At 30.0% G+C, this 144,179-nt stretch overlaps 5 protein-coding genes, 2 long non-coding RNA genes, 1 other non-coding gene and 2 pseudogenes across 11 annotated transcripts; 3 read left to right on the top strand and 7 right to left on the bottom strand.

The window, feature by feature from the left end:
* The first annotated feature begins 19,806 nt into the window (after positions 1–19,806).
* LOC111279153 (ethylene receptor 2-like) lies at positions 19,807–24,429 on the top strand. The gene is made up of 3 exons (XM_022866045.2): positions 19,807–20,335; positions 20,834–22,725; positions 23,184–24,429. The coding sequence occupies exons 2-3, from the start codon at positions 20,977–20,979 to the stop codon at positions 23,277–23,279; spliced, it is 1,845 nt and encodes a 614-aa protein (XP_022721780.1). The 5' UTR covers positions 19,807–20,335; positions 20,834–20,976; the 3' UTR covers positions 23,280–24,429.
* Positions 24,430–41,613: 17,184 nt separating this feature from the next.
* On the bottom strand, positions 41,614–43,477 carry LOC111279642 (AT-hook motif nuclear-localized protein 20 pseudogene; annotated as a pseudogene). Its single transcript, XR_016334766.1, has one exon. The product of XR_016334766.1 is annotated as an AT-hook motif nuclear-localized protein 20 pseudogene (transcript).
* A 9,102-nt stretch (positions 43,478–52,579) lies between these two features.
* LOC111279651 (bet1-like SNARE 1-2) lies at positions 52,580–61,301 on the bottom strand. 2 transcript variants are annotated; one of them, XM_022866625.2, is made up of 6 exons: positions 61,149–61,301; positions 59,881–60,037; positions 53,981–54,037; positions 53,829–53,888; positions 53,638–53,723; positions 52,580–52,962 (listed from the first exon to the last, which is right to left on the bottom strand). In XM_022866625.2, exons 1-6 carry the CDS (start codon positions 61,160–61,162, stop codon positions 52,938–52,940), a joined length of 399 nt encoding a protein of 132 aa, XP_022722360.2. In that variant the 5' UTR covers positions 61,163–61,301; the 3' UTR covers positions 52,580–52,937. The 2 variants fall into 2 exon arrangements, with proteins under 2 accessions (XP_022722360.2, XP_089612410.1); XM_089756284.1 differs by lacking the exon at positions 53,981–54,037.
* Positions 61,302–71,411: 10,110 nt separating this feature from the next.
* Positions 71,412–72,022, bottom strand: LOC111279279 (uncharacterized protein At4g14450, chloroplastic pseudogene; annotated as a pseudogene).
* A 1,285-nt stretch (positions 72,023–73,307) lies between these two features.
* On the bottom strand, positions 73,308–80,071 carry LOC111280209 (Helicase protein with RING/U-box domain-containing protein). The gene is made up of 18 exons (XM_022867407.2): positions 79,046–80,071; positions 78,832–78,965; positions 78,597–78,732; positions 78,411–78,464; positions 77,846–77,986; positions 77,545–77,696; positions 77,376–77,460; positions 76,988–77,209; positions 76,642–76,785; positions 76,378–76,530; positions 76,224–76,291; positions 75,953–76,075; positions 75,747–75,846; positions 75,458–75,570; positions 74,773–75,349; positions 74,530–74,601; positions 74,308–74,406; positions 73,308–73,581 (listed from the first exon to the last, which is right to left on the bottom strand). Exons 1-18 carry the CDS (start codon positions 79,991–79,993, stop codon positions 73,459–73,461), a joined length of 3,444 nt encoding a protein of 1,147 aa, XP_022723142.2. The 5' UTR covers positions 79,994–80,071; the 3' UTR covers positions 73,308–73,458.
* Positions 80,072–83,502: 3,431 nt separating this feature from the next.
* Positions 83,503–85,829, top strand: LOC149510852 (uncharacterized). Its single transcript, XM_089756643.1, has one exon. It carries the CDS (start codon positions 83,584–83,586, stop codon positions 84,781–84,783), a length of 1,200 nt encoding a protein of 399 aa, XP_089612769.1. The 5' UTR covers positions 83,503–83,583; the 3' UTR covers positions 84,784–85,829.
* Positions 85,830–103,132: 17,303 nt separating this feature from the next.
* Positions 103,133–105,075, bottom strand: LOC111279349 (uncharacterized). Of its 2 annotated transcripts, XR_016334826.1 has the most exons (5): positions 105,019–105,075; positions 104,889–104,938; positions 104,100–104,144; positions 103,593–103,643; positions 103,133–103,401 (listed from the first exon to the last, which is right to left on the bottom strand). It is a non-coding gene; the product is annotated as an uncharacterized LOC111279349 (long non-coding RNA). The 2 variants fall into 2 exon arrangements; XR_016334825.1 differs by lacking the exons at positions 104,889–104,938; positions 105,019–105,075 and having other exon boundaries at positions 104,100–104,829.
* Positions 105,076–117,915: 12,840 nt separating this feature from the next.
* On the bottom strand, positions 117,916–119,166 carry LOC149510850 (uncharacterized). Its single transcript, XR_016334827.1, has 3 exons — positions 119,055–119,166; positions 118,744–118,863; positions 117,916–118,193 (listed from the first exon to the last, which is right to left on the bottom strand). It is a non-coding gene; the product is annotated as an uncharacterized LOC149510850 (long non-coding RNA).
* On the bottom strand, positions 117,955–118,083 carry LOC149510851 (U11 spliceosomal RNA). Its single transcript, XR_016334900.1, has one exon. It is a non-coding gene; the product is annotated as a U11 spliceosomal RNA (small nuclear RNA).
* A 14,502-nt stretch (positions 119,167–133,668) lies between the features above and the next one.
* On the top strand, positions 133,669–135,690 carry LOC111279850 (uncharacterized). The gene has a single exon (XM_022866913.2). It carries the CDS (start codon positions 133,796–133,798, stop codon positions 134,993–134,995), a length of 1,200 nt encoding a protein of 399 aa, XP_022722648.2. The 5' UTR covers positions 133,669–133,795; the 3' UTR covers positions 134,996–135,690.
* The last annotated feature ends 8,489 nt before the right edge of the window (positions 135,691–144,179 follow it).

Genomic DNA, 144,179 nt, shown 5'->3' with positions numbered 1-144,179 from the left:
ACTACCCCTTTTTGCACATTTCCTGTGTAACATGAATTGTGCAAAGACGTAGACACCCCACATATACCGACACATTCATTTTTTTCTAAAAAAACACTTGAAACACCCTAAGCAGAGGTTCACAACTTTTAGAGAATAAACAAAATTCCTCTAAACAGAGGCTCAACGACTTTGAAAAAATAAACAAAAGCTCCTCTAATCAGAGGCTTAACGATTTTTTAAAAATAAATAAAGCTAATCTTATCAGAGGCTCAACGACTTTGAAAACTAAATTGCTCTTCTATACAAAGGCAACCATGACTTCAAAAAATAAATTGCTCCTCTAAACAGAGACAACACAACTTTAAAAAATAAAATGCTCATGACAAGGATGTCAAGAGGAAACGTAGATTAGATCTGATGAAATTTATAATGGGAACTCAAAGATTCATAATTTGAGTTTGAAAGTCAAAGGTTCAGATTCGCAAGAATTCACTGAAATTTGATTCTCAAAACTTCAGTTTCGTAAGAATTCAAATTTATAAGATCTTAAGATTCGCATTTGCAAATTACAAGATTCGCATCCAACATTTAAATATTCTCATTTGAATTTTGGAGATTCACATCCAAAAGTTCAAAGCTTTTTGTTCGAGTTCAAAGGTTCACATTCAAGAAATCTTAGAGTTTTACATCTAAGTTCAAAGGTTTTCACTCAAAAATTTAGAAATTTGCATCCGAAAGTTGAGTTCAAAGCTTTTCGTTTGAATTTTAGAGATTCACATGCAAAAGTTCAAAACCTTTCATTAGTTTGAAAATTTGCACCCAACAAACTTTAGGGTTTCATATCTCAAAAATTTTCATTTGAATTCGAAGATTCACATTCGACAAATTTTGGGTTTCACATCTCAAAGATTCTCATTTAAAATTCAAAGATTCTCATTTAAAATTCAAATATTCTTATTTGAAATGTCTTAAAGATTTTCATAAGATTCAAAGATTTTCATTTGGAAATGTCTTAAAGATTCTCATTTAAGACTCAAAAAATTCTTATTTAAGACTCAAAGATTCTTATTTGAAAATGTCTTAAAGATTCTCATTTAAGACTCAAAGATTCTCATTTGAAAATTTCTTATTTAAAACTCAAAGATTCTCATTTGAGGATTTCTTATTTAAAAAAAACTCAAAATTTCTTTTGCAGATGGGTTTCAAAGTTTTACCAAAGTCAAATTTTTTATGTACTAAATGACATGATTCATGATGCAGATGCAAATACAATAATCTAGTTCTCACAATACCATATTTTCAATCATGATTCAAATATTTATTGCATAATGCAAATGCATGCCAAATCAAAGTTTCGAATATTCTCCAAATAGCAATACAAATGTAATGCATGTAATGCGGATGTCCATGTCATAAAATTCTAATCAATTATGGTAATATGGTTCTCAAGACTCCACAATTTCTCATTTCATAAGTTTCATCAACTGATCTTCATTATTTTCATCACTTGATCACTATACATAGGCTTCTTAGCACTAGCCATTCCAGAATGAATTCGTCTATTGATCCACATTATTTGATCATAATATACAGGTTATGTCGATCAATCTATCACCATATTCATCTCTTAATCACATCATCTTTTTAAAATTTTGCCCTTTATTCATCTTATTGAGCAATCCATCACCATGTTCATCATTTGGCCATCTTATGTGTCATTTTTTCAAGTTTCTGTCATCTCTTCATCATTTTTACCTTCAATCATCTTAGATTTCTTTCCAAAGGAATGCAAGAACCTTTTAAACACATATTCATTCATTCATTATCATTTTAATTCTTGACAAATATAATGCAATCATACATTTCCTCAATTTATTCTAGGGATGTGAGAATAAAAGAACACAAGGTGCATTAGGAGAAAAGCAATTAATGAACAGTGTGTTTTGGTACAAAAACAAATGGGAAAAAGAAACAAGTTAGATGTATGTCATTAGGACAAATGAATATTCAGATAATTTTAAACACTAATTCAAGATTCTTTTTTAAAAACTCATTCCATTGACTATCAAAATCATTAAGCTCATTGAACTTTGGCCCAGCTTTGGAGGATCTTCAAATGTCTTTGATCTTTCATATATGTGAACTGTCTATCCAACGCTCAACTCAGAGATTTTCTACCCAAATTGCCCTTTTAGGTTTTCAATTTGAATTTTTCTTTTCTTCCATTTTTATCTTTTTTTCATTTTTTTATTTTTTTATTTTTTTATTTTTTTATTTTTTCATTTTTTCATTTTTTCATTCTTTTTTTTTCTCATCTATCATCAATTGTTGATATTTTTCACACATTAATCTCTAGAACAATGTAGCATGATTCCAATGTTCCATCATGAGCATGCCTTTGCCTAACATATGATCATTCAATTTGAGCATTCACACTTGATCTAAATGGACTTTTCAAGGTTATAATATAGGCCATGGTGAGGGGTCATGAAAGAAATGGATAAAATAGGCTCAATATATGTGTTTAAAAGGTTCAAAATCAAATGACCATTTATTATTTGATGCAACTTGGCATTTTGCCCCATTCCACATTATTTCATTACTTTTTTTTTCATTGATCTCATTCTTCACAAAAGGATTCCCCTTATTTTGCCCTAAATCATGTATGGCATTCATTTCTTTTTTTTTTCTTTGTTTTGTTTTTTCTTTTCTTTTCTTTCTATCTTTGAGACCTTTTATAATTTTTTTTCAAAAAAATACCCCCAGTGTAAAGGGTGATCCTTGGTCAGGGTTCTTTAGAAAAAGAAATCATAATAGGCTCAAAGAGGTAACAATAAATGGTTTTTTAAATAGTAAAAGAAATATGGTTATTTTTCATCTCAAATGTGAATGCTTTATTTGAAGATCATCTATTGAACAAAAATAAGCTTATGGATCTTCATAAAATATTACATCTTTAAGATATATTCATTTCATATCTGTCAGTAACTTTTTTTCAAATAATCACCTCAAATCAATGTGAATGAGTTCTCAAAATTAAATCTCAGAATTATTGTTAGCATCATTATCTAAACATTCATCATTTGGAGTTAAAAAATGGGAATGAAAAGTTATGAAAGGTGACAAAGAATGGAACAGTGATTGAATGAAAGAAAAAATGTAATGAAATGCATTATCCTTACCTTTTATTAAAATGATAAGAAATGAAATCTTATTGCATAAAAGAAATCCTAACATTACTCTAAAAAAATCTTAAAATGACAAGAAACTTCCAACCAGCCTTATCTTCATTCTACAAAATTGTGCCCTTGTGCAATCAAGTGAAGGATCTTTGTTGACATCTTGCCCCTTGATTCATTGTAGCTTTTCAGGCCTTATTGAATTAATGTGTTCTTGATTCTCATTCAGAGCATTGTTATTGTGATTAAAAAATGGATTGCCACTAACATTAGGTGTTATTGCTCTTTCTTAATCAAAACTTACCATTCCATCCTTGATTAACCATTGCACCTTATACTTTAGAGCAGTGTAATTTTCAATGGAATGGCCAACAATTTTATAGTGGTAGTTACAGTGAGCTGTAAGATCATATCACTTAGGATAGGGTGGCTTGAACGACTCCACACAATTAGGGGTAATCAAGTGGCTGTTATAAAACTCTCGATATAACTCCGTATAAGTCATGGAGATTAGATCAAATACTAGTTTTTCTCGAGTAATTCATTGTTCTTGTGAACCACTTGCCAAGTTAACAGGATGAATTTGAGGTCTTGCAGGAGTTTGAATGTTAAGGCTATATGTGAGAGCTTGAGGGCTAAAAATGGGCTGGTATGTGGATGAATAAAGTGATTGTGGAGCTAGCTGGCATAGGTAGGATAAGGCACTGTTCACAGTAGAATAGAATGGAAAGTAACCTTGGGGTGGATAGGGTTGATAGCCCCTGAATTGTTTGTTAAAATTCACAGGTTGAGCTTCAGTCTCTTTCTTCTTTGATGCCTTCTTGGTTTCCTTTCAACTTGTCATTTTTAATAGCATTCTCAATGATTTCACTTGAGATCACCATGTTAGTGAAATTTTTTGTTGCATTTCCTATCATCTTTTCATAATAGAGAGCTTTTAAAGCGCTGACAAACAATACAATGGTCTCTTTCTCTGTTAACGGAGGTTGCACTTGAGAGGCTATGTCCCTCCATCTCTAGGCATATTCTTTGAATAATTCAGTTGCTTTCTTGTTCATAATCTGTAAAGAAAGACGATCAGGGGTCAAGTCTATAATATGCCGGTACTGATTAATAAAGGCATGTGCTATATCTATAATGTTTACTAGAAAAATTACCCAATTACGCTTGAGTTGTAATTTTTTTAAATTTTGATAAAATATAATTTTTTTTAATTTAATAATAAATTTAATTTAAATATTTTTTAAATTTTATTGGTTTTTTATTTTTTATTTTTGAATAATATAATCTTTTGAAAAAAAGAAAAAACTAATGCTCCAATTGTTTCACTACTCAATTGCAATTGGACATGTGTTAGTTTTTATTTTAAATAAGGGAGACTACTTTAAAAGAATTATATAGATTAAATCCAAATGCAATAATACATATATGACAATCTAACCTACCAATACAATATTTACCTATTATCAATTTTAATCAATTATCAAATTCAAACCCATTTACTCATGAAATTAAAGGCCACTAATATCATCACCCATTCAACTTAATTTTTTAAAGAGAAAATCAATAATTTTACTATGGTAAAATGGATATTATAGTAATTTTGTCCAATGATAGTAAGAAGGCATTATTATGGTTGAAGGGGCATTTTAGTAACTTTGATCAATTTTGATAGGAGATGTGTTTCAGTAATTATGATAGTAGGCACATTATAAAAATTTTAATTGATTACATAAGGAGGGACATTACAATCAATTTGAACACGTATCATTCAATTGTCAAGTAATTAGAAGGACATTATTATATAGATGTTAAAATTCAATATGTCATTATAAAGAAATTAAAAGGACATTTTCATAATTATGATAAAATGGTATTGTCATAATGTCTAGATTCGTGGATCTATCACTAGACATTGACTTAAAGGAGTCGCTACCAATCTTTTTTATCTAGGTGCGATTGGTCACCTAAGGAATCTGTCCTTTGAGGGAACACCTAAGTTTAAGGGTCCTTTAAAGAATAGGTTCAGGTCTACTAACCAGAACAGGGTTCGAGAGTTCGGTTACGTGTGAAGAATGTTATAGTACCTTCACAACGCCCATCAAAAGATGGTATCAGCATAATTTTATGTTATCCAATAAGCCTTAAAATTTTACCAAGTAATTAATTATTGGAAATTATTCTCAATTGACTCTAATACTTTTAGCAAAAAATTGAGAAAATTCCCTCACCTCAAGAGTATGCAAGAAAAACTACTGTTTCACTTGCAGAGGTTCCGTCGTCGGATTATTTAAAGAAAAATCAAAATCAAAATCAAAATAAAAAGAAAGAAAAGAATGATTGTTCTTGTGTAGAAAAAATTGATACTTTCAACTTTTCCCTAAAAATACTCTTTTGAAACTTTGATTTTCAAGGAAAATTGATACTTTCAACTTTTTCCCAAAAATATTTTTTGAAAACTTTGATTTTCAAGAAAAATTGATACTTTCAACTTTTCCTTAAAAACCGTTTTTTTGAAAATTTACTTTTAAGGAAAATTAATACTTTTAACTTTTTTCCAAAAATATTTTTTTTGAAAAATTTATTTTTAAGGAAAATGGATACTTTCAACTTTTCCCCAAAAATCCTTTTTTTTTGAAAATTTATTTTCAAGAAAAATTGATACTTTCAACTTTTCCTCAAAAACCTTTTTTTTTTGAAAATTTATTTTCAAGGAAAATTGATACTTTCAACTTTTTTCCAAAAATATTTTTTGAAACTTTGATTTTCAAGAAAAATTGATACTTTCAATTTTTTCTCAAAAACCTTTTTTTTGAAATTTTATTTTTAAGGAAATTGATACTTTCAACTTTTTCCCAAAAATATTTTTTTGGAAAATTTATTTTTAAAGAAAATTGATACTTTCAACTTTTTCCCAAAAATCCTTTTTTTTTTTAATTTATTTTCAAGAAAAATTGATACTTTCAACTTTTCCCTAAAAATATTCTTTGAAAACTTTGATTTTCAAGGAAAATTTATACTTTCAACTTTTCCTCAAAAACCCTTTTTTTTAAAAAAATTTATTTTTAAGAAAAATTGATACTTTCAACTTTTTCCCAAAAATATTTTTTGAAACTTTGATTTTCAAGGAAAATTGATACTTTCAACTTTTTCCCAAAAACCTTTTTTGAAATTTTATTTTTAAGAAAAATTGATACTTTCAGCTTTTCCCCAAAAATATTTTTTTTTATTTTTATTTAAAGAAAATAAAATAATAAAATAAAATAAAAATGAAAAAAATAATAATAATAAAATAAAATAAAGAAAGTAAAACAAAAATAAAAAAATAAAATAAAGGTAAAAAGAATACTAAATAAACCTAATCTAATAAATAAATAATAAAAAAATTCAAAAAAAAAAAAATTAGGGCGACTCAGAGTACGGCTCGGCTCGGCTCAAGGAAGAAAAAACGGCTCGGAGAAGCGGCTTGGAACCCCGGCTCGGCTCGACTATCAACTCGGAGGGGAAGACACATGCGGGTCAGAAAGCGGGTCGACGCTCGAGTCAGGTCGGGTCGGGTTTCGGTAAAACGCACGGATCCTCTAGGTCACTTAAAGTAAAAATGACGTCGTTTTGAAAGGGTATATAAGGCAGTTCCCTTCATTTTTTGACAGAAACCTTCTTCCCTCTCTCTCTCTCTTCCTTTCGTTTTCTCTCCATTCTCTCTAAAGGACCGAAGAACTCCGGTTGAAGATTCACCAGATTTTAAAATTTTTCACCGGAATCTGAGTTTTTCGTCGAAAGTTCACCGGAAGTTCGTTGAAAGTTGGTCGATTTCTGGGATCCTTCACCGAAAACTGGGCAGCTCGTCAGAAACTTCAAGGTTGACCAGAATTTTCATCGAAAAAGTAACTTTCACAGGAAAATTCAACCGAAATCTGGAATTTTTCAGAAATTCTCAGAAAAAAATGCTAAAAATCTTCAAAAAAATTCTGCTAATTCTCAAAACCCTTCTAACCCTTTTCTTAGCTTTATATACGCCTATTTTCTCTCAAATCAGTAGCTTTTCTCATTGTTTTTTTCTCTGTTGCTTCTGTTCCAGGAGGTCTTTTTTATAGTCCTGATCAATCTCAATTCCTCTTTAGACGGAGATTCAATCTTTGAATTCAATCTGAACTCTTCTAATTGAATCCCCATTCACAGTAAGATTCTTCAACCTTCAATCACAGCCCTCAAAAAAAAGAAAAAATAATAATAATCAGATAAACGAAAAAGAAAAAAAAATTAACAGATAATTAAAAATAAAATAAGATAAATAAAAAAATATATTACAAGATAAAAAAAGAAATAATAAATAAATAAATTATAATATAATAATAAATATATAACTATATAAATAAAATACATATAAATAAATAAATAAATAAATAAATAAAGATATACATATATTAATATATAGTAATAATAAATAAATAATAAAATTCCTAAAATACAAAATAAAAATAATAAAAATAATACAAAATAAAAATCGAATTGGGCTTACCCATTTGGGCCAAGCCCAATTGATCCGGGCCTGGACCAAATTAGGTGTCTACAGGTATTATAGTAATTTTGATCAATTATAGTATTAAGGGAATTTTTGTAATTATGATAAAAAAAGCATTATAGTAATTTTGACCAATTATAATATGAGAGATATTTTTATAGTTTTGACAAGAGTGCTAGTATAGGAATTTTGGCTATTTATGAGAAAAAGGGCATCATAGTAATTTATATGATTTAATTAAATAGATATAAAAGGACATTTTTGTAATTTTGGTAAAAAGTAACATAAAATGCCACGTGTCAATGAATTATGAAACAATAAAAAAGGTATTAATGTAATTTTGGTAGGGTTTACTTTTAATTATAATTATTATATAAATGTTAAAATTTAATATGTAATTATGAAGCAATTAAAAGAGTATTTTTGTAATTATGATCAAAGGATATTATTGTAATTTTGATAAATTATAGTATTAAGGGTATTTTTATAATTATGATAGAAAAATATTATAGTAATTTTGACCATTATAGTATGAGGGTTATTTTCATAATTTTGATAAGAGTGACAGTATAATAATTTTGTCTATTTATGAGAAAAAAGGCATTATAGTAATTTACATGATGTAATTAAATAAATAGAAAAAGGCATTCTTGTAATTGTGGTAAGAGATGACATAACATGCCATATGTCAATGAATTATGAAACAATCAAAAGAATATTAATGTAATTTTGGTGGGATTTACTTTTAATTATAGTTATAAATATGTAATTTAATAAGGATATTAAAATAATTTTGGCCAACTATGATAAGAGGACATCTCTATAATTATGATAGTAAAAGCATTTCAGTAATCATAATAGGAGGATATTATAGTAATTTTGATTGATTAAAGAAGGGTATTGTAGCAAATTTGCACAAGTGTCAAGTAATTAGAAAGTAATTGAAAGGGCATAATTATCATTTTCAATGGGATTTACTTTTATTATATAGTTATAGATAAGATATAATGGGGCATTATATTGATTTGATATTTATAACAAGGGTATTTTTATCATTTAATAAAGGAAGGGATAGTAATTTATCATTTAAAAGGGGTATTTTTGTCAATTACGTAAGAGGACATTGTTGTCTTTGTAACACATGTTAAGTAGTTAGCCAAAAATTAAAGGGGCAAAATTGCCATTTCTTTGGTAGGTTACTTTTATATATAGTTATATATTTGAACATAATTCCTTGTGTTTTCAATTTGGAAATTATGATTTGTTGTTATACTTTAACTTGTTTTCTTACTTGAAAAATGAATATCAAGCATCAATATGAGAAATATGATTAGTTATGGTAATAGGTCGAGTCGATGCGAGTTTTTGTTTGTCTCAAACTTGATTTAACTTTATATATATAAAACATGAACCCGACCTGATATTTTTTTATTTATATACCCGAACGCGACCCGACATTGTATAAAACTAGATCCGACCCGAAATTAATAAAATATTATTTTTAAATATAAATATTATTTTTTATATAAATATAAAATTAAATATATAAAAATAAATATAAAATTAAAAAATAATATATATATATCAGGTCGGATAGGGTCGGATCGGGTTTGCTTAAAACCTAACATCGAATTTTTTCTTATATTACTCGACCCAATTTTCGATTTAAAAAAAAAAAATCTGATCCTAAAAGGTCGGATTGGGTCGAAACCCATCGATTTTGGGTCAGATTGCCTTCTCTAAATATGATCTTATATATATATATATGTATATATGTATGTATAGTATATACATACATACATACATATATATTTGTATATATATAAATATATGTATATGTATATGTATATGTATATATAAAGGGATCAACTTACATTAATATAAAATTAAAAAGTTTTTACATCTTTTTTAACTATTAATTTTAATAAATTTAAGGGAAAAGAGAGAAAATGAAAATAAAAAAAATAATTTAATCCCATCCTTTGAATAAATTAAAATCAATAGCTATAAACTTTTCTTTTATATAAGTTGGTGTCTCTCCCATATATATATATATATATATATATATATATATATATTGGTTGGAGGAATTCGCTAGCATTTATTAATCCTTTGTAGCACCACTATAAGAAAGATATTAAAAAAAAAAAACTTATATAGTACAGGGAAATATTATTTAAAGTGAAAATTAATATTCGCCGGTTCATTGCATTTATCTTCATTTAGTTTGGGGAACTGGTTCCCCACAAGATATTTCTTATCTTACTTTGACTTGACGTAAAATCCATTAAATCCTCAAATAATATCTTTCTTAAATGAGTTATATACATGAGGTCGGAAGTTAAATAAATGGAGTTGGAGGGTCAAATTAGAAATTAAAAAAAAAATCATTTACTCCAATGCATTAAATTAATTTCACACTTCTAAGCATCCTTTCTCATGTCTAATCGTGCATCTAAATGCCATTTCCTACCTAATTCCGTATGCTAATAAACCTTATCTTTGATTATGAAATATATATGTGTACTTTTATGTTGGATAAAAATAGATCTGATGATTTTAAATACGATACAATAATACATATGAATAAAAAATATAATGATATAATTTAAAATTTTAATTAAAATTATAAATAAATTTAATAAAATAAAAAAAAATATTTTATATTTTCATATTAACGTAAATTATAATACATAACTTTTATATAAAATATGATATGAATATACAAATTTTTAATTTTTATATAATATAAATATACGAATTATTAATTCTAAATAAAAAAAAAAAAAAAGAAAGCATATACCATATGCCCTAAATTGCGTCGAGGCAAAAGGAGCGTAGAACTCAAGTTGTTGGGGAAGGAGTGGATGGAATTGAAATTCTAAGTTATATAAATAATAGTAAAGAGAAAAAGAATAACGAAGTCGTCAAAAAGGAAACTAAATGTGCACTGAATTTATGCTTCTCTCGTTAGAATTTAATTTCATCATTATGTCACAAAGATATAGTGTTGCAAATGAAAACAGAAAATATTTTAGTTTTGAAAAAGTTTCATCTTTTTCACTCGACTATATGGAATTCGATCCACGAGAATTATCGCCAAATCTTGACATGATTTAATCACAAATCTTCTGATACTTTCTACGAGTTCATGAAACGTATTTTCGCATATGATCTAGTACATTTAAGATTTTATTTTTAAAATATTTCTCACAAAAATAAAAACCTATTTTAAGATATCATTAATTAATTTTTTTTCTTTTATGATTCTATGAAAAAGAATTTAAAATATTCTTTTATGAAAAAAAATATTTTTTGACCTTACACTTTTTTCCATATTAATTTTCACTCATGGTGTGGTAAATTTAATATTGAAATAAAACTATTTAAATGTAATTAATAATTAATTCTTGAAGAAATTGGAAACTCAAGAGGTAATAAGATTTTATCATATAGTTTATATGAATTAATCACGTGGAAAACGCACACTCATTGGCTTTGAATTTTCTAAATCCCTGCCGTCATGAAGTAATAAAAAAGAAGGCAACATTTAGGTTAACGTTTTGCATCATCGCATTCACATGGGAAAATATATAAAAAGAAATCAAAAACCCTATTTCTTTTTCATTGCCTTATATATTCTTGTCATTTTCTCGGTTAAGTAAATATATTTTCACCATCTTGTCATTTTCTGTCATACTGGTGATGTAAAAGAAAAGAGATATTAAGCGGTAAAAATCATAGCTTCTCTTTTTATAATTAATTTCAACTTCGTATCTGCTTTTATCATTCTAAATGAGAATTTTATTTGAAATTATTAGTTATATTTTTTTTTTTTGCAGAGATGTCACAATCTCAAAATAAAAAAAAAAATTACATGTATAGAAGTTGAGTTTTAAATTTACTAAATATAATTTTTTTTAAAATGATTATATAAATTAATTAAATTAAACTTTAAATTTTAATAATCATATTAATTGATTAATTTTTTTCAAATAATCAAATAAATGTGTGTCGAATATGTATCCTATGGAACAATCATTTAAAATCTCATTGTTATAAGTGTATAAAACAATTGTCCTAGAAGCATTTTCCAATTTTCTATAATTAATTTTTCCTAAGAAACCAAAAATGATAACAGAGTGGATATCCGCTATATTAGAGATATCTGTATCCAAATTTATTTAATATTTATAATAATTGAATCCATTTAAATTTAATATTACTATTGAAATTCGAATTTATATGTTTAAATATTTGAATCCATTAAAATATTCGTTTATTTAAATTTTTTAAAAATATAAAATAAACAAGAATCTATACTTATATATAAAAGGTATCCCCTTACTCCAATTTTTATGCCAAATCGACATTTTTATTATTCATTTATGCACAATATCAACAAATGATTAACCAATTAGTTATTGATTTCGTTGCCATCTAAACAACATAGAAACCACAGATTATCTCCAAGCCTTTTTTCTTTTCCTCTTCTCTTTTTCTCAAAAACTTCTCTACAAATTCTCTTCAAAATATCGAAAATAGAAATTAGAAATTAGAAAACTAAAAAAAAATTTTAAACGAAACCCACACAAAAAACCTTTGCCCCTTTTCTTTCTTTAAAATTTTATTCTCTTTGTAACTGCTTGTGTGCATTTTTTTACTAATTGCTTGATGTTTGCTATGTTGGAGATTGTTTGACTATGGTTGGATTTGCTTGGTTGGATTGGATTTCTAGATTTAAGCTCTTTTTACAAGAAAAAAACTAAAAAAAGGAAAGAGAAAAAGACAAAGCACAAAAAATCATCATATTTACCCTTTGTGATAGTTTCTCTAGAGCTTTTTTCAAATCATTAGAGCATTGTTATTGTGTAATCATCTACTTCATTTTTTTAAAAATTTTTTATTTTGAATGAACATTTTGATGTTGATGTTATTTTTTGTGTAAGGATGTGTTTTTTGGATCATTTGATGTGCGAAATTGAAGGAAACCATCTGATGAAGGTAGTCATCAGATAAAACGAGAAAATCTGAGGAAAAAGGGGAAGAAGTTTTCAATTGGGTAATTTTTTTTACTTTTTATTTTCTTTGCATGTTTTATATGCTCTTTTGTTTTGTTTTGCTTGTAATTCTTATAAGAAAAATAATTAATTTTCCCAAATTATAAATTTTTGATAAAACTTTTTTGAGGTTTAATCAAAATAATAATTACTGAAATAAGGCAAATTTGAAGGTAAAATGTGTAACTATTGGTTGAAGTTTTTGGCAATCTTAAATACTCTATTGAATTGTCAATTTCTTTGTTTTTAGGTAAATTGATATATTGAAAGATTGGGCTACATCTGAGGGTATCCAAGTGTGTTTGTTTCTCTTCTTTTGTCCTGAGTCATATTTAATTCAGGAAATTTATAATTTTGAAACTTTCATATTATGATGTTGCCACGTTGGATTCAACAAGTTGTAGCTTTTTTTTTTTTTTTTTGGTTATTATTGGGTGCCATCCCTGTTGTTGGCAACATTTGGGTCTTCATGTAAATTCTCATGTCCATGTTGCATGTATTTGTAAATTGCAGTGTTTCGATTTGTATTGGATTGTTGAATCTATCCCAAGTCCAAATGAGCGTTAAGTAGTGTATTGTGCTCATTTTCTTAAGATTATTGATAAAATTAAGGCAATCATTGATAATTAATTGTAAGTTAATTCGTATCTCTTTCAAAAGATTTCTTGATTCATTTTTTGAAATTGGATCAACACAAGTGTAGATTTGAAACCAAAGATAAAAAAAACAATATTCAATATATATATCCTTATTAAAGATAAAAAATAATATAAATATACAGACTCAACATTTCTTTGGAATTCTGGCTTAACTAATCACCTTTTTTTTCTTTCTAATTTTCTATCTCATCCTTTTTTTTTAATTGTATCAACAATTTTTCAAAGAGATTTTACTTTTATATAACAAAAATAGAATTGACTTTAGTCCGTGCATGTTTCTTGATTGATATTGTCGGTTTAATTTCTTTGAAGATTATCAAGTATGCTTTATTTTGGTATTTTCTTTATCAATTTCTTTAAATTTTTTGTTTTCTTTGTAATGATTTGTGCCTGAAGAAGATTACATGTAAAAACTATACAAGCTTGATATAATACATTATCCAATTATTACTATGAATTAAACTTACTTGGAATTATAAGATGTCAGATAATATTTGAACTGTTTTTGCAATACTTGATCCACATGACGAACACGACTAGTGAAAGAGCCAAAACCATGACTGATAAATTTTGGGTCAATGAATCTATATGTATCAATCAATTTTTCTCCTTCAACCATTTGTACAAGAAGCTATATAATAAAAATCACTAGTATCATACAGTTATACACAATATAAACAATATTTTCATAATATATATTTAAATTAAATTATAAACTAACCTTATATACGCAACAATTCTAGCAACCGATATCTTTTTCATCTTACAAAATATGTCAATCTTTGGCTACTTTATGAACTTAGAGGAGGGATAATCAAATAATCCATACTCAACCTCCATGAAAATGCATGCTCCTTTTAATAAATGCTAAGCACATAAGTGGTAGCATATTCATCGCAAACTATGTAGGTGTGATGATTTAAGGCTAAACATCATGTTACAAACAAATATCAAATATTATTGTAACAAAATAAAAAAATATAAATCAAGAAAAAAATAACTTAATTCACAAAAATAACCAAAATGATGATTATTAGAGAAAGAGTTTGGTGTAAGACTTGATTTATGAATTCATTTTTGAGTTGAATATCGATAATAGATTGACCTGAAGTCATGTTAAGTTGTATTACTGCCAACATTGCCTTCAATGCTACAAATCATTGCTGTTACTCATTAAGCCATTACTCTTACTCATCAAGTCGTTGCTATTGCTAGTTTATTATAGCTTCATATTCAACATTTGTCGTTGCGTGAGGTTTCAATTGATTCTTGAAGTACTGTGTTAGAGAGATAAATGTCCCAACCTCCTGAACACAACCAGGTCTGTCTTTTTATCTTAAAGCTAAAGAAAAAATATCTTTACCATAACTGGTTCGTAACTCATCAGATTCATATCTCGTAACAAATTCATCCTAAAATACAACATTATGGTTAGTAACTAAATATAATATTTATTCATGTATAAAAGGCCATTCAACATACATGATATTAAAATGAAATAAACTTATAATTTTTTTAACCATTTTTTCAGTTACTTCATTCCTATACATTACATATTTATGCATATGTCTTTTTTTTCCAAACATCCCATCTTAGTATTTCGATGCTCGAGCTGAATGTTTCCTAAAACCATAAATTAATAAAAGTTTCTAATTTTCATTAAATGAAGTTCATAATCTTCAACCATCAGTATAATAAAAGCATTTGAATATTTACAAGATCATGCTTCACATTTTCATAACCCTTTTTAGATATTTGATGATGATACATTTGTTGGGCCTGTATATTTTTTTGTTGTTCTTTAATTTTTTGTAAAAAAATAAATAAATGAAATGATAACATACAATTAGATTGAACAATATATTATAAAAACAAAATAAGATTGGCATACATACAAAGAATTTATCTTATAGACAATTTTGAACAAACTGCAACTACTTTGCTTCACTATAACATTTGAATATGTTGTTAGACGATGAGATAACAATTCAAAATTGTCAACAAACGGTAAAATATATTTGATTATAAATCTACTCTTAAAATCTCTGAACTTGAACCCAATAGATTGCAACACAAGTTTTTTATACTCAGATAAGATGTCAAGCAGTTCCTATAAAAAAGATTAAATTAAATTAACTCAATACCATAATTGCATTCCATAACCAATGAATAATAAATATGAATTAGTTTAAATTTCATTGAAGAAACTTACCACAATTGAATCACATGTACTGTCATTTTTATCATATAGAATCTTACTTTAGCTAGGGTAGTTAATGGATATAGTTTGTCGGACGACATATCCAATATAGCTAGCCAACTTTGCACCTCCATTTAATACAGGTTGCCCATCTTGATTTAACTCAACATGAATTTTTTTCTCACCAACTTTATGTAATTTACCACATCTTCTAGATTTTCTCTTTTTCAAAATAGATATGTCAATTAAGACTTCTTTTTCATGTTGGTAAAAGGAGACATATGTTCTTTTGAAGCTATACTATCTTATGATTTTGATCAGAACTGTATTAGATGTAACAAACAAACCAAATCAAACAAATATATTTTACATGTAAAACATATATCTATAGAACAAAAAAAACTACCACCATGAGTCATCTAACAATGGCTGCAAATTGACAACAGACCTAGTTTGCTACTCGCTCAATAAAATCTAGCTTCACGATGCAAAATTCACATTTCTCAATATGCTCATATTATTTTAAGGTAAAAAAAATCAATAATTTAGCATAAGTTCAAACCTTTTCAACTTTTCAAACATTGTCATTCACAAAAACCACCTAGGACAGCATAGTTTTTAATCATAGTTCTGAAAATGAACTAACTAATCACAAGTTATCAGAACACCAAGACAAGTTTAACATGCATTAAGATCCATTATCTTTAATGTAGCCTTTTTATTTTTATTAACATATAAGCAACAATTTCACAGCCAAAATATTATTGACAATAGGATTATTTTAAGATTAAAAGCTTTGAGAATTTAATCAACAAAAACAAGGCTAACACATAGCCAATGGCTCTAAAACTAACAAATCAAATTGCAGTTACAGTTATCAGAGCAATGGAAGAATCATTTTATTATTAAATTAATGTTGGGAATACATAACATATAATCCAAACAAACGCATCCAATGACAAATAAAACGACAAAAAAAAAAAAAAAACTTATCAGAGTTAGGCTAGGCAACAGTGGTAACAATTTAGGCTTGATGGCAATGAGGGTGACTCAACAACGAGGGTAGTCAGACGATGTGAGTAGGGGTTTTGTGCTTCCGACGCTTCATTTGCTGGTTGAGAGTTTAGGTGTACAATAAACAGAATGGTTAAAAGTATAGTTTAAAAAAGACTCAATTACAACATTTATTTAAATGAAACGCAATAATTGAGTTATGTAATTATTTAAAAAAGTAGGTAATTACAACGTTTCTTTTAACTAAATGATATAATTGAGTAAAGTCCTTATTTAAACAAAAGCAATTATGATATTTCTTTTAATTAAAGACCGTAATTGAATTAAGTAAATTTTAAAATGAAAGCCATAATGGCATTGTTTTTGTTAAATCACCATAATTAAGTTTTTTTAAATTTTAAACGAAAGTTATTACGAAATGTCGTAATTGAGTATTTTAAATTTTTAAACAAAAATAATAATGACATTTCTTTTAATTAAATGTTGTAATCAAGTATAGTTATTTTTTAAAAATTCACATAAACTATTACATTTTTTTTATATAAATGCAATAATTTGCACAATTTCAATTTTTTAAAAAATGTAAAATCCTTCCTTCATTTATAAAGTCATTATTTATCGTATTTATTTTTTTCAAACAAAATGAAAAGCTTTTTCTAAGGTTGTCAAAAATATTATAATAAAAATATATGATTTAATAAAAGTAAATTCCCCCAATTAAATACAAGAATATGAAAAATGGATGCTCTAAAAATAAAACTTTCTTCCGGATATCATACTTTTTCATATATTACATATTCTCCTGAAATCCAAGAGTTTGCATATCAAACCTCCTCTTGAAGTAAAAAGATAGGTGGTCAAAATCTCTGGATCATGATTTTTCCTTATATAGAATGGCTGGATCTTGCTGGACCATCACCGCTCTATGTGGCTCACCACTTTTAATCCTGCTTTTAACTTAATAATATTTTAATTATTTAAAAACAGTTGTTAACAAAATTCTTTTATAATTTCATTCAAAATGTTAATGAATTAAGCTCACCATAACTAATTAACTTTTTAACATTCAAATTCTTGTTAACTATTATTTTATCTTTAAATATCACTTTGGAATTTAAATAAGATATTTGGTTACATATTGGTCACCCTCCCTTCCTTTAAAGGGTGAAAAAAAATTTAACTATTCATCTCACATTCATCCAAATAAATCTTAATAAATATTTTTTTTATCGATTAAATCAACAAATAAAAAATGTTTTATAGTAAAATATCAAATTTTTATTTTTATTTTTATTTTTTAATAAAACTAAATTTTTTTTTTTACTCTTATTCCTAAAATATTTTATAAATTTCAAATTACTTATAATTTAAAAACATTGATTCTAAAATTTAATACATGAGTTGACACAAATATTTTATGAAAAAACAGTTTGAAAAATAATGAAAAATAAAAATAAATGGCAAAAATAACAACAAAACGTAATCGTAACTTATAATTAAATTTGACGTATTAAAGTATTGACTTGCTTTATATTTTATGAAGCCAAGTTCACAACTTGTCAATTAGATTATAAACAAAAATGGTAAAAGATAGTCCCACTACTTCAAATTATAAACATTGAATTCAAGTTGCATTAAATCATTTTTTTTTCTTATTTTCTTCCCATAGAAAATTTGTGTAACATTTTTCCCCAGTATTCTTTTTTTTTTTAATTCCAATTTTTTTTCACATAATAAAAGCCAACCATTTATTTCGCTTTCATTTCATCTGGCCATAGGTTTGGATATATTTTTTATTTATAAAAAAATTTTAATTTTAAAATTAAATTTATTAATCAACTAAAACAATCTGGGAATTTTAAGCACGAAGAATTTGAATAAGAGATAGATGAGTATATAATTTAGGTCAAGTAAGATATATAAAATTATGATAAAATAAAATAAAATATAATTAATTTAAATAATGTTATTTTATTTTATATTTAATATATGTAAAAATTAAAATTTGATAATTTATTTATTAATCAAAATTAATTTTTTTTTTAAATTTATATAATTTAAATTTATGATATAATTTTTAAAAATATAAATAAACATATAAATTTAATCTTATGAATTAAAAATAATAATTTTTATTAAAAAAATTAAATAATTTTATAACAAAAAAATATTAATTTTTTTGTAATTTTTATTTTTTAAAATATAAATCAAATATAATATAAAATAATTAATATTTTATTTTCTCAATATTCGTATTCATAAAACGTGATCTAATTCTATATATATATATAAACAATTAAGGCTTCATTATTCCTGTTATGTGACTAATAGCAAAAGTACATCACCACTCCTTTAAAAGCGCGTATCAAACACTATCCGTTTCTCTTTCCTCCGAGAATTAAGATGTATAGGTGCCATATGTTATTATCTCAGGTCTTGTTTGTCTGGCATGTAATTAAAATTTTTTTATAGGAACATTCGAATTGTAAGAGTTCAAGATTTCATCTCAAAGACAGGGTGGATCCACATAATTTGTCAGGATGTTCATATGCATCCTTAAAATTTGAAAAATAAAAAAAATTTGAAGAAAAAAATTTCTCTAAATACAATTTTTGTTGATAAATTTTTTTTAGATATATATTATGTTTGAATACTTCAAAAAACTTTTGAATCCGCCACTGCTCAAAGGTTTCAAGTTTAGATATTGAAATGAATCAAGAAAAAAATAAGTACAGGTTACATTTTACTGTATAATCCAATATCAAATGAACAAAAAAAAAGTTGTATTGAGTCGTTCCAAACAAGCCTTTAGGTTTTACAGGCACGTTGGGATTCCATCAGCATTCTACAATGACAGTTACCCACGCGCCTTATATTGAAAATGAAACAAAGGCTATCGTGGCAACAAACATCCGGTTAAAAAAACCTCTAAGAAAAGAAAAAGAGAAGGAAAGGAGAAAGAGAGAGAAAAAATAAAACAAATCTTTTTGGGTATGAAAAAGACGTTTTGGTTCAAAAGGGCGTCCAAGTTCTCTTCATGTAAGAAGGTGGGTCCCATCTATTTCCCTCTCTTCTTCTTCTTCTTCTTTCTCTCTCTGCCTTTTTCAATTTTTTTTTTTCAGCTTCTTACAAAAACAACGGCGCTTACTTACATATATACATTCCCCTTTTCATTTCTCTTAAAAGCAAACCTCTTTCGTTTCTCTCTTTAATTTCCCCTTTCTTTTCTCAAAAACCGCTTTTCTTTTGGGTTTTTTGGGCTTTGGGGTTCTGATTCTTTGGTTTTATTTGAAAGGGAACAGATTGTTTGCGATATAAAGGAAAGCTTTGAAGGAGGAGAAAGAAAAAAGAGAACCCAACCCAGACCAGACCAGACTAAATCAGACACAAATTTTGAAAAACAGCTTGTTTTGGTTCTTGTTGTTATTCTTTTTTTTTTTTTTTTTGTGTGTTAGCTTCACCGACTTCTGGTTTAGTGTTTGTTTGAGCGGTTCAAAAAAGAAACCGGAAGCTTTTGGATTATAAAAAACATTTCCTTTTTTTTCGTCTTTGATTTTGGTGCCGGGTGCTCTGAAACTGTAAAATGGACGGCGAGTGATTGAATTGGAATGAGAAATACTTAAGCTTGGAGTCATCAAAGATATGTCTTTGGCGTTGCATGTGATAGAAACTCTAAAGATCTGAAGGTGGTTTCTTTTTATGGCTTCTGGTTTCAGGTAAATTTTCTTTGCTTTGTAAACTCTGGGTTTTGTTTTTTTGGGCTTGATTCTGAGGCTGCATTTCTGGAATTATGAAGAAATGGGTTGCTTTTCGCTTTTATAGACAGTTTTTTTTTTTGGTTTCTTGGTATTTTTTTAAGGGTTTTTTCTTTTTGTGGGGCTGCTCTGCGAAAGCTTACTCTTTTTTTTTGGTTATAAACCATGAAAAAATTCTATAAATTTTTTTTTGAGCGAAGAAAATGTCGTGTTCTTGTGTTACTGTACTATTTGATAATTCATATGATATAAAACTAATAAAAACATGAAATTTGAGGATGAGAATCAAATAAAGAGCTTTGGATTGAATTATTTTGACCAACAACGTTTTTTTAAAAAAAAAAATTTACGAATTCTGGGATGTACAGTGTGTTAGATTTTAATTCAATGCTATTAAATTTCATATTTTGGTGGGTTTTTAATGTTTTTCAACAATATTGAGTTGTCTTTCTATTACAGGCAATGAGAATTGAAGCTTGGGATTATAAGGTTGTAGTTCAAGTGAGCTGTGTTTTAGATAGAGGAGTAAAGTGTTTGGAAATAACTGAAAAGGTGTTTCAATAAATGGATTGAATGAAAGGGTAGCAGTCCGTTTGGATGCAATGTTAAAAGCATTAGCTCCTGGGCTGTTAATTTCTTCACTTCTAATTTTGGTGACCGCGGTGGAGAGTGGCTTTCCGAGGTGTAATTGTGATGATGAGGGGAGTTTTTGGAGCATTGAGAGAATCTTAGAAACACAAAGAGTGAGTGATTTCTTTATTGCTGTGGCATATTTTTCGATCCCTATTGAGCTGCTTTACTTTGTTAGCTGCTCAAACGTCCCATTCAAATGGGTCCTCTTTGAGTTCATCGCCTTCATTGTGCTATGTGGATTGACCCATTTGCTCAATGGGTGGACCTATGGCCCGCATCCTTTCCAACTCATGTTGGCTCTTACTGTGTTTAAGATTCTCACTGCTTTGGTCTCATGTGCCACTGCTATTACGCTTATCACGCTCATTCCATTGCTTCTCAAAGTCAAGGTGAGAGAATTTATGCTGAAGAAAAAGGCTTGGGACCTTGGGCGGAAAGTTGGTATTATAATGAAGCAGAAGGAGACTGGTTTGCATGTCCGCATGCTTACTCAAGAAATTCGCAAATCGTTGGATAGGCATACCATTTTGTACACAACAATGGTAGAGTTGTCCAAGACATTAGGTTTGCAAAATTGTGCTATTTGGATTCCTAATGAGATGAAGACAGAGATGAATCTGACTCATGACCTCAAAGGAAGGAACTATTCATATAATTTTACTATTCCCATTACTTATCCAGATGTTGTAAGGATTAAAGGAAGTGATGGAGTGAATATCCTCAAGCCAGACTCAGCTCTTGCTACTGCAAGCAATGGAGAATATGGTGAGCCAGGACCTGTGGCTGCAATTCGGATGCCAATGCTTCGTGTATCCAATTTTAAAGGAGGAACCCCTGAGCTGGTTCAGACATGCTATGCCATATTGGTTTGTGTTTTTCCAAGCGAACAACATGGATCGTGGAGCAACCAGGAACTAGAGATAGTTAAGGTGGTTGCTGATCAGGTGGCTGTTGCACTCTCTCATGCTGCAGTTCTTGAAGAGTCACAACTCATGAGGGAGAAATTGGTTGAGCAAAATCGGGCATTAGAATTGGCACGGCAGAATGCTATGAGGGCAAGCCAGGCTAGAAATGCATTTCAGAAGGTAATGAGTGATGGAATGAGGAGGCCTATGCACTCGATTTTAGGCTTGCTTTCAATGATGCATGATGGAAATTTGAATAATGATCAACAAATTATTGTTGATTCCATGATGAAGACCAGTAATGTCCTATCAACTTTGATAAACGATGTGATGGATATTTCAACAATGGATAGTGTAAGATCCCCATTGGAGAAGAGATCTCTTCGACTCCATTCCATGATAAAAGAAGTAGCTTGCCTTGCCAAGTGCTTGTGTGTTTATAGGGGTTTTGGTTTTTCAATTGAGGTTGACAAGTCCTTGCCTGATCTTGTTTTTGGTGATGAAAAGAGACTTTTTCAGGTGATACTGCATATGTTTGGGAGCCTATTGGATGGCAATAGTGGAGAGGGAACTGTGTTACTTCGGGTCTTCACACAGAATGGTAGTCAGGAATGCAATGATCAGAGACGAGCAGCCTGGAAGCACAGCTCTTCTGATGCAGATGTGCATATCAGGTTTGAAATTAGGATTGACAATAGTAATTCTGAATTGGAGGGCTGCTCAATGTCAGAGGTACAGATCAGTGAGAGAAGATACAACAGCCGTGGAGCTGAGGAACGCTTGAGCTTCAGCATTTGCCAAAAGCTAGTGCAGGTAAGGATAGTAAATTTTGTCTGCTGAGAGATAAAGTGAGCAGTAGACTACCAAAAACATATGAAATCTGTGGCATGGTAGTACATTAAGTAGGATAAAGAGCTTTTATCACCTGATGAATAGCTGATGAAACGTCCTGCATCTGGTTTTCTATCATTAGCTAACTGCATAATGCTCATTGTCCTCTATAAGGCTAAGGCTTTGGATGTTTGGATCCTATCTGAAACCATCATAGAGATTTTCATTTAGAACTTTATGCTCATATGGGTTGACAGTTTGTAGAATTGGCTAAGCTAGAATTGTTAATTGTTTCTGCAACTGATTATTGCACAATGAAAATTTTACTCATGACATGGTTAATGATGCTATACACCTATTATAGTAATCTTTCTTTTTTTTCAAATCTTTTTATTCAACTTTTTGATTGATTTGTTTTTCACGATCTCAAATTTTTGCAGCTGATGCATGGGAACATCTGGGAAGTCCAAAATCCTCAAGGTTCTGCCCAAAGCATGGCGCTTGTTATTCGGTTTCAAGTCCAACCATCCATCTGAATAACAATCACCGACTCTGGAGAATCTTCAGACCAGCCACGCTTCAACTCTCTTTTCAGGGGCTTGCAAGTTTTTCTTGCTGATGATGATGATGTGAACTGTGCTGTGACTCGAAAGCTTCTCAAGAAGTTGGGATGCATTGTTTCTGCTGTGTCATCTGGATTTGATTGGCTCAGTGCTATTGGTCCAACCTCATCTCCTTTTGAGATTGTTATTTTGGAGCTTCAGATGCCTGAGTTGGATGGATTTGAAGTTGCAATGAGAATTCGAAAGTCACGAAATCATAGTTGGCCATTGATTGTTGCCATGACTGCTAGCACTGAAAAGGATATCTAGGAAAAATGTTTGCAGAGTGGAATAAATGAAATTATTCGAAAACCAGTGCTGTTACAAGAAATTGCCATTGAGCTTCGGAAAGTCCTGATGCAGAATAACAAAGTTGTGTGATGACACTTGCTTTAGGTTGCAGAACTCAGGCAGCCTTGAATCTTTCAAATCAATTTGGGGATAGACTAAGATAACATCTTTGGCTCCTTCAATTCCCAACCATGCATCCTGCATGTAGATGTTACACGCAACATTCACAGCCACAATGGTATACAAAATTAGCTCCTTCACCTTTTTCCCCCCTCTTAATGTGCCCAAGCTCGTGTTGAATTGCATATATAGCTTCAGATCTAATAAATAGTTTGCTAGAATTCTCTTCAACACATCATTCTAATAAAATAGATTACATGCACAGTGCGAAACTAGCTAGATTTAAGTTATTGTAGGTCATAAAACAGTTGGTAGAGCAGTCGGAAAGACTAAGAATTCTCTAGTATAGATGCATCTTGGCATTTGTATGGCTATTCTTTGCCTTCCCTTGAAAATAAATAGTTCACAGACAATTTACAAGTTCTCTAGGTGTAAAATCTTGCAAATTTTGTATTTGTAGAAAGTTCTTCATCAGCCTGCTTTCTTTGAAGCTAGTTCTGTCATTTGTACACGAATATACAAGTTTAGTGTTGTCAAGTTTATAGGCCTACAAGTTTAGTGTTGAATAGCAATGTTTTGTTATCAAGGCTTCATTTGAAAGTGCGATTCGGAGAGCGTAAATGGGCATTGCACATTTTCATTGCGCATTCAAATGAAGTTTAATTTCCGTTCAGCATCCAAATGAAGTCTAATAATCATCGAACAATGTTTTATATTGTTTTCACAAGTCATGGTTGCGTTGTGAAAGTGGGAAATGGAAATGGTGGGAGAGTATGGGTCAAGTTAGCCATGGATTCTCCCGTTGATTCTTTGCTGTCCAAATTCATGCATGAACCCCGGTCTTCCCTTTTTATTCTTCAAATTTTTTTCTCTTTGTTTCAATAACATAGTGCCACTTGGACCAGTCTTGTCCTAAAAGTCCCAACCCTTCCGATTGGGGACAGATATACTATATAATATAAAAAAATAAATGTGACACAGGATTATTTACATCTATGCCATACAAATTTTCTATCCAGGTTATGATTATTTTATTAATTTGGATGGACTTAAACTATTGGAATATTGACCATTCCCCTACAAAAATTGTCCCATTTGCTGGCCGTCGCTTTTGCCTCCAATCCCCATCAACTCCCACTGCACACTCTTGGAATTAGAATGAAGGTAATCATGATAATATCAACAATGGCTTGGTTCATCTCCAACATCAACTTGGTTGTACCTCTGTCATGTAAATTCTTCCCCTTTAGCTTAAGTTTAGTTTCAATCCAACGGCTGCCAACTAATTTAATGCATCTAGTCCAGTTCGGTTCCTTGTTTAACTAATTTACGGAGTTGAATTAGATGATGTTTGAAGGAAAACGGAAAAGCTTGCCCCCACTATGGAGTTTGTAGTCTTCCTCTATAATTTATGATGATAGAACAAGAAACACATGAATGAGTGGAGGGTGGCAAATCATAATGAATCTGATAGCATTGCTTCTTGAAATATCAAAGGCATATATATATATATATATATATATATATGATTTCAGGACCAGCAACAACCTGGTCAAAATAAACAACATATGTAGTGGATCTCACTATATATTATGCCACAACTTCTTATGTTTATTGCTCAGAATATCAAGTTGGGATATGATTTTGTACTAGCTTGGAAACGTGTTCTGCCAGGGGCTCTGCATCTTGCCAAAAAAATTTGATTTGTTATTTTAATGGAAGCTTGATTGCATGACGCAGTCAATCTAGGAGAAATGGCCTGGCATACCTCAAAAAGATAGGGAAGCCATAGGCCAGAGAAATAGTATAAACAGTCAAAAGTATACTTAAATTTGGTCTGATCTCATTTTTTTTATATATATTTTTTTATATTTGATAATTTAAAATATAATATGATGTTATAATATAAAAATAATATGAATAAAAAATATAAAAATAATTCGATTTAAAATTTTAATAAAAATTATAAATAGATTTTACAAAATTAAAAATACATATTATATATTTTCGTATCAACATAAATTAAAACATGTAATTTTTATGTAAAATATGATAAAATTATATAAATTATCAATATTTTTACATGATGTAAGTACAAAAATTAAAAAATCTATATTTTCTCAAAAGAATGTTACGTCCTTAAAATTTTACATTTGAAATGTTTCTCTTAAAAATTAAATCTTGATTAATAAAAAAATTCTTTCCTTGCCAAACTAACCGCTATGGATAAAGAAAGTATAAATTAAATGTCTAAATTTACTTTTGGTTTTGGATCCTTTGGATGAATGATTGGCAGGACTTTCTAATTAGAAAGTTTTAAAACTTAATTATTGAATTATCAATTGCTTTTGAAACATGTATATTTCTATTTATGTTATGGCCTAAATCTAAGCATAGAAAAAGAGCAAAGTACAAACCTACACTACATAATTGAAGTTTGAATTTAATATTAACAAGAGGAGATCAGAATATAAAGGCAGTCCTTGTCCCAATGGGACTAACTTTTAAAATCTTTTTTTGATAAAAAGATTTGGTTTTGCTCAATTGAGAAATTTTAGACTTTGCTGTCTACACGTGGGCATAATTAATTATTAATTACCTAAAATCGTGGCAAGGATCTAGGGTCATGTTAAAATAATTGGCAAAAAATTATTAGTTTTAGCTTATGATTACGTTTAGTAAGTCGACTGATTTTTTTTTATATCAATTAGCATATTATTAAAATTAGCATTTAAAAATTATAAGTTCATATTAAAGATGTTAATTAGTAAGATGTAGGGAAAATAAAATATTCTTTAACTTCATTTCTAAATTTTTATATTTTATTCATCCCTATATACATATTTAATGAATATTTTAAATTTATTTTCATCTTTATTTTTGCTGGTATTTAATAAATTTGAAGAATTTTCGTACCCATAGTTTTTTTAAAAAATAAAAATTAATTTTTTAAAATTTTTATCTTATATATTTAAGTAATTTTTTTATAAATATATATTTTTTAATAAAAATATATTAATTTTAATTAATCTAAAATAATAATTTATATTATTTAATAAAAAATTCATTTAATAATATATATAAATATATATCAAGTACGGGTACGAAATAAATACTATATTACTCATTTTCATATCCGTACTCAATAAAAATTTAAAATTATAATTATGTCCATCCTCATTCTTATATTCATAATATAATACTTATTTTCATTTTTAATTAAATAAAAAATCAAGTTTTTCATTAGGTATAAATAATATTAACATCCTTGATTTATATATATATATAATTTTTTTAATTAAATAAATATATAATAAAAGAATTTAATGATAATTAAAAATTAAAAAAATTATCATTCAGTCATGAAAATTAAAAGGTTTTAATTTAAATGTGAGAATATATATAAGATGGTTTATGACATAATAAAATTATTTATTAAAAAATGATAAATTTTAAAATTGTTAAAACAGAAATAAATTCTACTATTTTGGTTTTGATTTTATTTGAAATTTGAAATCAGCTTACATAAAAGGATAGAAGCTCAAGAGAGAAGAGACGCTGTTGGCGATTCCACCATCGAAAAAAAAAAAAAAAGAAAAAACTTCAGGTTCAAGCTTACGTGCTCAAATCAGATCCAACAATATCATAACCGTATTCAATCATAACAAGTCAATAATAATTCTGTGGGATCATATAATAATTAATCATATATATATATATAAATAAATATTATATCATTAACAATTTATACATAGATTACAATTTTTAAAAATATAAAAATGATAAAACTAAGTATCTTATTAATTATTTTAAAATATGAAAATTGTTGAATAATATTATTTTATAATTACCAAATTTTTTTTTTTATATTTAAGTGTTTGTATGCAATCATGTGTGTAATGGGACAATCTCTTAATAAAAAATAAATACAAATGAGCATATAATTGCTGCTAAAAATGTTGCATATAATTTTTTTTATTTTTAATTTGTATATGCAAAGATTTATTTGGGTCAACAGCAATGCGATTTGTAAATAAAATATTCGACTCTTAATTTTATTGATCAAAATTAATTTTTAATAATTTTAAATATAAAAAATCTTATAATATAGTTAAATTTCTCTTAATCCATAAATTTTTTTTTCACTAAGGAATTTGAATATAATTATTTATAGATTGAAAAACTGTAATGTCCATAGTCCAACCATTGAAATATTCCAAGTAATCATACAAAAAGTAAGAAAACAATGTACAAAATCATAAAACATCTCATTGAAAGAAAAAGGCTACAATTTGAAGCCATGATTGAGGCCTAAAGGTCCACTGAAGCCCAATGAGTGATCATACAATTGTAATAACTATAAGATATTGGCTTTTTGACGAGAGACGACAATGGAAGAGCATCCCTAAATTTCATCACTGTTTTTTTTTTTTTTTAAGGGTTTTAATTTTAATGTTTAGAATTTAGGGTTTAAGAATAAGGTTTGATGGGCCTCACTAGATTTGTAACTGGGTTCTTTCCCCATAACAAAACTTTATGGCTCAAGGGCCAACCTTTGAATCCCCATTCATTTGTTGGGCCAACAACTTCTTTTTGCGCAAGTTGGATTGCTTTTGGTTGAATAGAAGGATGGCAATAAGCAATTTCAACTAGATTTACATATTATTTAAATAGTAGAGGAAATTACAGAAAAAATAAGATTAAACGTGATAAAAAAAAGCCTGATTTTCGCACGTGTGGTCGGTTTTAGAAACAATTTAATTATTTATTATTCTAAGTTGAATTAAAAATATATCACCATACAAACTTGAAATTGACTTTTGAGAATCCAAATGATGATGATCTTACTCGAATTAATAGGAAAAGCGAGCAAAACACTGAAGAAAAATTCCTAATCAAAAATTTTTTCTGGCCCAGATATGAGGCATGCAGATCTTTAGTTGTTTTCATTGCTCAATTGGGTTTCCACCAAGCACCACAACTTCAACAATTGGCCACTAAGTTCTGGACCTTTTGGTTGCTGGTTAGAATATTTAACCCATTAAATAAAGCCCAATGGGAATTTTTGTCAAGGCCCAGTTCTTCATAATTGGAATAATATCTATGCTAAATGTCTAGAAAATCTCTTTTTTTGTATGGGTTCGGAGGTTTGTAGAAAGGTGAATTGTCATGAGTACCTTAGGTCCTACATAAATAAGTTTGCTTTGATCGGCTCGAGAAAGAGATGTATTGGACAAAACCTAAGAATCTTTTACGCTAAAAAAAAAAAAAGCATAAATAATGTTTGATCTCTTAGCACCATTATTCTTCAAGTTCTTTAGCTTCACGATCAGGTTTATACGATTTCACCTGTTCATTTACTGGTTAAGTGATCTATTATTGTTATTGAATATAGTATAATTAAACATGTGTCAACCCTTTAAATTCACTTGCTGATCAAAGGAAGTTTTCAAGGTTGAAATTTCCGTGCAACATGAAATTATATGACTTATCATTGAAAAAAAAAAAAGAGGTTGCTGCATTTGAATACATTGTCTTTGTTAAGTTCTTTAATACTATATTTTGCTACTACATGGTGATTACATAAGATTAAGATTAAGCTGAAGTGAGTCAATCCAAAGAAATTAAAAAAAAAATTTACATCAAAATCAGATGATAAATAAGTAAGAATAGTTCTTTATTCAATGTAATTACAAACAGAAAACAGCAAAAACCCTTTACTTGAATATGTCATTCAGTGATGACAAACATGTATTAAACAAATGTAAAAAAATAATTAAAATTAATTAAAATTACAACAAACCATTTTATTTACGAAACATGGGTAATAAATAAACTAATATTGTTGACTCACAAGTTTCCAAACCAATAATGTATCACATTTAATTTTTCTAAAGCCGGCATTTCTGCAGCCCCACTTCATGTCTGCATTTGCTGTTGCTGACAAATTCAAATCAAAGATGAGCTGTCCTTTTTGATTAATTAATCATTCTCTTTAGCATCATCTGGGGAAAATTTTTTTGAAACCTTAATTAGTCAGAGAAATGATAAAAATGCTAACAAGTTTGTTAAGTTTTAACTCAGAAAGATGTACGTATTATTATGTTGAGTGGTGCTATTCATATGGTTAAGTCACGGTGTCTTTTTTTTAAGTTTTTTTTATTCTATAAATGAGGTAGCAATTTAAGAATAGGGAAAAAGAATACAGGTGTTACGATTTAAATTTCAAATTTGATGAATGTCACCTTTTAAAAATTATTATATAAATTAATTGTGTTAAATTTCAAATTCTTAAATCATGGATTTATCTATACAAAAAATCCTTGAATTTTAGTTGTTGGTATTGTGTCTAAATGTGAAGAAGAGTCTTGAGTGTGTTATCCTCTATCAATTAAATTTTTAGTTTTTTTATTATTTTATATTCAAGTTAGACATTTTCACTTATTTTTAGTCAAATTTTTTATCATATATTTTAGTGGTGAAGTCAAAATATTTATTTAATGAGGGCTTAGTTATATATAATAATAATAATAATAATAATAATAATAATAATAATAATAATAATAATAATAATAATAATAATAATAATAGCAATAGTAGTAGTAGTAATACAAAACTAAAACTTTCTTATCAAATAATAATTATTAAAAATTTTACAATTGTTTTTTTACGCAATTTCATATTTAAAAATCTTCCACAATAGTTTAGTTATCAATACTTTTTGAATACATATTTTTCAATGTACATAACTAAACTATCATTTAATCATTGATCTTCCAATAGATTATATAAACGAGTCTTTGAGATGTTCATGCTAAAAATACTCCCAATTGTGATAATATCAATGGGTAGAATCAATATTACTTTCAATAACAAATAAATCGAACTAATAAAAACTCTTTAAGCTTTATTTAAGACAAATAATTTTTAAATTTTTTTGAGCTAAGTGGAGGTTCAAGCCCCTGCTAGCCCTTTAAGGGCTCTGTTCTTGACATACTTAATATATTATATTTATATTTGATTACATTTAAAGATGTTAATCTTATTCATATTTGATGGGAACTCGACTTTTTACTCGAATGGAGTTAAGGATGGATATATTATGGGATGTGGATGAGGATGAAGATGGATATGATTTTAGATTTTTATCGATTACAAAAAAAGGGACAAATAATATATGTTATAACGTATAGATCTTGTAGACCTATCACTAGAAAAAGGGTTACCACTAATTTTTTTTGTATAGGTACGATTGATCACCTAATTGAATCTATTCCATTTTAAAGAGAAGTTACAAGCTTGACTTAGATATCTTTAAAAGGTAGATTCATATCTATGAAACTAGAACTAAATTCGAAGGTATGATTATGTGTAAGGAAGATTATAGCATCTTCACGTCGCCTACCCAAAAGATGGTACTAACTTGATTTTATGTTATCCAAAAGCTTAAAAATCTTACTAAGTAATTTAATATAAAAAATTATCCCTAAATTACTCCAATATATTGGTAATAATTCAAGAACATCCATTCACCTCAAAAGTATTCAAGAAGACTATTTGTCAAATTTTGAAGAGACTCCGTTGTCGGATTCATTTAATTTTTGTGTAAAAATAATTTTTATTTGTGATAATTGAAATTTTTATAAGAATCTTGATATAGAAAATATTTTTTAAATTCTCCAATATATTGATAAAATTTAGAAAAAAAATTTCTCTTAAGAATATACTTGGAGATTGCTATTTACAATGCTCTTAATGATTCCATCATTGAAAATTCAAAATCTAACTTTATAAAAAAAACTCTTTATTTTCAAAAATATCCTTCAATATGTTGGTAAGATTTTTTATTAGAAATTATTCTCTAATATGTTGGTAGGATTTTCTAAAAAATTTTTTTTTCAAAAATTAATTTGTATTTAAGCATTATAAGATTTTTCAATATGTTGATAAAACTTTATCTTAAAAATCAAATTGCTTTTCAATATGTTGATAAGGCTTTATTGAAAACTATTTTTTTCTTAAAATTTATTTTTTATAAAAAATTAATAAGGTTCTCCAATATGTTGATTAGACCTTATTTTAAAAATCAAATTACCTTCCAATATGTTAGTAAAACTTTTTGTTTTATTAAAATAATTTACTAAAAATTTGAATCTTCCAATTTGTTGGTAAGATTCTTTTTATTTAACATTTATTTTAAGAAAATTTGAACCTTTTACTATGTTGATAAATTTCTTTTTATTTTATTTAAAAAAATGTTTTTCCTCTTTTTCCTTTTTTTAGAAAAATATTTACAAATAAATAAATACATACATAGTCAAATAAATAAAATAAACAAATAAACAAACAAACAAATAAATAGACAATTATGATAAAATACAAAAATAACTATAACTTAAGAAAAAAACCAAGTAAATACTAAAGATTAAGCCATAATTGATTCTAAAGCACGTGGGACTTTGTAATTATGTTTGCCCACTTTAATTTGCTGGTTGTTGGAACTAGTTATGATTTGGGCTTCTTATTGGATTAGATCCTCAAATTGAGTCAGTCCCTTTTACTTTTCCTACTTCTTCAACCCCTTGCTTTCTTGTTTCTCCGAAACCCTTGAAAATTTTACTATCAAAACTTTTTGTTGAATGCCTCCCTTTTATATTTCTTCTCAACTACTTTTCCTAACACAAAACTTGCAAACGAAAATCCTAATTATCTAAACCCAAAACACTAGAAAGGACTATAAAAAAAACTTTAATTTTTTTGCTTTTTTTTTACCCTTTCTCTCTTGATTTTTTTTATTGATTTTTTATTGTTTCTAATTGATTATAATGGAGTCTTTTTATAGCCTCTAATCCCAATTACGATAAGAAAAAGAGTTTTTTTTGTTTGAATCTCTTAATCAACTTCAACTTTATATTTTTAATCCAAATCCACCTCTCAAACTAATTCTTTTTTATAGTCTTTTTTTAATTAAAACATTTCAATTCAACAACCCGATTAAAATTAAATCATCTTCAAGTTTCAACAAAACAATTTCCCCCCCCCCCTTTTTTTTAAAATAACAATAATTCTAAACTAAATACAATACCAAAAATAAATTAAAAAATTTAAAGCCTAATCTTAAAATATAAATTGACCGTGAACTAAATGGGGTGTCCACAATATAGCACCGGTCCCATACCCATACCCTATATATTTTTTATATATTTAGTTTATAAATTTGTTATTAAATAATATAAATTATTGTTTTAATTAATTAAAACTAAAATATTTATATTTTAAATATATATTAATATATATATCTATAAAATATATATAAATGTGTATGATAAAAATAAAAGTTAAACAAAAAAGTTATGAATATGAGAATAATCTATACCCATTAAATATTTTTGAGAATAAAAATGACAATAAATTTAAAATACTTAATAAATATGATACGAAATAGATATAATATAAAAATTTGAAGATAAAGATAAAGAATATTGTACTCACCATACCTTACTCGTAGAAATTCCTATCCATATTCTACTTCCAAAGCTAAATGAATGAGACAACATAATCCATTTCTTTTAGCTTAATTTCTTTAATCTCTTGAACAATAGTAACCATTTTTATGATCAATAAGGACATATTGTGGGATTTAATTATTTCAAAATTTATTGCTTAGCTGAGATGATAACCCACAATAACATTTCTAATGTTTTTTAAAGAGAGTTTTTTTTTTCCATGGAATAAAAGATAAAAGATGGAATGGTGTGATTCTAAATTTCACTTTATATGTATTTCTAATTTTTCTTAGCCACTAAACCAAACCGAAGGCTATTTCAAGACAGCTATTCTTACATATATGAAACCGAATCTCATGTCTTAATAACTTTCCAAAAAAGGAACTTGTCATTCATTGAAAAAAGCTTGATCAATGTTCATTCACTTCAATGATGCTGGTCATATCACTAGCTACTTCTTTTCCAACTTGATTAAGAAGTGATATTTGGGGTTTTTCTAGCCCTTCATTTGATTTGGACCAAAATTTTGAATAATTAAGTGTCAATGTATGTAATGAGCTCTTATTCATAGCTTTGACCAAAATTTTCGAAGTAACTAATAAGCCGTTCACTCCTTCACTTAAAGGACAGTACTTTGACCACCCATTCTGTCCTGTCCAACTCTTGTCTTTTATAGTTTTGTTCCATTTTTATTTTTGCTATTTCAAAATCATATAACTATATATAATCAAGAAAACAAAACTTTATTTTTGGGTAGATTTTAAATTTTTTTCTATTATTTCTGCGAGTAGTAAGTAAGATTCATGTGTAAATAAATTTAATTAATCATGAAATTCAAGAAATTGGTGAGTATTTATTTCCATAAAAAATGGGAATTATTAAGTGTTAGGGCAAATTATTTTTTTGGAAAGAAACTTTTTTCACCTTGAGAGGATGAATGCGTCTGCCGCATTTGATGGGAAGAAAGACAAAAAAGGGCCAGGCGTCGCCACGTGGAAGCACATGAGTAGTTGATCGGTCAACATCAGTTTATTTTGATGCCCAATTGCAAAGGTAAAGATTAGAAATTTTGATGAGTGGATCTGTCTCTTATGGTCTGTGGGAAACTGATATTCTCTTTTGTCCTTCTCATCTACTTTTTACCAAACTGTATTTTTCATTTTTGTTTGTTTTGAAAGAATATTTACACCCTCCTTTCTTCCAGCATCCTTCTAGGACTAGCTTTGTTGTGAGTAGCAAATTAATTTACTAACCCATTTGGAGTTCTATGTGAAGCTGAAAGAAATAGAAAAAAGTTGTTAGGTACTTCAAATTAAACCTCCTCAATATCATATCTTAAAAATATATATATATCAATCAATTGAAATAAATTTTAAATTTATTATTAAAAAATCTTTAAAGTTAATTAATGGATCACTCTATTGCTTTATAGGTAACATATCATTGTTCGAAGAAGATATAATATAATATATATGTACAAAAAGAAAAGACATTAAATGAGCAAGTAAAACATGTGTGTTTAATCAACTTAATTTGCTGTTAAGCATTTCAGTAGTAAACAACGTTTCATTTTATGTACGTGTCGGTTTAAAAATAATTTATTTTATTATTGTTTATTTGAGAGATATTTAACATGGATATCGTGTTTTAAAGCATTTCACATTGGATTGATAGATATGTTAGGTGATGCATAAGTCATTGAAGTTTCATAAATATTAATTAAGATAACTAAAACCATACAATAGTTGTCACTAAGCATTTCTGGTCCAGTTCATGAACATTAAACATTATGGTTTAGGGTTGCTTTCCCCCGGTTTTGGTTGGTTGGGAGCTGAATTCCATGGTAATGATATATACCTAGATGATATATATATATATATATATAGATATTTATATATATGACATGTCTAAATCTTCTCAATTTTGGGGTTAGAAGAGACTTCATATTTGAACCAAATTCATTGTTGAATTAATGGATCCTATTACTAGCCCGAAAATTTAATTTTTCCTACTTACATTCTTCAAATGTAATTAAAAAAAATTAACTTGTAGATTTTTACTTATATATATATATATATATATATTTAAGATTGTCAATAATTCAGATCACTATAATTAAAAGTTCAATATTTTATCAATAATCCATACAATTGTTAACAAAATAATTAATAATATGTTAATTTCCCCATCAATCCACCATTCCATTGATCAGATGTCAATTGCCTTTGTTTAAAGTACTTGAATCATGTAGAAATGATACGGATAATAATAATAATAATAATAATAATAATAATAATTTCTTAAGGCATGTCACCATTAATTCAAAGATTTGAATAGAAAGGTTAAGTTAGAGGTAGAACTAAGGTATAAATATCCATATTACCTAGATAGGCATTAACTAAGTGACTTTTGAAGTCAAAGCAAATTGCGGGTGAACTCAAGCAATGTGAGATGCATGCACAGCTGACCAACATACATTAAGGTCTAATTCCCACTGCTAATCCATTTAGTTGAAAATCTCATAAACCTATATAAAATTTTGTTCTTTTATTTGTTTATTGAATTCTATTTTGGCTCGTGGGTTGTATGGGTTTGCTATATGCTATAGCCATTAGGAAATTCATGAATCAATGATTATCAGAAAAATTCCAAATCCTACTGCATAATATTTGTTTTTTGGTATTTTTTTGGACTTTGAAAGCATGTATACAAATATAAATCAAACTAATTAATCAGAATTAGTTGCTAAGCCTTGTCAATTATTTGATAAGAAAGGAAGGGGCTGAATCATTATTTGATAAGAAAGGAAGGGGGTGAATCTAGCTAGCTTTACTTAATTAATTAATCAAGACTAATATGGATCATAATTGTGAATTAGAGACCTTGAGAAGAAAATTCTCCAATACATATATATATTTTTTACTTGAGATTACCAAGAATTAAATCTTAATCATTAAAACTAAAAGCATAACACTATCAACAGATCACACGGTTGTTGTAATTGACAAAGAATAATATGGTGCATAATTATGAATTAGAGACCTTAAGAAAACTAATTTTGCAATATTCTAATCTCCAAAGTTTAATGGAAACCTGGTCATCTTAAGGTTAAATCCTTGTAATATCATCTTGACGAGTTCTAAGTTATTGATATTCTTCAATTAAGACATGAAACTAACCTAATAAAAGAAATTAAGGAACCATTCAAACTAAAGCAATGTTGTTTCCAACAAATATGATCTTATCATGAATCCAAAATATAAAAAGGAAAAAAATTGCAAAGTTATAAGTATTAGATAAACTTCAAGCCACATTTTAGGGCTTTGTTTAATTTAATTTGTTGATAAATTTTATGCCCAACAAAGACAATTGCTTCAAGTAACCCAAATCTAAGTAAATTTCTACCTTTTCACCTCTAAAGAAAAAGGGCCAAAACAATCAACATTCAATTGGTTCTTTGGAATTAATTTAGGTTAAAACTCTTTGATTCATTAGGTCGAAAAAGGTGATGTGCACTCCATGACAAAGGGTACGGCTTCATTGAATTTAAGCATCAAACACAGACTTGAAAGAAAGAAAATAATAAAAAAAAAAAGTTCTAAAACATGTTTTGGGATTTCTATTGGATGATGTTTGTTGCTACCCCATGACTAAATCTTATATTAAAAATTAATCACTCAATTAAAATATTAATTAACCATCTTTATTGGATGGTCCACATTTAATTAAAGTAAAAACACATTTAATTAAAGTAAAAATTCAATTAAACTAAGAGTTTAACTCAGTTAGTTCATACATATATCGTTAAGAGATGACATTTAACATATTTAATATTTAAATTTCAATGTCAATAATTTCTTTTTCTATCATCAAACAACAACATTTTTTGAAAAAAAAATTAAAGACTCAATTAGTGGATTCTTTTTCAAATTATTGTAAGCTAAAATGGCTTTAATTCTCTCACAATCTAAAGAGAAAGCTCAATCTATGTGTGCAAAACAACAAATGGTATAGGGTGCCAACACTTGGAAAGGAGAATATATTTTTTTAATTGTTCCTTTGATTATGAATAGTTAATTCAATATTTTTTTTAAAAAAAAAGGGTAATTATTGAACAAAAATGGGTCCATTTGATGTTGTGACTTTAGCGTTGGAATGTTGTAGCCAAGTTGTTAAACTTTGGGTAATTTTTTATTAGGGCTTATTAACTATGACACGTGAATTCATGTGAAGAGGGTCCTCCATGTTCTTTAACTTCTTATACCCTCTATTGATCCTTTGAGTGTGTTGATAGAACATTATCTTAAACATCTTTGATTAAAGTTGTATTATATTGTATTTGGTGGAATATATATAAAAGTTTTCCAATCAACCTATTTTAAATGTTTGAAAATCTTTTTCTTTTTCTTATACTCGGCCCTCAGATCCTATAATATTGATTGGTCTCAGATAAGAGTGTGGAATTCGAATAATATATGTTTGACTCCTATATATCACATAAACATAGGCTCCTTTTTTTTTAATTTTATTGATTTATTAATTTACATATCTAAGGGATATAACACATCTATTTTATTGAAATATATATATATATACATATTCATATTCATATATCTGATATTAATGCAAAAAAACACAAAAAGTAAAGAAAGAAGAAGGGTAGATTAACATATGTTTGAAGTCTTCTATTTGCTGAGCCTAGAGTTTTACTCAATTTATTCATGCAATCATCTTTAAAAAATGACATTCAATAAATTTAAAATTCAAATCTCAATACCGAGAATCTCTTTCTCTATTCTCAAATTACAATTTCTTTTATATAAAAAAAATTATTTTCTCAAGTTAGGTCTTATACGTTTTTTTTTTCTAAAATTTTAGTTTTTCAATGCATTTGTGTAATTTCACATTGATAAAGTGTGTTCACTTGGTTCTATTTTACTTATAAGTTATGGATTTTTAATTTAATATATAGAAAATTCCAACATCAAATATAAGTATTAAACATAGAAAAAGAATTCCAATTTAAAGAAAAAAATAGAAACTACTGTCAGTGATGAAAACCACATGCAATATTCAACTAATGTCCAGGAAAAAATGCATCATTTTTCTATGATTCCACAGAAAATGTATTCTTAAAATTAATAGATTTATGCTTAATTAATTGAGTTTTGCATTTTTGCAAACTTTGTTTAATCAGGATAGTTTAGATGTCAAAATCAACTAATCAAAATAATTATAAGAGAACTGCTTTTAATGAAGCAAATTATTTTGTTTCATATCAATAAGAGAATTAGGTAAGTTAGGGAAATTGCATAGTGCTGATGAAAACACATGATAATGCAAAGCCATGTGCAAAATCAAATCAAAATGATTTTTTGTCTTTCTATTACTTTTTTTTCCCACAAGGAAAACCAATGGGAAGAAGAAAGATAAAACTTTTTTCTCTCAAAGTTGCATCTCTTGAATATGATCAAAGACAAAAATAAACAAATAAATAAAAAAGTAGTGGATGGGGTGAAGTGAAAATATTCTAAAGGTTTTTTCTCTTTTTTTTCTTAATATTTCTTTTCTTATAATTTATTACAAGGTATATGTTATTTAACTTAAATTTATTTTTTTAATCTCAAGCAATCTAATCATATTCATTGTCTTCTTTCCTCTCTCTTTATAGATCGAGAAAGGTTAGTTCAGTGGGTAAAACTTTTTTTTCTTATCAACTATGGTTTGATTATTATAAAGAATATTTCAAAAATAAAACTTAAAATTATTTATAAAACAAATTAAATTCAGAAAAAATTTGAGAATGACCTTCAACCACATTATAAAATGATATTGTCTTCTCCCTGCCTACTACATTTAGAGCTATCTACATCCTTCTAAATTAATTGCCCTTGCCTAAACAATTAATTGCCTTTGACCAGAAATTGTGTATTTCCGTTTTTTCCCATTATTCTAAATTCATTTATTGCTGGAATTTAAAAATTTCAAGTTCCCTGGTGTAATTACTTAGATATGATTATTTTAATAATTTTTTTATATAATTATGGAAAAAAAATCTTCTCTATTACTTAAAAAATAGTGAAAGTTTTTACTATTTAATATAAAGATGATAAGTGCATTTTTAAACTAAATCTAAAGTTAATATTTGCTCAAATCATTTTTATATTTTTTATTTGTTTTCATATTTAATTTAAAATTATTAAATATTCAACCATAAATTTAATTGAAGGTGTATTATTCATTATTCACCACTAGATAAAGTGATGAAAACTTTCACTATTTTTTAAGTAGTGAAGAAGATTTTTTCTGATCTAATTATAAATAAAGTAATACTAATTTTAAAAAAAAAAAATAAAATGATTTCGAGGTGGGAAATGGGAATCGTCGTATGAATTTCCTAATATTATCTATAGTCCAAGATTCCAAACATAAAATAAGCTAATCTGCTCACAATTGTTACAATAAGACTTGGACATAAGGTTGCTAAAAAATGGGAAGGAATAAGTCTTCTTATATGAATATATTTTGTCATACATATGACAATTGTTGAATTTTATTGCTTAACATTTATTTTATATACAAAGACTTTGTTTGTTAATTCAGTTTAGAAAATAATTTAATTAACAGACCATTAATAAAATTTTCTGAATTTGTTGGGGATTTGTGACATAATCATTGTATATAAAACAAAAGCCTAAATATTTAAATTAGATCAAGACAAAGGCTTTATATAGATGATTTTGATATAAGTATAAAATTTTATGAATGCACTATGAAAGGTTGAAGAATGGCAGGACTTTTTTTTTCATGAAGTTGATCATGTGCTAGTTAAGAATATTTATAAAATTACAACAAAATAAAAACTATTTCTTTTTTTTTCAATTCATTTATCAAAATCCTGGACTTGAGTGACCGAGAATTATTTTATCCATTGAATTATTATTTCAAAGAAACCAAGCATGTGTGGCAAGGACAAAAGTTTTTAAATTATTAATATTTTTATAATATATTATCTTCAGGATTTTTTTGGATGTAATGCTTACAATTTTTTTTTTTCGAAGGGAAGGCATAACTCTTATATGGGGAAGAAAGAAAAAGATCTTAGTTCGAAATCAAGACCTTTATATCCTCATAAAATCTCCTTTTTTGTATCATTTTGAAATTTATAATTTTATGTACTTTTGAAATATTTTATGAAAATCAAACATTGGCTGACAAGAAAAAAGAATTCCTTCTTTTTATCAAATGGATTAACCTTTGTGAAACATATTTATATAAAGGAAGTAATTTGTAAAGAAGGTAAAAAAATAGTACTGCTTTCTCTCTACTAATACATTGAAACTACAATTCACTTTGTCCCTAAAAATTCTTCAGTCTAAGTAACAAATTTGCGATCCAGAATAAGATTGAGATGTCTCATTCAATACTTTTGAGGTTATCAATATTAAAACAAGGGCATACAAAGGGGAGGGGGGGGGGGGGAAATAAAGAATTGGTCTAATTCCTCAAAAATGGCAGACAGAAGACAAGAGCCACAAGCAGATTGATGCAGGAGGTTTTGCTCCATTCAGGGAAATGCATGCTAATGAAAATAAAAAAAGATAATATCTCTGGTAAAACCCTTTCTTTTTTGTTTAAAAGTTTTAATAAATTCTAACTATTTGACTTAAAACTCAGAACAGTTTTCACAGATGTGTGCTTTTCCCTCTATTACATGGCTGTGTCTGCAATTGTAGTATCTTTTTAAGTAAAGTTGCACTAATTATATAATAATAACTTTAATTAAAAATAAACTACAATTGTTTTATAGGGCAAAACAGAAAGAAATTGTAGCTCTTTAACATTAAAAAAATAACTCCAAATTCCGAAAAAAAAAAAAAAGAACTACAGCATCTGATAAAAAAAAGTTTATATATTTATATTATATGTTCTTTCTAAAGAATACCCAGCATTTGATATCCTTTGCATTCTTCTGATAGCATAAAATAATCTTTTGAGGTTGCTTTTATCTTACTACAAATTAATTCTATGAAAGACATAGAGATGCAGACAAACATAAACATATATGTAAGTAAAGCTATTTATTTGCCAACCTACTAAATCAAGCACAAAACCATGACTTTAAATTTAGGACAGTCCCTTCAAAGCAGTTCAACCATCTGTGCAAAAGTGGGATTATTAGCAGAGGCGTAAAGTAGAGATTAAAAAAGAATGTTGTTGATTAGCAAAACACAAAATCTCTAGAAAAACAGGATGCCCTTTTCCCTCATCAATATAAATAATAAATATTTATGTTTTTTTTTTTTTTTTTGTCTCTGTACATAATCAAAGATATTATAATGTACTGAGCATCAAATGAAAAAAAAAAAAAAACAAATAAAATAAGTAACCCAACCAAGAAAATTATGTAAAAGGAAAAAAAAAACACTACTAGCTCATATGACTCATATCAATAATATAAATTGGAGGATATAGGGGAAAACAGTTTAAAAGAGTACTCTCTAAATTCATCTTTTATTGCATACAGAAAAAGAAAGAAAGGAAAGGGAGAGAGTTTAATGTACAATGAGATCACCCAAGGTTTTTCTCTTGTTTCACAATGCCCTCTTTTTGCTATTTTCTTCCAATCTCTCTACCTTTAAATACAAACACAACAATTTTGTAAGATCTAAAGAAAATTAAGTCCCATCACTCTCTAATTATATATGAAGCTGCTCTCCATTATTAATAAGGTGGCCGCCCATGCGCCCAAGCATAGGCCTCGTGCCCTAGCTGCCCTCCATTGGAGAGTAGATTAGGGGGCAAATTGTATAATGGAATTGTAGATGGATCAGGCAGACCTGTCTGTGGGCCGCTACTTCCGATTGCTGGTGGAGAATTGGTTGCTCCTCCTTGGATCTGTCCTCCATGGCCAGCACTGCCAGCTTCCTCTTCTTCTTCTATAGGCAATCTTTCATAAGTTGCGTTTGCAAATGTTGCTGCAATGACCATAACAGGCCCTGCTGCGATCAGTGGACCAACAACACTTCCTCCAACAACTTGTCCTTGACCACCAGCCAGATATACAGTGAGCCCTGTTGAGCCTGGTGGAGCTGGTCCAGGCAGAAAAGCCCCAGTCAAAGACAAAATCTCGAACCTTCCATGAAGAGCAACCACAGCTCCAGGTGCTGCTGGTTGTCTTAGTGTAACGTTTGCTACGGAGCCACTGCCGCTAAGCACACAAACCCCACGTTGTCGTTTCCGAGCGAATTGTGCTATGCTTTCAGCAACATCAGTACCACTTGCAACTTCCATGACATGGCTACGGAGCGCGTTTGGGCTGTCCCTGGTGACAAAAATGGGTGGTTTAGGCTTGTTTTTTGAGCCTGGAGGACGGCCTCTGGGTCTTCGGTTACCAACCTCAACTGCCCCCTCTTTAGGCTCATCGCCGGTGTCTCTATCTTCATCTTCATCCCCTCCGCCGTTGCTTCTATTTTTGCTTGTGTCGTTCATCGAAATTTCATTGTCACGTTTGTTTAAGGCTGGTGAATTGCCAGCCGGGTCCATGCCCGGCAAACTCAACTGATTAGCCCACCACGGGTTCGCCAGTGTTGCAAATTGAATTCAACAAACAAGTAACTAAACAGAAGAGCAAAAGACCAGAATTGCTCGATTTTTTACTTTCTTCTAACAACTTAATTAAAAGGGTTTTGAGATCAGAGAGTTAAATTAAAGAACAAATCAAAAAGAAAGAAAAGGGTTTGCTACAGCTGCCTCAACAAGGTTTTCTTTCTACTTGTTGTGCCTTGCCAGAACTGATCTATCATAAACTTTGATGAAGAAAGAGAGGGTTGTAGCTTGTTGAAGGAGAGATGACAAGACAAAGGATATGAGAAGTTGTAGGAAAGAGAGAATTAGATGCAATTCCAAACTGGGAATCAAGTAAAGGGAGAAGAAATAAAAGAGAACCAATTAATCTCTAGTGAAGATGAACCAACAAGATCAACGACCCAGAAATATTTGATTAAAACAAAGAACCCTTGATAGCATCAAACACAGAGAAACTAGAAAGAAAGAAAAGAGCGACAAAGAAAGAGAGAAAGGAAAGAGAAAGAATAAACTAAAGCCGTGGGACAAATTTTGCAGTATTTAAAAGAACAAAAAAGAAAAAAAAAACTATACAAAAACATAAAACAAGATTGGATCAGATGTTCTTTTCTTTCTTTCTAGGTTGAAACTGTGTTGTGTTTTGATTTGGGCAGCTATTAGGTTTACTATATTAATATTAATTATCAATATTATTTGATTTACTACCCACTTTCCTAATTATTTCTTTTTTATTTTATTAAATAATTTATTTAAAATTTATATTTGATATATTATTTATACATAAATGTTATACACTTAATCCATATAAACACACTTTATAAAAATTAATTTTAAAATTTTAAAAAATAAATACACTTAATTCTAAAAACATATATTTAAAATTAATTTTTTTATAAAATATTATTAAATAATTAATTGATAATGTATGATATTTATATATTGACACTACATATTATATATATAAATTCATATATTATTATAAAATAATCTTATTATATATTTGTTTTTGGTTAATAAAAATGAGCTCTCCTTTTAGAGGGAGCCTCGGAAATTAGGGTTTCGTGGGGTCGCGTGCGCCAGGGCAGGTGGGGAGCATGTCGTTTTCTCGTGCCCCAACATGAGTAAGGAAGCAATTCAGAGAAGGAAAATAATTACAAAAAGTTTGAAAGAGAGGTCCAGTGAAATTTAACTCTTTTGCCTTCTTTTATTATTATTATTATTTTCTTTGTAGTTTGCACATAATCTTGAGTCCATGATTTCTACAGTTTCGTTTCCTTTTAGGTTAGGCCTTAAGTCTTTTTCCTCTAAACATGCATAAAAATAATAATACCCATTTAAGTTGAATGAAGAATTTGGCCACTTGCTCCTTTTTTTTTTTTTTTTTTTTTTTTTGAGCAAGTTGCAAAGGTGTTTAATGTTCATATTATTGACTATGGGCAACATTTTCTTTTAGGTTGATACAGCAAGAATGGGTAAGTATGAACATGGTTGTATAATAGGTGCTTGCTATGGACATTAGTTCTTCTTTTTGCTACTCTAATTTAGAGGTGGAAGTTTAGCTAGCTACAATGGCACTATTAATAAACACAGATGGCACTAAATGTGTTTCGCTTGTTCATGTGCCCAGAGACGTAAATCACTTCGCAGATTTTCTAATTAAGATGGGTGTTAATCACATCGCAAATTAATCGTGTGATTGTAATGTTATAATTCTTTCAGTTCTAATAAAATTTTTAACTTAAAAAAATAGCCACAGGGGGCATATATCTATGGTTAATTTATTTTTTTAGGTCATATTATGCTAAACTTCTTTATATTTTGTAAAAATTTAAAATTTAATCCATGTACTATAATTTATACAAATTTAATTATTGTACTATTTTAATTTAATAATAATAATTCAATTACTAATTCTGTTATTTTTTTATTGTTAAAAATATTGACGTAGCTGTTAACTTGATGATATGAGCGCTGACTTTACTTATGTTGAAACCTGGATAAATTAAATTAGTTGTTAAATTATATAAATAGTCAATGTACTCATATGAAATTTGAAATTTAATCCATCTAATAAAAAAAGTATTTTGAATTTTTAAAAATTTATTTAGTTTTTTTCTTAATTTTAATTTTTAAAAATATTTTAATCCCTATAATATAAAATTATTGTTTGTAATATATTAGTATTTATTATATATAATTAATTATTAATAATATCATATTAATAATATGACTATAATTTATATTATTCAATTGCAATATTAATAATTTAAATTAATATATCAAAGTTAATATTATTTTAATTGGTTTAAATATATCATATAACAAAATTTATAATGAACTAAACTATTAAATAAAGTTATATTTGTAATGAATCTGAAATAAACCTTGAATGAAATGATCATTACATCCAACAAAACAAAATAAGATTTTCAAATCTATATTCTTACTAGGGACAAGCTCCTATACACTTCAAGGATGAATTTTGAATTCTAACAAAACAAACGGGGGACATGATTTATTTGATAAATAAAAACATCAATACCATGTGTTATAATGAAAACTTTTAATTTTTTTAGGTCTTTACAAAAAATTTTTAAAAAAAAAAACTTATCTAAATAGTTATATCATAACATATAGATCCGAAAATCTATAACTTGATCTAACAAATGGAGTTGCCACCAATTTTTTTTAATTAGATGTGATTGATCACCTAATAAATCTATCATTTTAAGGAGCTTCTAAGCTTGATTAAGGGTCCCTAAAAGAATAGGTTTCGATCTACTAATCAGAACAGGATTCGATTTAATTCCAAAATCTGTATTAATTTTTTAATTTTTTAATTTTTTTGTTTAAAAATAAATATTAATTATTGTTATTGAAATTTTATCTAAATCATTTTACTATTTGAAATCATTTTAGACAAAATTTCTGACCTAAAAATCTTATGAAAATTTACCATTTGAAATTTCTTAAAAAAAATTTTCATCATTGGATAATTATTATTTATTCTCAAAAAAATATTTTATCTTTTTTTTTTCATTTTTCTCAAAATTCCATCATGCAAAAATACTTTAAAAATAATAAATAAAATAACTAAATAATTAATTAATTAATTAAAATAATTAAAAAAAAAAACCAAAACAGAAATGGCTCGGCTTGGTGAATGCGACGCAACTTTGCTTTAGGCACAAGGTGGCTTCAAAAACTTGGTTTGGCGGCTTGGTTTACGACTCGGTTCAACTGGAGCTAAAGGTAAGGACACAAGTTGAAGGAGGGTCGAGCGTTCGGGTCGAGTCACCCAACGATAAAATGCACGGATCTTGGACCTTTTTTAATCTTTAAAATGATGCCGTTTCACACTTATATAAAAGGTCAAAATCTTCTTTTTTCTTAGATTTCCTTTCTTCCCTTCTCTCTCTTCTTTCTCTTTTCTCTTTTTCTCTCTCTAGAATGGAAGAATTTTGATTAAATGCTTTATCAAAAACTAGGAAAAGCCATCAAAAACTGAAAAATATCATCCAAAAATGCAAGTTGCACCAAAAATTTTCATCAAAATCTAAAAATTTTTCAAAAATTTCTAGAAAAAAACTGTTAAATTTTCTTAAAAATTCTCCTAAAAATTTTCGGTTACTTTTGGTGTGCGTTTCCCTACCTTTCAATATTTGTTTGTGTTTCTACCTATGTTTGTTGCTTGTGTTTTTTATCTCTATATTTTGTGTTTTTGTTTCTCTGTGATCTGTGTATTTATAGTGAAAATCAGAAGAATTTTTTATTAATCACAACTCAATTTTTAACAAAATCACATCACAAATCCAATCCATCTACAGTTCCACTAACACCAATCCATAGCAAAATATTTATCACCTTTATTATTATTCTTTTTTTTTGTACTCTTTTTATCACTATTATCTCAACCAAAAAACTAAAGATAAAATCAAATAAAAACAAAAAATCAAAGATAAACAATAAATGAATAATCAACCAAAAATTAATAATAATAATAATAAATAACAAAAATAAATAAATAAATAAGTAAGTCAATAAAACCTAAAATAATGAATTATTGGACTTACAATTTGGGCTTTATTGAGCCAGGGTTAATTCGTTCAGGCCCGAACCCAATAGGGTATCTATAAGTTATGTTAAATTAAATAATAAGGTTAATTCTAAAACCAATACATATTGAATTTACTAAATTACTTTAATATATTTAGAATCTTAAACTTAGATTTGATTATAAAAAATTATTTAAATAGGGTTTAAGGTAACATAATAGAAATATTGTTTGATGGATAATTTTACCGTTATGAGATGTAATTATAATTTTAATTCATCTAATAAATTAATAAAAAATAATATTTTTTAAAATTATATATTAATAGATTTGTATTATATAATGATAAGTTTGTGATAGATTTTTAATAGATTTGTGTAAGATTTTTTTCTATATGACTACAATATACTACAATTTTGATAGAAAAGTGTGACAAAATTAGTAACAAATTTATATTTTATGATGGAATGTAACAAGAAATAGTGATCGAATTAGTAATAGTATTTTATATAGGTGACAAAAAATTATGACAGATTTAGTAATAATATATGAAAATTGTGATAAAATATTGTGATAGATTTTCAATATTGTGATAGAATATTATAAAAGAATGTTGTGGCAATTTTAAAATTTTAAAAATTTTTGAAGATTCAAAATATTTTTTGAATGTTGTGATAGATTTAGTAATAATATATGAAAATTGTGATAAAATATTGTGATAGATTTTCAATATTGTGATAGAATATTATAAAAGAATGTTGTGGCAATTTTAAAATTTTAAAAATTTTTAAAGATTCAAAATATTTTTTGTATTAGAGAGAGTAAATTTCAAATTGAATGTGAGTGTAAAGACTAAATTTCAAATTTCATGCCAGTACAATGATTAAATTTCAAATTTTGTATGAGTATAGGAACTATTTACATAATTTAACAACTAATTTCATCCTATCTAATTGTCATGTTAGTAAGTCAACACAATGTTAAGAAAATCAATACCCATATCATCAAATCTATGGTCATGTTAGCATTTTTAACGATAAAAAATTGACGAAATTAGTAATTTGACTAAAATTATCAAATCAAATTATATGAGGATTAAATTTGTGTAAATGATAGATTTTCAATATTGTGATAAAATATTATAAAAGAATGTTGTGGCAATTTTAAAATTTTAATATTTAAAAAAATTAAAAAATTTTTTAAGGATTCAAAATATTTTTTGTATTAGAGAGAATAAATTTCAAATTGCATGCGAGTGTAGAGACCAAATTTCAAATTTCATGTCAATACAATAATTAAATTTCAACTTTTGTATGAGTATAGAGACCATTTGCATAATTTATAACTAATTTCATCATGTCTAATTGTCACATCAGTAAATCAACACAATTTTAAGAAAATCAATACCCATATCATCAAGTCAATGGCCATGTTAGCATTTTTAATAATAAAAATTTGAAGGAATTTGTAATTAGACTAAAATTATCAAATCAAAATTATATGAGGATCAAATTTGTACGAATTATAATACAATGACTAAATTTTCAATTTTCACAAAATATAAAGACCTTTAACATAATTTAATTTTTTTTATAATACTATTAGGGATATTTTCAAGTTTTACCTAAATCTTATCTCATTTTCTTTAAACAATTTTAAAAATACATTCGATTAATTTGATGTAACTAAACTAATTAATTAGTCAAATTGGCATCATCATCATCTTCATATCTAAGGCCCTTTCAGCTATTGATCATCGATCTTCATTTGTAAAACGAGGCATGATGCCATGCCACCTCTATATGAATTTTAGGATAGAGCTACATATTTTCCAATGCTATTGTCATAAGTAATTAATTTTGCTGCATTCTTTTTACACTTTTAATAACATTTTTATTTTTGAAAAATTATCTAATTAGTACATGATAGGTAAAGTTTTTAGATTCTATTGGCAATTTCAATCTATTGTCATATATACCCTATTATGGTATTATTTAAAAATTAATAAATAAAATGACTTATATGTGATAATTTAAACCCACTCGTAAAGTTTAAGACTACATTGAATGTGCATAAAATAAAAATCCTTTTTATAAATCCGACTGCACAATACAAAATTTTTACAACATTTTAAATAGATAAATAGGAGCACATTTTAAGTTTTGGCTACATAAAAATAGATGCTACACTAAATAAGTATAGCTAAAATTCAAATTTGTTATGGTAAACGTTGTGTGAACCCTAACATTGGCAGAGCTAGAGGTGGCAAAATGAGCGGTCGGCCAGTGGCATGAAATAGTCCAATCCGTTATAAGCCGTGTCAACATAATTCATATTATTACAATAATTGTGTCGAGCCAAGCCTAACGCTCTTAGTCGTGCCGTATTAAGCTTAGCATTTCAAGGTCCTTGGGCTAGCCCAGCACAAACTCGTGATTGGCCAATGGTTGGCCCATAACATAGACCCAGCATGGCATGACCCATATTTTACTAACAAAGATATATGATTAATTAATTCTTTAAAAAGATCTATCCATTTTCTAACAAAATGCTCTATTTTATTATAGCAAGATAAAGAATTAATCTACATTTAAAGTGATCGATTTGTTTTTTTTTAAAGCTCATAAAGATCAATCGATTGGATGTTGAATATCGCTTACAAGAAAAAGTTGTATCATTTGAAGAAAAAAATAATTTATATCATTGGAAGAAAAAGTTGTAAATTTTATTATTTTTTAGTTAATTAATCTTTGTAAAATTTATTTATTCATAGTAAAAAATTTTCCTTTTTCCCAATTACATAGACATTTTAAGGTGAACCATATAAATCATGTCTCTAATTTTTTTTCATAATATGTCACTAAAATAATATATATATATATATATATATTTATATATAAAACCCACAACTTTTTTAAAAAGTTAATGTAAAAAAATTTTAAAAAAAAAACTATTTAATGGCCCAGGGCTAACATGGCACGATCCATATTTTTTGTATTAAACTAGCTTTACCTATTTTAGTGCCATACCAAACATAGGGTTGTGCCATGCTAGCCTATTTGGCCCATTTTGCCACCTCTAGATAGAACCAAAGGTAAAGTTTTGAAAAAGCCTAAATTTTAAGTTTAGATCAGTTGGTTCTTATAACCACCTTAAAAAAAATAATATCTAATAGATTTGAAATTCGAATTTTAACATTTACAATTTCTTTCCCTAGCTCTAAATATTGGCTTCCCTCGTACCAAAAAAATTTTTCAAAAAAAAAAAAAATTGCCTTTCAATATTTTATTAGTGGCTTCACAGAGTAGACAATGGAATTTGGAAATGGAAAAAGGTGATTAAAATTTGTATATGATTAATGCAAATCAGGTCAAATAGTAGTGTGATTTTGCAACTGGCAACAGCTAAAGTCTAACACATAACTTGATCAAACTCCCCCCATTAGCTTTGGCAACAATATCTCAACAATACTTCATTGTCCTCATCCATTACATAAAAGAAGAAGAAGATGACCAATAGTCCCTTCCTAATTTTAATTTTCTATAACCCTAATTAATTTGATATTAATATATTATAGGATTATATCACAAATAGTCTCTAAATAGTTAAATGTTTATTGTGATATCAGAATTTTAAAAATTTTCAATTATAAATCTGTTAATTAATGTGGTATTTGAAAAGTTATTTGTCTAGCATACATTATCATTTGGAGCTATCTATGTTAGAAATGAGTATCATATTAATTAATTTGATAATTCAAATATCATATTAGAGATTTTTAAAACTTAGATATTACATTAAATATTTCACTATAATTTATAAACCATTCATGATATTAACCCTATATTATATATATATATATATAAGTTATGCTAGTGTAGAATTAATTTAGTGTTATATTTTTTATATGATTATATTATATATAAGAAGGATCTAATTATATTAGTGTAAAATTAATTTTATTTTATATTATTTTATATTTTTATGATTTATATTTTGTTGATTTAACCAATGAATTTGATACTTTATTTTTTATAATAACATATATGCATATCATATCTAATTTCAAGATAATATATATATATATATATAATTACGACCGAAAGTCAAGAGGCTTTTATTTTACCATGCCAATTCCCCATTTGTGAATGTTAACATACATGAATACCGGCGAAAATGTATTTCAATTCGACATCATATATTATAAGGTTATGGAATAACTAATTGTGAAATTTTACAATAAAAAAATTATTCATATCCATTATTAACTCCTATATGAAGTTTTTTCCATTTTATTTTTTATAAATGTAATTAACTGCTTGGAATTAGTTAACTTGTTCTAGCTTTGTTAATTTCTTTTAAAAATGTCGTAATTTGATAATAAAAATAAAAATAATGAATATTAGAATTTAAAATCTAAATTTATTCGATGTTATTTTTTATTGCTGACTGGATAAACAAACAAAGCTAAGTATTGGATTTAACTTTGCTAATCTTTGATTATTTATATATTTCTTTTGAGTTAGAAAAAAAAATTACATGAGATTAAATAGTGACTCTTATACATTTATGTTTACTTCTAATAAAACATGGAAATAGAAATCATACATAGAACCAAATCAATAGAACATCGCAAATTTGATGTTACTAAGTTAATTTAAGAGAAAATCAATTAAATCAAATAAAATAAATTAGTTTAAAGAAAAAAAAAAAAAAAAAAAAAAAAAACCTCTTACCTAAATTAGAACTTGAGTCTAGCTAATGGCATTGCTGTAGGGTTGCAAGCCATTAGAGAAGTTAGTTTCCTCTGTTATATGGAGTAACCCTATAGATTGCCCACTTCAATATTTTTAGTTGGCATTATGATTTTAATGCTCCCCAAAATGACAGACCTAGCAATTCATCTAAATAAAAATTAATTTTTATTTTATTTTAATTTCAATAATTTATATTATAAAATTCGAAAATGGAAAGTAAATGACATAGATAAATATATATATAATTTAATACTTTTTAAAGATTTTTAGATCAAATATATCTAAAAAAAATTTTAGATCTAATAATCTAAGCTACATATATAAGTAGTCAAAGTTAGAATGATATGAGATCACAAAAGAGATTTTTCCATATCAATATTGCTGGATTCATGACAAGGGAAATCCAATAAAGTGCAATAAATATGGGAAAGTCAGCGTCAAAAAACATTTGTGGAGCATCCAAGGTATGTGGTTTTGCTTTTCTTACAAGAACTTAGGGTGTGTTTGATTGGACAAACTGTAACATCTTCATTTCCCATTAATAAAATTCTATGACTTCAACATTTGTCTAATTGGCATTCGGCCCTTTGTTGCTGAAGAAATTGTATGTATCATTTACTTGTTCCTTGTCACCAACTCCATACATGAGAACGATTAAAAAAAAAACGATAGGACATTCAATGTTTATCCATGGGCTCCGTCCTGGTAACTTCAAATATAAAAAAATTGAAATAAAAATGACCCATTCATTTAATCTTACTTATTTTCTTATGATTTTGACCTTAAATTTTTTTAAGTACAAGATTGTCTATGCGACTGCAGTTAAATATGCTGCAAGAAATCGTCAAGAGTACAAACGTTGCATTGTCAACAAGAACTCGTAGAACAAGTTGGTTTTAGAGAGAAATTTTCCATCAATTTTCCAAGAAAAAGTCTCTATAAATAGGCTTTGAAGTAACATTGTCATTTGTCAACATGTTTTTACAAGTTACTGCAATAAACTTATATCTAAATTCCAATCCTTTTTTTCCTCTGTTTCCTTCACATTTTTCGCTTTTCTTTGGTCAAAAACAGTTTGATGAAATCAATATTGCAACATTCAAATGCGGACTTCCCGGCTTTAATTAGTCAAACAGCAATAGCAGTTTCTTCTTAGGATTGGCAACCACGCCAGGAAATGGTAAGTAGTACCAGATTCTCAAGAAAAAAAAAAAAAAGGCTTTTGGTACCTTTGACTTGGCAATGAATTTCCAACTTCAAGAATTTGGTGGTTTCTTCAACCACGGACATACCTAAGCATCCTGCATAGAGAAAACGATCACCAATAGCGGAGGTTCTTTCTAGAAATGCTCAAGTATGTCATTTGTGGTTTGATTTTATTCCTCATTTCTTGTATGAACACATGTATGATGAAAATCTATACCATGTTGAATAGCAAGTAAAAAATTTGAGACGGGGTTCTTTTCCCCTTGCATGTATTTAGCATGACAACTATGGAATTAGGCCATCAGTTGTCTTAAGTTCTCTTCATTTAGTGCTTTTAGAAGGTGGTATATACAATCAAGTCCAAAGCAAGAAGAAAAACTAGTTTTCTTAGTGACTTCATGCAAAATTGATTACTCTTGTTAGGGCACATATCCAGTCAAAATTAATTAGGCAAGGATGTTATAATAAGTATGAAGAATGGATGATATCATTTCAGGTGAAGACTGTCCAGATCTCTACATGTTACAACATTCAAAGAATGCCTTTAATCACTTGAAAAGTAAAAATATTCCATCTCCTGATATTTCATTACTGACTAACCAAAATGGGAGACAATAGGTTCAATTAATCATTCAATAAAACTTTTAGTACCTAAATCATGCTTAAGATAAACATCTTCAAACAGATTATGGATCTAAACAAATAGAGGTATGTTAAAGCACAAAGCACGAGGATTGCAATCAACAGTAATGAACAAATTAGCCATTTACCTAACGAGATAGTATATAATTAAGAAGGAAACCACAAAGCCCAACACCAGTGTACACATTCTCCGATTGGACTTCTTCTCAAACACCTAAAGAGCATAATCTCATCATATTGAGCCAATTTTTATCAGCAATAGAAATCAAATTTAAACAAACATGAAGCGAAAATAGTAGAGCAGATCTTGTTTAGATACCTTCTTGAACCGATCCATGGTGCCTGACATTATACCCCTTGTAGCATCCATGCCATTGCCCTGTGATTTACATCAAAATCCATTAAAAAGAAGAAACCAGATTATTTTCACAAACATTGAAGTTTGAGGCATAACAACTGCAACCTTCATACCATACGGTCAAGCAAACGGTTATGGCTCTCCACCTCATCATGTATATCACCTGTTAACTATAAAGAATTTATTCATATCAAAAGTAGGTCAAAAGAGTATAAACCATAAAATTCCACAGCATTTTCCTCCATCTGTTTTGTTTTATCGAAGACAAACTAATACATTTCCCCACGGTACAAGTAATTCTATTGTGTAAGTAAAGGTGCACAAGGCTTTGTTTGCACGCTTATACGGGTACATAAATACATGAACAAATAGAAGATTTTATGCCAGAATATGCAACGATGAACCGGTGTGAGTGGCAAAGAGGTAAAATAAACAATGCATATTGACATTGAGGGGCTCATTAAATGAGCTTCAAATTCAAAATCTTAACCTTCAAGCACTTATCCCAGTATTACCCTAGTGCTTAAGATTTTTCACAGTGACTAGGAGAAAAGACGAGGGGGAGAAAAACAGTTCAAACGGAAAGTTGCCATTCCCTTTACCGTTTCACATAGCATTTATCCAATTTATGCATGGCTGTAGTTGGCCCTAGCATATCCATGCTAGTGCATCTACATATGATACAACATATATAGTAGCCCATAAAATAACAGCTAATGTACGCTAAAGATTTTGTGAACACCTCTGCATGAGCTTTCTCAAGAAAGCTGACCTAAAGAAAGGCTTTCTGAAACTAATTGTCATAATGTATAAATCCGTGAACTTATAGATATACATAACCAAAGGAGTCACCACTAGTCTTTATTAAAGTGTGATTGGCTACCGAGACGAATCTATCATTTTAAAGATATCCTAAGCTTAACTAAGGGTCCTTAAAAGAATAGGCTTTGGTCTGCATTTCAGAATTAAGTTCGAGAGTTCGGTTGCGTGTGGAGAAGGTTATAGCACCCCATAACACCCATTCTAAGATGGTACTATTTAATTATAAATTATCCTAACAATCATCTTAGTTCTAATGGTTATTATTTTAATGTTTAAATATTGAAAATAACTTTTAAGATTTTTTTATCAATTTAATAGAATTCTTAAAAATATTTTCTCACCTCAAAAGTATTCAAAAATCTCATTTGTTTTCTTAAAGAGGTTCTATCATCGGAAAAACTTAATCATTTTTTTGTTAAATTTTTATTTTGTTGAAAATATATTTAATTTTTTCACAATTTGGGATAAAATTAGAAATATTCTTTCGCCAAGAAATATCTTAGATAATTATCCATTTGCAATTACTAAGAATTTTATCTTCGGGATTTATTTTTTATTTTTTATTTTACAAGTTTCATTTTTAAATTTTTCACCATTTGAGCCTAATTTAGAAATATCTTTCTTAGAAATTGAGCTTTTGTTATTTGTCATTTTTTTTAGGAAAAAATAATTAACAATTATTATTTGAAGTCTCATTTAAATTCTTCCACCATTTAGTTGAATTTAGAAGGGAAAAAAAAACAAAACTTTACCTAGAAATCTCTTAAATTTTCAACCATTTGTGATTTTCCTTGAATTTCATCCTTAAATGATTGTTAAATATTTTTGTAAAATTTTAAGTTATGTTTTTTATTTTTTTATTTGAAAAAGAATACATTACTTTTATTTAAGTTTGTCTAAATTATTCTACCATTTGGGTTAAATTTAGAACAATTCCTCACCCAAAGATTTCTTGAAAAATTTATCATTTGAAATTTTCAAGAATCTCACCATTAAAATAATTGTTAATTCATTTCCAAGAATTTTATTAACTTGCTTATATATTTTTTAAAAATGAAAACAAATATTACTTATTGTTATTGAAACTTTATCTAAATTTTTCCTCCATTTTGGTTAAATTTAAAAAAAAAATTCTCACCTAAAAATTTCTTATAAATTAACCATTTATAATTTCTAAAAATTTCATCATCAGATAATTTCAATTTACTATTACAAATTAATTGACTTTCATAATAAAATATTTAGTTGTACAAGTTGAACTAAATTTGCAAATTTACTTTATCAAAATCTCTTTTTAATTTTTATTGTATTTTTATATATATTTATGTTCAAATAATTAAAATATTGCCTAATACTGTGCATGATAAAATAGATAAAGACTAAAATACAAGTAAAGTAAAGATCACAACAGATCTTATTCCTTTTTTTGTATGAATAGATAAAGACTAAAATACAAGTAAAGATCACAATAAAATACAGGTTAGGAACTTGTATTGATTCTTCTCCTTTTTTTTAAAGAGAGGATTGACATAACTTTGAAAATGCCCCTTAGTTGATGCAAAAGGCACTCTTGGATAGGTATATCCCGCCAGGCATGAGATTTGTAGTGGAGGAATGCCTTAGGTAGATTGAACCTAATATGGGCCATAACTAGGAAGATAAAGAGGATCAACAACATCATGTGATAGATGGTCTTGTGGGCTGGCATCTTCTTCTACGACCTTCCCTTTGTTCAACTTGTTTACGGCTTCTAAAATTTTATTCAACTCCCTTTCGAGTTTTTCTTGGGCCATCTCGATTTTCTCAAGATGATTTGCATTTTCCTATACCATCTGTCTAGCTCGAACTCTAGTATTGTATTGATGGTGGGTTATTTAAGTAGGATTCTTAAACAATCGAACTATCATTGAATCTTATGTACAACAATTAGCATGCTCATGTTACTAAGTGTGTATGTGAAGAAGCTTTCAAAATTAACCTAACTTTTTTAAGAATCCTATATGCATGAATGAATGAATGCATTGAATGCTTGACACAACAAACTATGATTCATAAACACATTAATGTATGCACAACAATGTATGAATGCATGTACTGATGTTTGTCACATTACGATTCGTGGATGAATACATATGTTAGTGATGCTGTATTATAATACAATAAACAACATACAAGAACTTAACAATAAATAAGGATCAAACAACATTTATCATGAAGTTGATATGAATGAAGCTCAAAAGATCCACTCATATGTCCTAACTAAGGTTACATTATAATAATGGGTAGATATGACTCTAAGCTAAGGTTGGCTTCTTATGTTTTACTACATATGGTTTGAGTTAAATCTAAAAGTTTCCAAATTGTTCTTACATCATTGTCCATCATAGACTAGTAAAACACTCCAATTCTCGCCCATCATAGGCTATAAACGGAAAGAATTCAATTTGAGTGGAAGTATTTCGCTAGCCATTACGGAGATTATCATCTTACGAGGATGTAGTACTTTACTCCCTCCTAAAAAGGACGAAACTTAGGTATAGAACTCATGTGATACACATGCATGTAACAGTGTGTGTGAAGGAACACATCTTTATTCGCAATTTTCACAAGCCAAGTCAAAGAATAAAAAACAATAAAAATAAATGCAAACAAAAATGATCAATAATTGAAGACCAAGCAAACTAAAAATTAATTAATGGCCTAACTCTCAAAGTCTCCAATGGAGTCATCACACTATTATAACATATAGATCCGTTAACCTATAGCTAAACATAACGTAAGGAGTTGTCACCAGTCTTTTATTAAGGTGTGATTGGTCAGCTAGGCGAATTTATCCTTTTAAAGATATTATAAGCTTAGCTAAATGTTCCTAAAAGAATAAGTTTTGGTCTATATTTCAGAACTAAGTTCGAGAGTTCAATTATGTGTGAAAAAGGTTATAACACCCCCACAACACCCATCTTAAGATGGTACCATTTAATTTTAAATTATCCTAACAATTATCTTGGTTCTAATGATCATTATTTTAATATTTAAATATTAGAAAGAACTTTTAAGATTTCTCCATCAATCTGATAAAATTCTTAAAAATATTTTCTCACCTTAAAAGTATTCAAAAATCTCATTTGTTTTCTTGGAAAAACTTAATCATTTTTTTTGTTAAATTTTTATTTTGTTGAAAATATATAAAATTTTTTCACCATTTGGGACAAAATTAGAAATATTCTTTCACCTAAAAATGTCTTAGATAATTATCCATTTGCAATTACTAAGAATTTCATCCTCATGATTTATTTTTTATTTTACAAGTTTTATTTCTAAATTTTTCACCATTTGACCCTAATTTAGAAATATCTTTTGTAAAAATTGAATTCTTGTTATTTGTCATTTGTTTCTTTAGAAAAAAAATGATATGACAATTATTATTTGAAGTTTCATCTAAATTCTTTCACCATTTGGTTGAATTTAGGAAAAAAAAATTCACCTAGAAATCTCATAAAAATTCTACCATATATGATTTTCCTTGAGATTTTATCATTAGATAATTGTCAAATATTTTCACAAAATTTTAATTTATGTTTTTTATTTTTTTATTTGGATAAAAATACATTACTTTTATTGAAGTTTGTCTAAATTATTCCACTATTTTTGTTAAATTTAAAACAATTTCTCACCTAGAGATTTCTTGAAAAATTTACTATTTAAAATTTTCAGGAATCTCACCATTGGAATAATTGTTAATTCATTTCCAAGAATTTCATTAACTTGTTTATGTATTTTTTAAAAATAAAAATAAAAATTAATTATTGTTATTGAAATTTTATCTAAATTTTTCCTCCATTTGGGTTAAATTTTTAAAAAAAATTCTCACCTAAAATTTTTTTGAAAATTAACCATTTATAATTTCTAAGAATTTCATCATCGGATAATTTTCATTTACTATTACAAATTAATTGACTTTCATAATAAAATATTTAGTTGTACCAATTGAATTAAATTTGCAAATTTACTTTATCAAAACCTATTTTTAATTTTTATTGTATTTTTATATATATTTATGTTCAAATAATTAAAATATTGCCTAACACTATGCATGATAAAATAGATAAAGACTAAAATACAAGTAAAGTAAATAAACAAAAATACATACCAAGGTTGCACCAATTCAAAGCAATTGGTACCCTAGAATAAAGGTAGCTCAACTCACTTTGCTGACTATTAAAACCGGTTTGGGTTTAGACTTGTTATCACTTCAAATCCAAGGTCAAATCTCCTTATTTTCTATTCTTTTAAGTTTCTCCAATCCTCATTTTTGCAGCTCTTCTTTTTCAAGCCAAAACAAATGTTTCCAGACCAAAACTCTAGCAGCATTTGACCTTCTAGTCACCCATTTAAACCGTCATTGACCTCGTCTAGTACTCCGGTTGCCGCTCACCCACACCATTTGGATGCCAAATTTCAGCCAAGCATGCCTCCCAATGTCCCCTTTCTCGTTCACAGGTTATTAAGTGAAAGTTGCAAAGAAGGCAGTGGGGTGGTGATAAATTGCAAAGAGCAATGTTTTTTGGTGATTTTGTATTTTTCAGCTTGAATTCCCATGTGTTTCTATCTAATTCAACACAGCCAAGCTTTTGATTTTTCCATTTGATTTTTTATTGTTTTGTTTTTGAAATAATCAAATAAACTAAAGATAATTAACAGATAATAAAAGAAAGATAATAGAATAAATCAGATTATATATATATATATATATATACAGACAAATAAAACAAAATAAAAATAATCATAAAAAAGAACTATTGGACTTTGAATAAACCCGAGCCCAATCGATTTTGGGCCTTTGTGTTTGAAATTAAATTGGGCCCAATTAATTTAGACCTCAAATGAAATGGGGTGTCTACACTAATTTATGATGATTTTAATTTATATTATATTATATTTTATTTAATCGTATTATGTGTGTGTGTGTGTGTGATGCTAGCTTATGATGCATGCTATATAAGGGAATTCCCAGTGCCACACATCCTAAATGCCAACCCGATAAAATTCAAGCATCTAAAATCGTCCACAAGACGATGGTAACTTTACCTAGACTTGAAAAATATGCAAAGGTTTAGACAGGTATTTAACATTTTAAAGGTTGCAAATAATCAATAAAACTGCAAGGTAAATCTTCTTTGACAGAACTTACTCTTTTCAGGAAGGCAACTCTGTCTTGCAAGCTGTCTATAGCTTTATCATTGTCATGGTCCTCAATTTCATGAGAGAAAGATGAAGAGGCCCTGAGACCACCTTCTTCAAGCTTATCAAAGCCATCAAATAGAGCTGATTTTGAAGAGTGGTGATCCCTACACAATAAGTGATCATGCCATAATGTAGAAAAGATGAACCAATATAACGAATAAAAGGATCATACTTAATGGACCACAAAAACTTAGTAAAAGGATATATAACAAGAAAGAAAATTTGGGCAAGAGGAGATGCAGAGTTTGACTGTATCACATATAAAATAAGGCCATACAGTACCACTACCAATTTGTCCTAGTTCAACAAATGAAGCTGTTAATTTAGTTGTAAAAATACAAGACGAAAAAGAAAGATGATGAACTTTTCCAACCATCAGAAATCATATCCATGTTCCCACATAAAAGATAAAAACACGAGTCTACAATTAGAAAACTAGAATCAGGTATTATCAGGTCCATCCAGAAAAGAAAACAACACAAACGAAAATGAAATAAGAAACTCAATTGGGAGTACAAAAATCCCCAAACAGATTAAGATTAATACAAGAAATCTCAACCCCTGTCATTACAATCAAGTTATTGAAACCCAATATCATAAAAAATAGATTGGGACGAATTTTAAAGGAAAACATTAAAAGTCAGGTACTGAGGCCAAATCAACCATTAATTTTCATAGCAAGTGCAAGATTAATGCAGCGAGTAATAGAAACGAGCAAAGGCAATACAGATCAAAGAAAATATCAGAGAGATGAACAATTCAAGAAGAGAATCATCCTAGGATTACAATTCTTGTCTTAGGGAAGGAATATAGACGAATCAACTAAATTAACTGAATTTTAATCTAAGGATCAAGAGAAACCTAAAACCTAAGGGATCAAACCAAGCTACAAATCAAAATCAAACCTGAAATCTGAAAAGCCTTCAAAATAAAATAATAATAATAATAATAACAATAATAATAATAAGCTCATTACCGTTACTAATTTCATCAAGTTCCAACATTTTCGAATACTTGATCAATTTAACGTTTAAAATACTTCAAGTAATTATAAGGAAATATAAACAGCATTCAGGCAAAGCTGCAATTCGAACAAAATGTAAGGCAAAACCCTAGAAAAAATTAACCAAGTAATTGATTCTCGTGAAATCATATTGATGTTTAAATGTAAATAAAAAATTAGCGACAAACAAATTTCTGAAAAAAAATACTAACCTTCTGTAACTCATTACTGTAATTCCGCACCCTTTTATCAAATCCGCTTTCAATAAATTTTCAATAAAGAAAAAAAAAAAAAAAAGAAAATTGGCTTACGTAATTTGTTAAGGTAGGTTGCAAATTGTTTTTTCTTTTTTTATTTAACTGGTAAAGTACCCTTGCGATGCTTTGGGAAGTAAGAGAAAAGTAAATTTTTTATTATTTATTTATTTATTTATAATTAATAAAAATTTAATTATTAAATTATTTAAAATTATCTTTTAAGGGAGTATGTTCACCTTATTTTGAGGTTTGAGTTCAATTTTTTTAATAAAATTTAAATTGGTTTACAAAATATTTATACTTTTTAAAATTTTTTTAATTATTTGGAATCTTATTATTTTTAATAAAAATTTTTAGGCTAAAATATTTAAAAAAATTTTAACATTATCACTTTATTTAAATAAATTTTTATATTTTTATTACGTTCAAATAAATTCACATATTTTAATTTGTATTCAAATAATTCTTTATTTCAAATTAATTACAAAAATAATTTAGCTCCTTTACTCATGTAAAAATTAATATTTTATATAAGTAAAAGTTTAATCTCAAGCATTTGTGATAGTGAAAAAATGATATCCTACATGCATTATATATTATGTTAAAGTCTATTTACATGCAAATTAAAAGTTGAGGGTTTATTTAAATACAAATTAAAAGTTAAAAACTTATTTTGAAGTAATAAAAATATAGAAACTTATTTAACTAAAGTGATAAATTTTAAGATTTTTTTTATTTTAATCAATTTATTTTTATGTTTTGTAATTATTAAAAATATTATATTATATTATATTTTTGTTATTTTTTATTAATGGCTCATTTACATAACAAATTAAGAAAATTTTGTATTATGATAATAATAACAATGAATTATTATTTTTTATGATAATTTGAAATTAATTTTTTATTAAAATAAATTGTAAGAATTTTCTTACACTTTAATAAAATTGACTATATGATTTTTCAATTTAAGAAAATATTTTAAAATTTTTTATAACAAATTTCAAAATAATTTTCATCTTCAGAGATTTTTCAAATGATCATTTTTATTATTAACTCTATCTTTTTTATTATTTAAAGTAACATATAAAACAAATATATATATATAAATAAAAGTTTAAAATATATATTTAAGGAGTGAAAAAGTTTGTAAAGAAATGAAATGAAGTTAAACATTTATATTTTGGATTTGAAAACCTTTGGGAGAAGAAGTATTTTTTTCTGATGAGTTATATTTTATTATTTTTGAAACTATTGATAATTTTAAAAACCTTTAAAAAATTATATTCTATGAACTAAACATGAGAATCATGTTGCAAAAAATTATATGTTTGAAAAAAATATCAAAATTCGCAAATCAAACACCATCTTAGGGAAGACTATTCGGGTTTTTTTATGCTTTTTTTTAGGTATTTATTTAATAAGTTTTATTTATCATTTCAAAAAAAATTTTCTCTATAACTTTTATGAATATATTTGATGAGACATTTTTAATTTTTTATTTTGTTCGTGAACAAATTTTAAAATTTTCAGCCAATGTAAAATATATTTTTTTCATAAAATTTGGTTTTAATTTTTTATAGCTCAAGAATGATTTTGATTCAAAGTTATTTGATTTCGAAATTTTTCAAATTATGATAAGATAAAAGTAAAACTCTTTAATTTTTTTTATATTGAAAGTTTTTTTTTTTTTTTTATATTTAAAGTTACCCAGAATTGAATTAAAGGCGAAACTCCTTAAATATTGTTATACGCTAATATGTCTTCATTTTTAGGATATTCCACATTTTATTTGCTCGTAAAAATAATTTAATTCCAAGTACTGAAGATGATTAAAAAATTAATTTTTTGGCGTCGTGATAAGAAAGAAACTTACTACTAAGTGTTTTAAGAATACTTTATAAAATTATTAAATATTCTTTATTACTCTAAGTTTTATTTAAATTGTCACAATTGATATTTTTGGATCAACATTTTATATACTTGATACCTACTATTTACAATATTTTAATTATAAAATTTATATTTAAAAATCACTTCTTTCAAAGTTTTAATATTTTAATTATAAAATATATTTTTTATTAAGCATTGAATAAACAAAGAGTCGCAGAAGTAATGAAAAGTTGTTGTTTTTCATAAACAAAATAATACTTGCTCTTACTATATTGTTCCTTGTTGGAGCCATAGTTGACCAACTTTGGTTTCTTCTCACCATCATTTGTGTTCACTATTCTACTTCTACACATTTGACTTTAGTTTGAGTTGAAAAACTATGATGTTTCTCGTTTTTCTTTTGTATTGCTATTGTATTTAATTCATGCTTTGCTTCATTACTTTGTTCCGCAGACAACTGCACCAATTTCATGCCAGAATCCATACGAGTTCAATGCTTCCCTGCTCACCACGTTGGAAATGGAACATGTAATACCCGTAAAAAAAATAAAAAAAGATTATTTTAAGTATTTTATATGTTGGGGACTCTTTAATAAAGATTAAAAAATGTAAAGAATTTATTGATAAATAACACATTTTTTTTAAATAAGATTAACTTATTTTATAGTTTTCGGTGGACGACTAATCGAAAGATAAATACAAGTTTATTTTTTCTCTGTTTCTTATATAGAAAAAACAAAATCAAAGGATTTTAAGTGAAGGATAACAACAAAATTTGCAGGAATATTGTCTATTAAAGATGAGTAAATAATTTTCATCAATTTTGAAGTGTTAATTATTAAGTCTTGAAGTGTAATTTGTAATCGAAAAACTCTAAAATTTTAAGATTTCTATTATCTCTCTTTAAGATTAGTTTGGACAAATAAGTTAGACTTTAATTATGGTCTAATTAAGTATTGAGAAAGTTGGTTATGTGATTTTATTACCGTAAAAATAAAAAATAGAAATTTGATGGGAATAAAAAGAAAAATTTTTGTTTCGTATGAACCTTGGTATTTGCAATGATAGATTAAGATTATATTTTATATTAAAAGATTAAATACTACTATGATTATTATATATCATTGGAAATCTTGCTAAATTTACTCTTCAATGAAATAAATGGAAGTCAATTGTGAATTTTTTTTATGAAAAGTAGTTTAATGTTTACTTAAAGATGTGCAGGCTACCTAGTAGTAGCAATAAGGAGGAATTTCAAAATTCCTCTTAATTTTTATACAAAGATTTACAAATTAAGCCATATATATTTGGAAAGCTTATTGAGTCTATTTTCCAACGAAATAAGCGGAATTGAATTTGGAGTTTCCTATGAATAAATACGTAATTTTTATTCGAAGGTATATAGGTTATCTAGTAGCAGCATTTGACGTAAATTGAAAAAATGATTATAATTAATCCACAAAGAATCACGAGATGGGCCATATATGGTTAGAAACCTTATCGAGTATAGTTTCTAATGCATTAAAAGATTTTAATTCTAAGTTGGATATATTAAGATATAGTCATTTTAGTGAAAGTAGTGCAAACAACCAAAATTAGTTACTTGAGTTAATTCTTGTTTAACTTAGTTGTTTTGGTATAAGTGCTCTCAAATGGATTGATTAATTACTGTTATGTTAAAATTATATTGAATAGTCCATTAATTATTTTGGGGAAAAAACTAAATGGTGGAATCAAAAAGATGTAAGTAGAATCTCACACACTTTGCTTGTTTTATTTCGTTATTTTCGATATATGAAAATAGAACCAAGCATATGATTATTTTGTATTTTAGCTATGTAAATGATGGATCATGCTTACGAATGAAATGAGAAAATAATTTATGTTTAAAGAATAATTTTATGATAGCTACATTTTTACATCCCTAGAAAGTGGGATCATCGATACCAAAATTAGTTCTACGACCTTGGCTAACTAGTTATAGTAGTTAGCATAGAGATGATCATATGACCCTGCTAACGGGTTATAATAGTTAGCGTAAGGCCCTGACTAGCTGGTTATAATAGTTAACAATGATCATGATGATAAAATTATCGATATAGCCAATGTCACGGGTTATAAATGAATGATAATTATGATTTATGATGATTTTTACAAATTGATCCATGATATGATGACATGTTTAATATTAATTTGTGCTGTACGAATGCTTGATAGAATGCTAATTTTTGAATTATTTTTGACATTATGAGTTGATGAATGTTTTTAGAATGATCTATATAGTACGTATGAAAAAATACTTGATCCAGTAAGGTATGTGAACCTATACTTGTTAAGCTATGGTTTGCTCATTTTTCTTTTATTTTTTTTTACAGATGAGTTAATGATAAGTTTGCTTAGTTTTATGAAAAGCTAGAAGATCAAATGGAAAAGATTACTTAGTCATTGGAGACAATGTTGGCCAATGAGATTTTATGAAACGGTTTTGTATTTTTATTTGGTTTATGTTTAGATATATAGAGATATATCATTAATTGATTAAAGATATAGATTTTACTTAGCAGACTATATCAATTTATTGAAGAATTTTATAATGATTAAGAAACGCTTCATATTATTTTGGGATTTACTTCAAAGTAATATGGTCATGTTGCATCTTGGTCTCGAGGCGCAACATAAAATGGTATCAGAGCTAAGGTTTAAGTTCATGAAAGGAAAGAACCAAGCTATAGTTAGTGTAGAACTTAAGTATTTTTTGCATTTACGCTAAAAAGATTCATTTATTTCATTTTGATCGCTTATGAACTATTTTCGTTAGTATTAATTTAGGTGAGAATAAGTGATAGAAATGAGACATTGGCAGACTTTACTGGTTGAAGGAAAAAAACTGATAGGAGAATGGATGAATCTAAAATCACCAATGTTCGAGATGAGCAAATTAATATTAAAATACTCATGATGCTCTTATGACACAAGATGATTTAGCTTGAGTGTATCAGGTGGTGTCTAATTTGATACAACAATAGCAACAGACATAAAAAAATCTACAACAACGTGAGACAGCTTATAAACAATTTCAAAAGGTTAAGCCACTATAGTTTGAAGTTAGCCTTGATCCTTTGGTTGCAGAAGCTTAGGTTAAAAAGTTGAAAAAAAATTTTTAAGGCGATGCGAATTTCTAAGGATTTGAAGTTGAGCTTGGCTATCATTCAACTAAGCGAAAATGTTAAATATTGGTAGGATACTATAAATCCCACATTTGAAGATTCAGGCGAGCCTTTGACTTGAAAAAAATTTAAAAAAATTTTCTTTAATCAATATTTTTCAAAGTCAATGATTGTAGAGAAGGAGAATGAGTTTCTACAATTACAACAAAAGCATGATATGTCTATGCTAGAGTATGCCAACAAGTTTAATGAGCTAAAAAGTTTTTACACTCACATCATTGATTCAAATAAGAATAAGATGATACGATTCGAGTATGGGTTAAAGCCAAGTATTCGATCTTGTTTTTTGTCTTATCACATAATTGATAGTTATAAAGATGTATTACAACGAGCATTGAAGATTGAGTCAAACATGAAAAGATATAAGCAAGACAGAGGTGATAAGAAATGCCCGAGGTTTGAAAGAGATCAGAATAATCACCAGAAAAATGTAAGAGGAAACATAAGTAAGAAATGAGAGATGAAATCTAGTACTAAGCTCAAGAAATATGATTTTTGCGAGCGGTTTCATTCTAGACCATATCTTAGAAAAGTAAAAGTTTGCTTTGAATGTGAGAAATATACTCGAAACTACCCAAACAAAAAGAATGATCTGTTAAAGCTAAATTGATGGAACAACCACAAAAAGGAAATGCTCGAGTTTTAACTTTGACTTACCAGGATGCTAATGCAAGTGACAATGTGATGATAGGTACTGTTTCCATTAATCATGTTCATGCCAATGTTCTGTTTGATTTTAGTGCCTCTCACAGTTTTGTATCTGTTAAGTTTGTTGCATTTTTTAGTATTGAACCTGAAAAGTTGAATAAGCCTTGATATGTTGCTATTCCTATAGAAAAAATTATGTGTGCTGATACTGTTTATAAGAATTGTGTTGTACACATAAGGGGTTGTGAACTATTAACAAACTTAGTATAATTAAAAATGCTAGAATTTGATGTAATCTTAGAGATGAATTAGTTGTCTATACATCATGCATTTATTGATTTTTATGAAAACAGAGTAGTGTTTCAATGTCTAGAACAACTAGAACTTGTATATGAAGGTGATCATTTTAGCTCTCCATGTCAGATTGTGTCGGTCTCAAATGTTTGTAATCTTTAAAGAAAGGGTGTTAAGAATACCTCATCTATATGAAAGACACTCAATTGAATGTAGGCTCACAATTATAAGATATTCCTATTGTTAGGGACATTTCTTATGTCTTTTTTTAGGACTTGCCTGGCCTACCTCTTAATCAAAAAATTAAATCTGAAATCAATCTTATCCTTGGAACTAGACCAATATCTAAGCCTCATTATCGTATGGCACCATCTGAATTACGTGAACTAAAGGTATAACTTGAAAAACTATTAGAGAAAAAGTTCATTAGTCCTAGTGTGTCACTATGGAAAGCTTATGTGTTATTTGTTAAAAAAAAAAAAAAATAGGAGTTTGCGCTTATGTATTAATTATAAGGAGTTAAATAAAGTGACTGTGAAGAATAAATATCCTTTTCCTCAAATCGATGACTTGTTTGATTAGTTACAAGAAGCAAAGGTCTTTTCAAATATTGATTTATGGTCTGGATATTATTAGTTGAAGATTAAGGCAAGTGATGTATTCAAGACTGTTTTCCAAACTAGGTATGGCCATTATGAATTTTTGGTTATGCCTTTTGGAATAACAAATCCACATGCTGCATTTATGGATTTGATGAACAGAATCTTAAGCAGTATCTGGATCAATTTGTTATTGTTTTCATTAATGACATTTTGGTTTATTCTAAGAGTGATGGCGAACATGAGAAACATTTAAGGATTGTGTTACAGATCTTACGGGATAAACAACTCTTTGCAAAGTTTAGCAAATATGAATTTTGGTTAACAAGTGTTGCTTTCCTCAACCATGTTATTTCTAAAGATGGGATTGCAGTTAATTTGAAAAAGATTGAGGCAGTAGTGAATTGGTCTTGCCTGACAAATGTGACAGAAGTAAGAAGTTTTATAGGCTTGGCAAATTGTTATAAAAGATTTGTTGAGGGATTTTCTCAAATTAATATGCTATTAACTCGTTTAGCTCAAAAGCAAGCGAAATTTGAATGGATTAAAAAATGTGAACAAAATTTTCAAGAGTTAAAGCAACAATTGGTGTCAGCACCTGTCCTTACCCTACCTTCTAATGTTAATAGTTTTACCATTTATAGTGATGCTTCCAAAAAAGGGTTGGGTTATGTGTTAATGTAGAAGATAAGGTAATTACTTATGCTTCTAAGCAATTAAAATCCTACGAATAGAATGATAAATTTGTCTTTCTATTATCTTTATATGCAATTATTACAAACTTACATTTCCCTTTTCTCACTGCAATAGCATATTTCCATCTTGGAAAATCATTTTCGCTTGAGAATCCTATGTGTTCTATTTTGTTGGAAAAAGTCATTTTCTTGCTCTAAATGCACATAAAAAACAAAGAACCGTAGTTTGGATGCTATTAATCCATTGTAAACCTAACAATTTAAATTATCTCACATTTTGTGTTAACTTGAAAACATAAAATATATATTTTTTATTTTTATTAAATTTATATATAATTTTTACGAAAATTTTAAATAGTGTGTTTTGTGTTTTTTTCTAATGGTATCAACATATCATTTTTTAAGTTATTATGTCTACTATGATTTAGTATTTTCAGAATTACTCGAAGATACGTAAAAGGAAACTGATGAAGCTTTCTCTAGAGCTGTACGAGAGTGGATACATCCATCAACAAGATAGGGAAGGGGATAATATTTTTGAGTTCTCTGTTCATCAAAAGGTTTGTGAAACTTCTACAGGCTCTCATTTGTGCACCGTGTGTCTTTCAAAAGTCGTGTGGAACATTCAGGTTTGTGTTCCAGAATGTTGATCTATGCACATTTCCTAGCCAACAATGATGAACATTACTGTCTTTTTGTTCAATCTGCCAAGGCATCTGAGAAGAAGCCATCTCTAAAGTTCATTTCATAAATGTTCAGAGATCTGAAATTAAATTGACATGGTCTTGAACACGTACCTATATTTTCTTATTGAATACATAATAACCAATTACCACTTTCTCTTTCTACAAAATAATTGTCAGTACATCTATGATTTCTTGTATTTTTTTTCTCTTGAATGATAGGATCCACAGTAGCTGTAGCCTATAAGTACAAGAAATGTGAAAAATTAGTAGCAAATCCCTCTTTTTCGATTCCCATCTGCATGTTTCATTTATAAAGAATTCATCAAATGAAGTTCATTCTCAGATTTCTTTTGAACAAATAAAGAATTCTAACATTAATTTCAGCAGCTACAGTGACAAAGCAGGATAATTGGCGGCAATTCAATGGATATGTTTTTTTTACAAACGAAGCCGGATATTAAAATTTAATCCTCAAATTTGATGGATGCTAATTTTTAAAAGTAATTACATAAATTAATTAAATTAAACTATGCATTCCTATGAATATGTTATTTAAGAAGGCAGGTTTGTTTTTTCTAGTTTGTCTCTTCTGAAACAGCCCTCTATGATCATTCAGCCAAACACTAGACCTTATCTCACTTATGGTTTTTCTGCAATCATATCCGAATTCTCATCAAGTGTTTTTTGTTGACTTTTGCGCATTGCAGTGTTTCAGAGAAAAATATTTCAAGAACAAAGTTGATTCTAGCAACTTCTTCTAGCCAACATAGATTTTTCAAAGCTAACAGTACCCTTTACTTTTGCCTTATTTGATTACGTCTTTTCTAGGAGGCTAGACTGTAATGAGGCTGTAATTCTCCATCCTTTTCAAATTCTTGGGGTATACTGTACTGAGATCAGCTGCTGAAGAGTTATATTCAAAACCACACGAATTTGGTCCATTTGATGTGATTTGTCAGAGATTTCATTTTGACAAGTTAATGCTGCAAGCTGGCATGGCCCAATGCTTCCAAGCCATGTGCTGTTGCCTGCTCTCTTACCACATGGGATTCCATTCCACTTAGGTTATTGGTCTTTCATAATTTTGATGGCTAAATTTTCTTCTTTCCCCCACCCAAAATTCCGCTTTAGATTCTTGTCATTTAGTCCAGACTTCAGAAACCAGTTGGATTCCCATTAGCAGCAGATTTTCAATTAAGTACACCAGAGAAATCTATTTTTCAAGAGGGACTAAGTCTTGAAACCAATTCCCAATTGTTATGACTGTTTCCTCCCAATTTTCTTTTGGGTGGTAAGAAAAGAAATATGGATTTGATCAAATCCTCTTTGGAAATTGCTGCTGTCTGTTTTGTTGGCCAAGCCCATGGTTACTCAAAAACTTGTAAACCTTGCATAAAACCGTCAAAACTACCAATCCTTCATAAAAAAAAATGAAGTAATTCTTTTAGCGATACCCACTTAAAAAAATATATAAAAAATTTTCAATGTATTTATCAATTTTGTCGATTAAATATATATTTTTCTTTCAAACTTTTTTATTTTTGATATTTGAAAATTTCTTATAGAAAATTTTAAGGTGTTTAAAAAAAAAAATTTCAAAATTTTTTAATTTTTAATATTTAAAAATGTTCATGAACACTTTTGGAAAGGTATATCCGCCTCTAAACACATCTATTTGCTTAAAAGATGCCAAAAAATCAAAGGAAATAAATTTCATTGAGGAAGTCATTACATAAAAAGATATAAATAAATAAATAAAATAAAGGTACAAGTTGCCAAATCAATGAGACAAACAATAACAATTGAAATATTATTTGGTCCATAAGATATGATTTCTACATAATTGTTAAGAACAATATCTTCCTAATTTCCGTCTCGTTGTCATTACTTTATCTTTCTTTTTTCTTTTTTTCTTTTTTTTATGATGCCCATTTCTTCTAAGTTGACCATTCAAACCACAGCAGATCATAATAATAAACGCAAAAAACAAATCAAGTCGGCACCTATAACATGACCATTTCGACCCTTAATTTCTCTTATATTTTCTTTCTTTGAAATGAAGAACTTGTCAATTTTGTTTGTTAACTTTCACTTTCTCATTTTCATTCACTTTCTCACTCCCCAAACAGTAAAAATGGAAAACACTTTCTCAAATAAATGAAATGGATCGGAAATGTAAACTGTATCGGAAATCGATCTTTAGTTAACAGTGTAATAATATTAACATATCGATGGGCATTTCTGTAATTTTACACAAAATTAGTCGCGTGTGCGTTAAATCAGAACACGCTCAACGCACGCCGTTAAGAGTTAAACTACTTTTCTTTCTTCTTCATTTACATCTAAACCGGCACAAAAGACGGCACAAACGGCGACGGCTCATAACAAAACGGCGCCGCTGGATGCTGCCACATCTTAAACACAAGCTTCTCCGGCTCCGTTGCCTGGCTTTGTCGCTGCTGCTCTTGACGCGGTGGTTCTTCCCTTTTCTCAGTCGTCCTCCGATCAATCGATGGAGGGGAAGAAGCGAGCGGTGATAAGAGTGGGATCGCAACGTTCCAGCTCGAAATCGGATTAATTTGTAAGGAAGCCGGAGCACGACGTTGAAGTCGGCTGGGTTGACGCCGATCGCCGCCGTCGACGGCGGACGTTGTCCTCGGTGTCGTTGACATGGATGGATGAGATGCGAAATCTAAGAGTTTCTATGATTTACTTGAGAGGAAGCAAACAAAGTTTTCTTTCTTTATGGGTCGGAACTTGGAAGAGAGAAATAATGAGCTTCTGTTGGGCGTGGGGGTGGATGACTTTATAGGAAGGAGGGGGCCATGTGGAGCGCACGTGAAAATGGCAGCTTAGCTGGCAGTTTATATATGGCTGGGTTTTTACAGCCAAGAGTTATGAATTATAGCGATTTTTCTTTGACTTTGACTGATTTTTGGAAATTTGTTGGATTTTTTTTTTCATAGAATTTTACTTTATGGGTTTGATTTTTTTTTTTAATTTTTTCTTTACAAATTATTTTGTTTGGGTTTACAGTTTTTGTTTATTATAAGAAATTAAATTAAAAATTATTATATAATTTTGCTTACCAAGTCAATTGTAATAAATTCACTTGCTCAAACTATAATATGCTACTAAAATTCATCATATCGAAATACATGATTATATGATTATAATAATTTATGTATTTATGAAAAATAAGGATCATATATGTTGATATACGATAAATTTTAATAATAGGTTATACTTATGTGTCAAAAAAATTGTTACACCCTAATTGATTGTATCAATGATTAATACGGAAAAAGTTTATATAATAAAATTTTCTCAAAGCATCTCCAATTCACACGTGACATTTCTTTTACATGGTAACAATATCTAAATAATTAATAATCCAAAAGTTTCCAAGCAAAATCATCTTGATTTTCCAAAATTTTTCAAATAAAAAAAATAAATAAAGCCAAAGCCAGGCTCAGCTAAATAAAAGCTGTCAAGCCAGCCACACCCCAAACCGAAAGGGCAACAAGCATAGTAGCGTCATCGGTCAAGACCTTCTCTTATAAAGAACAAACAAAGGCTTGTCGACTTCTGTATCAACTGACCCCACGCCACAGCCCGCAACTTAAAACAGCGTTCCACGCGCCACTGGATTTTGACCACTCAGCGCCAACAGCCTCAAATAATAATAATGCTTCTAAGAAACGTTCCTCATAATAATTTCATGGTCATAAATTTTTTTTCATCAATCCAACGGTAAGGACATAAGTTACGTGGCCAATTCCAACCCTTAATTCTTTGACACGTGTCTGATCCATGTTACCTTCCCTGTCGTGTCGGTAAAGATTTTGTTTGGTTCCATAATTCACAAGTAATGACAGCCAAGCTCCAAGGCATTTGGTCAAGGGCAGGACCGTCATTTCAGAATATTCAAAGAATATTTAGAATGAGATTTTCCATTTTTTGGGGGGTTAGAAACACTCCTTCGATGGAGACCCTTTACATAGTCAAAAAGGACTGTTGCATTGTCAAAAGTTTAATAAGGATCAAACCAGATTTTGGATTTGGAATAATATGCAGTAAGAAAGAATAATTGCCATTGATAATACCAAAATTTACAAAAATGGACTTTCATTTGACTGTACTAAAAAGCCCTTTAGAAAATTTGGGATTTTAGTTTCATTCACAAAAACAAAAGCTAATACGGAAATATGTAGGGAAAAAAATCATCTGAAAAGCATTTTCAGCTCTTCAATCCTGGCTGATCTGACTTCTTCATCAGTTAGGGCACCAGCAATCATCTTCTGCTTCCTTGCCTGAACTTGTTGCATGCGTTCTTCCACTGTCTCCTGGAATAATCATTTGTTCAATGGCAAAAAATGTCAGTTTTTGATCAGTAATGAACAAATAGAAAAAGACAAATCAGAATTTCCAAGTTTCAATTTGGTTGGGTTGAAAGGTTTCAGTTCAAACTCAAGGATCTGGAAGGAAGACTAATCAACTTGTGAAAAATTCTGATTAAAAAAAAATAAACATCAACAGACCCATCACAGTTTTACTGTTTGTAAGCAATTTCCAAGTCCAAGTCCAAGTCCAAGCTATCCTACCTTCTATGCTCAGCTATGAATATGGGATTGGTGGGATATCCTTAGCTTAGAAATTAGACCTAATCAAACTTCATAAGTTTAGAATATATATAATAATTTAAAATACGATAAGATAATAATATATTAAAATGATATAAAAGTAAAATAAGTTAAAATTTCAACAAAATTTATGAGTTTAATAAAAATTAAAAATATATATTTGATGTTTTTTAAATCAACAAAATTATGACATAAACTTTTTTTATAAAATACAATATAAATATATAAATAAATAATATTTTATACTATATAAATTATTAAATTATTAAATTTACTTTAAAAGCCGGCCTTATATGATTGTGTATTAAAAGCTAGGGTGGTCTACATATACGACCAAGTCCATACGTTTGTGAGTCAATTTTGGATCCATTCAGTCCCATTTTATGGGACAAATTTGGAATATGTAGATAGAAGAAAGACTGAACTCACCTTAACAATGAACCTTCTAACCGAAACTGTTCTCTTTTGTCCAATTCGGTGAATTCGCATAATTGCTTGTTCCTCCACTGCGGGATTCCACCATGGATCCTACAAAAGGATTGTCACAAATTAAGACCAGGAGATTTAAAATTCCTTTGTCTTTTTTTTCATCTTTCAAATATTCCTCGCAGAAAAAGGTTGAGACTGTGGAAGGCAGAGCTGAGAATATACCATTAAGAAGACATTAGAGGCTGCAGTTAAATTCAGGCCCACGCCACCAGCTTTCAAAGACATAAGCAAAACCTACAACAGGTAAAAGAATGGATTCAATGATAACCAGAATTCTTCCGTCATACTTAGAAAATGTTTGGTTCGCAAAATCTATCATTCTAGAAGAGAAAATGATTCATTTGCATTGACACAAAGCTATCCAAATTGTCAAATATAAATGCACATTGCACAAATTGTGCTTACCATTTTCTCTCCTGTCTCATTGAACTCCTTCAGAACCCTCTCCCTTTGTTTTTGCACCAGTCTCCCATCAAACCTTAAGAATCCAATTCCTCTCCTCCTTAATGGGATCTCTAAAAGATCTAGGAATGAAGTCCACTGGCTAAAAACAATGCTCTTTTCACCAGAACCTGACCGGCGGATGCCTTCTAAGCACTTTAACAGCTTTGAAACCTTTGAAGACTCTTTCCAGTTATTCTCAACGTCAACTCTAAACTTATTTTCATTTGGACATGTTATGAGGTCAGTTTTCTTCAGCAGTGTCCTGCAGATTGGGCATAACCCAACTGTTGGTGTGCGCCAACTTGAGAGGAGACATTCCCTGCACATCCTATGTGCACAAGGTGTAAGCACGGGGTCATCTGCAGAGTCCATGCATATTGGACACTCTGTGTTTTCTCCCCGCCGGATACCATCAACAACCTCTTCAATATAGGCTCTGGTCGGGGCATTTTGATTTGAAGTGAAAGAATCAGGGAGAGTTTCAAGGAACCTTCTTGCAAGCTTGTTCAAGTCCGAATACTGCTGTGAATCAGCTCGACTGCATAGTTTCCAGACCATAAAAAAAGGTTAGAAAGGAAAAGTAATTTAAGATATGATGACAACTATTTAAAATACCAGAAAAAAGTTCCTGAAATGCATTACTTACCTCATAACAAGAAAAGGGTGGTTGCAACACTGCCTCAATCGAAGTAGTAGCTCAAGAATGGATGCATAGTTATGAAGAACCTTGCCTTGTGCAACAAATTGATCAAACTGAACCTGTTTAAATCAAATAAAAATTGTAAGCTTCATCCCATGTAGGGTATTAATCAAAACTAAAAAGCAATAAATGTTTCGGAACAGTCTGAAAGAAGTTACTCCACAACATGAAAGTGCATTTCTTGTGTCAGGCAGAAGATTACTAAATTGAAGAAGCATTTAATGGACAAACTTACTTTAGATCTTCTAAATAAAGCATCATAAAAATCACGTTCAGCTTCTGATTGCTCGCACTCAATGATTTGAATATCAGTTGGAGGGAGAACAAGAATAGGTCTAAAATATCAAATGCATGAAACATCAAATCCTGAAAAATGATTTTCAATCATAGCGGAAACAAACTAAGAACAAAAGAGGTTGACTGAAGCTGAGAAATGCTCACCTTCCTTCTTTGTCCTTTGTTTCCTTTGTTCTTCTCAACATCAGCAGCCGCAATATGGCCTTGATCCATTTCAATCCTGTTGGATTACCATTCTCATAGGGCCCTTGAATCTTTGCCTTCCACCTATGGAAATGCAAATAACATCATGAACAGAGAAAGACATGGGACTCACCAATAACGCAGTCAATTAAAATTTAGAATATTAGTAATTTTAGTGCCAAGCAGAAATTAAATACAGATTATACACAAAATTATTCAAACTTATTTATACCATGCCCAATTGCACCATGGTTCCACGTGCAAGAAGCATAGAAGGCTGTAGAGGTCTTCCAAATTATTCTGCAGGAAATAAAGACAAGAAAGGAAATTAAGCACAAGGCTATCATGAAGGGAAAAGAATTAGGACAATGAGGAATAAGGCAAACCTGGAGTGGGGTTCCAGTGAGACACCAACGGCAATGTGCAGATAATGCAAACGCAGCTCGAGCTCCTAAGGTTTTTGAAGATTTAATTGTATGAGCTTCATCTAAAACCACCCTATACCAGTCAACCCTGTGGAAAATGCTGTTCTCGGCATCCTAGATCAGATTGCCCACGGAATTGAGACTAAATAAGGAAGAATAAGAATTGGACAGCAAAATCTCTGTCCAGCAAAGCAAATAGGTAAACAAAATAAAGTATTCTCTTACACTTTTATAAGCAGCAGTTAAGACCCCATATGTTGTCAAGACTACATCATGCTCTGAGATTACCCTAGGATCATTGGTCCTTTCACCACCATAGTGCACAAAAATCGATATGCTTTCAGGCCTTGAGTGAGTCTCAAGCTCATCCTGGGGATATAACTAAAACTCATTTGATAACATATAAATAGTAGTATCATAACACATGTAAAATTGCACTGGCTTTCTTTAGCATGCAGACTCATGACCTCAAACATCAAACTGGGTGAATAAAGGTGTAACAAATGAACTTCGGAAACAAGTCAACCTATCACCCCTTTATCTCTTAATGCAAGAGAGAATAAGAGATCACCTTCCACTGGCTTAACAAAGCCATTGGACAAATAATAAGAGTGCCTCCCTTTGTTCTACGTGGGACATTTGCATAAGCATCTTTCTTCTTGTTTGTGCTTCTGCTGTCATCTCCTTTTCTGGAATCAGGTTTTTCATTATCAGGATTTCCTCTACCAAGTCTTGCAAGGATTAGAGCAATTGTCATCACAGTCTTTCCAAGACCCATTGCATCTGCTAGAATCTGCAAATACATATGCCTAGTTAGAATTAAAAAAAAACCTACCTCCACCACCACCACCACTATCCCCATCAAAAAGAAAGAGAAAAGAAGAATATATCAAAGATGGAAGGCTACGGCTAACTCTAATAGCAACGCCAGTGTAATGAATATGATGAGAGTAACTTACTCCTCCTCTTGCCATCTGCCTAGCACTTGGGAAATGAACTGTGGCTTCTCCTGAGAAAACGTTTACATAAATTGAGGAAGCCCTTCTGCTAGGAAGCATGCATGGTAAAGTTACAAACTACTTAACTAAATGCTTAATCAAAGTTCACAACTAAAACAAATATACATACTCATCACATATGCGATAGGCAGACCAGCATGGATGAAGAGTTTGTGCAGCTTTCTCAGCGTCAATTCCTTTCTCCGACTCAGACATCCAGTATAGAGCTTGTTTCTGGTATGGCCTTAATTTACATGTAAGTGTATATGGGGGCTCCATTTCCTAAAAGATTGAAAGTATGAGATGAGAAAACATAGAGCACAACACTGTTAATAAGTTCCCAAACCATCTTAGATTTCGAAAACAGAAAGATATTCCCAAACCATCTTAGATTTCCAAAACTGAAAGATAGATGCTTAAAGGTCCTTTACCTCCAAATTATATGTGTCTGCAGCACCAACAATCTTATTCAAAGATGCCTCTGACATAGCTTGCTCATCTTTACTCTGCTCTGGACAACCCTTTCTTCGTTTTGCGATAGGCAAAGCTGTTGCAGCTTCATCATAACCATCCTATTATAATCAACAAAAATTGTTAATTTGCACGTCTGTCAAACTCAGGAACCACTGAAACAAAGCCAATGTGCAACTAAGAATAATGGGTATGCATTGACAAAATATTAATAACTACTTCACTTTAAAGGTTCAATGGTACTGTAATACTGGTTGTGCAATCAAAACTGTTGTCAAATGATCACTTCATATCCCTAAATAGCAGTTGCATCAATGGTGAAGGATGCCGTTTGCAGGCTCTCTTAATGTATAAATGAATAAATAAATAATGACTAAACTTAATCGGGAACATCCAAGTAGAATTTGATTCCTTATGACATTGAGGGGGTACAGAAACTTACTAAGCCGATAATTTAAACATCAGTGAGAAAATTAAGGCTTAACAATTAACTAATATGAAAAGTTATGGAGAAATTAAACATACTTCTATATGGAGAACACGCTTCCCAGAATTCAGTTCCTCTGGAGTGAAGTTAGCCTGATGTGAAGCACCAGAAACAACGGCAGAAATAGTGCATAAGAAACCACAATGATGTTATAGCAAAGCCAACAGTAACAAGTGACTTATCTAAAGTTTGACTTTCACCAAACTAGAGGATGGGGAGGATACCTTCTGATATGGTTTTATTTTAAGGTGTTTAAATAGATTAAACAGAGGATTAAGCCTAGACTCCATGTTCCAGGGTGCATCAAACATCCAGGAAGACTTATCACCCTCGGTGAATATAGAACTGTGAATGTAAAAGCTGCCAAACATGACAAAAAAGGGTCAATATATTCTCCAAGGCTCCAAACTTAAGCTAAAAGAAATATTCCTTTAGTCAAAGAAAATCTAAAACTGTTACCTTACAAATAGCATGATTTCTTGCATAATACTAAGTGTTGTTGAAGCAGCTATACACCGACCAATAACTTTAACCTTGTTAGAATATACAAGGGGATTTACCCATTTTCCCCAATCCATTGGAAGCCGACCAATCTAAAATTCAATGACAAAATTTAAAAAAAAAAAAAAAAAAAAAAAAAACTATCAATTAAGTGAAACTGAAATAAGCTAACCTCCCCACTTCGCTTAGTTGAGAAGCGAACAATAGATTGAAGCTTGTGACTGGCTGCTGGAGAAGGGAAAGTGAAGTAAACAATCTCATTATCCAACAATTTGTTCTTCCCTTTAGTTGTTGAAACTGCATTAACTATTGTCCTTCCAACTAAGTACCAATCAGGTTCTTCTGGGGAATCCCCATCTTCCACCAGAACACCATTCACTCTCCTCTCTTCAAAAGCATCTTTCTTTATATCAGCCGGTTTTTGCAACTCTTTAGAACACTCAAAACCAAGTTCCTTTTTCACTAACGGAAGGTTTTGAGTATCTGATTTCATCTCTATAACTTCAGAGGCCTTGACCAGAGCAACAGAAACAGAATCAACAGCCTCTTCTTTGATCTGGATTTTGAGAGTATCATCAAGAGATTGAACCTTAGTATTTGTTAACTGAAGAAACTCATCAAAGGACATCCTTGACTTTGAATCTTCATTCTTGGCTACGGGTTCCTTTCTGAAACCCGAAACCATTTCTTCCATCACTGGGACTTCACTCTCAAACCCCAAACCAGGCTCCTGCTTTACTTTAATCTCCTTATTTTCTTTCATCAAAACTTTGCTTTCAATCCCCAAATCAGACTCTTCCTTCAGTTTAATCTTCTTATTTTCTTTCATCAAAACGGTGCTTTCTATCCCCAAACCAGGCTCTTCCTTCACTTTCAAAAAAGGCTCCTCCTTCACTTGGGTTTTAACGGGCTCAGATTCTTCGAACTGATCACCTGACTCGATCAGGGTAGAAACGCGAAACCCAGTCGCAGTTACCATTCGACAAACAGTATCTGATCGGAGACAAGAATCAGGGTCGTTAGGAAGCAACTTAACGACAGAAACAACGTTGTTATCCAGGGCTGACTGGATTTGTTGAACCTTCTTGTCTTCTACTGAGCCTATATCCATGGCCTCCATATCTGATTATCTTGACCCAGTAGGAGAAGAAAAATAGAGAGAGAGATAAATAAGAGACGGACTTTTGGGGGGTAAAAATGGAAGAGAAGAAGGGATTTGGGAGGGTGTTAGTGTTGTATCTAATATATTTTTGGCGCCAAAATGATTTTACAGCGTTGGGATGTTCGCGGTTATTTTTGTGTTAAAATTTTAGGCGCGAAAGGGGTGGGTTAAAAAGGGTAAGTGATTTTTTATGTTTTGCGGTTAGTACAGTGCCAGGCCGTTTGAAAGGAAAGGGAATTTTTCTCGTTTTTAAATATCTGATTTTAAATCAGATATCTCTCTTTTTTTTTTTATTTGTGTTAGGATTTTACTTTTCTAATATAATAAAAAAAATTTTAATAGCCCCTTTTTCATTTTTAATTTTTTTCTATTTTAAAGGAAATCATAAAATACAATATTTTTAAATGATTAATTATTAAATAAAAAAATCTTAAGGAATGTTTAGCATGAATCTAAATGGATGGGTTTAGGGTCAAGCATTTTTATATTATATTTAAAAATATCAAAGAGGTTAGATGGCTCATAATATGATACGATTTGATATAAATATAGTTTGTTGTTAAATAATTTGATTAGGTCAAATATGATACATATGTGTGTTGTACAAGATTAAAAGTGTTTAAGCTCATGGGTTGGTACAATTTGTTTGTTAAGAGTCAATGCTAATACGTGATACGTAAATTAGCATGACACGATATGCAAACTTAAATTTGCAATGCAATGTTAGTTCATAATTGTTATAAATGGATTTTTTTATTTTTGAATGTATTCATGCTATTTTTTATATTTTAATAAAATTATATTTATTTTTTGATGATTTATAAAATAAATTATATTAAATAAATTTACTTATTAAATATTTAAATTATTAATAAATAAATTATATCTAATTAGTTTGTGAATTGTACAATATTGGATTATTTTTATTTATTTAAAATTATGTGTATAAAAACAAATTAATAATTTTTTTCAAAGTTATATAATTAAAATCTCCAAACTTATAACATATATATATGTAAAATATTTTAATTGTAAAACAAAATTAGAGACTAGTTATCCGAAAAGGTATAAAGAAAAACATGATATTGCATTTGTTGCTTCTAATGATCCCACACAAACTACATTTAGTCAGCATGCTAATAGATCTTTAGTTGCATTTTATTTTTCACAAGATAATTAACATAATCAATTAGCTAAATTTATAATGTAGTTTGAGTAAGCATTTTGTTTTTATAGATAACTAATATTTTAATGATTTAATTAGAAATTGTATACTATCCAATTATAAAACAATTTCAAGAAATATTGATAGATTAGATGGCTTTAAAATTTTTTTTATTATAAAGAAATTTTAATATTTAGTTTATCAAAAATTTCCTTCAGAAATTTTTCTTATGTTTAATATTGCACCAGTCGGCAAAACTTTAGTTATATGTTTATTATTTGGCATTGTATAGATTATGTGTATGTGTGTGTATGTGTATGTGTTTTTTTTTTAAATCATGATTGTAATTTTAATATATTTATTTAGTGGTTTTTATTATCCATATCCGTGGATGTTGATATTTTGTGAAACTACCTAAATTATGTATCATTTTTATTTCATTATGTATTTATTATTTGATGCATGTTACTTTTAATAATAATAGATAATTTTTTAAAATAATTAAAATTTTGAAAAAAATATTAATGGGGTGTGCTTAGCTCAACTCGACATGAAAAATAGTATTGTGCCTAACATGTCAACCAAAGAAAATTACAAGTTATGTGCCATGTTGGACCATAACCTTAACATTCATAAGATGTGCCAACATGACAACTTAAAAAATAATGTTATCTATTAACATATGAGCTAATATTTAAATGGGTTGTGCCGACCCAACATGACTCATTTGACACCTTTAATTATAGTCATCGTTATACTCATATTTAAAGGGTATTTTAAATTCATTCCCATTCTCATAGGTATTTAATGAATAAAGATAATCCATGTACTTGTAGTTTTAAAAAATTATTTTCTTTGTTTTTTATTTTTATCTTACAAATTTATGCAATTTTTGTATAAATATAAATATTTTAAATACAAATATATTAATTCATATTATTATAAAATAAAATTTATATTATTAAATAATATAAATGTATAGGGATCGGTATAAAGTGGGTGTTATATTACCAATCCCTATACCCATATCCAATATAAAATTAAAAAACTATATTTATCTTCATTCTCATTTTCAAAATTTAATACCCATGTCAATCTTATTAGGGTAAAAAAGAATTTCTTGTCAAATTGGGATAACATTAGCAACCTTAGTACCATAACCCATTAACATCCATAGGTTGGGCTAGGTCCACAAGCTTGGCCCTTTTGATCATATTTGCTTATTAAGGGTTCAATGTATTTTGAAAGCCCAAAACCCAAACTACTCATTTAAGCCCATTTATATAAGTGTATTTTAAATTTATTATTTACATATTAAATATTTTATATTAATATTTGAATTTTAAAAAATAATTATCTAATAATAAACTATATTAACCACTCGAATCGAACCTTCTTAGACTTATAAAATTTTATACAAAGCCCACCCGTGGACATGTATAAGTCCAATTCCAAGTTACTTGTGTTTTATTAGGTATTTATTTGAATAAAAGGTGAGATTTATTTGGATATTATTAAAAATAATAATGGTGATGAGATTAATTATTATAATGATAAGAGTAAAAATTGAGATATATATTTAAATGTAAATATAACAAGATTAAAAATTGTTTCCTATTTTAATTTTATACTAACATAGTCAATCATCAAATTGACTACCTTAGAATTCAATTCAATGAATTGCTGGATTTTTTCTTTCTAGTCTTCACTTGAAAGAGTAATGGGCTCAACTGCACTCTGGATAACTATCCAAATGCATACCACGGTGTAGTTGGCCCAAAAAATAAGCTTGAATTCCAATGCACCATAGAATCCAAATGAATTATAAATAATTCATAATTTTATTTAAATTTGGTTTAATATTATATTTAAACTATTATAATATATATTAACAAAGTTTGATTCTAAATCTAATGGTTAAAGAGGGGACAGGCAGCACCAATGCTAGAACTCTTTGGTAAAGAATGGCATGTTTTTGGAAAAGAGAAAGTACATTCCCTGAAACATTGAGAAGGAAATAATCTATGCTTTTGTTGCTGCCTCTTTAAACAAACTAAAAGAGTCGGATTCAAATTTAAATTCTAAACTTGCAAATTACTTTAAATTTATATTATTACATTAGATAAAATAAAGATACTAAAGCAATATTCTCTTCTTTTATAGTTTCATTGGATTTTTTTTTAAATACTATAAAAAATTTCAAAAGAAAAAAAAAAAGAGGGGTAAAGAAGTCTTGTGATGTTTATTTCCAGGATTCGAAGGAAAGAACAAGTAATGTTAAAGTCATAACAATCTTAAATGCCTCTTCAAAATCATTTTTTCACCATCTTAGACATAATCCCACTTTGAGAGTTGAGAGAAAAAGAAAAAAAAAAAAGGAAAGATGGAGTCACAACAATTTGGGCACTCACATTCGTTGGTGGTGTCCAATGAAATCAAAGAAGCAAATTGCTCAAGGTGCGGTGAGGTGGTGTCGGCTCCTACCCTTTGTTGTGTTGAATGTGGATTTTACCTCCATAAAAAATGCGCTGAGGCACCCTCCGAGATTCATCATCCTTTCCATCCCAATCATCCTCTCGTTCTTTTTCCAAAGCCAACATACAAGTGGGGAGGATGTCCTTGCGATTTTTGCGGCCAAAATTGTGAGCTCTTTGTTTATCATTGTCCTTGTAAGTTAGACTTTCACATCAAATGTGCTTTATTTTCCCTTAATATTGCTGAAAAGAAACTTGGAGAGGTTGAACACGCAGCCATCAAAGATCAATTAATCTCCACTGAAGGTGGTCAAAAAGAACTTGAAAGGGCTAAGTGTTTTGGGTGTTGGGAACCATTATTAGGATCTACATATTTTTCTCTTGATTCTGGGTTTCACCTACATAAGAAATGTGCTGAGCTTTCTCATGAAATCAATCACCCCCTTCACAACAAACATCCTCTCATTTTACAGTTTAATGGTGAACGTTTCTCTTGTAAAATATGTCTACAAAAGCCATCTTCCAAGGGATTTATTTATTTTTGTTCACCTTGTAAGTTTGCCCTTCATATTAAATGTGCCGAGTTACCTCCTCAAATCAATCTACCCTGTCATCGGAGACATCCTCTTATTTTACAATTTAATAGTGAAAACCTCCCTTGCAAGATATGCCAAGAAACCCAACTCCAAAAATTTATTTATTGTTGTTCATCTTGCAAGTTTTCCCTTCATACTGAGTGTGCCTCATCACCACTTACGATTAAAGAAAAAAATCACCAACACCCATTCACCCTGTATTGGAGACGACACTCATTCATTTGTGATGCATGTGGCCTCAAGGGTAATTATGCTGCCTATATATGTCTTGCATGCGACCTTCTAATCCACAAAAAATGCATTTCAGTACCACCCATCATCAAAGTCCCACGACATCACCACCCCATTTCCCACAACTATTTCCTTCATGAGAATGAGTTCAAAAACTGGTATTGTGAATTTTGTGATACTGAAGTGGATATAGAGTATGGGAGTTATTGTTGCCTGGATTGCAATTTTATTGCCCATGTGAAATGTGCGACAGAGAGAGAAGGTTCGTATGTTGTAATTTAGGCAAAAAAAAAAGATGAGAAGCTTGATGATGATGATGGTTCTAAGAATCCCATCACTTGTGTCATCGAGAAAAATGAAAGTGGAGAAATAGCAAAAATAAACCATTTCAGCCATGCATGTAAACATCATTTTATATATTGTTATTATTTTTTCTTTTTTTTTTCTTTTTCTGGCACCTTTCTACCTATCGTTGGCAGCTGCACTGCCAATGGCCCTGACAACCACCAACAGTCGTTCTGACAGTTGACAACCACCCTAATCCTAAGTAGCCAAAATTTCAAAAATTTTTTGATTTTGGTCTTTCTTTTTTGCTTTATAAATAGAGCCATAAAAATTACAACAAAGAAGAGGAACCTGCGACAAAAACCCAAAAGCCCTGCAAAAAAAAAAAAACTCATATTCAAAAAAAAAAAAACTCTGCTAAAAAAAATTTTTGTAAAAAAAAAATGGGAAACCAAACACCATAAAAAAAGAACAAAAACACAATCCCTGGAATGGGATTTCAGTGCCAAAAAAAAGAGAAAAAAATAAAAAAATCATTTTAATCGAATCTTTCAGGCCAGATCTATGCGATTCGAGACCGTTTCTTGAAAAACTAAGCTCAAATCTGTGTTTAAAGAGTTTAGGGGAAGATTTTTGGTGACTTTGGGTTTTTTCGACGATTGACGGACAACAAATGGTGACGATGATGGCAATTGACGAATAGCATGGCGTAGCAGCCGTCGGGTTTTGGGTTCTAAAAAGAAAATGAGAACGTCTAAAAAGAAGAGAAAGAAAGAGGTAGACAAAAATAAAAAAAATTTTAATTTGGCCTTTAAATAGGCATTCAAAATGAGACCGTTTAGGCAGAAGCAAAACGACAACGTTTTAAGCTTATGAGGATTCGCGCGTCAGCCTTGACCCCACCCAGGGTCTGCGCATCTATCCCGTGACCCGATTTTTTCTCATCTTAGACCGATCCAATTGAATCGATCTTGAACTGCCAAAAGATCAGTCCAGATCGCAGCTGATCGACCCACCCAGACTATCGTTGATCGGATCGTTAACTGATTCAATTCAGATAAATATTTTTTAAAATTATTTTTATTATTTTAAATTTTATTATTAGTATTTATGCATGTTAAAATGTTTAAATTTGTTATAATAAATTTTTGATGTAATAAATAATTAATCAAATAATAAAAATAAATGATGAAATATAATAATTTTTTTTAATAATTTTGTTAATTTTAAAATAAAGATTATAAAATAAAAAAATGTAAGAAAAGAAATTTTTTATCTGACGATGAGATTCAAAGGTACTCCGAGTAGTGATACCTATAAAATCTCTGTGGGAAGATTTTTTTTAAATACTACCACCATATTGGAGTATTTATAAAAAGTTTTCAATACAATAAAATTTTTTTTGTTACAAAATAGTAAATAAAAATTAATTGATTTGTAAAAAATAGCAATTATAGATAACGAAAAAGGAAAATTTATCCGAGGATGGGATTCTAAAAGTATTTGACGTAGTGATGCTTTACGAAATTCCTAGGTGAGAAGTCTTTTTTTAATATTACTAGTGTATTAGATATTTATAGAAAATTTTCCATATAATAAATTTCCTCTTTTCTTAAAAAATTTAAATAAAAAAATCAAAGCAATAAATTAATAAAATTTCTAAATAAAGAAATAAAATGTGTACATCAACATATTAGCAATTTGCATTACACGCTCAACATAGTTTTTACACAAAAAGTAAATCTGAGCCTCAAGGATAAGATTCTAAGGTATTTCGAGAAGCGATGCCTAAGAAATCTATAGGTGAAAAAGAGTTCTTTTATATTACCAACGTACTAGAATATTTTAAGAAGTATTTCAATAAAAGGGTTCTAATTTATCTTTTTTGAATAAAAATGAAACAATAAAAAATAAAAGATATTAAAAAAATCAAAATTTCAATAAACAAGAAAAATTAAGGAAATTATTTTTCGAATACTTAAAATAAGATTGTTTTTATCAAAATCAATGGATAACACATAATTAATTTGTACCATTTTAAAAGGGTGTTGTGGGAGTGCTAATATTTTTTCACGCGTAATCGACTCCCGAACCCAAGTAATTTCGCAGATCATAAAATTATCTTTTTAATAAATTTTAATTTTAAAATTTTATTAGAATGATATGTTTTAATAGGTGACTAATCGCAACTAGCCAAAAAAGATTGGTGGCGACTCCATTTTTATTTTTTGTTTCATTTTCAAATTCGTCGGATGGACACAAAATCATTACAATAGCTTGATGATTCCGTTGGAGAAACCATTTGTTTTCGAGAGTCAGCCCAAGTTAACTACATATTATCTTTGAATTTTGGTTAAACAATCTTAATCAGTTTTAATTTTAATATCTTAGATTTTGATTTTATTTCTTAAAACATAATAAAAAAATAAAAAAAAAATCGAAAATGAAAAGAAAACGAAAAGAAAAAAATTTTGCACACATTTTTTTATTCTTTTTTGTATGTATTATTCTCAATAAATTAGGAAGCATATGCACACACGATGACACATTACACCTTATGCATGAGCTCTATACCCGAGCTTCATCTCTTATAGAAGGAAGTAGAGTACCTATGCTCTCGTGAGGTGATAACCTTCATAATAGAAAGTGAAATATTTTCGCTTAGATTGAACCATTTCCATTCATAGCCTGTAATGGGTAAGGATCGGGGTACCTTTCTTGTCCAACGTAGACGATAGTGAGAAACAATTTGAGAACCTTTAGACATGTGTCAACCCGAACCAAACATGTAATAAGCCTAGAAAGATAACCTTAGGTAGAGCATCACCCATCCTTTTTGTAGAAAAATGCCCAAGTCCAAAATGTGTAAGGATAAAAGTTGAAAACAAAACAAACAAAAACAAAAAAATCTTAAAAAAATATTTTTTTGATCTCAAACCGCATCCTCACACTAACTCTATTTTATTTTATTTTATTATTTTTACATAAATCATATCATATAGTTCTGCATCAAGGTATTTGCTTTAGAATATCTTTCTCTTGAAAAGTTCTTCATGGATCTCATAGAATTACATATTTGCTCATCCTCTCTTAATGTCCCATGTGAGTTATATAATGAAGTACATGTCTGGTCGAAAGAAGCCCAACAAAAGAATGGAAACTACTTACCTACTGATTATGTGTCAGAGTTGCCAGAGAAGATGCATTTAGATCTCACACAAAATAATTTAGAAGACTTAGCCACCATTTGGGGTCAGTTGAGTAAAAAAAAAAAAAGAAAGCTTTTACAAAAAGTACGGACATATTACATCTCTCATTCTAGTAGAGATTGATGAATAGTTGATCAAGGCAACTATACAATTTTTGGATCTATCTTATAGATGCTTCACTTTTAATCAGAAGGATTTGATACCAACTATTGATGAGTATTCAGTTTTGTTTGGGATAGAACTACAATGTTTGAATAAAGCATTTACCTGAAAGCCAAAATCAAGTTATCATAAAAAGTTGGCTAAGTTTATGGGGTAAAAGTAGAAACTATAAATTCTTTCGCAAAGCTTAAAGGTGAACAATTTGGTACCCATTGGGACTTTTTCTGGAATTTCATTCAAGGGTATCTAGATGATGATCAAGACATGGCTATGTTTGCTTTAGCATTATATGGCATAGTGATCTTCTCGAAGACTTTGGGTTACATCGAGATAACTATGGTAGACTTTTTCAAGCAAATTGAGACCCAAGCAATTAGTCTCGCACCAATAGTTCTAGCTGAAACCATCAGGTCATTGAATTTTTATCGATGAAATGAAAAAAAATGGTTCATAGGGTGTGCACCATTATTGTATGTGTAGGTCAGAAGTCATTTCAAGTACGGAAAGAGTGTATTTTCAAAGCCATATCTTCAAAACAAGGCACCAGTAGAATAGTTTCACAAAATCCAATGGCCAACATTGAAAACTAAAAAAGAATAGGTTCTATTCTTGTGAAGGCTTATTGGGGATGAAATAGAATGGATGGCACCTTGGATGCTTATGTGCCCATGTCGTATCATGAAGAAAACAAACCATAGATACCGTTGTTAAAACTATAGGGTGTTGTAAGTTACATTTCATTGATGGTGCTTAGGCAATTCGGTGTAAAGCAATTTGTTCTTACTACTTATAGCCTGGTCTAAGTATAATTCATTTATGGAGAATATAATCTACCAAGAACTTCAGAGCAGTTAATCAAGCATGGAAAAAAATGCAAAGAATGAGATTAGGGCCTCTCATCGATAAAGCCACCTCTAATTATCAGATTTGAAAAGTGAAGTGATTTAGAAACATAGTACTCCCTTCTAATGATAGCTCACATCAACCAGCTAACTTTTTAACAGAAGTGTAATTATCAGAAGTCGAGCTTGTCAGAAAAAAATTAGAAGCTAAAAAGAAAGAGATAAAAAGAGAAATTTTAAGACTTCGTAAAAAGATAAGATAATTGAAATATGAAGTAAAAATACAAAGGAGTAGATTAGAGAAGGTTATAAAAAAATAGGATGTAGCCAATAATAAAATATCTACACTAAGAAAATAAGAGATTACGAGTTCAATGCAAGACTGAAAAAGTCACCAAGTCTTACCTTAGTCGACAAAGTAAAATGGATGAGCTCCGAAAAGAAATGAACCAATAAAAAGATAAAGCTTAAGAAAAGCAAAAAGAGGTCACCAAAATTTTTCAGGAATGCCAAAATGGGGAAGGATTATACTTTAGAGCTTCAGCAAGATTGGTTGAATGCCAAAAAGAAAAGGAAAAGTTAAAAGTTATGCTTGCAAAAGAGAAAAAAAACACTTTAAAGTATTGAATGAAAAAGAATCATTTCACCGGATGATCCAAGGGTTAAAGTTACAACTACAAAATCACAAGAATCATATTTCAGCAATAATAGATGAATGGCAGAGAAGAAAACAAGATTGAATCTTCACATATGATTTGGAAAGATATGCCCGTATGAGATAAAAAGTAAAAAACTTAGGGAGGCAGTAGTACATAGAGCACCTAACCAATCAAATTTGTAAAACAGTAAAAAAAGTATGGAAGATGGTTGAAAAAGTAAAAGTGTTAAGATAAAAAGTTAATCCCATAAGAGAATATAGGCAGCACCTAGTAAATTTCTTAGATGAAGCTAAAGATCATTATGAGCAAATCAAACACTTTTATGGATATAATTCTAGGATGATAAATCTGATGTAACAAAAGTTGTATGAAATTAATAAAAATTTCTAGTGCTAAAATTTATCCAAGAGCAAATATATTCCACTTGCATTCATGCATCATGTGCATCATTTTCTTTTAAAAAATCATTAAAAAATGAAAAAAAATCACCACATGACATTCTAATTTTTAAAAATTTGTGGTAATAAAAGTTTAAGAATAGCTCACCCACTAAAATTTTTGACTCAACCTACTCGTCATTCATATAACATCATAGTTTAAACAACAATTATGAAACAAGAATAAGCCAATCGATTTAAGAAGATCAATAAGGCTTAGGAAGAAATAAAAAAGGGATCTTAGTATAATAATGGATATGCTTAAGAACTTGACAAAAAAAAAACAATGAAAGGAAATTCCAACTTTCAAAAGTAATCATCAGATATAGTGAATCCTATTTACCCTTCAGGGTTTGAACCATGATCAACCCAACCTTCTTAAGGAACCAAAGTGTAAATTCCTACTCTTTGAGGATATGCCAGTTCTTATCTAGGAATAACATTTACACTTGCTCCAGAATAGTTTCAAAATTTCACTAATCTTATTACGATGGAAAAACCACCCAAGCCAATTTTGGTTCTTGACTTGGATGATCCCAAAGAGAAAGAAAAGTTAGGGATAAAGACACTTGAAAAAGTGAAAGTTACCAATACCCAGCAGAAGATAAAATTATTAGAAGAAAGACTTAAGATTGTAGAGGGAATGGACTTTTATAGCTCCATAGATATAGCTGAGCTTTGTTTGGTCCCAGACGTAGTCATTCCACCTAAATTCAAAGTCTAAAAATTTTAAAAATATGATGGCACGAAATGCCTAATGACTCATGTCATCATGTATTGTCAAAAGATGACGGCATATACTCATGATAAGAAGTTGTTAATGCATATATTTTAAACAAGCTTTACGGGTTTTGTAACCAGATGATATGTTCAACTAGATAAGATTCGTATTCATTCTTAGCAAGAGCTCACAATGGTATTCTTTACACAATATCGACATGTCATAGATTTAGCTCTAAATTGTTTATCTCTACAGAGCATGGAAAAGAAGGTAACGAAAAGCTTTAAAAAATATACACATAATGGAAAAATATGACTGCACAAGTACAACTCCTATTAAGAAAGAGATAACTGTCTTATTTGTGAATACCCTAAAAGCACCATACTATGAGAGACTGATAAACAATACAACTAAAAACTTTACAGATATGGTGATATCAGGTGAAATTATTAAAAATGCCATAAAGAAAGGCAAACTCGATGCAGGAAAGACAAGTGGTGAAACGAGAGGTGCAGCACCTAAAAAAAAATGAAGCCCAAGTAGTAAACTATGTAGGATAATAGTTCAGAGGTTTCACTCCATACCCTGCATCAGTCTACCAAACCCATTACCCTTTCATAAATAATGTTATATTCATCCCTCACCCATATCAGCTGTATCAGCCATTATAATAACTAGCTTATCTACCCTATTTTCAACCATCATTTTAGACACCTACCCATTCATACAACCATCCTCTTGCACTTATTAAATCGAAATGGAGACCCAATCTAAGTAATTGTTTGAGAACACCAAAAAATACACACAAAAAAATCACTTTTGATCTTATCCCCATAACATACAAAGATTTATACCCTCAACTTGTTGAGAAACATTTATTAGCCCTTGTAATTGTTGAACTTGTGAAACCTCTATTTTTTGTGATTATCATTATGAAAACTCAAGCCATTCTACAAAAAATTATCTTACTTTGAAGCATAAAATGTAAGGGTTAATCAATAAAGAGGTGTTAAACTTTGATACTAGCCAACAAAGGATTCCAAATGTTAATGGAAACTCTTTACTGAATCATATTAGACCATCAATAAATTTTTTAATTAATAGACAAGTAAGCTACATAAAAAAAGAGATAGATGAAGTTAGAACCTTTATGGCTAAAGTATTTGAAGCCTTGGTCAAGACTGATATGTTAGAGTCAATGGAATCTCATAATTACTCTGAAATAATTAACTCAGTCGAGAAATGCAATTATCATAAAAGTGATTTGGGGTATTCTATCGAGAATGTTAACCAATTTCGTTAAAAAATGCAAAAGTTGATAGATATGGGTCAGATAAAATTTTACGAAGAAAGAAAAGATTTGATGAAAGCTGAAGTGTCTACCATTGATTTAAAGAATAAGTTTATGCATAAATCAGTAACTATTTATTATGATGAAAAGCTGATACCGAGGATAGAAAAGCCCATCTTCTAACCAGTAGTGATAATTAAAGTTTTTGGCCTTTTTTTATACAAAAATGACAAAGTAGTAACATAAAAGTATGATTGTGATATCGTAGTCAATCCAGATACTACAAACGTAATGGGTATAGGAAGTATAACTCGAAGTGAGAGATGTTATACTCTAAAAGCTCTAGAGAAAGCTAGAAAGAAAAAAAAAGTGAGAGAAAAAGAGAAAAGTTAGAGTAATCATGTTACAGTATCAAATAAATAATATCAAAATTTGATCTTTAAGAATAAATATTATGAATTTTTAAAGTTAATAAATATAGCAAGTATAGCATAGTAGAATAATCAAACAAGATATCAGTTAGAATTTCGATATTGTCATTATTGCTTAGCTTAAAGTCACACTGTAATGCTTTATGAAGGTGTTAAATCAAGCATATGTATCCCACGATGTCTCTATTGAGTATATGGAACAGCTTATTGATAATTTAATAATTTCAAACTATATCTCTTTCAGTGATGAAAAAATTTCTCTTGAAGGTCAAAAAAATACTAAAGCTCTTCACATTACTGTAAAATGTAAAGGTCATATAATGGCTAAGATTTTGATTGATAATGACTTAACTATCAATATTATGCCTATGACTACTTTGATGAAGCTACCTATTGATGAATCTTACATGAAGCCTAGTTATATGGTAGTTCAAGCTTTTAATAGGACCCGAAGAGAGATACTGAGAGATATAAAAATGTCATTATAAATTGGCCATTGCACTTTCAATGTAAAATTTCAAGTTATAGATATCTTTTCCACAAACAGTTACTTGTTGGGTAAGCGTGGATTCATATGACAAGTGTCGTTCCATCCTTATTGCATCAGAAAGTTAAATTTATTGTTGATGAAAAGCTTACATATGTGGTAGGAGAAGAAGATTTATTGGTAACCCAACCAATAAATACTCTTTATGTAAAAGCAATAGATGAAATCTTAGAGTGCTCATATAAATCTTTCAAGATTACCAATGCAACATATATAATTGAAATATCTAAATTATATTCGTTACACATGTCTATGATTACTAAGATGGTCATTAAGTAGCTCACTAGAATGGAATGATAACCTAGAACTGGATTAGAAAAGAACCTACAATGAATGATAGAGCCATCAGTATTATATGACAAGAAAGATAGATTCGGCTTAGGATATAAACTAACGAGAAGGGATAGAATGAAAATGATGAATGAGAAAAAAGAAAAGAGAATGGCTAATCTCATAGGATACGAGACTGAGTTGAAGCTAATGGTCATTCCATACCTCTATGATTTCTTCCATTTGGGAGGATATATTTACCCAAATTTACATGAAGCTCTAAAAGCATAATTGATGGAAGCTTTTTTTGAGCTAGCCATTCAGATGGTGGATCAAGAAAAAAAGAAGAGCCAAGATGAAAAATTGTTTGTGCACCTATATCTTTTGAATTTTGAGTTAAAAAATTGAAAAGTCATAGAGTTGCCTATTATCTTGTCAACTTTTGAAAAGTAATATGTTGTGAAACTTTAAATCCCTAATTGCTTATTCCATGAGCATTAGGAGATCTTTTGTGTTATGTTTTAAGTTTACCAATTTAATAAAAGACTTAAAAGATGCATCCGCATTTCTTTTATTGTTTTCATTTTCATTTTTTCTTTCCATTTTTCTTTTATCATTTTCTTGCCATTCCATTGTTATGTGCCAATATTCTCTTCATCCCACCCACTTGTAGGGTTTCAAATAATGAACACGAAGATAATTATGATAATAATCTCGAATTTGATTTTAAAAATTCAATTCATGTTGACGAACTTGATAATGAAGAAGATTCAAATAATTACACATTGTCTCATGATTTATTGAAATTAATAGAATACAAAGATAAGCCAATTGAGCCCCACCAAGAAATCATTGAATTAGTAAATTTGAGAAATAATGAAAATAGAAGAGAGGTTAAAATTAGTATGTCTCTTTCACCAGTTGATAAGCAAAGGCTAGAAGAACTACTTCGAGAATATGTGGACGTGTTTACATGGTCTTACCAGGCTTTAATACTGATATTGTAGAGCATAAGTTACCTTTGAAACCAAAATGCAAGCCAGTACAACAAAAGCTAAGGCACATGAAGCTAAAAATGTTGCTGAAAATTAAAGAGAAAATGAAAAAGTAATTTGATGCTGAATTTTTTGAGGTGAAAAAATATCTTGAATGGGTAGCTAACATAGTGCTAGTTTCCAAGAAAGATAAAGAGATGATAACATGTGTCGATTATCGAGACCTGAATAGGACAAGTCCTAAGGATAACTTTTCTCTGCCCCATATTTATATCTAGTGGATAATACTGTCAAGCACTCCACATATTCTTTTATGGATGGCTTTTTAGGCTATAATCAAATCAAGATAGCTCAAGCTGATATGGAGAAAACAATATTTGTAACGTGTGAAAGATATTTTGTTACAAAGTCATGCCTTTTTTATTAAAAAATACTGATGCTAATTATCAAAGAGCAATGGTGACTTTCTTTTATGACATGATGTATAAAGAGATAAAAGTATATGTAGATGATATGATTACAAAATCTCATAAAGAAAAAAAATTATGCAGTCAATCTCAAAGCTGAAGTTAAATCCTATCAAGTGTACATTTAATGCTAAATCAAAAAAATTATTGGGCTTTGTGGTCAGTGAAAAAGGAATCGAAGTAGATCCAGATAAGATACATGCCATCCATAACTTATCCCCTCCTTGTACCTTGTAAAAAGTATGAGGTTTTACAGGAAAATTGAACTATATTGCTCGTTTTATCTCTCAACTCACCTACAAGTGCGATCCTATTTTCAAGCTTCTTAAGAAACATGATCTAGAAGAATGGAATGATGAATGCCAAAAAGCTTTTGACAAAATCAAAGAATACTTATCAAATTCACTTGTGTTGGTGCCGTCAGTTCTTGGAAAGCCTTTGATTTTGTACTTAACAGTACATAAAAATTCAATGGGATGTGTGCTGGGGTAAAGAGATAAAAATAACAGAAAAGAATAAGTAATTTATTACTTGAGCAAGAAGTTCACTGATTATGAGTCCAAGTATTCATCATTAGAGAAGATATATTGTGTACTAGCCTGGATAGCTCGAAAGCTCAAGCAATACATGCTTTATTATACCATTTGGGCTCATAGTAAAATTAGATTCTATTAAGTATATATTCGAGAAGCTTTCATTGACAGAAATAATAGTACGGTGACAAGTTATGCTTTCAGAATATAATATTGTGTATGTGACTCAAAAGGCTATTAAAGGGAGTGCAATGTTGAATTCCTTACCAATAGTGCAGCCAAAGATTATGAGATGATGAAATTGAATTTTTTTTATATAGATGTGATAGTCATTGAAGAGAACAAACCTGTTGAGAAGTCTTGAATGATGTATTTTGATAGAGCTGCTAACGCTTTTAGTCATGATATTAGGATAATTTTGATATCTCCTGATGGACACTATTATTTTATCACGACCAAATTGGATTTTAATTGCACAAATAATATGGCTAAATACAAGATTTATGTAATGGATCTGTAAGCAATAATTGAAAAAGATATCAAAGGGCTAGATGTGTTTAAAGATTCAGCCCTGTTCATCTATTAGTTATAAGGTGAATGAGAAATGAGAGATTCCAAGTTGATCCGATACCATAAATATATCTATGAGTTGGTCAAGCAATTTAAAAAAAAATTTAGTTTAAGCATCTATCTAGAAAGAAGAATCAAATTATTGATACACTAACTATTCTAGCTGCAATGATCAAAATAGATACAAATACTAAGATCTAACCCATCAAGCTGGATGTGAAAGATGTACCAACACATTACTCAAATGTCAAAGAAAAAATTGATTGGAGGCCATGGTATCTTAATATTCTTTAATATATCAAAAGTTAGCAATACTCGAAACATGAAACAAAAAAAAAATAAAAAGACTATCAGAAGGTTGGCTATGAGTTTCTTCCTTGATGGAAATGTCTTTTATAAAAGGAGTCGAGATTAAGTGCTCTTAATATGTATGAGTGCAGTTGAAGCAAAAAAAGATTATTGAAAAAGTACATCTGTGGGGCACATGTAAATGATCATATGATGGCTAGACGAATCATAAGAGTTGGTTATTATTGTTTGACAATGGAAGGTGACTGTATTGATTATGCTAAAAGATGTCATAAGTGTTAAATTTATGCTGATAAGATTCATGCTCTTTCATCAGCTTTACACATTTTGGCACCTTCATGGCCATTCTCTATGTGAGGTGTGGTGGATGTCATTAGTCCCATCACTCCAAAAGCTTCGAATGAACAAAGATTCATTTTTGTGATGATTGATTACTTCACGAAATGGGTAGAAGCTACATTATATGCTAATGTGACCTGATCCATGTTATGCAAGTTCATAAAAAAAGAGATAACATACAGATATGGGCTTTCAGATATGATTATTTATGATAATACCAAAAACTTGAACAATAAAATGACGAATGAAGTGTGCTCTCAATTCAAGATCTGTCATCATAATTTTACACTATATCGTCCAAAAATAAATGGGACAGTAAAAGCTGCAAACAAGAATATCAAGAGAATTCTGGAGAAAATGACTAATACTTATAAAGATTGACATGAAAGTTACCTTTTGCCTTCATGCTTACAGAACATCAGTCCGAATATTTATTAGAGCCATCTTGTTCTCTTTAGTTTATGGAATGAAAGTTATGCTGTCAATCAAAGTAGAGATTTCTTCATTGAGAGTTCTGATGGAAATAGAGCTAGAGAAAGCAGAATGGGTTCGAAATCACTATGAGTAGTTGAACCTTATTAAAGAAAAAAAACTTACAACGCTTTACCATGGTCAATTGTATCATAAGAGAATGATATGAGCACATGATAAAAAAATTTACCTTTATTGCTTTCAAGAAGGAGACTTAGTGCTAAAAATGATCCTTTCAAATCAACATGATAATCGAGAAAAATGGACACCAAATTAGGAGGGCTTGTATGTGATGAAAAAGGTTTTTTTCTATAGGCATTGATTTTGATAGAAATGGACAAAAATGATTTACCTACTCCGATAAATTCAGATGTTATAAAGAAATATTTTGCTTAAAAAAATAAAAAGAAGAAAAAAATGACATATAAGTTAAAAACCTGCCAAAGGTGACTTAAACGTGGAAAAGAAGCATCATCAAGAGAATACTTTACAACATAGGGGCAAATATAGTTTGAAGAGCTCTGAAGAATCAAGAAAGTCATCTTATTCAATTTTGAAAAAAGAATCTAGGAATATATTGTTCATGATTATCTGGTAATCAGTACTTGGGTACCTTTGTTCCTACCTAAACACTTTTGTTGCCATGCATTTATTATTAGTTTAATGAAATATATTTTTTTCCATAAAAAATAACATATATCCATTCTTTTATCTCATTCGATATCTTTGTTCACCTTATAAATGAATAGGAAAAATGTGTGATTGTATTTTGTTTGTCTTGAACTTAAAATGACGAATAAATAAACACAAAAAATTTCAGTATTACTTTTTAAAAGTTGACAAAGGCAGATGAAAAAGGATGAAAAAAGCATGATAAGACATTGATGTTGTAGACTTTTAAAAAAGAAAAATATTGTTAAAAAAATACAATGGTCAAGAATAGATTGGTCATATGATGATTGTTGGAAATTTTGATAAAAGAAGCAAAAGGCAAGAAATTTTGAGAGCCTTTTTATCACAATTAGAAATGAATAATTTTGATTACATTACATACATTGCATTTAGAGGATTCAATATTTGCATCTATGAACAGTTATAACAAGGACAAAGATTTTTCATTCCTTGGTAAAAATAAAATTTTGATCTTCAGGTAAAGATAATAATCAAACAAGAGATTTCGAAAGAAAGGAATTTGCTTGTTTAAAGATGAAAAATCAGTTTCAAGAAAAAATGAGAATCTTTAAAGTTGTTAAGCCTCTATTTAGAGAAGCCTTATTCAATATGAATTTTTTAAGTTGTTAAGTCTCTACTCAGATGAGCTTTTCAGGATGAAATCTTTAAAGTTATTGAGCCTCTACTTAGAAGAGCCATTTTCAAGATGAATTTTTAAAGTTGTTGAGCCTCTGCTTAGATGAGTTTTTTTCAAGATGATTTTTTTTAAGTTGTTAAGCCTCTGCTTAGATGAGCTTTTTTTAGATAAAATTTTTAAAATTGTTAAGCCTTTGCTTAGAAGAGCTTTTTCAAGATGAATTTTTTTTTAAAAGTTATTGAGCCTTTGCTTAAAGAAGCATTTATTATCAAGATTCGTAAGTCTTTTGGGTAGAATACTTTTAAATATTCAAAAATAGTCAAGCCTCTGCTGAAAGAAGTCCTTTTAAATTTTCAAAAAAAAAATTAAGTATCTGATTAGAGGAGCATTTTAAACTTTTAACAAAAAAAAATTTTGTGCTCAATGTTTCTTCTTTTCGAATAAAATAGTTGTCTACTTGTCTTTATCTTATTTCTGATTCTAAAAAATAAGCAAAGATGGGTAACTGTAAACATCATTTTATTTATTTTTTTTTCATTTTTTCTTTTATTAACACCTTTCTGTCGACCGCTAGCAGCCGCACTACCAGTGGCTTTGATAGTTGCCTACAGCCGCATTGCCAACAGCCCTAACAGCCACCGATAACCACTTTGATAATTGATAGCCACCTTAATCTTAGGTAGCCAAAAATCCTATATTTTTTAGGATTTTGGTCTTTCTTTTTGCTCTATAAACAGAGACACCAAAATCACAGCAAATGGGAGGAACCCTGCAACAAAAACCCAAAAGCCCTGTAAAAAAAAGAAACCCAAATTTAAAAAAAAAAACTTACTACCAAAAAAATTTTTTGTAAAAAAAAAAAGGAATCAAACACCACAAAAAAAGAACAAAAACACAATCCCTAGAACGAGATCTCAGCGTAAAAAAAAAAAAAAAACAAAGACAAAAAAATAAAAAATCATTTTGGCCGAATCTTTCATGCCAGATCTACGCAATTCGACATCATTTCTTGCAAAATTAGGCTCAAATATGTGTTTAAAAGGTTGAGGGAAAGATTTTTTGTGACTTTGAGTTTTTTCGGTGATTGATGGATGGCCAATGATGACGGTGATTAGTGGATGGCATGGCATAATAGTCATCGGGTTTTGAGTTTTAGAGAGAAAGTGAGAGTGTCTGTGAGGAAGAAAGAGAAGAAAAGGAAGAAAATAAAAAAAATCTAATTTGGCCTTTAAATAAGCCTTCAAAATGACACTGTTTAGGTAAAAGCAAAATGACACGATTTTAAGCCTAGGAGGATCCGCACTCAGCCTTGACCCCACCAAAGGTTTGCACACCCAACTTGTGACTCGATTTTCCCTCAACTTATATCGATCCAATCAAAAAAGTCTAAATCATAGTTGATTGGCCCACCCAAACCTACATTGATCGAACCGTTGACAGGTCTGGTTCAGGTAAATTTTTTTTTATTTTTAAATTATTTTTTTAAATACTATTTTTATTATTTTAAATTTTATTATTTGTATTTATGTATGTTAAAATATTTAAATTTGTTAGAATAAATTTTTGTTGTAATAAATAATTAATCAAATAATACAAATAAATGATGAAATATTATAAAATTTTTTGATAATTTTGTTAATTTTAAAATAAAGCTTATAAAATAAAAAAAATGTAAGAAAAAAAATTTTTTATCCAACGATGAGATTTAAAGGTACTCCGAGTAGTGATACCTATGAAATCTCTATATGATAATTTTTTTTTAAATGCTACCATCGTATTAGAGTATTTATAAAAAAATTTCAATACAATAAAAATTTTCCTTTTTTTGTTACAAAATAGTAAATAAAAATTAATTAATTTGTAAAAAATAGTAATTATAGATAAGGAAAAAGGAAAATTTATTCGAAAATGGGATTCTAAAAGTATTTCGAGTAGTAATGCTTTACGAAATCTCTAGGTAAGAAAAATTTTTTTTAAAATATTATCAGTGTATTGAAATATTTATAGAAAATCTTCAATATAATAAAATTTCCTCTTTTCTTCAAAAATTTAAATAAAAAAAATCAAACCAAAAAATCAATAAAATTTTTAAAGAAGGAAATAAAATATGTATCAACATATTAGCATTTTGAATTACATGCACAATATAGTTTTTACACAAAAAGTAAATTTGAGCTTCCAAGAATGAGATTTTAAGGTATTTCGAGAAATGATGCTTAAGAAATCTCTAGGTGAGAAAGAATTCTTCTAATGTTACTAATGGACTTGAACATTTTAAGAAGTATTTTAATAAAAAGGTTCTAATTTATTTTTCTTGAATAAAAATAAAATAATAAATAAAAAAAATTTTAAAAATCAAAATTTCAATAAATAAGAAACATTAAGGAAATTATTTTTCAAATACCGAAAATAAAATTATTTTTATCAAAATCAATGGATAACACATAATTAATTGGTATCGTTTTAAACGAACGTTGTGGGGGTGCTAATCCTTCCCAATACGTAACTGACTCTCGAACCTAAGTTGTTTTGCAGATTATAAAATTATCTTTTTAATAAATTTTAATTTTAAAATTTTATTAAAAATATATATTTTAATATGTGACAAATCACACATAACTAAAAAAGAGTAGTGGTGACTATTTTTTTTTTTGTTTCGTTTCTAAATTTGTCAAATGAACACAAAACTGTTAAGACAATGCACATAACCTACTATTAAGTGACGACAATATCATGGAGAATGATAAAATAAATGTTGTGATGGTTGCACGCTACTCATCTCAAATTCATTTTACTATTGTTCATCCCAGTGTGATTTCTTTCTTCACAAAACTTGTAGTAAATTACCAACTAGGAAGAAGCAATTGTGGTCTCATAGCAGTCTCTCGTCATTGCTGTCGTCTACATTTTCAAATGTAGATTTTATAGTTTTGAGTGTAATGGCTTTTCCTATAAATGTAATGCATTTAATGATCACTATTGTCTTCGATGTGCAATTGTTGATTATAGGATCATACATCAAGCACATGAACACCCTCTTTTCTTCAATCGTAATTATAAAGGACGGTGCAATGCTTGCGGTGTTACGTGGATCAGCGGCCTATTTAGATGTAAGCGTTGCAATTTCAATTTGAGTGATTGTTCAAATCTACCGCTTACAACCAGACACAAGTGTGATGAACATCCACTTGCACTCACTTATCACGAGGGTAATGATTATTCAGAATATCATTATTGTGACATCTGTGAACAAGAAAGAGATCCGAATCTTTGGTTTATCATTGTGCTACATGTGAGACTTCTGCTCATCCTGAATGTGTTATTGGAAGGTACCGCTTTATTAAACCAGGAAGCACATACAAAGAAAAGGATCTGCACCCACACCCGCTCACTTTTGTGGAGAAAACTTATTAGTATCCTGCATGTCATAAATGTTGTAATTTGCAAACCCTGTGAAGATTTGGCTCTTGATTGGGCAGAGTCAACGTGCAATTATGTTGTCCCTTGGGAATGTGTAAAACCTCCTTACGTCGATAGTCCTCCTAGCGTCAGTAATAAAAGGCCAATTGCACTTTATAAAAGTCAGACAGATGCCATGGCTCCTGATAGTTAAAGATCATAGCCATTTCAAGTTTGCCGGAAAAAGCGACGATTCTGATGAACAAGGTATGTTCCTTCTCTTTTATTATCATCGTCACTTAGCTTTTCAGTTTTAAGTCTAAAATGTCCATTACAACGTGTTTAAGCCACCTAATTAAAAGGCAAAGTTTTGTGCTTTAGCCATAAAAAAAAATAATGTATATGTAAAATGAATGCCTTGCAAAGTAGTATTTTCAAGAGATTCTTTTATGCTTTTATAATAATTTTGCTTTCCCTCTTCGGTCTTCACTTATTTTGTAGAATTAAAATAGATTGGATTTGGGACACTTATTCCACTCAATAAACTTGGAAACCATCACCCGACATGGCTCATCAACTTCATTTAAAATAGGTGTTACCATAGGAGATTTCAATCATATTGGAATTTAAACCAAGTGTTATATTTTTATTATTGTTATGTATCTTATTTACTATAATTAATATTTTATTATATTTTATCTTATTTACTATTATTATTATTATTATCATTTTATTTGTGAGTCGATTTTAGAATTTTAGTATGAATATGTTATTTTCTTTAAAGTTTATAAAAGATGATGTAATTATTTTTGATAAAATTTTAAGTACGAAAAAAAAACTTGTGGAACCTAATTGGAGTACATAAAAATCGTTTGATTATGCAGTAGTCTCGGTTAAATTATCATTTGAATTTGTTAATTAACAATTAGTTAGATTAATAAAATGATTTGTTTTCAAAACTTTAGGTGATTGAAAAAATACTCCAAATTTTGTGATTCCTTAGAATTCCCATTCGCTTCATTTCTTAAGCTTAGAGGTATCAATACCTTTTTTATTTTCTGCAATGGTTCAAAGGGAAGGAAGCCAAAGTAGCAGATTCGATCGCAAGGAAGTGAAAGCTTGGTTTTCATCTGCCTTACCTTTACTTGGAATCTCATGCATGCAGTTCTGTTGGTCTCTTTGTTAAGAAAAATATCAAATACCTGCGTTGATCCTTCGAATTGAGGAGAGTTGCTGAATTAACTTCTATTCTAAGTATAAAATAATTGAGATTCATCTCAAATTTGTGTGTCTGTGTGCTTTAATCTCTGGTGTTGTTGGTGTTGTTGGTGTTGTTATTGTTGTTGTTTTATGAGCTACTTTAATATATTTTTTATTCGATTAAATGAATGGAAATCTATTATAATTTTCTCAAATTTAATTATTGTTTACTAACAGGTTTCCAACAAAAATGTTATCTTCAAGCTTGAAGATGAACATTACTTAGAGAAGTCCTCCTATCCACCGTCTTCTAGGAGTTTATGTAACACACGGACTGTGCTTGATGGAATAAGAATCCTTAACATTTTCTGCCACTCCCAATGTGAATCCCATTGCGGATCCAGTCCTCTCGATGTATCCAAGCATCTCGACCAAAATCTAAAACTTCAAGGATCTGTATAAATAGGATAAAATAAACATAAGAAATACATTTGAAGTAATCTAAGGAAATCTACGTCAAGATAAGCAAAATTTGACCCCATGAAGATATTGCATAAGCAAAATGCAATAAGCAATGTGCTTTCGTTGTACCAGACACAAAAGAATATCGAACATGGAAAAGAAAAAGGATGGGAGATTACTTACAGCTCCGCCCTTCCAAGACACAAAAGTTGGATTTGTTCTCGATTGCAAAACCTATTTCACAAGAAGGGAATCCAAGAATACCAAAATCAACATCCATGCTCAAACAAATAAAGAGACAAATTATGAGGAACAGAAAACCACAAACACCCTAGAACCTAATTCAAGTATAAAACTAACTTAAATTAATCATGAAATAATGTTGGACATAAAAGATTTTATATTTACTTTTCAGTTACAGTATATAAAAATTTAGTTAATCTACATATCACTGACGATATACACTTTTTTTGACCCCCTACATATTCCTTTTCACCAATAGCTATGTATAGAGCACCGTATTGCATTGACCAGGAATTATTACTTATATATTCAATATTAAAATTAAGTCCATCTAAATATCACAATAGATAATATGCCCGAACTCTAACCACATTGAAGTGGCTACAAACAGGCAAAAAAGAGAGGCATAACACCTTTATAATGAAGATTAAAGGTCAGCAGACTTACCTCAACAGTATCAATTACTTCAGTTGAAGGAATGGCATGTAAGATCTGCACAAATATAAAAGAACAGACAAGGATGATATGGGTGTCAGAATCACCTACAGGAACTAAATTAGGACCAAAGCATTTTAAATAGCACTAAGAAATAGTCTATTATCCTGGAGAATAGTAAAAACTAGATCTCAATATGTTTCTTGTAAGTTTCTCCGCTAATCAGGGTAATAGATAAAAACAGAAAAAAAGAATGGATGTACAAACTATAAGCATTCCGGAGCAGTTCTAAGCCAGAAATAACAGAGCATAAAAGAACCCAGCATTTATATGGTTCTAATAACTCTTAAGATGATGAATTACTAAAAAGTAGAGTAAGAATCCAGTAACCAAAATTTCCACGAGGACAAAGAAATGTCAAACACAAGGTGATCTGGGAGACACTTATTACTATTTTCTTGGCAATCAATGCACTTAAGCCATTCTGAGTCAACACTGCCAATAGAGAGAACTAGGCATTTGAACTAACCCAACTTAGTACTCTTCCAGCCAGATACTTTATGATGTATGCTTCAAATTAGCAGTTAAACACACCTACTTTTATAGGTTAGGATCCTAATAGTTAGCTAGAATGCTGGATTTCAAAAAAAGTCAGTTTAATTTTTTCATGCAACATGTCTTTGTAGAATACATTAACTGCATATAATGTTAGCTAGAATCATATATGCTTAAAGTAGGAGGATAACAAATTGGGGAGAGAGAGAGAGAGAGAGAGAGAGAGAGAGAGAGAGAGAAACCAACCTCTCCTCCACAGCAGGAAATAGTCCACCAGTTAAAGCCACTCCACCAATCTGAAGCACAAACCAAGTTACAAGTTCAATTATTAAAAAATAAAAGCATCTCATGTGGCTACACTTCCAAAGAAACTCACCAATTGTACGCTACAGAACAATTTTCTTTGCAGGTCTATGTGACCTCCAATCAAAAAGAACCAAATGGTTAGAGAGGGATAGCATTATAGCTTATTAGAACATGCTAAATTAGCAGTATGCAAACCTACCAGTTAAAAAGAATGCTACTGGTTATCGCTTCTGCCAGACCAACTTTCTCTTCTTTCTTTGGTTTCATTGAAAAAAATGGGTAGTTATCCCACATTGGTAAACCAACATTAATGCCAGGATATAGACCATCTGGCATGTCAGATCTTCTTGGGAATTCAATATGCCATGTTTCTTCAAGCATATCTTCATAGTCATGAAACCTGGATAAGCACACCATCAAAACAGTGCTAAAGGAAATAATTCAAGACTTGGACAGGTAACCAACAGCAAGAGCAATAACTTGGACAATTATAATCAACCAAGAACGAGGTGGTGGAGAATACAAATCAGGAATTAAAAGTGTTGGATAGAACAAACCAATTGGAGGAACTTATTTAAAACAAACCATCAAATGTAAATCCTTCAAGAAAATAAAGGAAATGATATCTGAATTCATTTGAAAACGTACAATGAGAGCAGTTAGCCTTGTCTTATGAGATCCAGCAGGCATGGTGTCATGAGCCAACTTTGTATAGGGCCATGACCGGGACTTAGGTTACCATGAGCCACTCATGTATAAGGTCATGGCCGGGTAGATCCCTTGTGCTAGGAAAAGTGTCCACATTTCAAATATTGTAATGATTACTGGTAGCATAGCTCTAAAATCTCTAAGGTTTTTTAGGGGGGTGAGCCGGCAGCGTAGTGTTGGGCTGTCTCACCGGTTGCTATGCGAGTTTAGACCACCCACCAAGGGCTGCCCCCTGGCCCTGGTGATGGTGGGAGGTCTCGATGTATGATTCCCGTTTATAATAAAACTCACCCCGATTGAATGTCTCGATTGTTACCTCGATGTGTTTTTTTTTTTTCTCGATGCGAATATGCCTTCTTGTGTGTGTGCTTGAGATTGATCTCGATATGTTGTGCCTTATTGTGAATGCTTGTGACTGACCATGGCTTATGGTTATTTGTTCAGATATCGATCTATTGAAGGCTGACTTGGTTAGGAGCGCCCATTCAAGTGCCGCACGATTTATTACTTGTTGAGAGAAAGCTTAGTCAGTGACACGTGATATCAGAGCACGATTGAGAAGTGCTAGAAAAATGGATGAGATGGCCACAAATGGTGGACCGCAATGAAAACTCATATGGTGCCGAAAGACCAAGTGAGAGAGATCGAAACAACCCAGCGGGAGTTGTCCGATACTCTCCACAATGTGAGCGAAGAGGCTAGAGATGCCTTGAACATTCTCCAAAAGGAGTTCAAGGAGCTCAGAGCACAGGTGAGCATCCTACAAATGGCTGTGGCCAGATCGAGTTCGAGCTCGATGGAAAGGGGACAAAGGCCCAAGGTGCCGGAGCCTCGATGCTATGAGGGGGCAAGGGATGCTAAAGAACTTGAAAATTTCCTGTTCGACATGGAGCAATACTTTTGAGCTGTACACACAAGTTCAGAGGAAGACAAGGTGACAATGGCATCGATGTACCTCGCAGGGGATGCCAAGCTGTGGTGGTGCTCCAAGTTTGTCGATGACGAGTGCCTGATTAAGACTTGGATGGATCTGAAGCGAGAATTGAAAAACCAGTTTTTCCCGAAGAATGTGGAGTATATGGCTCGAAGGAGACTTTGAGAGTTGGTGCAAACCGGAACGGTGTGAGAGTTCGTAAAGAACTTTTTTACCCTAATGCTGGATATTCGGGATATGTCCGAAAAGGACAAGATGTTCTATTTTCTTGAGGGCCTAAAGCCTTGGGCGAGGACAGAACTACAAAGGCAGAAAATGCAAGATGTGGCCATGGCTATGGCTGCAGTCGAACATCTTCACGATTACAACGATGGCTCCTCAAAATGGAAAAATCCTCCATCAACTGGCAGTAGCTTTAACTTTGGGAGTGGGGGAAAGATCACTAGGTTAGACCGACCCTTCAGTGGGGGATCAGACAGGAGGTATTTTAGTCGAGATAACACCCAGCCCAAGACAAGCAACGTAGGGATTTTCAAGCTTAGGTAACCGCTAGCTTGCTTTCTTTGCAAGGGGCCGCATCGAGTGGCTGAATGCCCGTACCGGAAAGCCCTTAATGCCTTAAAAATCTCATCTCAAGAGTCCGTAAAAGCGCTAGAGAGCGTTGAAGAAGCTGAAGAGGAGCCAGCCATGATGGGTTCAATAAGGTTCCTCAATGCCCTCCGTACCCAATTGAACACTATAAAGAAAGAGCAAAGTAGAGGCTTGATGTACGTGAATTTGACGATCAATGAGAAAGCCATCAAGGCCATGGTGGATACGGATGCAGCCGACACTTTCATCACACCAGAAGAAGTAAAAAGGTATGGTCTTCAGATTAGTAAAGACTGTGAATGAATGAAGATGGTCAATTCACCAGCCTTTGCGATCAGTGGAAGCTCTAAAAGTGTGACAATCCGATTGGGGCCATGGGAAGGGAAGATAGACTTTACAGTTTCCCCCATGGATGACTTTGATGTTGTCCTCGGATTGGACTTCATGATGTTAGCTCAGGTCATCCCTATCCCCATCGCTAGCTGCTTGTTGTTCTTTGAGGAACACCCATGTGTGGTGCCAGCCAACATCTTACCAAAGAGTGGAAAGAAAATGATTTCAGCTTTGCAGTTCAAGAAAGGGGTAAAGAGAGGAGAACCCTCTTTTGTAGCGGTGCCAATTTACAAAGAAGGGTCAGAAGTAGAACCAATACCTGATGGTGTGGGAAAAGTGTTGGAAGAATTCGAAGAGGTGATGCCAGAGATGTTGCCTAAAGTTTTACCTCCTCGATGAGCAGTGGACCATGAAATTGAGCTCCTTCCAGGAGTGAAACCCTCTGTTAGAGTGCCCTACCACATGGCCCCACCAGAGTTGATCGAACTAAGAAAGTAGTTAGATGAGCTGCTACAAGCCGGGTTCATCAGACCATCAAAAGCTCCTTTCGGAGCGCCAGTGCTATTTTAAAAGAAGCATGATGGAAGTTTACGATTATGTGTTGACTACAGGGCCCTGAACAAAGTCACTGTAAGAAATAAATATCACATTCCCCTTATAGCAGACTTGTTTGATCAATTGAGCCGGGCCAAGTACTTCTCCAAATTGGACCTGAAATCTGGCTACCATTAGGTCAGAATCGTTGAGGGAGATGAGCCAAAGACCACTTGTGTGACACGGTGTTCCATGACTACCTAGACAAATTTATAGTCATCTATTTAGACGATATAGTGGTATATAGCTCCATTTTGGAAGAGCATCAAGAGCACCTGCGTCAGGTACTTTAAAGATTACATGACCACCAGTTATACGTAAAAAAGGAGAAGTGTGCATTTGCTCAGACCCAAATCCATTTTCTCGATCATATTGTCGAACGTGGCCACATTCGAATGGACATGAAAAAGGTTAGAGCCATCAAAGAGTGGACAACATCGAAGAACGTTAGTGAACTACTCATTTTTTGGACTAGCCAACTACTATAGAAGGTTTGTGGAAGGGTACTCTCGCAAGACCACGGCCCTCCCAGAACTATTGAAGAATGAGCGTAAATGGTGTTGGACGAGTGAGTGTCAAGAGGCCTTCGAGGGATTGAAGGATGCTATTATGAAAGATCCCATTTTAGCTCTCTCTGATATTGAAAAGCCCTTTGAAGTTCAGACGGATGCATCCGATTTTGCTATTGGAGGAGTGCTTTTGCAACAACATCACCCAGTAGCATTTGAAAGTAGGAAGCTAAGTGAAGCTGAAAGGAAATATACGGCCTAGGAAAAAGAACTCTTGACGGTGGTTCACTTCTTGAGGGTTTAGCGACATTACTTGTTGGGTTCACACTTTTTCGTGAAGACAGACAATACGATCGTTAGCCATTTTCTCACCCAACCAAGGCTTACGGTAAAACAAGCTAGGTGGCAGGAATTTTTAGCTGAATTCGACTTTTGTTTTGAGCACACCGCTGGAAAGACCAATCAAGTGGCCGATGCATTGAACAGGCGAGCAGATCTAGCGGCCCTTAGAAGAATTGCCCCAATGGCGGCTAGTAGAGCCACTACAGACATTCATAAGTTGATTAGAGGTCACTTAGGGAAGGACCCGTAAGCTTGTGCCATCCTGAAGCTAGTGGAAGAAGGGAAGTCCAAGTACTTCTGGCAAAAAAATGGGGTCTTATGGACCAAGGGACCTCGAGTGTTTGTGCCAAGAGCAGAAGGTCTAAGACAGATACTAATGAGGGAATGTCATGACACACCATGGGCGGGACACCCGGGTTGGCAACGCACTTTGGCATTATCGAAATAGGGATACTATTGGCCTCATATGCGACAAGATGTGATGGACTATATGAAGACTTACCTCATTTGCCAACAAGACAAGGTTGAAAGGAGGAAACCTGCAAGCATGCTTGAACCACTACCAGTACCCACCAGACCGTGGGAAAGCATCTCCCTCGATTTCATTTCGAGCCTACCCAAGGTTGGTGACCTTGGAGCTATTTTGGTAGTAATTGATCGGTTCTCTAAGTATGCCACATTCATTCCCACTCACAAGTATTGCACTGCGGAAGACACAGCTCGACTATTGTTCAAACATGTGGTCAAATACTGGGACCTCCCTCAAAACATTGTCAGCGATCGAGATCCGAGATTTACGGGGTCCTTCTGAAGAGAACTTTTCAAGATATTGGGGTCCCAACTCAACATCTTCTCAAGCTATCACCCTCAAATCGATGGTCAAACGAAACGGTTCAACGGATTATTAGAGGAATACTTGAGGCATTTTGTTCAAACCAATTAGAAAGACTGGCCCTCATTATTGGACGTGGCTCAACTCTGCTTTAATTCTAACAAAACCTCTTCCACCAACAAGAGCCCATTTGAGGTGGTCATCGGATAATTACCAAGGCTACCCCACACTTCTTTGGAACAATATGAAGGAAAAAATCTGAGAGCCTTCAATCTCAGCAAAGAGTGGAAACAAAACACAGAGATTACGCAAGCCTATTTGGAAAAAGCATCAAAGCGGATGAAGAAATGGGCAAACAAGGGTCTTAAAGCTCAACAATTTCAAGTTGGTGATTTGGTTCTTGTCCGATTAGTTCTTGAACAAACCAGGTTCTTGAGAAAGAAAGATCGTAGACTGGTGCGCAAATATGAAGGTCCAGTAAGGGTCTTTTCTAAGGTGGGGAATGCTTCTTACAAAATTGACCCGCCAAAGTGGATGAAGGTGCACCCAGTATTTCATGTGAGCAACCTGAAACATTTTCATGCAGATCCTACAGATGCTAGCCGAAGGGAGCCAACCAGAGCCACCATCACCATGAAGCCACCCTCAGAGTGTCGAGTCGAAGAGATCTTAGTTGACAGGGAAACCAAGATATCTCGAAGACTAGTTCGAGAATACTTAGTGAAGTGGGAGGGATTAAGACTAGAAGAAACTAGCTGGGAGAGAGAGCACGACCTCCAGAGATTTCAAAGAAAGATTGAAGAATTTCAAGCCAGCAAGTCGACGAGGACGTCGATAGAATAGGTGGGGGGAGGATGTCATGAGCCAACCTTGTATAGGGCCATGACCGGGACTTAGGTTGCCATGAGCCACCCATGTATAGGGCCATGGCCGGGTAGATCCCTTGTGCTAGGAAAAGTGTTCCCATTTCAAACATTGTAATGGTTACTGGTAGCATAGCTCTAAAATCTCTAAGGCTCTTTAAGGGGGTTAGTCGGCAGCATAGTGTTGGGCTATCTCACCGGTTGCTATACGAGCTTAAGCCACCCACCAAGGGCTGCCCCCTGGCCCTGGTGATAGTGGGAGGTCCCGATGTATGATTCCCGTTTATAATAAAACTCACCCCGATTGAATGTCTCGATTGTTGCCTCGATGTGTTTTTCTTTTTCTCGATGCGAATATGCCTTATTGTATGTGTGCTTGAGATTGATCTCGATATGTTGTGCCTTATTGTGAATGCTTGTGACTGACCATGACTTATGATTATTTGTTCAGATATCGATCTATTGAAGGTTGACTTAGTTGAGAGCGTCCATTCAAGTGTCGCACGATCTATTACTTATTGAGAAAAAGCTTAATCCGTGACACATGACATCCTTATAAGAATGAACTATAGCTACAACATCAAGTTCACCCTCCTATGCAACGATACATAGAAAATTACAATAAGAGTGTTTCCACAGCAAAGAAACCAAAGAGTGCCAGGTCCAAGAGCCAAATGATTCACCTGGATTTCACAATAGGACTCTTTTAGCCTGTTCAGCATCAATAGATCTATAGGCTTTGTCAAAATGTCAGTACGAATTTGGGGCCATGTCTGATGATGCCTCTGAGTCCAAAGAAGGCATCTTGATATATCCTGGAAAAGGAAAAGTAAATAAAAATGACATCACCAACATAAAAAAAAATTGTAAGATAGCTTTATTTTAATCTGAGATAGAAAGTTTTAGATGAACCCTTTAAGCTAATGGGCATAAACAAATTTCACCAACATCAATATTAGCTAAACATTCATCAATGAAGCTTCTTCCTTCGCATGAAGGAAAGCTCAGGATCAGAAAGAATGATGAGAATTCAAACCTCTCCACCAAAGGGTAAAGTCTTCTCTGTATCAGGTAGAGCCACTCCATCCTGCACATCAAAAGAGTTATTAAAAGAATAAGACCACAGCTCTTGTAAATTAACCATTTCCCAGTGGCGGCGGATCTTGACATTGGGTTTTGAAGGGGGACTAATATTAATATTATGCTGAACTTATTCTTTTATAAGTAGGATCCTATTATATTTATTAATATAAAATATATATATTTGCAAGCAATATACTTACAAAAAATAAGTTCACAAATTATAAATTTTATCAATTCATGAACAAATGTATAAAGAAACAAAAGATATCAAATAAATAGTTTTATTTAACTTTATTCTTTTAAACATATATTTTATTTTTCTTATTTTGATGGAAGACATTGTTTTTATTTTCTATCAATTCATGAACAATATGTTTTTCTAACATTTTACAAAGTGATCTCCAATCTTCGCAAGATAGCAAGAGAAAGAGATCTAGAGTAGAATTATACGGAAGGGAAGGGTTGTAGCCAGCTAAAAAGAAAAGTAAAAACATGTTTGATAATTGGTTGGAGATTTTAAGTCTTGTTGATGAAACTAGAGCGTCAATTTGGTTTTTGTTACATTTACATGACTGTAATTTAACTCTTGTGACAAACCTCTTGATTTTAAGGGTTTGCAAGTAATGATTGGTGAGTAAAATAAATATACAAATACTAATGCGATTTTAATCCATCTTAAATTGTAATATATAAAATTATAAAAAATAAATAAAATTAAAAAATTTAGTTTGAGGGGACCAACTTAAGTTTATTTAACATAAATACATACATACATATATATACATATATATATATATGTACCGAAATATAACATCATAGTCAAGGTGTTCATTTCATCTAGAAGTTAATAATTTTCATGACAGAGGCAGTGATATTGACATTGCCGGCAAGACCAACTACCATGATTTCCATGTATGATTCTAGGAGCAATAGTCTCTCAATTAGTATGAATCCAGCAATAGAAGTCAAGGTGATGATGGTGATCAAGCTAAATGTAAATATTATGGTGGTAATGACAACAGTCGAAGACCGATGGTGTTATGAAAGGAAACAGGGTGTTTAATGGAGGTGGTGATGGTGCTCAAGATAAATGTAAATATTATGGTGGTAATGACAGCACTCAACGACTGAACGAAAAGTGACAGGTATCAAATTGATGTTGGATGAATAGAAGATCGTAGATAAAACAGAGTAAAAGACTTCCTCTGTCCTGTAATTGAGGGTTTTTAGTTTTTCCTAAAGGGATGAGATTGGGTTTGGAGGTGAACTACCCATCCAAGCTATCTCAAAACCTAATTCTTAAAATTCCCTTCAACAGAAGGGACTTGAAAGTAGAGTATTCCATTTTAATAATTTCAGCTTGTGATCCCTTGTTCCCAATAAATAGCAAAGAATAAATGTACACAAAAAATAAAAGCAACATATTTCTATTTGAGTCAGTTACCTCAATGCAAATGACTGATGTCACCTGAGCACCCATATTTACAACTCAGGCTGTTGATAGATTGTTCCCAATAACTGCCTCCAGGCCTTCCTGAGATAATCATATTTGAAACAAATTTTACACATCAAAGAGTAATTTACTATTTCAAGAACATTTCTACTGGTAAAGCTGGGAAAAGCAAATCTCATGAAATAAGACCACAATCAGTAAGAATGAGAACAAAATATGATAGCAATGCAGGATACTGTTATTTTATTACCACAAAATGATATCAGCATGGTTCTTCCGTTTATAAATTTGAGTACATATATGACATTAATACAAACTTGTATACATAAGTAAGAACACATGCATATGTATAGACTGTAAATGAGACAGACAATTTCAAGGCGGAAACCACTTGTGTTTAATCAGTATCGTTCCTATGAAGGCAGAACAAAAGATCCCTAAAATGGAGCGCCTCAATCATCCCACAACAAACTTATACTACACAAACACAAATTCGTCGAACACGCATGAGCAAAAATTAAATCAAACAACTGTGGAATCATCACTCTAAAAGATTTCCAACTTGCCAAGGTAACTGGGAAAGTGCCAGTATTAACAAAAGTAATAACTAAGTACTACTTAGGCTGATACATCATTCAGTTTAATGCCCATTATTGAAACTTGATTTACATTTGCACCTAAGAAGTATGAGAAGAATTTCTCACCTGGTGTACTACTGCTGAGCTAAAGTGCAAGTCTTGCAGTAAAATTGATACGATCTCCTTTATCTCTGCTTGTAACAATCCACAAAATTGTAAGTACAAAATATCTCATATAATCTACAGCATCTAAATCGCAACAGATATTCAATCATTTTGGAATTAAACCAAGTTTTATATTTTTATTATTGTTATTTATCTTATTTACTATAATTAGTGTTTTTATTAGATTTTATCTTATTTACTATTATTATTATTATCATTTTATTTGTGAGTCAATTTTAGAATTTTAGTATAAATATGTTTTTTTTTTTTAAGTTTGTAAAAGACGATATGATTATTTTCAATAAAATTTTGAGTACGGTAAAAAAAAAAAAATTTGTGCAACCCAATTGGAGGACATAAAAATTGTTTGATTGTGTATTAGTCTTAGTTAAATTATCATTTGAATTTGTTAATTGACAATTAATTAGATTAATAAAATGATTTGTTTTCAAAACTTTAGGTGATTGATAAAATACTCCAAAATTTGTTATTTCTTAGAATCCCCATTCTCTTCATTTCTTAAGCTTAGAGGTATTAATTCCTTTTTTATTTTCTGTAAGGGTTCAAAGGGAAGGAAGCCACAGTAGCAGATTCGATCGCAAGGAAGTGAAAGCTTGGTTTTCGTCTGCCTTACCTTTACTTGGAGTCGCATGCATGCAGTTCTTTTGGTCTCTTTGTTAAGAAAAAGATCAAAATCTCGTGCTGATCCTTGGAATTGAGGAGAGTTGCTGAATTAACTTCTATTTTAATTATAAAATAATTGAGATTCATCTCAAATTTGTGTTTTGTGTGCTTTAATCTCTGTTCTTGTTGTTGTTTTATGAACTACTTTAATATATATTTTTTATTCGATCAAATGAATGGAAACCCTAGTATAATTTTCTCAAATTTAATTATTGTGAATCTTGGTTTCTCGAAGGAGCTGTGATTATAGTATATTAGCATTTGTTGGTTAATGGACATATTATTGATAGTTATATATTAGAAAGGGGATTAAGATAAAGTTTATCATTGTATAATATTGGTTAAAATTGAAATTTGGCATTATATTATTTTTATTAAATTTTATCACTATATATAAATATATTTCAATTACATTCACTGTCATTCACTGCATATTTCATAAATAATCTAATTAATTTTGTTATTTTTTGTCCAAAAATCAACCAATTTGAAAATATATATAGTGAGTAGAATTTATTAGAAGCAAAGCAAATTGATAAAATTTTATATTAAAATTATAGTATAATGACAATTTGATCTTAATCCTAATTTTGTAAAAAGCTAAATTCATTTTCCAAAATTTGAATTTCCAAACATAACATTAATGAATTCATATATGACATAAAGGTATGGCAAAATCCCTATAATAAACTAAATTCACATTCTCCAATATTTATATTTTTAGAATTTCATAATTTGAACTTGCAATTAAGAAATATGGATAAATATAATCAATCTAGGAAAATTTATATGGCTCATATTTCTAGCTTGAACAAAAAATTTTAATTATTATTATTTTTTATATATTGTTTATTAAGATTGTAGGCTTGCAAGAAGTCACCCATAAAGCAATAGAAACAAAAAGTTCTAAGCTTACAAGCAATATAAGTAGTCAAGACTCATGTACCTTTTTTTTTTTTTTTTGTTTACAAATGAGATTGTAATTTGAATATAAAAAAAAGATTGTAAGTGTTTGAATTTAAATTTCATTTTCATTGGATGTTATTTTTTAAAAAATAATTATATAAATAAATTGAATTAAGTTCTAAGTACAAAACTCACATACTTTGCTTAATAAATAAGTTAACCAAATTAGAATGATAAATAAATACAATTAAAAATGGAGAAAAACAACTTTTAATTTTCCTATTTTGGATCAATCAAGTAATATTTTACATTTTTTTTTCAAATTATACTCTAAGTTAATTCCATTGATACTCCAATGTTGTCTAATTCTCATTTTTCTTTATTTTCCAATTATTGGCAAATAAAACTGAGAAAATGTTTAATTTTATATAATAAAAAATTAATCAAACTTCAGTTATCCCTTCCAAAAATACGAACGAAGTTATTTTAATTGATTCTAACCTTGCAATTTAATGAGATGTAAAATTTTGATTATTCTAAACTAACAACTTAATTAATCTTTCTTTTGTATAATTCACCTAAGAGCCCGGGATTTCCGCCGTATCAAAAAGTGCGTTTTACAATTGGATCTCTCAAATGGACATCACAAGAATTTGGAAGTAAAGAATGGTATATCTTTGAAGAGGAAAAGTTAGAGAATCTAAATGTTACTCTCTCACCAAGTACAGAATGTGTATCATTTTGTTGCTTTCATGCAACTCAAAATAATAGAATCAGCTTTAAATTTAGATTACTTCATAAGATACATAAATTAGAGAATAAAACAATACCCTTTTCTCTTTTCCTTTTTTTCTTTTTAAAGCAATATTTTTTTCTCTTTCTCTTTCTCTTTCCCTTTTTCTTTTTATTCTTTTATGTTTATATCTGTTGTCTTATTTTTCATTTGTAGGTGATTTATCTAATTTTCTCTTTATAATTAAGTTAAAATTAATTAGTAATTTTTTAACACTAATATTTACATATAAATATTATAGTAAAAACGAAGGTGACATATCAAAGATGAAGAACAGTTCTATACTTATTTATATATAATTGCAATTTGACAAGATGTACTAATTTATTTGTATTGCTTTAGTTGAACAAATCTAAGTGTATCTATTGTTTTCTTCTTTTCATTAGAAAAAGAGTGAAAACATGAATAAGTAAAAATTAAAGGGATCATAACTTTTATTTTGAATTTTAGAGCCCTAGCGACAAACAAAGTTTTTCCAATTGCTTCAGAAAAAAAAATGTTACCATAACTGATTAAGGATAAAATTTAAGGATGTATTATTTAAAAAAAAAAAATTAATGAAAAACAATACATTATATACATTTAAATAATATTTTTATTATCTTTAATTAATATTTATAAACATTTATTAATCAAATTTTTAAAAATTAAAACAGTCCAAACATTAATAATTTTATCGTTGACATTATTTTACAATAATATCCCGATAAAAAAAAGTTTAATTTGATATTATATGTTATTTTATATAAAAAAAGGAATATAATGAATTATTTCTTTTTTTATTATTATTTAACCAAACAATAGTTGTTAAGATTTTTTTTCTTTCTTTTCTTTTAATAATTTTAGCTATCCAAATAAGGTTACATATATCTTTTCATTCCATTTAAAAAACATTCATTTTTTTTTATTAATGTTTCTCCAAACATAACATAAATTCTTTTATTTTACTAATGTTTATCCAAATATAATGTAAAATACGTTAAAAAAAACCATTTCCTTTACTTATTTTGTTTTCATTTACTAATGTTTATTCAAATATAATGTAAATTTTTTTTCTTCTATTAATATTTATTCAAATATAATTAAAATACGGAACTACACATGGTGTATAGTTGACACTTAATAGATAATGCTACAAAAAAGTTGGATACAAAAATTTCTATTATTTCTCTCATTGGATCATTGACTAAAGCGAAATTTTGTACACATAAGGGTATCACATTAGTAAGCTGACGTGAATTGATTCCTCCAATTCCAATATTATTGATTGATTTGTTTGCATATACAAATATTTTTCTCATTATCGCAATGGATCTTAAAAAAAAAAAAAGTTTTATCATATAAAATATATATTTCAACTTGCGTTAAAACTTTGGCTCATAAATTACTATACATGCTTTGTTAAAAAAATTAGGTTCGAAATTTTTGTAAGACAAAATCAAAAAATTTTGTAAGACAAAATCAAAATGTTAATGAGAGTTCATATAAGCTTAAAATTTAATTTGAAAACATATTAAATAGAGATAAGATATATTATTATATATAATTATAATGTAAAGTTAGTGTTAAGTAAATAAAATAAAACAATAAATTATTAGCTTTGACACTAAGACTTGCGGCACTATTATTTAACTACTAGAAACGGACGGTCGGCCGTGCGAACCAACCTTGTTAGGTTCCACAAATTATGTCGGCCATCTCTTGATGGCCATACAGCACCCACCACACTAGGGTAGGCGTAGCATATTTAGCTAACCGACCCTTTTAGGGTTTACTCTTTCCTTGCTAAGCTACCATATAGATAAGTTCTTTTGTACTCTTCGGTTCTTTACTTGATGTGGGATGCTTCTAATCAATGGCCATGGCCGCAGCGAACTCTGGAGAGAAAAAAAGAGGGGTTTAAAGTTTTTAAGCAACAAGATGTTACCTAGTGTTTGGAAGTGTTCATGAGTTCTAAATAAAATCGACCCTTTACTTGAAGGCTGGCAACCGATGAGACAAAAACTTATGTACATAACAACAAAACCTAGTCATACATGCTCTACAAAGTTGATGATACAGTCACAGTTTGTATTGGTCAAGCCGATGATTCCGGATTTTCACTGCAAATGACCATGGATATACAAGTTTTCAAAACATAAATGACCCTGCCATTGAGCAGCTGTACATAATAGACAAATGCTTTGCCATCAAGTTAATTGGTCCTGAAAATACAAAATGCAAAAACCAATGCCATGTATCACTAGTTTCAAGACAACGAGACAGTGAGAATTAGGAACTTGATTAGAACAAAATGAAGGATGAACTCAATGCCTTGTTTACTAACAGGTTTCCAACAGAAATATCACCTTCAAGCTTGAAGATGAACATTGCTTAGAGAAGTCCCTTCCTATCTACCGACTTCTAGGAATTTATGTAACACATTACCTGTGCTTGATGGAAATTAGAATCTTTGTATTTCCTGCCACTCCCAAAGTGAATCCCGTTGCGAATCTAGTCCTCTCGATGTATCCAAGCATCTCGATCAAAATCAAAAACTCTGAGGATCTGTATAAACAGGATGCAATAAACATAAGAAATACATTTTAAGTAATCTAAGGAAATCTATGTCAAGATAAGAAAATTTTCACCCTGTTAAGATATTGCATAAGCAAAATGCAATGAGCAATGCGATTTCATTGTACCAGACATAAAAGAATATCAAACATGGAAAAGGAAAAGGATGGGAGATGACTTACAGCTCCACCCTTCCAAGACACAAAAGTTGGATTTGTTCTCGATTGCAAAACCTATTTCACAAGTGGGAATCCAAGAATACCAAAATCAAGATCCAAAGCTCAAACAAGTAAAGAGACAAATTATAAGGAACAGAAAACCACAAACAGCCTAAAACCTAATTCAAGCATAAAACTAACTTAAACTAATCATGAAATAATGTTAAGGAACAGAAAACCACAAACAGCCTAGTGTCACGGATCAAGACTTAAGCTTCGAACTCGCGCGGCTCCGGGATCCGGGCATTCACCCATCCGACATCCCAGATTAGCCTACCTGTCACGGTTCACACCCTTGTGAGGTATTGTCCGTTTTGGCCCCCTGGCCTCACAGTTTTGTTTTACAAAAGGTACCTCACAAGAAAGAGGTGTTGTGAACCTTTTTATGCCCCAATGACCCTCCTATTATGTTCGATGTGGGATTCAGGACTCTTTCTTAGGTCCGTGACACTAGAACCTAATTCAAATATAAAACTAACGTAAACTAATCATGAAATAACATTGGACATAAAAGATTTTATATTTTTTTTGAGTTGCAATATAGAAAATTTTAGTTAATCTAAATATCATATTATATACACTTTTTTTACCCCATACATATGTTTTTATGTATGTTTGTAATTCTTTACATTAATGAATTTTATTTCTCATCCGTAGACATAAATCAGTTAAATCGAATCACATTAAATTATTACTTTTTATGTAATTAATCGATTATTTCATTTCGCTTCCACTAATATGATTAAATTGAAATTTTTTGGCCTAACAAGTGATATTAGAGCTATAATAATCCCAAAAACATGAAACTTACCAATAACATAGTCAATTAAAATTTAGAATATTAGTAATTTTGGTGCCAAGCAGAAATTAAATATAGATTATACAAAAATTATTCAAACTTATTTATACCATGCCCAGTTACACCATGGTTCCACGTGCAAAAAGCACAGAAGGCTATAGAGGTCTTCCAAATTATTTTGCAGGAAACAAAGACAAGAAAGGAAATTAAGCACAAGACTATCATGAAAGGGAAAGAATAAAGACAATGAGGAATAAGGCAAACCCGGAGTAGGGTTCCAATGAAACACCAACTGTTAGGAAAATGAGGTCTAGCCCCATATAAGTGGTTTTGGACCAAGTAAAGGCCATGAGCCTTGATCTTTCATTTTACACAGAGCCCTAGCTACTTAATAAAAAAGAGGTGAGGTTGTTTTAAGGGAGTGTCAAAAACCAAGTAGAAAAAAAAGAAAAGCAAAAAAAAAACAGAAAGAAAAAAGAGAAGGGAGAGTTAGTTGAACTGAAGTCGATCCGTGATCCGATTGAGTTGGAACCTTGTCAGGAGGTTTATGATTCAGAGTTTTACATTCTGTATTATACATATAGGTAGAAGTATAATAATCTGAAAAATTTTCAATCAACAGTGTTTTTGTTGACTGTAAAATAGAAGAATTAATTTGCTGAAATAATTCTTTGGTTAAGAATACCGTAGCTTTTTCGAAGAGAAGAATTCTTTTAAGCTTGTTTAGCTTAGAAGAAATAAATATATGTTTTTCAAAATATTCACATAAAGTCAAGAAATTATTTATTTCTTGAAGATTGTATTGATTTTCTTCCAAAGCAAAAAAATCAATATCTTACTGTTTTAACAGATTTGTTGATAAAAGGCTTTGGAAAGCTATTTCTTTAAAATTTTGAAATTTTTTAGCCTGTTTGACTAAGAACTCAACTAAGTTGGTCATCCCTTTTCGAAAGCTAGTTTTATTTTCTAAGAGATGGGATTCCACACTTTGTTTAACAAATTATAGACTTGTGGTTCAAGTCCAGGATTGTAAAAATCTTTTATCTATGGATTAGAGAAATTTGTTCGCTCCAATAGTTGTTCTGTGGAAGAAACTATTTGAGAATAACTCATAGGTGTCCAGTCGTTTAGATCTTGAGCAAACTGTGAGTATTTTGGTTGAATCCTCATAAAAGAGGGTCGATAAAGAGGTTGTTGATACAGATATAATCCTTGATTAGGATTATTGTAAAAGTTAAATCCTTGGTTAGGATTTGTAGAAATCAGGGGTTGTGTAGAAGAAGGAATAGAAAAGGAAAAAGGAGAAGAGGATTTTTTACTTGTTTTCTTCTTTAGACTTTGGACCTCTTTACTATGGCAATATTATGATGAACAATGACAAACCCTCATCTTCTACCCCAACAAAAGTGAAACAAGAACAACTTGATTTCGACTTTTATAAGTATATTATTGAAAATTTTAAATTAAAAATGGAACAAAGTAACGATCCGTAAAGCAGAAGCAATATCTAACCCAGATATTGACGATCTGAGATGTTTTTCAAATTTAATAGATCTTGATATAATGAATCAACATCTTCCTCATCTTAAGGAAAAATATTCTCACCTAAACAAAGATGAGATCAAAGATAAGATAAAACAAACTTCTGATTCTGGCGAAACAGGTCAGGCTCAGAACGAAATCCCTGTAATAGATTCGTTAAACAAATGAACGATTTCACAAGGAGGTACTTATTTAGACTTAACCAAAGTTCTTCTTTAAAACTATGAAAAAACCATAGATGATTGGGCACAATCTATGCCTATTGTTGTCACAGGTTATAAAGAGACTTGTAACAAAGAAAGATTCTTCAACTACTTTTGTGGCACATGGCAAGGTGATGTCCTTCAATTTCTTAAAAAATGAGAAAAAACAATCCTCGAAAAATAGCAAAAATCCTATTTATTAGCTGTAGGAAATATACCTCAACTTTTGAAAGATTTAACTTAAATCTTGAAAAATGAGTTTTACGGTAGTTCAGAATCCTTGAATCTTACTCAAGAAGCTCAATTTATTTTATCCAAATTAAAATTATGTGATATTAAGTTTTTAGATGATTTTTCTAAAAAATATCTTTCAGAATATCAAAAATTTGATGAAAAACATTTCAAGTTTTGGTTACAACAATATTTTCTCAAACTTCCCTCACCATAGGATGAATTATGTTCACAAAATTACTCTGTTTACATTGAGTTAAAACTCAAAACTGTTCATGCTGTAAATCTCAGTATGAAATTGTATGATACTCTTGGATGTAGAATCCACTACGTTTAGAATCAGGTAACAAAATACTGTTTAAAGCAAAAAGCTGCAACACAAGTAAAATCTAAACTTTCGTATAAGCAATGTACAAAGATTTTGGAAAATGAATTTGAATTTGGTTGTAATAAACAATCCTTTTCAAAGAAATCTCATTTTAAGAAAAAACGAAAATATTTTTGGACAAAATGGAAACCCACAACTTTATTTTTTTATTTTTGGACAAGATGAATCTGATTTATTTTTATGCTAAATACTAAATCTAACACAAATAATGTTTTAGTTACATCTTTTTGTACTCCTTATCGAAGTTTTTTTTCAGGTTTTCATAATACAAACAATACAGAAGCCCTCAGACGAGCAAATAGCATGCGCCAATCAAGTAATATTGATACTGCTCAAATTCTTATTTTTACAGAAGATAATCCATCTCAGCAAGGTACAATTGATAATCAAACCCATTATCATTCTATTAATTCTATGATAAACTCACACACTTCTTCATCTAGAAAACCTAAATCTGAAGACATTAAAATGATTCATTCTATAAATAATTTTCGTATTTCTGCTACTTACCCTCAAGAAATAATATCATTTGTTAACAGGGCAAGATATTATACTTATATAAAAGGTTATTTTTATTTTCAAAACTATAAACCCTATAGTTTAAATATTTTGACTGACACAAGAGCAACAATCTCTAGCTGTCGACCTAATGCTTTGCCGTCAACAAAATGGCAACCAATGAAGCATCCTATAATAATAGTAGGTATCGATGGTAAAGAAACCATTGTTAACCTAAAGGTAAAAAATATACATGTTGCCTTAAACGATAAAAAATTCTTTATACCTAAAATATTATGTTTTCCTAATATGCATGGAGACATACTATTAGGAAATAATTTTATACATAAGTATTTACCCTTTTTCTATTCATTCTAATTATCTTGTTTTTACTATTGACAAAAAATCAATAGATGTTCCTTTATTATCCAAGCATGATTATGTTTGTGATAATGGTTTTCAACCAGAAATAACATGTATTAATGAAAAACATTAGCTTTATAGAATTTTGTAAGAAAACTTCAGTGAAGACCAATTGAAGCTTTGGAAACGCAGTCCCAGATACTGTGAACTTGCTCTTCATTCTCCAAAAAAGATTATTAGAGTAAAACCCATGATCTATACCAAACAGGATATAGATGAATTTGAAGTTCAAATTTTTGAATTGCTTGACAAAGGTGTGATAGAACCAACTACCAGCCCACACTCCAGTCCAACATTCTTGGTAAGAAACCATTCTGAAATTAAATAAGGTAAACCCCATATGGTTATTAATTACAAGAAATTAAACCAAAATCTTGTTTTTGATGACTATTTTATCCCTCGAAAAGATGTTTTAATCAATTTAGCAAAAAATGCTAAATACTTTTTTAAATTTGATTGTAAGTCAGGTTTTTGGCAAATCATGCTAAATGAAACCTCTAAACCCCTTACTGCTTTTAGTGCACTAACAGGCCATTACCAATGGACTGTTATGCCTTTCGGTCTGTGCAATGCCCCTCAAATCTTTCAACGTTGGATAGACAATCTTTTCAGCAAATATAAACAATTTTGCTGTATATATATTAATGACATTTTAATCTTTTCTAATACTTTAGATGAGCACAAGAAACACCTGAATTTAATTGCTCAAGAATTTATTTTACACGATATTATTTTAAGTCCCAAAAAGGTTGAACTTGAAAAAACCGAAATTGAATTTCTTGGTCTTAATCTTTCTGCAAATGGACTAACCCTACAAAAGCAGAGACTTTCCAGAAGAACTGGATAATGTCAAACAGCTACAACAACTGTTAGGTATACTTAATTATGGCAGATAATTTTTTAAAAACTTTTCCAAAAAGGAAAGCCATCTTTTGCGTAAATTACGAAAGATAATGATTTTGTCTGGACACCTAACGATTCTAATATTATCAAATAGATCAAATCAGATCTAACCACTGTACCTAAGGTCTATTTACCTAAACAAGGTGACCTATTAATTTTAGAGACAGATGCCAGTGATGGACAATGGGGATGTGTCTTAAAAGCTAAAAATCTGCATCAAAAAGATGAATTGATTTGTGGCTACAATTTCGGTAAGTTCAAATCGAACGAAATAAATTATATTATCTTTGAAAAAGAATTATTAGCCATAAAAAATGGTGTACAATGATTTCACATCTATTTAGCCCCTGAGATCTTTGTTATCCGAACAGATAACCAAGCAGTCAAAAACTTTCTCCAAAATAGAAAGCTTTCTGATAATCCCAGACGAATTAGGTGGTACAATTTTCTTTGTTCTTATCATTTTCAGGTAGAGTTCATCAACGGAGACAAAAACCTCATTGCAGACTTCCTGAGTCGACCACATGGATCGAGGAAAACACCTAATCCATGATACATGTGGATGGAGAACTGTAAAGAAGAAAACAGGTAAAAAAATCCTCTTTTTCTTATTCTTCTTCTACTCTTTCTTCTCCACGACCCCTGATCTCTACAAATCCTAACCAAAGATTTAACTTTTACAATAACCCTAACTAAGGATTATATTTGTACTAACAACCCCTTTATCGATCCCTTTTTATGAAGATTCAACCAGAATACTCACAGTTTGCTCAAGATCCAAACGACTGGACACCTATGAGTTATTCTCAAATAGTTTCTTCCACAGAACAACTGTTGGAACGAACAAATTTCTCTAACCCAGAGATAAAAATTTTTTACAATCCTGGACTTGAACCACAAGTTTATAATTTGTTAAACAAAGTGTGAAAATCCCATATCTTAGAGAACAAAACCAGCTTTCGAAAAGGGATGACCAACTTAGCTGAGTTCTTAATCAAACAGGCTAAAGAATTTCAGAATTTTAAAGAAATAGCTTTCCAAAGCCTTCTATTAACAAATCTGCTAAAACAGCAAGATATTGATCTCTTTACTTTGGAAGAAAATCAGTACAGTTTTCAAAAAATAAACAATTTCTTGACTTTATGTGAATATTTTGAAAAAGATATATTTATTTCTTCTAAGCTAAACAAGCTTAAAAGAATTCTTCTCTTCGAAAAAACTGCAGTATTCTTAACCAAAAAATTATTCCAGCAAATCAATTCTTCTATTTTACAGTCAACAGAAACACTGTTGATTGAAAATTTTTTAGATTATTATACTTCTACCTATATGTATAATACATCTTTTGGTGAATATATACCTAAACTTAAATTTCAACTTGACCATGAAAGTTATGATATAAAAAGTATTGAAATTGGTTTAGTTGGACAATTAACTATACAAAATTATTTTTTTCACCTCTTAAAAGATTTTTTAGCTTTTATAAAGCATCGTTTTATTGAATGTATAAAATGGTCAAAACACTTTTTCTATGTTCATTTTACTATATACAATTTTTTAGGTACCTTTCAACGAGAAAGATTTTATCAACCCTACCAAATATGGGAATTTGATATCGTATCTGGTGGACACTTTCTTCAACCCTTAGATATACTTGATCCACCTACCGACCATATCGAATTCTCTGATGATTTAAACAAAATCATCTCTAAATATACCAACCCAAACTTTTATCACTTCCAAACAGGAACCGACCTAATGGATAAAGCAAAATTCTTTTTCCATTTAGCCACCAAACAAGACTATCCAAAAATAGCCTGTTGGATTGATGGCAGACGCATTTTTGTTAAAAGATTTATTGAACCACATGAAGATCTTGATATCGAAAATGCACTAGAAGTAATTGAGCTTTTGGATAAATTATCTAAAATGAAAGATTTTGATCATCCAACGAATTTACTAGACCAGTATCAAGAAGGATGGTAGGTGTACTATACCAGTATCAAGAAGGATGGCAGATGTGGAACAAAACACATTCTGGATCTTCTCAATCTCCCCAGTCCCTTAACGCACTGAATGAAAATTTTTATAACTTAAACAATGCTATGGGAAGATAAACTGTGCATATTTTAATCCAAAATAAACCAGAACAGATAGTTGACACAAAAGGACAAAACTCCATTCAACGTCAACGACTAACAGACAGAAAATACTGTAGCAGTCACTGTAGTAGAAGATAAAATGTCACTGTAGCAATCACTGTAACAAAAAAAGACGAAGACCTACTATGAAAAATACTGTAGCAAGTCATTGGAGCGGTACTATAGATAAAAATTCTATTATACATTGTAGTGGATAACTGTACAAAAGTTACTATTTATAGGTTAGAAAATTTTTTATTTAAAGCCTCATTGTAACTCAGTTGGAGGTATTTGGGAAAAGCCAATTCTCTCTTTCTCTTTCTCTTATTTCTCTATTTCTTCAATAATTGTCTTTCTTATATATAGATATACATAAATCCTTTTTGCACCTATCCCTGTAAATGATATCAGAGCTCTATGCTTGTATAAAGGTTTGCCAAAGCTTGTATTACAGATTCAACAATAAAGATCTATTTGTTATTCATCTTGTAAGATTTTTTTTACTCTTACTCGCATCTTCTGCATAAACTCTTTGTTTCAAAGCTCATGCGTGCATATCTGAGTTGATAGCTGGCTTTTGTGGCCTGAGTTACCTTTTGTTGCTAGCGTTTCAGAGTAATACACCGATTTTAAGCACCAGAAACATGAAAACTTATGAAAAAAATTTTTGTATTTGTCAAGATAAGTCTTATAATCATGACTTGCATTGTGGTAAAGCAGGTCATATAAAACGAAATTGTAAATCTTAAAGCAAGAGCGAAAAGATGAAAAAGATAAAAGTTTAAATGATGGCAATGTTGCAACAGTAAATTCAAATAGTGATTTAGTTACTTTAATTTATACACATGGTGATTGTAATAATGTTAGTGATCCAGGCATTGAGTGGATAGTTGACACAAGAGCAACAAATCATTGTGTTTCTAAAAAAGAGTTGTTTACAACTTACAAAGCAAGAGACTTTAGTTGTAACAAGATGAAAAATAAGAGTGTGTCGCAGATTGTTGGGATTGGTGATATTATTGTATAAACTAGTACAAGCTGCATGTTGACTTTGAAGGATGTTAAACACATTTCAGATATAAGAATGAACTTGCTTGCTATTAATGTCTTTGATAAGAAGGGATATGAAAACCGACAAAAGAATGGATAGTGGAAGCTTCTCAAAGGATCTGTGGTAGTTACAAAAAAAAAATATGTTACACAATGTATAAAACATGGATGCAATTAAACAGTAACAAGGTAAATGCCGTTGAAAATAATGTTTCAACAAACATGTAGCATAAAGGTTGACACAAATGAGTGAAAAGGGGTTACAAGTTTTGACAAGGCAATCTCTTATTCCCTTGACCAAAGGTATGTCTCTCGATTCATGTGATTATTGTTTATTTGGTAAGCATCATAAAGTTTCTTTTCGTAAAAGTTCTAAAAAAAAAGAAAATAGATTAGAATTAATTTATTTTGACGTATGTGATCCCATTGAGGTTGAGTCATTAGATGGTAACAGATATTTTGTTACTTTTATTGATGATGCTTCACATAAGACTTGAATGTATATGTTGAAATACAAAAGTCAGGCACTGTAATATTTTTAAAAATTTCATGCCATGATTGAAAGGATGACAGGGTTACCCTTAAAGTTTATTCGAACTAATAATGGTGGGAAATACACATCTAAAGGCTTTAAAGAGTATTGTTCAAAGCATGGGATCAAGAATAAGATGACAACCTAAAACACCGTAGCATAATGGAATAGCTGAAAGAATGAATCGCACCATTGTGAAAAAAGTCAAATGTATATTAAGAATGACAAAATTACCAAAGTCATTCTAAGGTGAAGCAATCAACACAGCTTGTTACTTACTTAACAGGTCACCATCAATTTTTTTAGGCTTTGACATTTCAAAAAAAGTGTGAACAGAGAAAGATACTTCATACTCTCACTTGAAAGTTTTTAGGTGTAAAGCATTCATGTAGGTGCTGTAAGAGCAGAGATCAAAGCTTAACAATAAAGCCACACAGTGTGTGTTTGTAGGATATGATGATGAAAAATTTAGTTACAAGGTATGTGATCCAGTAAAGAAAAAGATAGTCAAAAGTAAATATGTGGTCTTTCATAAAAAAAAAAACATAGCAGACCTTAAAAAAAATAAAAAGACTACACGAGTTACTGTTAAGTGTGATGTTTCAACACCGACAAGAATTTCACAAGAAAAAACCACAGATGGTGGAAATGAACAAGAAACAAAACTTTAGGATATGAATGAGCCAACCACAATTGGTGATGAGTCAAATGCAATTAGTTTTAAGCAGAGGAAGCAATCATCTCTACCTAAGAGTGTTGAGCAAAAAAAGCTACCTTCGGCATCAAATGATGTAAAGTCTCAATCCAAGAGTCTACTAGAAAACGCAAGCCATCTACTAGGTATCCAAGTTCAAATTTTATTTTAGTTACCAGTGAATGAGAGTCAAAAAACTTTCAAGATGTGCAAGCTACTCCGGATAAAGAGCACTAGTTAAAAGCAATGAAAAAAGAGATAGAGTCTTTGCAAAAGAATGGTACTTATGATCTTGTTAAACTTTCAAAAGAGAAGAGGCCATTAAAGAATAAATGGATGTTCAAGTTGAAAAAAAATGGTGACAAACTAATGAGATACAAAGCACAATTGATAGTAAAAAGTTTTTCTCAAAAATCAGGCATCGATTTTGATGAGATCTTTACTCCAGTTCCAGGGTGCATCAAACATCCAGGAAGACTTATCACCCTCTGTGAATATAGAACTATGAATATAAAAACTGTCAAACATGACAAAAAAGGGTCAATATATTCTCCAAGACTCCAAACTTAAGCTAAAACAAATATTCATTTAGTAAACGAAAATCTAAAACGGTTACCTTACAAATAGCATGATTTCTTGCATAATACTATGTGTTGTTGAAGCAGCTATACACCGACCATAACTTTAACCTTGTTAGAATATACAAGGGGATTTACCCATTTTGCCCAATCCATTGGAAGCCGACCAATCTAAAATTCAATGAAAGAACTTTTAAAAATAAAAATAAAAAATAAAAACTATCAATTAAGTGAAACAGAAATAAGCTAACCTCCCCACTTCGCTTATTTGAGAAGCGAACAATAGATTGAAGCTTGTTACTGGCTGCTGGAGAAGGGAAAGTGAAGTAAACAATCTCATTATCCAACAATTTGTTCTTCTCTTTAGTTGTTGAAACTGCATTAACTATTGTCCTTCCAACCAATTACCAATCAGATTCTTCTGGGAAATCCCCATCTTTCACCAGAACACCATTCACTCTCATCTCTTCAAAAGCCTCTTTTTTTACATCAGTCGATTTTTGCAACTCTTTAGAACACTCAAAATCGGGTTCCTTTTTCACTGATGGAAGGTTTTGAGTATCTGATTGCATCTCTACAATTTCAGAGGCCTTGACCAGTGCAACAGAAACAGAATCAACAGCCTCTTCTTTGATCTGGATTTTGAAAGTATCATCAAGAGATTGAACATTAGTATTTGTTAACTGAAGAAACTCATCAAAGGACGTCCTTGACTTTAAATCTTCCTTCTTGGCTATGGGCTCCTCTCTGAAACTCGGAGCCATTTCTTTCATCACTGGGACTTCACTCTCAAACCCCAATCCAGGCTCGTCCTTTACTTTAATCTCCTTATTTTCTTTCATCAAAACGTTGCTTTCAATCCCAAATCAGGCTCTTCCTTCAGTTTAATCTTCTTATTTTCTTTCATCAAAACGGTGCTTTCAATCCCCAAATCAAGCTCTTCCTTCACTTTCAAAAAAGGCTCCTCATTCACTTGGGTTTGAACGGGCTCAGATTCTTCGAACTGATCACCTGCCTCGATCAGGGTAGAAACGCGAAACCCAGTCGCAGTTACCCTTCGAAAAATAGTATCTGATCGGAGACAAGAATTAGGGTCATTCGGAAGCAACTTAACGACAGAAACAACGTTGTTATCCAGGGCTGATTGGATTTGTTGAACCTTCTTGTCTTCTACTGAGCCTATATCCATGGCCTCCATATCTGATTATCTTGACCCAGTAGGAGAAGAAAAATAGAGAGAGAGAGAGAGATAAATAAAGAGAGGGACTTTTAGAGGTTAAAAACGGAGGAGAAGAAGGGATTTGGGGGGGGGGGGGGTTTTAGTGTTGTATCTAATATATTTTTGGCGCCAAAATGATTTTACATCATTGGGATGTTCGCGGTTATTTTTGTGTTCAAATGTTAGGCGCGAAAGAAGTGGGTTAAAAAAGGTCAGTTAATTTTTATGTTTTCGCAGTTATTATAGTGCCAGGCCGGTTTGTAAGGAAAGGAAATTTTTCTCGTTTTTTAATGGAAAGCAACTTTAATCACCCCTTTTTTATTTTAATTTTTTTCTATTTAAGAGGAAATCATAAAATGCAGCGTTTTTTAAATGATTAATTATTAAATAAAAAAATTTTAAGGAATGTTTAGTATGTATCTAAATGGAAGGGTTTAGGGTCGAGCATTTTTATATTATACTTAAAGGTATCAAAGGAGTTGGGTGGCTCCTAATACGATATAATTCTATATAATCATAATTCGTTGTTAAATAATTTGATTAGATCAAACATGATACATGTGTGTGTTGTATAAAGTTTAAAGTGTTTAAGCTCATGGGTTGGTGTGTTTGGTTCGTTAAAAGTCAATATCAGTACGTGTATGTGAATTAGCATGACACGATAAATAAACTTAAATCTACGATGTCATGTTAATCCATAACCGTTATAAATAGATTTTTTATTTTTGAGTGTATTCATGTTATTTTTTATATTTTAATAAAATTATATTTATTTTTTGATAATTTATAAAATAAAATTATATTAAATAAATTTACTTATTAAATATTTAAATTATTGATAAATAATTTATATCTAATTAGTTTGTGAATTGTATGATATTGTATTATTTTTATTTATTTAAATTTATGTGTATAAAAACAAATTAATATTTTCAAAGATATATTACTAAAATCTCCAAACTTATAACATATATTTATATAAAAGATTTTAGTTGTAAAACAAAATTAGAGACTAATTATCTAAAAAGGTATAAAGAAGAACAAGATATTGCATCGTCTCCTCTAATGATCTCACACAAACTACATTTAGTCAACATGCTAATAAGTCTTTAGGTGCATTTTATTTTTCATAAAATAATTGACATAATCAATTAGCTAAATTTATATTGTAGTTTGAGCAACAATTTATTTTTATAGATAAGTAATATTTTAATGATTTAATTATAAATTGTATACTATCAAATTATAAAACAATTTCAAGAATTATTGATAGATTAGATGATTTTAAAATATTTTTTATTATAAATAAAATTTAATATTTATTTTATCAAAAATTTCCTTTAGAATTTTACTTACTTCTAATATTATTCTAGTTGGTAAAACTTTAGTTATACGTGTATTACTTGGCATTGTATGGATGATGTGTATGTGTATGTGTGTTTTTTTTTTTAATTACGATTGTAATATTTATATCTTTATTTAATGATTTCTATTATCCATCTATGTGAATGTTGACATTTTGCATAACAACCTAAAGTATATGTCATTTTTATTTCATTATGTGCTTATTATCTCATGTATGTTACTTTTAATAATAATAGATGATTTTTTTAAATAATTAAAATTTTGAAAAAAATCTTAATGTAATGTGCTTGGCACAGCTCAACACGAAAAATAGTATTGTGCCTAATACGACAACCAAAGAAAATTATGAGTTATATATCATGCCGGACCATATTTTTAACATTCATATGCTAGGCCAACATGACAACTTAAAAAATAATGTTATCTATTACCGAATGAGCTAATATTTAAAAATGTTGTGTCGACCCATAACTCATTTGACACTTCTAATTATAGTCACATTATATTCATATCCAATAGGTATTTTAAATTCATTCCCATCTTTATAAGTATTTAATGAATAAAGGTAATTCTTGTACCTCTAGTGTAAAAAAATTATTTTCTTTGTTTTTTTATTTTTATCTCACAAATTTATGCAATTTTTTTATAAATATAAATATTTTAAATACAAATATATTAATTCTAATTAATATAAAATAAAATTTATATTATTAAATATATATAAATATATAAGGATTGATACAAGATGGATGTTATATTACCGATTCTTGTACTCATATTCAATACAAAATTTAAAATCATATTTATCTCCATTCTTATTTTCAAAATTTAATACACATGTCAATTTGAATAGGGTAAAAAAGAATTTCCTGTGAAATTGGGATAAAATTAACAACCGTAGTACCATAACCTATTAACATCCATAGGTTGGGCTAGGTCCAGACGCTTGGCCCTTTTGATCATAAATGCTTATGTCTTTTTCGTTTGAGCTTAGTCATATTTCCTTTTGATCATATTTGCTTATTAAAGGGTCAGTGTATTTTAAAAGCCCAAAACCCAAACTACTCATAAGTGTATTTTAAATTTATTATTTACATATTAAATATTTTATATTAATATTTGAATTTTAAAAAATAATTATCTAATAATAAACTATATTAACCACTCGAATCGAACCCTCTTAGACTTATAAAATTTTATACAAAGCCCACCCGTGGACATGTATAAGTCCAATTCCAAGTTACTTGTATTTTATTAGGTATTTATTTGAATAAAAGGTGAGATTTATTTGGATTATATTAAAAATAATAATGGTGATGGGATTAACTATTATAATGATAAGATTAAAAATTGAGATATATATTTAAATGTAAATATAACAAGATTAAAAATTATTTTTTAATCAATCGGCAAATTGACTACCTTAGAATTCAATTCAATGAATTTTTTCTTTCTAGTCTTCACTTGAAAGAGTAGTGGGCTCAACTGCACTGTGGATTACTATCCGAATGCATCCCACGATGTAGTTGGCCTAAAAAACGAGCTTGAATTCCATTGTACCGTGGAATCCAAATGAATTCTAAATAATTCATAATTTTATTTAAATTTGGTTTAATATTATATTTAAACTATTATAATATATATTAACAATGTTTGATTCTAAATCTAATGCTTAAAGAGGGGACAGGCAGCACCAATGCTGGAACTCGTTGGTAAAGAATGGCATGTCGTTGGAAAAGAGAAAGTAGATTCCCTGAAACATTGTGAAGGAAATAATCTATGCTTTTGTTGCTTTCTCTCTAAACAAACTAAAAGAATTGGATTCAAATTTAAATTCTAAACTTGCAAATTACTTTAAATTTATATTATTATATTAGATAAAATAAAGATACTAAAGCAATATTCTCTTCTTTTATAGTCTCATTGGATTTTTTTTTTTAAAATACTATCAAAAGTGTCAAAAGAAAAAAAAAAAGAGGGGTAAAGAAGTCTTGTGATGTTTATTTCCAGGATTCGAAGGAAAGAACAAGTAATGTTAAAATCATAGCGATCTTAAATGCCTCCTCAAAATCATTTTTTCACCATCTTAGACACAATCCCACTTTGAGAGTTGAGAGAAAAAGAAAAAAAAAAAGAAAGATGGAGTCACAACATTTTGGGCACTCACATCCATTGATGGTGTCCAATGAAATCAAAGAAGCAAATTGCTCAAGGTGCGGTGAGGTGGTGTCGGCTCCTACCCTTTGTTGTGTTGAATGTGGATTTTACCTTCATAAAAAATGCGCTGAGGCACCCTCTGAGATTCATCATCCTTTCCATCCTAATCATCCTTTTGTTCTTTTTCCAAAGCCACCATACAAGCGGGGAGGATGTCCTTGCGATTTTTGCGGCCAAAACTGTGAGCTCTTTGTTTATCATTGTCCTTGTAATTTAGACTTTCACATCAAATGTGCTTTATTTTCCCTTAATATTGCTGAAAAAAAACTTGGAGAGCTTGAACACGTAGCCATCAAAGATCAGTTAATCTCCACTGAAAGTGGTCAAAAGGAACTTGAAAGGGCCAAGTGTTTTGGGTGTTGGGAGCCATTATTAGGATCTGCATATTTTTCTCTTGATTCTGGGTTTCACCTACATAAGAAATGTGCTGAGCTTCCTCATGAAATCAATCACCCCCTTCACAACAAACATCCTCTCATTTTACAGTTTAATGGTGAACGTTTCTCTTGTAAAATATGTCTACAAAAGCCATCTTCCAAGGGATTTATTTATTTTTGTTCACCTTGTAAGTTTGCCCTTCATATTAAATGTGCCGAGTTACCTCCTCAAATCAATCTCCCCTGTCATCGGATACATCCTCTTATTTTACAATTTAATAGTGAAAACCTCCCCTGCAAGATATGCCAAGAAACCCAACTCCAAAAATTTGTTTATTGTTGTTCATCTTGCAAGTTTTCCCTTCATATTGAGTGTGCCTCATCACCGCTTACGATTAAAGAAAAAAATCACCAACACCCATTCATCCTGTATTGGAGACGACACTCGTTCATTTGTGATGCATGTGGCCTCAAGGGTAATTATGCTGCCTATATATGTCTTGCATGCGACCTTCTAATCCACAAAAAATGTGTTTCACTACCACCCATCATCAAAGTCCCACGACATCACCACCCCATTTTCCACAACTATTTTCCTCCTGAGAATGAGTTCAAAAACTGGTATTGTGAAATTTGTGATACTGAAGTGGATATAGAGTATGGGAGTTATTGTTGCCTGGATTGCAATTTTATTGCCCATGTGAAATGTGCGACAGAGAAAGAAGATTGGTACATTGTAATTTAGGCAAAAGATGAAGATGCGAAGCTTGATGATAATGATGGTTCTATGAATCCCATCACTTGTGTCATTAAGAAAAATGGAAGTGGAGAAATGGAAAAAATAAACCATTTCAGCCATGCATGTAAACATCATTTTATTTATTATTATTATTATTTTTTCTTTTCTTTTTCTGGAACCTTTCTACCTACCGGTGGTAGCCGCATTGCCAACAGTTCTGACAGCCACCAACAGTCGTTCTAACAATTGGTAGCCACTATAATCCTAGGTAGCCAGAATTTCAAAATTTTTGGGATTTTGGTCTTCCTTTTTTGCTCTATAAATAAAGCCATAAAAATTACAACAAAGGAGAGGAACCCTGCGACAAAAACCCAGAAGCCCTGTAAAAAAAAAAAAAAAAACTCTGCCAAAAAAAATTTTTGTAAAAAAAAAAGAGGGAATCAAACACAACAAAGAAAGAACAAAAACACAATCCATGGACGGGATTTCAACGCTAAAAAAAAGAGAGAAAAAATAAAAAAAATTTTTGGTCGAATCTTTCAGGTCAAATCTACGCGGTTTGATGCCGTTTCTTGGAAAACTAGGCTCAAATCTATGTTTAAAGAGTTGAGAGGAAGGTTTTTGGTGACTTTGGGTTTTTTTGACAATTGGCGGACAACAGATGGTGACGACGATGGCGATTGACGAATAGCATGGCGTAGCAGCCGTCAGGTTTTGGGTTCTAAAAAGAAAGTGAGAGCGTTTGAAAAGAAGAGAAAGAAAGAGAAAAAAAAATAAAAAAATTGATTTGGCCTTTAAATAGGCATTCAAAATGACGCCATTTAGGCAGAAGCAAAATGACAACGTTTTAAGCTTAGGATGATTTGCGTGTCAGCCCTGACCCCATCTAGGGTCTACGCATCTAACCCGTGACTCGATTTTCCCTCATCTTAGATCGATCCAATTAAATTGATCTTGAACTGCCAAAAAATAGTCCAGATCGCAGTTAATCGATCCACCCAGACTAATGTTGACCGAATCGTTGATCGATCTGATTCAGATAAATATTTTTTTTATTTTTTGAATTATTTTTATTATTTCAAAATTTATTATTAGTATTTATGCATGTTAAAAAGTTTAAGTTATAATAAATTTTTGACGTAATAAATAATTAATCAAATAATAAAAATAAATGATGAAATATAATAAATTTTTTGATAATTTTGTTAATTTTAAAATAAAGATTATAAAATAAAAAAATGTAAGAAAAGTAATTTTTTATCTGACGATGAGATTTAAAGGTACTCTAAGTAGTGATACTTATAAAATCTCTAAATGAGAAGATTTTTTTAAAATACTACCAGCATATTGAAGTATTTATAAAAAATTTTCAATACAATAAAAATTTTCTTTTTTTGTTACAAAATAGTAAATAAAAATTAATTGATTTGTAAAAAATAGTAATTATAGATAACGAAAAAGAAAAATTTATCCAAGGATGAGATTCTAAAAGTATTCCGAGTAGTGACGCTTTACGAAATTCGTAGGTGAGAAGTTTTTTTTAAATATTACTAGTGTATTGAAATATTTATAAAAATTTTTTCATATAATAAATTTCCTCTTTTCTTCAAAAATTTAAATAAAAAAAAGCAAATCAATAAATCAATAAAATTTCTAAAGAAAGAAATAAAATGTGTGCATCAACATATTAGCATTTTGCATTACACGCTTAACATAGTTTTTACACGAAAAGAAAATATGAGCCTCCAAGGATAAGATTCTAAAGTATTTCGAGAAGCGATGCCTAAAAAATCTATAGATGAGAAAGAGTTATTCTATATTACCAACGTACTATAATATTTTAAGAAGTATTTCAATAAAAAGGTTCTAATTTATCTTTTTTGAATAAAAATGAAATAATAAAAAATAAAAGATATTAAAAAAATAAAATTTCAATAAACAAGAAAAATTAAGGAAATTATTTTTCGAATACTGAAAATAAGACTGTTTTTATCAAAATCAGTGGATAAAACATAATTAATTGGTATCATTTTAAAAAGGTGCTGTGAGAGTGCTGATCCTTTCTCACGTATAATCGATTCTCGAACCCAAGTTATTTCGCAGACCATAAAATTATCTTTTTAATAAATTTTAATTTTAAAATTTTATTAGAAGGATATGTTTTAATATGTGACAAATTGCAACTAGCCAAAAAAGATTGGTGGAGACTTAATTTTTTTTTCGTTTCATTTTTAAATTCATCGTGTGGACACAAAATCGTTGCAACAACTTGATGACTCCGTTGGGGAAACCATTTGTTTTCGAGAGCCAAGCCAAGTTAACTACGTATTATCCTTAAATTTTGGTTTAAACAATCTTAATCAGTTTTAATTTTAATATCTTAGATTCTAATTTTATTTCTAAAAACATAATAAAAAAATAAAAAAACAAATCGAAAATGAAAAGAAAATGAAAAGAAAAAAATTTTGCAAACAATTTTTTTATTCTTTTTTTTTTTGTATGTATTATTCTCAATAAATTAGGAAACATATGCACACACGATGATACATTGCACCTTACGCATAAGCTCTGTTCCCGAGCTCCATCCCTTATAGGAAGAAGTAAAGTACTTATGCTCTCGTGAGATGATAACTTTTGTAATAGAAAGTGAAATATTTTCACTTAGATTGAACCCTTTTCATTTATAGCCTGTAATGGATGAGGATCAGGGTACCTTACTTGTCCAACATGGACGATAGTGAGAAATAATTTAAGAACCCTTAGAAATGTGTCAACCCGAACCAAGCATATAATAAGCATAAAAAGATAACCTTAGGTAGAGCATCACCCACCTTGTTTTGTAAAAAAAAGCCCAAGTCCAAAACGTGTAAGGATAAAAGTAGAAAACAAAACAAACAAAAACAAAAAAAATTTTAAAAAATATTTTTTTGATCTCAAACCACATCCTCATGCTAACTCAATTTTATTTTTTTTCTTTTTTTTTTACATAAATCATATCATACAGTTCTGCATTAAGGTATTTGCTCTAGAATATCTTTCTCTTGAAAAGTTTTTCATAGATCCCATAGAACTACATATTTGCTCATCCTCTTTTAATGTCCCATACGAGTCATATAATCAAATACATGCGTGGTTGAAAGAAGCCCAGCAAAAGAATGGAGACTACTTACCTACTAATTATATATTGGAGTTGCCAGAAAAGATGCATTTAGATCTCACACAGAATAATTTAAAAAACTTAGCCACCATCTGGGGTCAGTTGAGTAAAGAAAAAAAAAGCTTTTACAAAAAGTACAAACATATTACATCTCTCATTCTAGTAAAGATTGATGAACAGTTGATTAGGGCAACTATATAGTTTTTGGATCTGTCTTATAGATGTTTCACTTTTAATCAGAAGGATTTGATGCCAACTATTGATAAGTATTCAATTTTGCTTGGGATAAAACTACAGTGTTTAAATAAAGTGTTTACCCGAAAGCCAAAATCAAGTTATCCCAAAAAGTTGGCTAAGCTTATGAGGTAAAAGTAAAAACTATAGATTCTTTCGTAAAGCCTAAAGGTGAACATTTCAGTACCTATTGGGACTTTCTCTAGAATTTCGTTCAAGGGCATCTAGATGATGATCAAGGCATGACTGTGTTTGCTTTAACATTATATGGCATAGTAATCTTCTCGAAGACTTTGGGTTACATCGAGATAACTGTGATGGACTTTTTCAAGTTAATTGAGACCCAAGCAATTAATCTCGCATCAATAGTTCTAGCCGAAACCATCAGGTCATTGAATTTTTATCGACAAAATGAAAAAAAAATGGTTCATAGGGTGTGCACCATTATTATATGTATTGGTCAAAAGTCATTTCAAGTGTGGGAAGAGTGCATTTTCAAAGCCATATCTTCAAAACAAGGCACTGATCGAATAGTTTCACAAGAGCCAATGGCCAGCATTGAAAACTAAAAAAGAATGGGTTTTATTCTTGTGAAGGCTTACTGGGGATGAAATAAAATGGATGGTGCCTTGGATGCTTGTGTGCCCATGTCGTATCATGAAGGAAACAAACCATGAATACCGTTGTTAGGACTATGGGGTGTTGTAAGTTACACTCCGTTGATGGTGCTTAGGTAATTCAATACAAAGCAATTTGTTTTTGCTACTCATGGCCTGGTCTAAGTAAAATTTATTTATGAAAAACATAATCCACCAAGAACTTCGGAGCAATTAATCAAGCATGGAAGAAAACATAAAGAATGAGATTAGGGCCTCTCATCAATAAAGCCACCCCTAATTATCATATTTGAAAAGCGAAGTGACTCAAAAACATAGTTTCCCCTCCTAATGACAGCTCATATCAACCAACTAACCTTTTGACAGAAGTGTAATTATCAGAAATCGAGCTTATCATAAAAAAATTAGAAGCTGAAAAAGAAAAGATAAAAAGAGAAATTTTGAGACTTCGCAAAAAGATAGGACAATTCAAATATGAAGTAGAAATACAAATGAGTAGATTAGAGAAGGTTATAAAAGAACAAGATATGGCCAATAATGATTTGAAAGATCTACACTAAGAAAACAAGAGATTACGAGTCCAATGCAAGACTGAAAAGTCATCAAGTTTTACCTTAGTCGACAAAGCAAAATAGATGAGCTCCAAAAAGAAATGAACTAATAAAAAGATAAAGCTCAAGAAAAGCAAAAAGAGGTTACCAAAATTTTTTAGGAATGCCAAAATTGGGAAGGATTATACTCTATAGCTTCAGCATGATTGGTTGAATGCCAAAAAGAAAAGGAAAAGTTAAAGGTTATGCTTGCAAAAGAGAAAAGAAAGCACTTTGAAGTACTGAATGAAAAAGAATCACTTTACCGGGTGATCCAAGGGTTAGAGCTACAATTACAAAATCACAAGAACCATATTTCAGTAATAATAGATGAATGACAAAGAAGAAACAAAGATTGGATCTTCACATATGATTTGGAAAGATATCCCCGCATGATATGAAAATAAGAAAGCTTAGAGAGGTAGCAGTACATAAAGCACATGACTAATCGAGTTTGTAAAATAGTGAAGAAAGCATGAGAGATGGTTGAAAAAGTAGAAGTGTTAAGACAAAAAATTAATCCCATAAGAGAATATAGACAGCACCTAGTAAATTTCCTAGACGAGCTAAAGATCATTATAAGCAAGTCAAACACTTCTATGAATATAATTTTAGGATGATAAATCTTATGTAACAAAAGTTGTATGAAATTAATGAAAATTTCTAGTGCTAAAATTTATCTAAGAGTAAATATATCTCACTTGCATTCATGCATCATATGCATAATTTTCTTTTAAAAAAATCATAAAAAAATAAAAAAAATAAAAATTTCACCACATGACATTCTAATTTTTAAAAATTTGTGGTAATAAAAGTTTAAGAATAGCTCACCCATTAAAAATTTTGACTTAACTTACTCGTCATTCATATAACACCATGTTTAAACAAGAATCATGAAATAAAAATAGGCCAATCGATTTAAGAGGAACGAGAAGGCTTAAGAAGAACTAAAAAGGGATCTTAGTATAATAATGGATATATTTAAGAACTTGACAAAGGAAAAGCGATGAAAAAAAATCTCAGCTTTCAAGAGCAATCACTAGACATAGTAAATCCTAGTTACCCTTCAAGATTGAACCACAATCAACCCAACCTTCTGAAGGAACTAGAATGCAGATTCTTACTCTTTGAGGATATGCCAGTTCTTATCCAGGAATAACATTTACACCTACTCCAGAATAGTTTCAATATTTCACTGATCTTATTACGATGGAAAAATCACCCAAGCCAATTTTGGTTCTTAACTTAGATGATCCCAAAGAGAAAAAAAAGTTAGGGATAAAGACACTTGAATAAGTGAAAGATACCAATACCCAACAGAACATGAAATTATTAAAAGAAAAACTTAAGGCTGTAGAGGGAATAGACTTTTATGGCTCCATAGATGTAGCCGAGCTTTGTTTGGTCCCAGACGTAGTCATTCTACCTAAATTCAAAGTCTCAAAATTTAAAAAATATGATGGCACGAAATACCCAATGACTCATGTCACCATGTATTGTCAAAATATGACGGTATATGCTCGTGATAAGAAGTTGTTAATACATATATTTTAGGAAAGCCTTATGGGTTCTACAACCAGATGGTATGTTCAACTAGATAAGACTCGTATTCATTCTTAGTAAGAGCTTACAAGGGCATTCTTTACATAATACCTGCATGTCATAGATTTAACTCTAAATTATCTATCTTTACAGAGTATGAAAAAGAAGGCAATAGAAAGCTTTAAAAAATATACACATAATAGAGAGATATGACTACATAAGTACAACTTTTTTTCACTAAAAAAGAGACAACCGTCTTATTATGAATATCTTGAAAGCATCATACTATGAGAGACTAATAAACAATGTAACTAAAAACTTTACAGATATGGTGATATAAGGTGAAATTATTAAAAATGTCATAAAAAATGACAAACTTGATGTAGGAGAGACAAGTGATGCAACGAAAGGTGTAGCACCTAAAAGAAAGAAAATGAAACCCAAGTAGTAAACTATGTAGGACAACAGTTCAAAAGTTTCACTCTATACCCTGCACCAGTCTACCAAACCCATTACCCTCTCATAAATAATGTTATATACATCCTTCACCCATATCAGCTGTATCAATCATTATAATAACTAGCTTATCTCCCCCATTTCTAACCATCATTTTAGACACATACCCATTCATACAACCAACCTCTTGTACCTACTAGACCAGAATGGAGACCTAATCTAAGTAATTGTCTGAGAGCACTAAGAAATACAAAAAAAAAAAATCACTTTCGATCCTATCCCTATGACATACAAAGATTTATACCATCAACTTGTTGAGAAACATTTATTAGCCCTTGTAATTGTTGAACTTGTGAAACCTCTATTTTTTAAATGGTAATTATGATTATCATTATGAAAACTCAAGCCATTCTATAAAAAATTGTACTACTTTGAAGTGTAAAGTGTAAGGATTAATCAATAAAGAGGTGTTAAACTTTAATATTAGCCAACAAGGGACCCCAAATGTTAATGAAAACTCTTTATTGAATCATATTAGACCATCATTAAATGCTTTAATTGATAGACAAGTAAGTTACATGAAAAGAGAGATAGATGAAGTTAGAACCTTAATGGCTAAGTGTTTGAAGCTGTGGTCAAGACTAATATGTTAGAGTCAATAGAATCTTAGAATTACTCTGAAATAATTAACTCAGTCGAGAAATGCAATTATCACAAAGGTGCTTTGGGGTATTCTATCGAGAGTGTTAACCAATTTTGTCAAGAGATGCAGAAGTTGATAGATATGGGTCAAATAGAGTTTTACGAAAAAAAAAAAGATTTGATGAAAGCTGAAGTGTCTACCATTGATTTAAAGAATAAGTTTCTATGTAAATCAGTCACTATTTATTATGATGAAAAGTCGACATCGAGGATAGAATAACCCATCTCCTGACCAATAGTGATAATTAAAGTTTTTGACCATTTTCATACCAGAATGATAAAATAGTAACATATAAGTATGATTGTGATGTCGTAGTCAATCCATATCTACAAATGTAATGGACATAGGAGGTATGACTCGAAGCGGGAGATATTATACTCTAAAAGCTCTAGAGAAAGCTAAACAAGAAAAAACAAAAGTGAGAGAAGAAGAGAAAAGTTAGAGTAATCCTATTGCAGTCTTAAATAAAGAATATCAAAAGTCAATCTCTAAGAAGGAAGCTTGTAAATTTTTAAAGTTAACAAAACATAGCAAGTATAGCATAGTAGAATAATTAAACAAGATGCCAGTTAGAATTTTACTATTGTCATTATTACTTAGCTCAGAGTCACACTGCAATGCTTTATTGAATGTGTTAAATCAAGCATATGTGTCCCACGATGTCTCTATTAAGTATGTGGAACAGGTTATTGGTAATTTAATAATTTCAAACTATATCTCTTTCAGTGATGAAAAAATTCCTTTTGAAGGTAAAAAAAATACTAAGGCTCTCTATATTATTGTAAAATGTAAAGATCATATAATGGCTAAGATTCTGATCGATAATGGCTTAACTATTAATGTTATGCCTATGACTACTTTGATGAAGCTACCTGTTGATGAATCTTACATGAAGCCTAGTTATATGATAGTTCAAGCTTTTAATAAAACCCGAAGAGAGATACTGAGAGATATAAAAATTCCATTGTAAATTGGCCATTGTACTTTCAATGTAAAATTTCAAGTTATAGATATCTTTTCCACATACAGTTACTTGTTGGGTATGTGTGAATTTATATGGCAGGTGTCATTCCATCCTCATTACATCAAAAAGTTAAATTTATTGTTAATGAAAAGCTTACAAATGTGGTAGGAGAAGAAGATTTATTGCTAACCTAACCGATAAATACTCTTTATGCAAAAGCAATAGATAAAGTCTTGGAGTGCTCATATAGATCTTTCAAGATTGTCAATGCAACATATATGATTGAAAGATCTAAATTATATTCGTTGCACATGTCTATGATTACTAAGATGGTCATTAGGTAGCTCACTAGAATGGAATGATAACCTAGAACTGGATTAGGGAAAAACCTGTAAGGAATGATAGAGCCATTAGCATTATATGACAAGAAAGACAGATTCGACTTAGGATATAAACCAACAAGAAGGGATAGAATGAAAATGATGAATGAAAAAAAAAAAAGAATGGCTAATCTCATGGAATACGAGACTGAGTTGGAGCCAATGATCATTCCATACCTCTATGATTTCTTCCATTTTTTAGGATATATTTACCCAAATTTACATGAAGCTCCTTGTGCAGAATTGATGGAAGCTTTTTTTGAGCTGGCCATTCAGATGATGGATCAAGAAAAAAAAGAAGAGCCAAGATGAAGAATTGTTTGTGCGCCCATGTCCTTCGAATTTTGAGTTAAAAAATTGAAAAGTTATAGATTTGTCTATTATCTTGTCAACTTTTGAAAAGTAATATGTTGTGAAACTTTAAATCCCTAATTACTTATTCTATGAGCATTAGGACATCCTTTATGTTATGTTTTAAGTTTGCTATTTTAATAAAAGACTTAGAAGATGCATCTACATTTCTTTTATTATTTTTATTTTCATTTTT

Source organism: Durio zibethinus, chromosome 27 (assembly GCF_047325235.1).
Source record: "Durio zibethinus cultivar Kanyao isolate XHJ-2024 chromosome 27, ASM4732523v1, whole genome shotgun sequence".
Classification (NCBI taxonomy): Eukaryota; Viridiplantae; Streptophyta; class Magnoliopsida; order Malvales; family Malvaceae; genus Durio; species Durio zibethinus.
The sequence above is the reverse complement of the archived record's forward strand: the minus strand, read 5'-3'. Positions and strand labels throughout refer to the sequence as shown.

Coding starts and splice junctions, on each gene's coding strand:
- LOC111279153 (XM_022866045.2), top strand. CDS start 20,977: ATGTTAAAAGCATTAGCTCCTGGGCTGTTAATTTCTTCACTTCTAATT. Junction 22,726..23,183: donor TTTGCCAAAAGCTAGTGCAG/GTAAGGATAGTA, acceptor AAATTTTTGCAG/CTGATGCATGGGAACATCTG.
- LOC111279651 (XM_022866625.2), bottom strand. Junction 54,038..59,880: donor GAGTTGCCTTCCTGAAAAGA/GTAAGTTCTGTC, acceptor AATTCTTTATAG/TTAACAGGTGATATACATGA. Junction 53,889..53,980: donor ACCGTTTGCTTGACCGTATG/GTATGAAGGTTG, acceptor TGTAAATCACAG/GGCAATGGCATGGATGCTAC.
- LOC111280209 (XM_022867407.2), bottom strand. CDS start 79,993: ATGGAGGCCATGGATATAGGCTCAGTAGAAGACAAGAAGGTTCAACAA. Junction 77,697..77,845: donor CAGACACATATAATTTGGAG/GTAAAGGACCTT, acceptor TCAATCTTTTAG/GAAATGGAGCCCCCATATAC. Junction 74,407..74,529: donor CCTCTAATGTCTTCTTAATG/GTATATTCTCAG, acceptor ATCCTTTTGTAG/GATCCATGGTGGAATCCCGC.
- LOC149510852 (XM_089756643.1), top strand. CDS start 83,584: ATGGAGTCACAACAATTTGGGCACTCACATTCGTTGGTGGTGTCCAAT.
- LOC111279850 (XM_022866913.2), top strand. CDS start 133,796: ATGGAGTCACAACATTTTGGGCACTCACATCCATTGATGGTGTCCAAT.